At 35.9% G+C, this 144179-nt stretch overlaps 1 pseudogene across 1 annotated transcript; it reads right to left on the bottom strand.

Moving 5' to 3' along the window:
* Window positions 1-50416: 50416 nt before the first annotated feature.
* LOC149070422 (glycogen phosphorylase, muscle form pseudogene) lies at window positions 50417-142231 on the bottom strand (annotated as a pseudogene). Its single transcript, XR_016195042.1, has 2 exons — window positions 142151-142231; window positions 50417-53134 (listed from the first exon to the last, which is right to left on the bottom strand). The product of XR_016195042.1 is annotated as a glycogen phosphorylase, muscle form pseudogene (transcript).
* Between the last annotated feature and the right edge of the window lie 1948 nt (window positions 142232-144179).

Raw genomic sequence — 144179 nt, 5'->3', positions numbered from 1 at the left:
TCAATGTTGATCTGCTTGCAAGTATGCGTTTTAAAGTGTGTTTTGCTACGTCTGCTCTTCGTATTACATAATTGCGTTGTTGCACAAATGTCAATCGTTTGTCAATTATTATTCCCAGGGATTTAGTACTTATAACAGGTTCAATGAATTTCCCCCCAACCACTATTCCGGCATCTGGGGGTAGATCTAGTTTTCCTGTGATCCACATAAATACTGTCTTGTCTGCGTTAAGTTTAACTCTGCTGTTTTCGCACCATGTTTCGACTTGATCAATTAATTCTTGTAAATTACTTAATGCCTTCTGTGGTTTTCTATCTGTACAAATTATCATTGAATCGTCTGCGTACAGCGCAGTAATACCCTTAATTGCCACTGGAAAATCATTCATGTGATAATTGTGGAGGCAAGGTCCTATAACACTGCCTTGCACTATAGATGATCTAATTCGTCTAGTTGTAGATATTGTGTCATTGATTTTTACATAAAAAGTTCTTGCTGCAAGATAATGACGTACAATTTTAATTATGCTAAAGGGTAGGGCCATTCTAATCATTTTATAGAGCAACCCCTCATGCCACACTTTGTCAAATGACTTACTTAAATCCAACAGTGCAACTGCAGCTGTATCATGATAAATTCTAGCTTCTTGGAGTGTTTCTATAACTCTTAATAATTGTGTGGTTGTAGAATGACCGTCTCTAAATCCATGTTGTTCGGCCCAATTGTTGGATGAGACTTTTCGTAAGTGTTGATACGTGTTACCACAACTCTCTCGAATAACTTTCCAAAATTACTAAGCAATGAGATGGGTCTCCAATTGCTTGGAAAGTGCAAATCTTGGCCAGCTTTTGGTATAATTTTAACAATTGCTGTTTTCCAGTTAGATGGGAAATATTTGAGCTCCAGCAATCTATTAAAAATTTTGACAATATATTCTAAAATATTATTGGGCAAATTCTTCAGTGCCATATTTGAAATTAGGTCATGCCCAGATGCTTTCCGAATTTTCAAATGTTTTATTATTGTTTTTAATTCATTGATATCTGTTGGAGTGAGAGCTGTTTGTGTTTCAGGTGGAGGATTATCAAAATATTCATTAATAGTTCTAAGCACTCTCTCGACCTGAACATTTGAAGTATTAGTGTTTGGTGAGAATTGCAGTTCAAAGGTATCTGCAAATACTTCTACCTTATCTTCATCTGTATATACCAGTCCATGCGGGCCATGTATAGATGTAAGTCTTTGGCTACGGGGTTTTTGTGCTCTATAAATTTTATAGAACGACCCATCCTCACAATTAGCATCTTCTAGGAACCTTAGAAATCGTTCACTTGTAAATTCCCTGATTTCTCGACGTGTATTGTTTCGTAATGTTGTATATCTGAGCCTATGTGTAGCATCTCTGGTTCTTTGCCACCTTCTTCTAGCTCTATTCTTTTCTCTTATCATTTCCCTCAGATATCTGGGGAGTGCTAATGGGTTGTTTTCGTTTGACCTTTCCCGAGTGGAATTATTAACAGTGTCCTGCAATTTTTGTGTTAATGAGTTTATTTCATTTTCTATATCTATGGTACACTCACTAGCATTATCTGGTGTTTCAATTCCTGTAAGCACTTGCCTATATAGTGGCCAGTTTGTAATTTTTTTGATTTTTTGTTGTATGGGAATTTCGAAATCAACATCAATAATTGTTGGAATGTGATCTGATGTAAGTGCAGATATTACCTCTACTGCTAAAGGAACATTGAGATTTTTGACCAGTGTAATATCTAGGACGTCTGGTGTTCGGTTGCTGTCATCCGGATAGTGTGTCGCAGCACTTGGCCCGTATGTAATAATATTTTTATTTCTGCAATACTGCTCTAATATACGTCCTGCTGCATTGTAATTATTTGAATTCCAAATTGGTGATTTAGAATTTAAATCACCGCTAAGAATTGTTGCATAATTGCAGTCAAATATATGATTTAACAGAGAGATATCAAATTGATTATTTGGTGGTTTGTATAAAACACAAATTCGGATTTTTCTAGTGCTAGTGAGGTGCAAATCCACTGCCAACGCTTCGCAATCTCGGGAATGTGGGAGGTCAACAATGTCATAATTTAAATGCCTTTTGATATATAAGGCTACTCCCCCTCCTCTTTCGTGCGTTCTATCTTTCCTTATACAATCATAATTTGCTATCTTAGCTGTATAACATGGTTTTAAAAATGTTTCGCAAATTAACATCAGATCAAAATCTTCATCTGCAACAATTTCTCTTAATTCTTGGAGATCCCGAATAATACCTCTGGCGTTCCACGCCATGATCTTGAGATATTTTATTTGTTGTGAACTATTATTGAACATTGGTGAAGTTTACCGATAATAGTTTCATAGATATTTCAGTAAAGCTATCAATAAATACTGAGTATTTTTCTTGATATGTCTTAGCTTGTAATATGTTATTAAAACATTTTCTCATTAGACCCATTAACTCCTGTAAGGGGAATGATATCTCATTATTACCGGTATTCACAATCTGGGACACCTCCCCATCTATCCTGTTGGGAGGGATCTTTGCGGTTACCTCATTATTTACACTTTCCCTACGTTCAACTGCAATAGTTGATGTGGGTATAATTTCTGGTACAGAGTATACATTATTGTTTGTTTCAGTCATGTTAACATCTTTTGATGTCATTGTGTTTTTGTTAGTTTCTATTTTGTTATTTTCCACCTCTTCGTGGACATTTGCAACTTTTGCATATGTCTTATGCCTTCTTGTAGGTCTATTATTTACTTCTGTTGGTTTTTGCTGTTGAGGTAATTCCTCAGCTTCAATGTCTATTTTCTCAATTTCATCCTCACTTGAACTTGTGACGGAAAAAAGCCTGGGCTTTGGTGGTCTAAGTTTTTGTGACCCAGTAACTGCTTTAGGACCAGATTTTTTAAGGTTCCCCGGGTACCTTTTACATCCTCGGAAACTCGCCGGATGATTTAAGGAACAGTTTATACACACTGGTAAGTCCTTACCCTTTACCTTATCACACTGTGATGTGTGATGTTTTTCTGGACATTTGACACAGCGGGCTTCGTTAATACAATTTCGGTTGAGATAAATGCCGAAGTAGGACTTTATATAAGGAGCATCATTGAACTGGAACTATTGCTGCCACCTATGGAATAAAATATACAACTATCGTGATTGGAATTGATGATTGTTTTCTGATTAATGTACCGTGTATAAAATTTAATGTAGTATGATATTTATAAATACTTTATAAGCAATAATATGGGTTAAATTATCAAGTCTGCTTTAACAGTTGCTATTTGTGTAAAGTAAATGAAACTGGGATCAGAATAAAATACATATTGTTACTCATTGTTATTAAAGATACGCATGACAGACACGCCGACATGCGTTCTCTTCCTGGGACCACATCCAGAATTTCTTAAGTTCTGAAAAATAACTCCAACTTCACCAAGACACCAGTGACCTCAAAATCTACAACCATTGTAGAACTGACTTTCTCACGACGAGATTCAAGCCAGAACACATCTTTTCTCCACCGACCTGTTTTGAGCAAATTCATCGAGGCAAAAAAGACAGCGGTCACAGCAACACCCGCCTCACAGCATACGGGCAGCCCCTCGAACAGAGCTCCGTCACCAGAGGAGAGCAACTCACCGGCCAGACCGAAAAACTTATCGCATACCTCAAAGAAAGCAGTAGAAGACCTTTACTCGATCGTCTCACTCATGGCTGAAGATAATATCAACGACGGTATCTTAGAGACTTTGCAATCCATGCTGAAAAGATCCGAGAAAGAAAGATGGACTCTGAGCGAAATGGACTTTGAACATCAGCAAGCCAAGGCCTAAGAGATAGAATTCTACTATAAAACTCTTATCTCTTCTCATTTCCTCTACTATCCACTATCCAAAAATTCTCAAAAAATCTTCTCCAAAAAAATTCTTATAACTTCAAAAAAAAAAATCGTTTACTTTATTTTAACTAACATTTTTCTTATTTTACTAACACATTTCCCTACTATCTAGGAACTTTGCTTTCGGGTTTTTTTTCACTTCAGATCCTAGGTTGCAGAGGTAACTAGCAAATCCCAGGACTCCCCGATTTTGGACCAATCACAGTGGCCCAGTCTCTCCGGCTTTCTTCTCACAGCAAAATCTCTTCACTAAAATTACTAACCGGTTGGGGTTGTTACGGCATTTCTCCTCTCTCCCGCGAAATTAAAATTTTAATTTCGTGATGACTTCAATTATTCAAAATCTTTGTCGCATTGAACAACGATACATTTTCTTAACGTACGGAATTTACCTGCAAAAATGTGTTAAAACTCGAAGTGGATTTTCCCAACTTATGTCGGCCCGTGAGGTTATCTCCTCACGGTTTTTCATTAGCCTGCCAGGCTTTTTGTAAGCCGTTGAAATTGCCCTGAGGGCAGGACTCCCTCAATTCCTTGCATTCCGCATTGTTATTCATAGTCGCTCGAAAGGACCTGTCTGTGTGTAGTCGTATTTCCTGCTCGTGTGCCAGTATCATCGTTGTGCGGAAAAGAAATGATCGGGCTCAGAATTGGCTATTTCTATGCCAAAATAAGAAGAAACGAAATAGGATGTTGTGTGGAAATGTGACAAACTTGCTAGGTAGTCTGAACGACGTTTATGGCAACCCGTACTGGCTTTGCCCATAACCTTTTAGGGTTATTGCTACCGATTGAAACTATTACGTATCATTATTAAGGTTTTGCCCTCAGCATTTTAAAATTCAAATCAGAAATGATACCCCCGTTCGATTACAATGGTAAGATAATTATATGTTCGTTATTTTATTAACGTTGGTATACCTTACACAAACAACAACTGCTAAAATTTTGAAACAAACTTGACAATTCAACTAATACATATTATATTGCTTATAAATTATTTATTAATATCATTTGTATTTGCTTTTTCTATGCGGCACATTACTCGGAAACCTATCACTAATTTCAATAGAGCAACCACAACAGTTGTATTTTTTTATTTGATAGGTGACAGCAGTGATTCTAGTTCAATAATGTTTCTTACGCGTAATATAATATTGTACTGTATAGTTACTTTCAATATTTTCTAGAAGATACATTTTGACTGAAATTTTTTGTTATTTTTAACCGTTTATTGGTTACGGACAAAAATAATTCAGAAAGACATTCTTTCAAAGTGAAAGAAGTTTGCAAAAAATGGACGTTTAGAGTCTAGGAATGTTTCCGTATACAGAGATTTTTGTTCTGTGCAGAAAATTAATTCCCGACATTGTATAAGGTAGCATGTTATTTTGTCATTACGCACAGATATCGAAATCAGAGAAAGAACAAGTCTGTGCTTGTACATTTGTGTGCAGGATATCGAAAATAATACTTCACATACAGAACACAATTGAAGACTGAAATATAGAGAGATGGGGGGGGGGGGGGGCTTAAGAAATAAAAGAATGCATAGTTTTATAAGGAAAACCCATAATCTGACTGTTAGCTCCTACTTTGCTGGTTCACAATGAAACTGTTTCAATAACCTGCTTATCAAATCTGCTTTCGAAACAGAAAAACTTACTTTCCCAGATAACCAGCAGACAAAAAGCTGGACCTGTCCAAGATAAGAATCCACAGTCCAATGTCCAAAATAGAGAGGTGTCGAAAGTATAAAGTATTATGTATGTTGAAATGTCCTCTCTACTTTTTGATACAAGATTTCTCGAAGTGCTGGTTATATTTTGAAGATCGTGATTACGGGAGTGGAAATTCATCGCTTCCTCCACGAGGAATCTTGTATCACGTACATGTTTTGACATAGGATCATGGCCGGTTCCATTTGAAACTGTTTAATATATAGGTTTATTAATACAGGGTGGACAAAAAGTCCGTAGAAACTTTAAAAATGAAAAAAAAACCGGAAAAATAACCGAAATAAAAAACGGTTCGCAGGGTTAGCATTGCTAGGTCACGCGCATTTTTTTTAATACAGGAAAAAAAAATCAAAACAGCCGATAGGTGGCGCTGACGTACACAAGTCAAAGAAAAGATACGCAAATAATGAACAGAATGTCCCCAAATCGTTTATTGCAGCAACATGTGCTTCACGTAACCACCAACATCGCAGGGGATTACGCATTGCAGGCGAGTCACAATTTCAGCAACGACAGAGTGCAGCAGGTCCACATACACGGATTACAACGGTTAAGTGGTTGTGGATTAGGAGCGCAAGTTCTCATTACCGTCTCAATTCTAGCGCCGCCTATTGTCTGTTTTCGAGTTGTTTCTTTTCCTGTCTTGAAAAAATTCCCGTGACCTAGCGATGCTAACCATGCAAACCGTTTTCTATTTCGGTTATTTTTCCCGTTTTTATTCATTTTTAAAGTTTATACGGACTTTTTACCCACCCTGTATAGTAAACAGTTAACTGTTTAATATATAGGTGCCAAACATATAGAGATGCCAAAATTGATTGTGTTCCTAAAAAGTAAGCTCCTCCTCTTAAAGTGGGCGTCACCAATCTTTGTCAGAGCTGGAGATATTGATTTATGCGTTTAAGTGGTTCTTTTATACGAGAAAATATCTACCAAGCTAATCTTGGGAGCCGCAGATGAACAATGAGCCGTGGGTGACAAAAGTTTGAGAACTACTTTGTTATACTTTAATAATATTTGTCTTGTGTTAGCCCCGTTTCACTCGGAATACATTCTTGGGCTGTGTGAGAGCTGAATCATTTTTCAAACTTCCAGGCCACATCTGAGCTGAATTACTTCTTCTTCTGAAGATGATAGTTACTAAACATTTCGCGCAGATGATTTCCTTTTTTAAAGTGCTTATATATTTTAAATTCAAGCTTCCTATAATGTTCCAAACATTAGTAGATTGATAGATATTACCGCACAATATCCATCTAGGAATCCTTCTCGCTCATCCACAGCTGCCAGTTCTACATGAACCGTCCTGATTCGGTAATGAAAAAGGATCCATTTAATGAATATTTCCCCCTGCAGTTATGAAAGCCTTTGTAACTTTAATTGCACCAACCTTGTACGTTAATGATAGTTTAAGTACGAATCGCATGATTTTCCGCTTCGTTACAACACGCATCTTTTCTCGTCCGTCCATACGCAAACCATAGCATACGATACATATATTCGCAGTTGATCACGAGAGAGAGTGAACCTCGAAATATTAATGCATGTCTCAACATGAATAATTCATCGACATGCGCTGGAGATAGGCCATGTGTGTGCACAGTTAAGAGCTGGGGCGAAAAACGCATTCCGTTTACTATTAACATACATTATTTAATTGAAATAAATCACACTGTTAGGAAGTATTTTGACCGGCACCCGAGAGTTTGTTTTACTGTATAAGGGGAGATTCTTATCTCGGAATTTCATTTACAACTTTATTACAACCGTTCGCACACATGCACATTACGTACGCATGTTGATGAATAACACTTTACATGATCCAGTCACGATAAATAGCGATCAGTTCATGTGCCTTGTGTGAGAATTCCAAAGTGATAGTTCATGAATTATTTACTTATTTATTCGCGTGCATTGGAGGCTGTTCTCATTTGCATAACGCTAATGATGGGAGAGTGATGGTAGGAGGAGGGAGATGAGATGGTTGAGGAAACATAATGTTGTGTTGCTCATCGTTGATCGCTCCTTGGATGCACGAGAAAACAATAGAAAATGAGTGATTTCTCTCCCGGAAAATTCCCTTAATTAACCTTCCACACGATTCTTTTTATGTTTCCATAAAATAAATTTTATTAAAAAAATATTCTTTAAATTTCTATAAAAATTATCATCCCTCGCCGCTCCCCTTCCCGCTGAATTATTTATCCTTCTTTATTCGGGTGAAAAATCAATTTATTAATAAATATATTAATAGATATGGATCTTTATCCTTTTTGAAACATTTTTTTTTCCTGCCCTCTGTTGTTTAGATTATACATTAGCGTGATCTTGAGTCGAAAAAATATCATTAGTTGCTATTTTATTGGGGTTTTTCTTTAGTTTTTCCTCATGATTAAGTGAATGTTGGTAGTAGTTGCTAATGGATAAAACTTGAAATATTCATTATGAAATTTACGGTAGGAATTAAAATAGTAATTTTAATTTGAAGCAAAAGCTGTGCTGATCAAATGTGAATAGAATTATTAAATTGTTTTTTGGAGTACAATATGGATTCCTCCACCTTCCATGCGGTACTCGTACCCTCGGGTCGGGACGTCTCCGTCGGGTTATTTGGTGGTACGTAGAAAACAATTAGCAATGTTGGAAAATACTTATTCTGGCGCAGCCGCAATATAAAAAAAAGGGCTAGGAAAGCTTCATATGCATTTCGAAAAGTAGCATGTATGCGGCGTATTTCTAGGAGGTACGTAAGCATATAACACTTACAAATATTTCAACGATTCACGCGCGTCTAGAGACAAGAAAGATTCGTACGAAAGCAAGACCCTCACGCATTTCTACTTAAGGAGTATGCAAGGCAAAATTTCTACGTATACTTGAAGAGTATATACGGAATCTATCACATAGGTCAAATTTTAAAAGGTGGTATAATACTCCTAAACAAGAATTTTTGGTCATAGAATGTGTGGTCGAATTGCAATAGCAAAGGAACCAGAGGTGTTTTTAGATAGTGCACAACAATACGTCATACTGAAAGAAAATATATTTTCCCGACGTATTTGCTACGAAATGAGCTATCAATCATTTGGGATTGCAGGGGGTTGCAAGGTAATACGCTTCTTCAATGGTGAAACCTGGGTGACACAAAATCTAACACAAGTCACTGTACCACACGTCACAACAAGGATCCAGAGGGGGGCGGTGGGAGTGCATCCCCCCCCCCCCAAGATCTGAAGATATGGGGAAAGAAAAAAAATCTGTGTCCCGTATTTTACAGAGCAATCAACCTAACCTGTACAATAAATCACCATTTCTCTGGATCCGCGACTTCCTTGTCGTTTTTTGGCGCAGCATAACCTTGATGGTCCATGCACGAATTAAAAACCAAACTTTGGTTTGAAAAAAAATTCGGTTTTTATTGGTGCATATGCATTTTCTCTCGGATCGGATTTGATTGGATTTTCATTCGTTGTGGAGGACCATCAAGTTTATACAGCGCCAAACAGTGACAAGTGGTATAACGTTTTCTGATAAGTTTTGCGTTACCCAGGGTGTATTATGGGCAGACCTACTACAACCGGAGGCCCACTAGCGTGAGAACTTCTTTTGTTGCTCCTGGAGGATACCCGCTGTTGCCTGGCGCTTGGTGGCCCATCAGCGTGAGAATTTCTATATCTTTCTGTGCGATACCCGCTGGTGCCTGGCACTAGGTAGCCCACCAGCGTGAGAATTTCTATATCCTTCTAGAGGAAACCCGCTGGTGCCTGGCGCTAGGAAGGCCCACCAGCGTGAGAATTTCTATATTTTTCTTGAGGATACCCGCTGGTGCCTGGCACTAGGAGGCCCACCAGCGTGAGAATTTCTTTGGCTCTCAAGGAATACCCGCTGGTGCCTGGCGCTAAGGCCCACCAGCGTGAGAATTAAAGCTTTCCAAATTCTCTGTTGTACATTTTTGATTTTGAATATTTGCCATGCTACTGTTAAGAATGTTCCACCGAGGACTGTTGTCGCGAGACATTGATCTAAAGCATGGATAAGTTAATATATATATATGTATTTTTTTTGGATATGGGGATCGGGTTGCGCTATGGCGGCCGCAGCGTTGTCGGTGCGAGAGGCGGGAGCGTTGTGGGAGATTGGGAGGGACGTCTGGCTCTCGGAAAGGCTGTGATGTTGAGGCTCATTTTTCCGCTATAGCTCACCCAATTGGATAAAGGGCAGAAAATCACTTCATTGTGGTAGGCCTGAGCTATAGTCGGTTTCAGATAAAGATAAAGACCTACTACAACCGCCTGCTTCCTCGAGTGGTTGTTGGCAGCACAAATCACGGCAAATGTGTCAGAAAATATGATTTGGTGAAATGCTGTTGTGACTCCCTAAAAACACGCTCTACCGTTGTTTACTATTGCGATTCTACTACACATTCTACGACAGAAATACTCGGTTAGTTCTTACATTGCCTCAGAGCAGCCCTTAGGGGTGTGTGACAGTTGCAGCCACAAAACGCCCGAGTGGCGTGTTGGTAAGATGCTCGTCTAACACCGTAAAGGTTACTGTCAGGTCTCAGGTTCAAACCCGAGGGAGGATATAGGAAATATATTTTCCCTAACGAGCTTGAGGCAACCACCGATAGACAGCGCCTTCATTCCCAACCCATCTCATAAATGGCAGTAAATTGCAATATAGCGACATGGCCAGAGTTGGCGAAGTAGGTGCGATTAGTCATTTTTAGAATTCTGAATTTTCATCAATTTCTGGGATTATTTCTTTCATTCATTCTGAATTTTCATTAATTCCTAAGTTTTTTTTTGCATTTAATATACTAAATTTTCATGATTCTATAATTTTCTAAATGTTCGATTTCCCTTTCTCACAGAATATGTAAAATTCGGGGTTACGGGGCCCCGCTATTAATTTCGCACGGGGCACCGCATTTAGTAAGGGCTGGGCCCCGTATTACCTCTTTAAGTTTATCCCACGAAATTTATAATCACTTTGTATACTGCAATTTAGTGATCAATCGAATTTTCACGCATTTTACCGATCTTTGGATTCATAAAGGCTGATGTAGAGCACGTATAACTTTAAAGGTAATCACTCTTCTCTGACACCAAAAGTAAAAATAAAGAAATTCCCCCCATACGACAATACCATCGGAAAGTTTTGCACCAAAAATGGTGTCATCGACCCTAAATATCTATCGAAAAGAAATGGATGTTTCAAACTTCATCTACAATCTGACGTCTGTTACGTGCTCAAGTCTATTTTCAGAACATTAGCAAACGTCAGTATATGTGTGTGTGTGTGCTCTTTTTATTCCGTCGAGATGGAAGGTTGGAGTTTGTATGTAGCACAATATCCATCGGATACAAATTCCAGACCACTCGAGAGGCATTTCTGAAGAGACGAAAAGTGGCTCTCGCCTCTTACTCGGATTTCCCCTCTTTATATTCCTGTTCTTTTTACTCGCTTTTGTGATCCCATCAGGAGCTTCTTTATAACCTGCGGCAATCACTTGTGCAGTTACGCCATATTCCCCCGGGCCATCGAGATCAGGACGATGGAGAGGAGAGATACCCGAGAAACTGCATGTATAAGGTAGAGGATGTGTGCGGATATACACGTCAGCGGAGATCCATGGCCCTCGTGATCGCATTCTCTATCTCTGTCTCTGATGGTAGTCAGCAGTCGACATCACATGAGAAGTGCCTGCACAGAAAGGGACTAAAAGAAAAAAAAAGGAGCTAATAACGGATAGGATTGATGAAGGAGATGAACGTTAAAGAGTCCTTCCTCCGAGAGATATAAGAAGTACGTTTTTTTTGTACCATCTTTTGCAATGCTGATGACGACCATTTCTGTGTAATTCGAGTCGTTTTCTCTCAGACAATGTTACGAATGTCTTGGAAAACAAAATGTAGTTTTAACCCTTTGAGCGGTTTTTAAAATTTCCCTGATTCTCCATTACAGTATAAATGCCACAGTGGAAATCACTAAACTGTCCGCAAAATGCCGCCCTTTTTCTGAAGAGGAATATTTACATTTTTGAAATTGTGTAGCTGTTGCTTTTCCCCAACACAGAGAATAATAATAAAACAAGGAAGAGAAATACTCTACTATTATTTTTTTTTTTGCTGTTATTTATACAATACGCACATTCCTATACTATCCAAGAGAAAAAAAAAATCTCTCTCTCCTTCTGTTCTCAAACTTTAAGGGAACTTAAAGGGACTTGACTTTTGACTTGAAGAACTCTATATCAAGAGTAAAAAGAGAAAATGAGAAGCTTGGACTCTTATCTAAGAAAAACAACAACAAAGATCATGACTACAGAAGACATTCGCAGTTTTCAACTGGATACCGAAAGTTTTGAGATTGTGGATTGATTTGATTTCCTAGGATCAAGATTTGTAAAAGAAGGAACATGCTCAGAACAATTGAAAAGACGATTAGTTCTGAGCAAAACAGCCATAAGGAAGCTTGATATACTAATGAAAGACAATCAATGAAAACAAAAATTAGGATTACGAATGCGTTTGTTTTTCCTGTCTTAATGTATGGATGTGAGAGCTGAACACTACGGAAAGCAGATAGAAAAATAATTGATTCCTTTGAAGTTTGGGGCTAGAGAAGGATGCCCCAAATTCCATGGACAGCTGAAAAGACAAATAAATCGGTAATCGAAGAAGTCAAAGCTGAATATTCTCTAAGGCTCACTGAAAAAAGATGATAATACTTGAAGGAATGAAAGGCAAATCGAGCACCAGATTGACAGAGAATGTTTACCATGAGTCTGGCGCCTTAGACCGCCTTGACATGACATAGAAAGAGGAGGTGTTACAAAGCACCGGAATGAAGCTAGCCCAACTGAGTTATGCTGTGAATCACAGACCAGCTTGGAGAGAGAACCATGATCTATAGAGCCACCAGAGAGGAGTGGACGTCGACCCGATGGTTTCTAACAACAACAATAACATTAACATGGTGAAACACTATCTCCTAATTGAAATGTCATTAAAAATAGTACTATTCAACCTTTAATTTATGTAAACTTTACACATGTTCTGATTGTATGTGCTATCCTATGCAGGTAAAAAAAAATTACATGTCTTATCCACTTAATTTTTTTGTAAATTTTCAAAAAAATGTATTAGAAACATCTTGTGTGCATGATAAAGTAGCATGGTTTACGAAAAATTCACCTCTAGGAAAATTCATCGCCGGAAAATTCACCGACAACAGTTCGATGCGAGTCAGTTAGTGAGGGAGTGAGCGATTGAGTTACTGAGTCAGTGAGCGAGTGAGTGATGGAGTGAGTGAGTGACCAAGCTACTGAATCCATGAGTGAGCTACTGAGTGAGTGACCAAGCTACTGAATCCATGAGGGAGCTACTGAGTGAGTGACCAAGCTACTGAATCCAAGCTACTGAGTGGATGAGTGATCTAGTGAGTGAGTGAATGACCCAGTGAGTAAGTGACCTAGCGAGTGATCCTGAAGGTATGGCGGAAAGTTTTAATAATGACTTTATTAGAAAAAATTTAGGTGATACGGAAGACATTACAAATTGCTGTTGCACAATACAAGAGAGTATATTCAATAATTTCATTAACTTTGTGTTTTACTCAGAAACTTGTAATGAAACGTAAAAAGGAATAAAATAAAAGAAGTAAAAGATAATAAAGTAATTGGATACGCGATAAAAATTAAACCCCTAAAATGCTTAAAATCATCTGCTGTTATCACTTTGATATTATAAAAACATTGTTGACCATCAGTAACCAATGGATTATGTTTTTATAGCCCCGTTCACACGTACAAGATTAGGGGTCGCTTTGGTGGTAATTACCGGCATGACAACTTTTTTCCCCTCGTAGGGAAGAAAAAGGTGGGAGAGAAGCTCATTAAAAAAAGCCCATCTTTCTTGGGGTGGATTGGAGTTCGACACCGACCTTCTCTCCCATAATCCTTTGCGCCGCGAAAACTGCTATAAGCTCCTTCGTCAACCATCTTGACTCAATCACTTCCGTTCAACCTACGTAACCAGTGACGACTTCCGGAAAGAAGAGAGGGATTACTGGCATAAACTTAACGTCATGTGAACGGTTTGTAGCGAAAATCTCCGTTACCGGGAACTTCCCGGGATGTTTTATTGTACATGTGAACGGGGCTTATGATGAACTAGCTGTTACCCGCGACTTCACTGGTGTGGATTCTGCAAGGTCAAATTTACTCAGCGATGATTCCCTCCATACCACTTCAACACCTCATGATCCCCATGGGTGATAAACTTTCCCATTGGGGGGTCCATACTGAATATTTATGCATTTTCCTCAATTTACTACATAGAAGATAAATGAAAATGATTTTAAAAAGGAAAATTCACCGATTGGAGAGAATTCATCGCTAAGAAAATTCGCCAACTAATTCACCGACATTAGTTCCACATGAGCGAGTGAGTGAGTGAATGAATGATGGAAACCCGGCCTGTCACTAGAGCTAGCTGGCTCTCATTCACTTACTAGGTAGCTCATTCTAGCACTCAATCAGTAGGTCATTCACTTGCTCTTCAGGTCAATCAAAATGTCGCGCAGTATGTCACTCGATCTCTCTTTCAGTAGGCTGTCCATTCACACACACACACACACACACACACACACACACACACACACACACACACACAGAAAAACAATTTTATATATATTCTATTATGATACACGAGAAGAAAGAGCTACTGCCACCTACCAAGTAAAAACAAAGCTACCTCTCATGGAATAATAATTCTGGAATTAAAATTAGTTGTTCGTTCGAAATCGCCGAGCAGCATATAATAAACAACCATATATTTTGACCATAACTTTTTACCGGTTGATAATTTTATAGTAAAATTTTTAATATTAAAATTTTTTGTTTTTGCTTCATGTTCACATTAAATTGCTCCCATGTAGTAAAGGCTCACTTGTTACGACCGACGTCGGGCAAATTATTCTGCTGCCAGCTATCAAATATGAAAAAACCGATTTCGTAAAGTTTTCTAATGCAATATTGACTGTTGGTATTACACCGGTGCGCAGCATGAAAATGAAAAAATATGACTACAATACCAATTTATTTTAAATTTCTTACTAAAGTAAAATGCGTCATAATCGGTAACCGGTATTATATTATAATGTCCGCTGCAATTTTTGACAATTTTTTTTTTTGGTGTGTACTTCCGAAAGAAATTTTCGCCTAATGTTTTAATAATTTCCCTGATTTTGGGTGAAACTCTGGTAAAGAGAAGATTGAGTATACAACGATAAAATTACCAAATTTCTTGAGGTTGAACTATGCGTTTTCAACATAATAATAAAAAAAATATAGTAATAGAATTTAAAAATAATGTATGAAAGGAGTATATGAAATATTCAGAATATATATCTCTTGTTATCTCCATTCTTCAAGGATGAGAAGTTTCATCATCGCATATTATTTTGTTCACCATACAAATGCTTTCCATTAATACCCTCATGCAAATAATGGACTATAAATAATGATAATAAAAAATAAATATGAATGTGTGTGCGCTCAATTTCAATTCATGTAATACTAATGAAAAAAATTAAACAGAATCGCCTGGGATAGAGTTTTTTTAGTTTAAAATTTCCAAACCGGACATTTAAAATCTATAGCATTCATGCTCATGACCCGCTGGCGAATTGTGATCCACGGATAAGGCTGATGTGGCCCGCGACCTCAAAACTAATTTTGTAGAAAATGAACTGAAAACGAACATTTACAGGAGACTTCAGTGACACAGTCCCCGATCAATGAAGGTAACCCATGACATATTTAGGGATCGCTTGAGTGACCCTCGACATAATTCCACAGCAATTCAGTGTCGTAATTCCATATCAATTCAGTGATTCGTGGTACATTCCTAGGTCACTTGAGTGACCTGCGCCACAGTTTCAGCACATTTAAAGATCACTTAAATGACCCTCAACAGGTTTCTATACCAACGAAGTCGTCCGCGACACGTCTTTATACCAATGAAGTGGCCCGCCCACACTCTCCTAAGGGTCGAGCATCCTTGAATCATCTCTATTGTTTCTCCGACAACTTTTATATTGCAAGTCTGTGGTGGTTAGTTATCGAAGAAACATAGAAAGAACATCTCTAAAGTATTTCTTACTTAAACGGAAGGAAACATACATATAATGTCGAAGAGCAATTCATTAATTAGACAAGCTTTGTGCAGTTAATCGTTGCAATTAGAGCAATGAATCCCGAACAATTTTGCCTTTAAAAGCCTCACTTATCATTTTCCAAGCTCGTGGTAGACTCGACGCCCCTATAATTTTCGCTCGGGAAGGTCGAAAAAAAGACACACTAATAGTATTATTATTTATATATTACTTCATGGTTATATGTTGAAACTCTGAAATGTTTCTCTTGAATGAAGCAAAAACCACACAGAGCTCTCATTGTTATGCGCCACTGACCAACACCGAGCAAAAACACGTCACCCCTCCCTAGGATTAATGAACTTATGTTAATGTCACTTCTTACGTCATCGTTAAAAAATAAAATAAAAATAAAAAAGATGCAAAAATGATTTTCAGTTAAATGATTCGTTGGGAAAATACTGCAACGCCCTTTCCGGGTTCTACACTCGTACTGTATGAGTATATTTATAAATGCATGATAAGCAGGTACCAGTCACATGGTAAACATATCGATCGGAATCTAGAAATCCTTAATGGAATCCTTAATGGAAGAGGAAATTTACGAAGTTCTAATCATAATATACAATTTCTTCTTAATTTTTTTAAGGCGACTGATTACGTTCAAGCCAAAAAGTTTTCTGAAAATTTTCGGAGATGATTTTTTATAAATTTATTTCAAAGAATGTGTTACACAAAATCCAAAACTGTTTTATTATTATACATGCGATAAGTAAAAATAAAGTTATGTCGAATTTAAAATTATCTGGAAAACAATGGTTTTTCAAAGGCAATAAACAATTTTCAAGCGCTTTCAAACTAAATTTCTTAAAACTATTCAAGATAATTTCATAAAATTTTTCAACAACGTTCCAAGTAGCATTAGGTGTGCAATAAACTCGGATCTCGGCTATATGTACAGAATTTGATACGTTATAGTTATTTGAATAAAAAGATTGCATTTCTTTTTTTTGTCAAGATTCACGTATTGTTTCACGAAACTTGCCATATCTCGGAGAATATTTTGTGCACCTGAAAACCATCTAGTTCATTGCACAGATAAGAGTCATAGCAACATGCAGTACTAGAACTATTCGGATATATATGCTGTAGTTATCAGTGTACAGTGTATGGCGTAAGTTCTGAAAATATGCTGATTTAATTGAGAAAAATATATATTTTAAAAGGTTATGAAAGTATTTTAGAAATTGCACTGGATTTTCTAATTTTATGCAGTATTACGATTCAAATGACACATTTTTTTGTCAAAAATAGACTGTTTAGAAAATGCCTCGAAAAAAAGTTAAAATTTTAACGAAAGTTATAAGTTTAAGGGTTTTAAAAGTTTAAAAGTCAAGAGATAAAAGTTTATCGTTCTAATTTAATTTAAAAGTTTGTATTCGGATGAAAGGTCATCACGTGATCAGTGTTTTTTACTTCCATAATTCTCAGTTCCCCCTACCATAAAAATAAGCATTTTTGGTAACACGGAGAAACAAACGTATATTCTGCTATGCGCGCTATGACTTTCACCGCAATCGGCGTAATTTAGATATTACATTTTATTATTTCGCACAACATTTTTTTTAAACATGATTGAACAAAAGTCGAAATAAAAGCAGTTGTTGTTAATATTATTATTTTTTAAGTAAAGCCATATAGACAGTGGCGTATTTATAGTGGGGGGGAAGGCTTAGCTGCGTAAAATAGCCCGTGGTGAAAAGTTCAGAGGAGCGGTGAATTTGAGGAATGAGTGTGTGTGTGACCAAAAGAGCGACCCAGAGAGTGACTTGGAGGCAGAGATGCATTTTCGAGGGGTGGAGGTAAGTGGAGCTATACTAATAGTCTAGGGCAGTGGTTCTCAACGTGTGCTCCGCGGAGCTCTATGGGTTCCTTGTGCGCCCTCCAGGGACTCCGCGGCCACTCGAGGAAAATGAAAAAAACAGTAAAATTAAAAATAAGTAATTATAAATATTTTTAAATAGTAAAAATAAATCAGTAACTTTGATGACAAATTAAAAAATTGGCCTACGGAGCTCCTCCATAGAATTCTTCTACTTAAAAGGGCTCCGCGAGTCAAAAAAAAGGTTGAGAACCGCTGGTCTAGGTTGCAGCCACCGGACAAATTCTGGTCGACTTATCATCTACCATTAATGCGCAGTGTGGCGTCAGTATTATCGCTACATGCTACATCCATTAAGGCGACTGGAATAGGAATATAGATATTTCCAGTGGTTATACAATACATCCAATAGTTGTCTGTCCCCTACGCCTTTTTGTTTTTGAACCATTAGACGTCACTTCGACGTCACATTGAACAGAAAATTAGTTTTTACACTCCCGATGAGCCCGCTAGGGATTTTTCAAGGCGTCTCAGCATATGTTGACGAGTTTGAGGAATGAGTGGTAAAGAAAATGAGCAGAAGGCGAGAAGAATGGCAAAATGTGAATAGTCCACGGTCGGTAAAACCATAAATCCGCTTCTGCTATAAACCAGACCAGTGATCTATCAAAAGATTGACCTGGGAAGTTTGCAAGCATGTGGATGGTCAAGAGACTAATAACGAGAGCAAAAGAACAGGTCAGGAAGTGACCTACAGACAGAGGCATATTTACAGGAACGGGAGTTAAGTGGACTATACTAGTCGCGCAGGACGGCAAATTTGAGGAATGAATGGTCAAAAAAAAATTCAGAATAGAATCGGAGAATGACGGCAACATTTGTGTAGCCCACAGTCGGCACAACCATAAAAATCTACCTCTGCATACATATATATATATATGACTTCTTTTATCTTTCAACCAACTGAATACCACAAGCATGAAATTCAAACAATAACTTCGGAAAACTATTTTTAATTGCTAGTAGAACATAAAAGGAATACTTCCTGAAATTGGGGTGAAGACTTTCTTCTCTGAAAAACAACAAAACTGCCGAGAGCATTCAAAACAATGGTGTGCTCTCCGATCAACAACAGGATTCATGATCGAGGAAACGACAGACATGGTATATTAAACGCAAAATCAATCATGAAAATGTTTTCTGGGCAAAAATAAAGCATTGCAAGAGAAAAGAGGGCTTTTGTTTTTTTGGTTCATTTTCCCCCCTTAATGTGTATAAGTGCTGAACACAAACACACGCATACAAACATTAATGTTGACCGGAGCCAAGGAAGTAATAATCACCGGACGCACATCATCATCATCCATGATGTTATTCTTTTGGTTCGGTAAGAACAATCCGATCCATCAAGGACATTACCAGAACCAACTTACTAATAGTACTCGTTCAATTCTCTCTAGATGGACAGGAAAAGAAAAAACCTAAGGCAGTATTAGACATACGTCAAGGGAGGGGGGGGGGAGAAAAGGGCATCTAATCCTATCACAGAAGCATTATGTACCTGCATGATTCCATTAGCGAATATTACCTGGTTTTGGGTGTTGGTATAGTAATATTGGCTAAGAGATATATGAGGCTCGATCATTTACAGGTCTCTTTTCGACTCCGTAGGGCAACGTAATCAGGCTTTTGTTTAATGAGAGTTGCATTTGATGGACGGGTTTTGTGTATACCTGGCAAGAAATAACACTTGCGTGGCAAATGTGTAGAATGCTTAGAATGAGAGAAAACACATTTTTCTATTAATGTTGACTTGGGACGTGCCTCATCTTATATAGATGATCAAATTGGTATAAAACTCCAATATACTCGAAAGTGTCCTTAGGCAGCATTCTAGCTGCTGCTGCTGTGGATTTTTGTTGGATTTGATTGCACAGTCGAATTCCGTTTCAACGAATACCATTATAGTGAAAATTTCGTTGTAGCGAACACTTTTCTAAACTCACAGATAAGTTTGCATAGGAACAATGGAATTCCTTTATAGCGAAATTTCATTATAACGAAGTGTTTCCTCCGCTCTCTTGGCGTTCGATGTAACAGGATTCGACTGTTCTTTCAATGTTCAAAATGTAACTATTAGCTAAAAAACTACTTGAAAACATGGTGACTAATAATTTAAGGGGGGCAATATAAGATTAATTTATAATGAATGAAGGATCTGGTTAGGAGAAAATGTTAGTATAAAGAACCCAAATATACATACTGTGTATTTAAATATGGGAATTAACAAAAAATTGATACCAAACGGAATAAAAATATGATAAGATAGAATAAATGAAAATATGAAGAGATAAAAAAAATGGAAATATGAAGAAATAAAGAAAATGAAAATATCTAAAAATGAAAGTATGAGAAGAAAAAAAGAAATGGAAATATATATGAAGATATAAAACGAATGAACGTAATGAAACGAAATATCAAAACATGATAAATGAAAGTATCAATAGAGGATCTGAAGTAGAAAACAGTTAACCTATTAAAAGGATACAAAAATAAAAACATTAAAGCTGGGAATCGATAAAGCTGGGGGAAATCAAAATTTTTTAATCGATTAATCAAAATTTTTAAATCGATTAATCTAAAATTTTTAATCGATTAATCGAGCGATTGACCAAACTTTAATCGATCATTTTTTACAACTATATGATATTAAATTGATGTTATAAAAATATATTTTATTCATTTCACATACCTATTCGCAAGATGTAAACAGATATAATTGAAATAGATTTAAAACTTAAAGCTGCCCGCTTGAATTACAAATACAACGTCACAACAGGCAAAATGCCCAACGAGGTGGCTGAAGCAATTCAATGTGCTGAGCGTATTTTGTCAAATCATGAAATTTCTTCACTTGGATCTTGATGTTTTTTTGTTTGTTTTTTTTAAACTATTTTTTAGGATAGTCACTGATTTCGAAACTACTTTCGATCGAACTGTCGCTAGTGCCAGTGCCATCTTAACGCATGAGACCCACCCAAGCGTGGCCCAGGGGCCTTATGACAATGAGATTTGGTGCAAATTTTCGAGATTAAGCACGTGAATTTGTAAGTAGACATTTATAGTCATATAGGGCCCACAGAAGGATATATTTGCCCGGGGACCCATGACGCTCCTAACACGGCCCTGACTGTTGTTTTTTCCCAGAAACTTCTTCCAAATAGTACTTGTGAGGAGAGGATACTTCACCAAGAATACGAAAAACTGCTATTCATAAGGGATACAATAAAGTTTGGTCTTGTGTTCTGAAATTCCCTAAAACTCAATTCGAAACTGTAATAAGCAGTTTTTCTTGAATCGAATTGTATTTACCATGCAGAAAAATTTGATAAATATATTGAGCCAAATGCTTTTAAATATGGTCCAATATGTTAAACATAGGTACATAATTTAAGACATCTTTGTTGATTTCATTGAAAAAGATCGAGTTAAATTACAAACTTTTAGCAAATTTCAATCGAGTTTTAATTGGATTAATCAAGTCGATTTACTCGGCCAAAATTTGTAACTGCGATTTACAATTGATCGATTAATCGACCCGATTAATCGATTAATCGTATCAGCCCTAAAAAACATTAAGATATCTTCTACCTTTTTTTAACGTGGTAAAAAACTTTCTGAAATATAAATATTATTGAAAATAATGTTTATATCTATTAAATATTTTATAAATTTTCAAATAAAACCACAATCGAAACATCTTGCGCGCATGATAAAATAGCATGATATAAATAAAATTAAATAAAAATTAATACAATATAAAGGAAAAACTATTCAATTCATTAAATGACGATGGATAATGCAGGAATAACTTGGAAGCCTCCTAGGCTATAATTAGGACTGTAAATATTATATATATATACGCTTATTCTGTACTAATGTGGCACCTATTTTAATTGCATTTATCTGTTTTGCACCTATTTATTCACTTTTTTCCGCATCTAATTATCGTATTAAATTAACACCTTGTACATATGGAAATTACTATAAGGCACATATATTGGAACTAAGAAGAAAAAGCCACCCGGACGAATGGCATTTAATTTGACGAGTGTATAAGTTAAAGCTTTGGATTATAACCCCCATTCTTTTATTCTGATTGAGTTCACTTTGACGCATGCAGTTACCACTTAGATAAATATGTGGGTTGGACCTCTCTCCATCCGGCAGTGACGTGTCATCGAAGAGTTGTGGTGGCATTTTCTTAGTGATTTATCTGCATTTAGGCTAAATTCTGTATAGCTATGACCGTGTCCTGGATTTGACTATGCTTTCTTTCCCACACAAAACACATACATGCACACACACTAATTATCTTAAAAAACTGACAGTCTATTTTTTTCCCCTTCTTCATAGGCCTTACTGTGCCCGTTCGTAACCCCACAATCAGCCAAGAGCTGGGCATGGGGGGTAACAATTTGATTCTGTTATGTTCATTAAATGACGAAAAAAAAGATTTGAAATTCATTAATAAATATTTGAGTTAGGATTTTGTTTAAATTTGTAAAATTTAAAATTTAGTTCTGATTAAATTTATAAAATCTCATTCGTTTTCCTCATTTTATAAACTGAACAGTCTTCTTTATTTTTAATCATTTTCTATTCAATTACATTCATTTCGTGCAATTTTATCATGCACGCAACATGCTTTGAGTGCATGTTATGAAAATTTGTAAGAAAAAAGTATTAGTCATTCGTAAAACTTTGTACTGACACATAGGATAGTAAACACAAGTATATCTGGTAATAATCTGAAACAAATAAATACATGATATTTCGAATAATATTCGTAGAGGATAGATAAAGATAAAAAGAGATTCAAAAATAACAGAAAACATTAAAAAGACACAAAAATGAAAACATTAAAATAGTATGAAAAGAGTACGTCTGGTATTTTCTCATATGGAAATCATACAAATATAAAACTTTCATATTCTCTTGTTAGGAATTTATATGTAATTAAAAAAAGAATATTTTTGGGAAAATATAATAGAAAAATAATCAAAAACAAAGCTTTCACATTTTTTGGGAATTACTTACAAAAACTTTTAGAAAATGCAATCAAAATTTTTCTAATTACAGGCAAACAATTGTGACTGTAGTAGAGAATTTCAGGAAATATAACCAAATATTTTATGAATTATTATTTATTCATCACAAATTGTTTTGGAAGGCTTTGCTAAGGCTCTCACTTTACCTGACAAAAAACAACAGGTAATTAAAAACGAAATGTGGAAAATAAAATCGCAGTGTAGCGCATTTTACACAATAAAAACGCAGGAATATTTCCGGAATTAAGACAAATATTTTGAGAATTAAAATTTAAACATTTCGAAAAATATATAGCAGAATAATTTCGTAATCATAATCGAAAGTTTCTGTGAATAATGTTATCAAAGTAGAGCTATAAAGAATGCCCATTTTAGAGGAAAAATCATCTGAGGGTTCCTGAACTAAGACTGCAATTTTACACTCGAAAAAAACAACCAACTGAAAGAAACGAAAGAGTCTGGGGGAAAAGATGATCTCCTAATAAAAAACTAAAATTTTCTGTAAATACAGTAAAACCAAGCGAAATTGAACGAAAAAAAAAACCGTTCGCAATTGGAAAAACGAAATAAAATCATACAAATATTGATAAAAGTTTCCATTTCTAAGAATTTCTCAACGAGGTAATTGAATAACCAATAGCTAATTGGAATAGCAAATAAATTTTCGAATAAATGTAATCGATTTTCGTCCTCGGTATAAGAATCGGGTTGGGAAAATTTCTGGATAAATTTAGAAGTTCCGTGGAAGTGGAATGAGCAGATCACCAATAAGCGCACCGAAGTGAAGTCACAGTGTGATGATGATGATGATGATGGAGGTGTGAGTGAGTGAGTGAATAAAGCAAAAATAGGGCCAACCATTTGCGGAGCCCGTGTTTCTTTAACACCCAGAGACCAGCTGCCTAAGTTGTTGCATTATTCATATTCGAACTAACCAAAGGCAATATCGCTTGCAAATAGATGACCGAAGAAATTGTTCTTATGGCTCTCTAAGAAGGATAAGAAACACACACAAGCGGCGATGGAACTTTCTCAGCACGTTTATCCAATTTCCAACAAATTTCCAATGCAATGCCTTAATAACAGCCTCTGATGATAAAGAGGAAAAAAAAATAGAAATTTTTTGTGGGAAAACGGCTCCTGAATTATTTTTTCTGTCTCATAAATTTTTCTTATGGACATTTAGGATCAGTTCTAGCTATGATTAGCTGTATTATAAGTATGTACATAGTAGCTTCTGTACACCATCGAATAAATTTCAGAACTTGCATTCATTTCTCAGAAGCACCGAAACACGAATTCGGGGACATATTTTTGAATTTGAGAACAGAAATTGATTTTCACGAAAATATTGGTTAGTTTCAGCTGCAGTCGGTCTGGATCTAAGTCATTGCTGTTCAAATGATAAATCTCATTCACATATACTGGGTGCAGAGGAAAGTCCGTTTATCCTAGAATAACTCGTGAACCATTGATCCTAGAAGGATACCTCCAAGTGGAAAAAGTATCAACACAACGTGTAGATATCAAATATTCCATTCGTACTGCAAAAAGGTTGTATAGTTATTAAAATAAAAAAATTAACTCTTTATTTGGGGCGGGGGGGGGGGGGGTGTCACCCTGTCCTGAATAATACTATTAGAGAGTTGTTGTTCTCTCCTGAGTCTAAAAAAAATTAAGATTCGCAGATATATTTGAATTCAGAAATCGGAGAAAAGTTGGGAAAGAGCAGCATATGAAGCGCGGACTGAGCTTGTCTGTTAGTTAATGCGGTTCTTCCCTTTATTTTCAGCGATTTTCGATTCGAATATCTCAGCGAATTTTGCACTTACAAAGATATAAAATTTTTTGCTGGGCTCAAAATAGACAGGGTAACAATTTTCGATTTGTATGTTTCATTGCAGCGTCTCATCAAATAAAAAGTCAATTCATTTCAATAACTGTACAACAACTTGCAATATAAATGACACATCTGAGGTCTACATGTTATTTAGATACTTTCGGCAATTGAAAGTATGTTTCTAGGACCAATAGTTCACGAGTTATTCCAGGATAAAAAGACACTTTCCTATGAAGAATGTATATTGTCTGTACGAAAAGTTCATCCGACATGATTTCTGGTGGTTTTATCGAGCGTGGATGGCAATAAATAACATGTAATCTTATCTAAGCCTCCCAGTATTTGCATACCGTTCGGGTTCTATGGTGAATTACTATCAAAGAGAGCGTGAAGGAGTGAGATCGCAGGAAAAAAATTTAAATCAATATTTTAATTCTTCTAATTCATTTGACAGCAATATTCAATAGAATTACTTTTCCTTCCAAATGAATTTTATAAAACTAAAAGTCAAACATTTTCGTAAGCGCTATTTCAAAAGAATTAAAAAAACAACGTGCAGCGTGAAATACGGGTCTGATGGTCACTCATTTTGATATGCTAGGATCACGGGCCAAAAGATAGATCCCCTTGCAGCAAGTTGTAAGAATGTAGGAGGGGAGAAAGCAGGGTGGTTGGTAACAAATGTAAGTAGGCTGACCATACCTCCTCAAGAAAAATAGAAGATATTAGGATTCCAAATACGGAAAAATAGGGGGCATTGCCAATTATCACCAAAAATAATGCCGAAAGGGGAAAAAGTTGCCAATTATTTCTAAAATCACTGAAAATTGCCAATGACAGATAGCTTCACGCAAAGGAGCCACCAAGTCTCAGAAAAGGAAATAAAAAAAAATGAATTATTTTTGGCTGATTTCTTCGAGATGAGAAAATATGCTTTTTCGACGATGACTCTGAATCACGTCTTTTGTTTTCGGACATTGGTCAGGTATCTCCGGACATTTCGCGTACTGGCTGGGCTGGTCAAAGTCCGAAATTCGGACATTTGCCAAGGCAATTTACAACAAAATTGGCCAATTTGCGATCGGACTGGCAACTTCACCGGCGAGTTTCCGGCTTTAGCAGAAACATATATATTATTACAAAAGTTATGTAAAATACTCATTATTTATCATTTATTATGTCATCTTTCACCTGTAAATAATCGGTGGCACATTTCTCTATAAATCTTGAAAAATTCATGACAAACTTGGTACGTTTGGCAACAGCTCCGATTCAGTGATTTTGTGTTGCCAACGGAAAAAAATGGAGATCGTGGGAATATGCCAGCAATTTCCAGAACCCTTCTTTTCCTGTATAAAGTGATACCACAACAAAAGAGATAAGTACATTTGTTGGACTTTCTCCTCAAGACGAGAACTTTCATTCGTAGATCTCGTTCCGTCAAAATCTCTGTAAATAGCTGTTCTGTCAATAAATCTGCGATGCCCTGCATATTGTTTCATCCGCTGCTCATTTCAAGGACTCGTGATGTCATGCATCGAGATATACAATGAAAGAAATCATCCGGAACAATATTTATTATCTCGATAAACATCACATTTAAAAAATATGAAATTTTTTGCAAATACCTTTTCACACACAGAGCGGGAACTACATTTCAATATTTGAAAGTTTTAGCACAAGGCGACTGTATAAAAAGTAAACTCCTTTATATTTTGTAATATATGCAAACCTTTAAACGAATTTTCAGATTTTAAGTAACTGCATGTCATTTGAAAACTTTTTGTAATTGAAAGTGTCTTTCTAAAGTCAACGGTTGCGGAGAAATCTGCCGTGCGAGCAATCTGGGACAGACCGGGCAATATTTTCACATGGATACTCCAGTAAATGCAACAACTTCACCCTACTTCTTAACAAAATTCATGCCTTCTCATTCTTACAATTCGTCTTTCGGAGACGACGCCAAAAAATTAATGGTAATGTGAGTTTTGGGAAGGAATGTCGAATAAGTGGTTCGCACAAAACTTTCCATTCCACGGAAATACCGGGGGAACTTTCTCGAAACAACTTCCGGGGGATCGAACTAGTTTCCGCAATGTTGACCAGTTTAAACTCGGTCTTTCTTCGGAAGTCACTCAATGGTGAGTGAGAGAGAGAAAGAGTTCTTCAACTCCGTTGTTCTCTCGTGACCATTTCCTCAGCTCCACCAGGGCTTTTGTCTAACATTCCGTCCCCATTATCAGAAGCAATTATTCACTGTCGTCGTCGTACCAACAACCGACCCCCCCCCCCCTCAAACGTAGAACTTATATATCGTTCCGCTGCCTCATGCGCCAACTAATTAGTGCCCCGGCAATTAATTACTACGCCACTGATCCTTGACAGGTTTTGAAGCCGAAGTGTGAGGTGAGATCTGGACGCAACAAGAGACACTGGCGGTATTTTCCATTATGAAGTGCCATTATTTCATCATTTCCATTATGGCTCTCTCCCGCTCGCAAAACTCGTTTCACTATTGGAAAATATTTTTTAAAGCTTTGTCGTTTGAAGTATTTTTGTGCTGATATATATGGACGAAACTATCAAGCTTTTTTCATGTGACAGCTTGACGAAGTAGTTTATACAGATAAATTTTAATTTTGATCAGTTTCAATAAAATTTCGTTTTTTTTTAAAATTTTGATATTATAAAGCAAGAGAAATCATGTCTGATAAACTTTTCGTGAAGTCAATGCATAGTGTGCTCAGGAAAGTAACTTTATCTTGTAATAACTCGTAAAACGTCAATCGTAGAAGTACCGTTTAGAACTCTAATTGCAAAAAGTACCCAATTGAAATCCATCTTATATCCATTTTTTCATTTTGTTTCTTTCATCTATTTTTCACTTTCATTGTTTCATATAATTATTTCTTTTTCTTTCTTTTTCCTCAATTTTTGTCATTTTCCATAATATTTTAATTTTTTTCGTTTTATCTGTTTTTTCATTTTCCTTCTTTAAACCATTTTTTTTCGTTTTATCTGTTTTTTCATTTTCCTTCTTTAAACCATTTTTTTTCCTTTTCTTCCTCCTATTTTCTTTCTTCTATTTTTTTTCTTTATTTTTTATAATTTTTTCATTTTCTTTATTTTTTATATTTTTTTCATTTTCTTTATTATTTATATTTTTTTCATTTTCTTTATTTTGTTATAATTTTTTCATTTTCTGTAATTTTCTTTCCACTTTCATTCATTAATTGTAGACCTCAGATACATCATTCATATTGCAAGGGATTGTATAGTTATTAAAATAAAACAAACCAATTACAAAAATTTCGCTGTCTCACTTGAGGCCAAAAAAAAACAATTTTTCTTAAGTGAACCATTCCCTGAGACATTAGAATTCAAAAATCGCTAAAAATGAGTGAAAAACAAATAGATCAGATTGTCCGGTAGTTTATGATGTTCTTTGCTTCATTTTCAATGATTTTTTTCAATTCAAATATCTCAGCAAATACTGTAGTTAAAAAAACTTTTTTTTTGTTTGACTTAGAAGAGACAGTATATGTATCGTTCTGCTGCATTTTTAGCTAATTAGTGCACTGGCAATTAATACGCCACATAATATTTATTTTTATTTTTATAACATTAACTTTGTATCATAATGTTCTGAAGTACGAAAGCCTGGATAACCAAGCGGAGATCGAGATGTTGTTCGGAAAGACAATTCACATTCCTCTGTGGGGAATCGAACCACCAATCTCTCACTGTCCGGGCGAGTGTTCTAACCATTGATTAGAACCAATGGTGGAACAAATGGTTAGAACACTCACCCGGACCGTGAGAGATTGGTGGTTCGATTCCCCACAGAGGAATGTGAATTTTCTTTCCGAACAACATCTCGATCTCCGCTTGGTTATCCAGGCTTTCGTACTTCGTATGAAAAGTGGAGAGTGACATCGTTTCTCTCTATAATGTTCTGTTTTTTTTTCATTTCATTTATTTTTTTATTTCATTTTTTCACTTTCCCTTCCTCTCTTTTATCTTTTAATATTCTTTCTTCTATTCAATGTTAATTTTCTTTCTTACATTTTTTTTTCTCTTTTTTTTTCTTCAGTCTAATTTTTTTTCATTTCTTATTTATTTTTTCATTTTATTTTTTTTTCTAATTTTTTTTATTTTATTTTATCTATTTCAAATTTTTTCTTTTTATTTTTCAATTATTTTCATTATCTTTCTTTCATCGAATTTGTTCTCCAATTTCGTTCATTTATTCATTGTCTTTTTTCCTGGTTATTATCATTTCACTTTTTCCTTTTCCACATAATTTGTAATAATAATAAAGTATAATTCATTATACTTTATATTATTCATTCTACTTTTTTCGTAATCATCTTCTCGTTCTGTTTTTTTTTCTTCAAATTCTAACGTTTATCTGGTTTTTCATTATTTTATCAACAAATTTGTCATTACTCTGAATTTTTTATTTTGTATTTTAGTGAGATATTTCACACTTCCTTCTTGTATTGTTTTTAACTTTTGAGTGTTTCTATATCATTTTATTTTTCTATTTTTTAAAATTTTTTCTTTTATTTAAAATTTTCATATCTATTTATTAATTTTTTTATATTTATTTACTAAAATCTTTATAAATAATAATGATTCTCATAATTGTTTATTATATTCCTTATAATTATTCATTATATTTCTTATAATTAATAATTTTCCGTTCCTATAGCTATTTGTTTTTTTCTATTGTTGTAGATTCCGTTCTCTTCATCATTTAAATTCTTTTTAAAAAATTAGAATAAAAGTTTCGCTTATAGTTTTAATTTTTTGAATAATATTTTTTGTAATTTTCAAAATTTGTATAATTAATTTCTTCTTTTATTTTACATTTTCCCCCATGTCATATTCATTTTTCAATTCTAGTTATAGTTTTGCTTTATTTGTCCATTTCATTCATAATTTTTTCCTCTTCTTATCATGCATTAAATCATATATTATATTTTATGACTTAAATTTTTCTATATTCAAAATATGTACATTCCAATTTAATTGATGCAATTTCAGCTTTTCAAATAATTTTTCGTTTTTAATAATCTTTTAACATTTTTTTTTGTTTTATTTTTCTGATTCCACATTTAAAAAAAAACTGAATTATTTACAAAATTTTTCATTTAATTTCTTTTTCATTTCCAAATACAATTTTTCTTTTCTTTCAGTTTATATATTCTTTCCTTTTTTACTAATGACTGAAAATTATTTTACTGAAATTATTTTCATGCATGAATATTGTGAATATTTTAATATTAATTAAGATATTTCAATATATTATTTCATTACTATTTTCTACATTTTTATAAAACGTATTATTAAATTTTAATTTCTTGAATATAACAATTTCATTTATGATATTTTTGTTTTTTGTTACACGGTACTCAATTTCACGGATAAATATTTGTGGAATATATATATTTTGTGAAACAAGATACATCTCTTTAAAGCGATTTTCTTAAAGATATTTCACAATACTTAATCTTATATACTTGTCATACAGTTTTTATTTATATAGTTGTATTTTTTCAGCGCATAATATAGCCATATATTTTGATCAGGTTCATAGTACAGTAGAACCTCTCCATAACGGACACCCATGGGGACCAAAAATTTTTTCGCTAACGTGGAGTGTCCGCTATACAATGGATACTCGTTTATACTACTTTGACATTTATACAACGTCTGGCTTCGGTTGCAATTGGTTCCTATGCATTTTAATATGAAAATATATATGTGTTACACTGTAAAAGTGATACTCCGGTGGTTACGCATAATCACTAATCGTCTTGATAAAGAAAGTTTGATAAATTTTCACACATTTATTACTATTACTGGCAATTATGCATAATCCCCAAATAAAGTTGTAAAGTCTGATAAATATGGAAAAATGTATAACCTTCTTTAATCCGATTAATTAATTTTCCCCGTACATGATACGTGCGTTACACATATATTTTGTAATAAAAATTAAATTAAAATAAGTGTGAAGACGATAAACACATTCATAACATCATATCAGTCTTATAATGTTGACTTTCCTCACAGGTTGTCAACAAACAAAACCAACATTACCATCCGAATTTCTCATCCTGGACCATAATCATGCTCAGTTAATTAAGTAATTAATTAACGACTTATCATAATTACGAACACAAGCTTGGGATTAAACGTAATCTTAGTTAAATATGGTAAATTCTCAGTTTATGACCAAAAATTAATAAATTAGAGTTTGGAAAAAAGTTAAAGTTTGCCTAATTTTACTGACGGCTATTGGGAGTGTCAGCTAACGGGGATTGAAATGCATTAAAACCCTATTTTACGGGACCGGGGATTAGAAGAGTGTCCGTTAACGAGAGGTGTCTGTTTACGGCGAGTTCCCGTTAGAGGAAGTTTCAGTGTACAGAGTTGGCACAAATGCAAGACACGATTTCAAAAATTTATATTTTCAAAATTATTACACATAATATAATCTGTGAATCAAAAAAATAAAGAAAAATATCCAAAGCTTTTGTTTTCAACGTCGCTCAATAGATGGCAGTGCTATCGTTGAGCACAGTGTCTGAAATTAAGAGTTGTGACTAGGACAGAAAATGTTTTAGCGTATTAGAATATGAATATGTGTTTTTTTCTCCCCGCTACTTCTGTACAGTGTGCATTTAGAAATTTGTGACTGAAAATAACGAAAGAATGGCTCAGACAATTTCAGCGACCGCGTTCTGTGGAAGTGCTGCCATCTATTGAGGAGCGATGTTGGAAAAGACTAGATGTTTTTCTTTACTCTTATGTATCACAGGTTGTATTATGTGTAATAATTTTTTTTGAAAGTTATCTGGAACTGAGTTATGAATCACTTGAGTGCAATGCGGTCTTTAAGCATTGGCCGGGTATTCTCAAGTGCAGCAGAGGGGTCTCATGAAAATCTAATGGCGGTTGAAATTTTCGAGAGTAAGCGCGTAAATTTGCAGGTACGAAATTTTTAACCAGATAAGAGCCTCAGAAGAATCACTTTGCCCCGTGGTCTATGATGCTCTTGAGACGGTTTGAACGATCTGGATATGTGCGGAGGGCACTATAAGTAACCTAGGAGTGTGCCACGGGTACCTTGGGCGATATGGAACTGCACAACGGGCACCTAGGGCGATATGGAACTGCACCACGGGCACCTTAAGTGGTCAAAGATGTGCCGCGGGTCACTCAAGAGATCTTTAAACATTCCACTTGTCACTTGTGCGATATGCGAATGTGTTACTGGTCCTTTAAATCACGCATGCTCAACCCATGGGTCAAATGTGGCACAGTCATCTTATTTGGCCTGTGACCTCAAACTTAATTTTATGGAAATGAACTAAGCAGCACATAACCCGATTCTTCAAGTGACCCAGGGCACATTCCCCCACCGCTTATGAGTTGGCAGTGCATTTACATCAGCATCAATTAAGTGGTACGGGACAGTATTCTAGATATAAATTTATAGATACTTAATGACCCACGGCACAATTCCATATCAGTTGAGTGACCCGCGACATATTCACAGATCAATTGATTGACCTGAGGGCACTGTTCTAGATCACTTACGTGACGTGCGGTACACTTTGATGTCACTTAAGGGGCTTACGACTCTTTTCCCGACCACTTAAGTGACTCGCATCACATTTACAAATCATTTAAGTGACCCGCGGTGCATTTAAAAATCAATTGAGCAAACTGGGTCACTGTTCTAGATCACTTAAGTGAATCGCGGCGCATTTTTAGATGACGTAAATGATCCACGGCACATTGACAGATCACTGAAGCGACCTGTGCGATGTTTCATATCACTTATGTGGCCTGTGAAACGTTTTGAAAGCAATTAAGTAGCTCGCACTCTTCAAAAGTTTGAGAAATGAGCACTCATGCTTTAAATCAATGTTTTTCAAAGTGGGCAATATCGTCCCCCGGTGGGAGATGGAATGGGCCCAAGGGGCGTCAGAAGCTACGGGTATAACATAGGATCCTATTGGTTCGCTTGAATCGGGGACGATGAGAGAAAATAATTTCTGAAGAGGGGCGATGGAACACAAAGTTTGGGAAACTATGCTTTTAAATAATGTGGAACCATGGGAACTGCACCACAGTTCACTTAATTCAAGTTATAGAGAGAAATGTTCCAGAATAGCACCCAATTTTACGGGCAATATTCCCATACAAAACTGAAGGGAACCCTTGAAGGTGACATTCATCAAATACAAATACAACGCCACAACAGGCAAAATGCCCGAGGCGGCTGAGAAAAGATGCCCATAAGAAACATGGATGTCATATATTTCAAAAATACAGCAACTCAATTAAAAACACCATGACAAAAATTATAAACAATATATACACATGATAAAATATTATACAATGCCTATAAAGGATATTATGGTTGTCTTATATTGTAAGATAATATAACATAATATCCTTTGCTTCCATAATACATTTTGTTTTGCAACTGAGACAACCATATAAGACTTATATGGTTGTCCAAGTTGCAAAACAAAGTGAAAAAGAATATTCGAAGAGACAAAAAAAATAAAAAAAGTTCTCCACCTTTGTTTTCTTAATTTCTTAAACTTCTCACGTTTCTGCAAAACCATTAACCGATCCACAATTCCTTAGAGATTCTCAATGGTTCACAGTTGAACGAAAATAAAAAGCCCGGATGGTTGAGAAGACGTTGATGAGTGGATTCCGTGTGTGGAAAGAAAGCAACAAGCTTTTGCACAACACCTATAAAAACCCAAGTTCTCAACAAGAAAATAATAATACAAGACTTTATTTTCTTTCTTTCGTTATCAGAAATAGAGTGGTAAAAAGAAGTAACCCTTTCACGGGGCGATGCCTTGCTCAATTATGTCCGTTCTCTCACGGAATGTTGATCCGGATTCCAGAAGAAAACATGGAAAAGAAAGGCGCTGTGGTGTCTTGGTTTAGTTTTCTTTTAAATTTTAACTTGAGAATAACTAGGATGAGTTTTCAATTGAGGAACTGATTTAACATGAAGATACATAAATTTCGAAAATGCAGTAAATTATAACGACAATCCACAATTGCGGTGAAAACTGTTGTTATTACGGACTCCTCATAAGCAAATTTTCATGTTTTGCTCTGTCAGGGTATAAAATTGATGAACATTGCTATTTTTCTACATTAAAACGATTTTCAGATCGTTTTGATTTTAATTTTAACGAATGAGAGGAGCTCACGTGATGAAATTGAATTTTTGGTCTCACAGCAGTTAATTAAAAGGCTGCGCTCATAGTGAAGCAAACAGTTACGAGTTACAAGAATTGCGACTGGGAAGAAACAAATGCGTAGGGTGGAGGAAGAGGTGTCCGCATATCTCTCCCTCCAAGGGAGAGGATAGAGGAAAATGACCGGAGCAGTTCGGAAACATAAGGGTGTGATGGCGATGACTCCTCCACCTAAAAGGGAAAGAATAAAAATGGGAGAAGATGACCAATAAGCAGATATCGATAATCAGCAGACTGAAATTAAAATAAAATTTGTTCAACTCAAATCACGCATTTCGTTGAGTAGCCCCTTCCACTTCGTTTCTCGAGACGCACGCACTTAGATTGTTTTCATTGCTAGTCTCTGTTATGGCTTACATCCTGGAAGGGACAGACAGAGCGCGGGTCCTGTCTGGTCTGACACAGTCTCTATTAATCACTCCTGTACCTCTTGGTCGCCGCACAATATGCACGGATTAAGACATTTTTGCATATAATTTGGTATTATCCAAGCGATTTAGGTGACCACCTGCACAATGAAGAATCTCAATTAATGTATCGTCTCATCGTATTACAGGATGGTTATAAATAAACTGACACTGCTCAAACATATGTAGCGCCCATTTTAATGACACTTGGGATGCAGAATATGGCCCATGGGGGAAAGAAAGACACAAAAAACAAATAGTTGTATTTTTTACAACTAGGTGAAAAAGTACCGATTTTCTATCGCAGTTATCTTCGTCTCTCGGTTCAAATAACGTGTAGGCCTATATAGTACCAAGTTTCATGGAAACACGTCCATCACAACGTGAGTAATGCCAGTATAATAAAGCTGAGTAGGGTTCGATCTATATAGCGCTAGTTGCGTTGGACGTATTTCATTGAAACTTGGTATACACGTTATTTGGACTATGGGAAAAATATGACTGCGATAAAAAAAGCCACTTTTTCACCTAATGAACAAAAATTGAGCTATTTTCATAGAATCTTTCTTCCCCCCTCTGCCTGATGATCCATGTATCCTAATACCAAGTTTCATCAAAATACTTCCATCACAATGGGCGTTACATACGCCTATGTAGTGTCAGTTTATTCATAACGGTTTACGGAAAACTCACCGACACAATAATTCACCACCAACATTTCACCGGTATATACCTGTAAGAAAACTCACCATCAACATTTCACCGTTATGCAATTTACCTGTAGGAAAATTCACCGCTAAGAAAATACAGCGACCATCAATTCATCGACAACAATTCGACTCGAGTCAGTGAGCCAGTAAGTGAGCAAAAAATGACCGAGTGAATTAATCAGTAAATGATACAGTGGTTAGTGAGTAAGTGACAGAGTGAGTGACTTGGAGATAGAGTGAGTGGCCACCTAGTAAATGAGTGTCATGATGAGCAACCCAGATAGTAGAATATGGGATCTACTGATTGAGCGAGTGATCAAATGAGTGATTGAGTGACCTTGAGATCAAGTGAGTGACCGGCCTACTGAGAGAGTGATCGAGTGACATAGTGAGCGACATTGAGTGATTGGCCTATGAAGTAAGTGAGGGAAATGCTGAGCAAGTGAGTGACCTAGTGAGTGATTGACAGACGGAGCGGCGCCGTAAGTGAGTGATAGAATGAGTTACCTAGTGATTGACTGAGCGACCTTGGGAGTGAGTGAGCGAGGGCGAGCTAGCTCTAATGGCAGGCTGGTTTCATTCACTCTTTTGTTCACTTGTTGACATCGCGTGAGGAAGTGAACCATTTTAATGAACGATTTTTTTGACCGATTTATAACCCCCCACCCCGTATAATCGTCAGCATTTTCTCGCTAATCGGAAAGTTATTTTAGCAAGATTTTTTTCAGCCATTCGGAAATGACTTTGAACTGCAAGTTCTGGTCCCGTGGTCTCTTGGTCACGACAGAAGTCGAATAAAATCATAACTTAAAACCCATCTGTATAGTGGGGGAAGCATAAACTCACTTTTCTGTGTGTATTCCTTGTTCGAAATACCTGAGAATATTTTTTACGAAGAAGCATGTGCTATGATATGACATTTAGGGGAAAAACTATCATTTTTTGAGAATTCTCTGCGCTATAGCGAATGCTTCCAAACTTTTCTATTTTTTGTATCTTTAACATTAACTATTTGGCAATCACTTGCCAATCACCCGTTATAACGGACTTTTACTGCTTTATAGAATTTAGACACACATAGGCTGTACCAAATTCTTTGCACAACATATATCTCTGCAATCGTTGGCTTTGAAAACATACTTCCCACTGCAGAAAGTTTTCAAACGAAGTGTAGTTACTTGAAATCTCAAAATTTGTTTGAGGAGTCGTATATATACAAAAAACTAAATAGCTTTTTATACAGTCTCCGTGCGCGAAAACTTCTAATTATTTAAATGTAGATCACGACCTGGAAAGTCATTTTTTCGCAAAAAACTCCATATTTTTAAATGCAATATTTCTCATTACTCGAGATATTAGATTATAAAATCGATATGTTTTTGCAAACTTATCACTGCGTCAAGGAAACAGTTAGTTTCCGGATATTATGCTGAGGTGAGCTCGGAAAGAGAAGTCATCACGTCTCCGCCGGGACTCGAACCCAGGCCCTCCTGCATACCGGGCAAGCATGCTACCATCTACACCACTGGAGACACATGAATCTGCCTTCCTAATTTCACGCACTGTGTCGTCCCCACCACACCACACCCTCATTCATTGGCGATTAATGCTGAAAACTTCAAAGTCAAATATCTCCGCTAATATTACATTTAAAAACGCACAAAAAATTATTTTGTAAATTACTTTCCAGAGCCACGTTTACATTTCCCTAATAGAAGTTTTAGCTCACATGGTCTACATAAAAAGTAAATTTTTCTATTTTGTTTATGTATACGACGCCTTGGGAAATTTAAGACATTAACTGCCGTATTCACCAACACAGTTTCCACTACAATCGCAGGTTAAAGGATTAGCGATCGACACGGATTGGTTAAAATCCTCAATTTAACCTATTCGATTCGATCTTCAATCCTTTTCCCTGCAGTTTAAACAGTGTTGGTGAATACGGCCGTAAGAGAAACAGCTCGTCATTTGCGAGATTCTCGTGAAAAAATGTTGTTTCCAAAATCAACGGTTTCAAAGGTATCCACTGTGCAGTCTTGGTTGTTTCATATTAGACTCATGCTGCCATCTGCCTACCGTGCAAACACCTGAATTTTTATGTCATGCGAGTAACACGTTGAAGATCTGTCTGCTCTTTTTTTGACAGCATGTTTGACAACCGATAGGCTTCAAGATCAATAAATGGCGTGTAATTGTCGCAGATATTGAAATATACTCCATAAACCTTTTTTTTAGTGATGACATAAATAGTGCGCTTTAATTTTTTACCCATCTCTCGCAATTATCATAAATATCGATTAGTACAGAACACAAAGTAATTTGCTATACACTGTTACATGTAAATAATATCGACACAACACACATCAAAAGAGGTCTCTCCATTCAATTATTATTATTATTATCAGTATTTTAGTTGGACTGCGATTCGCATTTGCCATAATGGCATTCTGGAAAAACGTGTCATTGGGTTTGTTATGTATGAGATTGCGGATCAGATGAAAGAATAGATAGAGCGTTTCTCTCGCGGTACACACACAAAGACATTAAATAAAAATTCTTATATTTATGGCTCGGGTAGTCCGCTGATAGACAAAGATCAAGAGGAACAAAATAAATAAAACCGAATCGATAAACCGATAATTAGTTTCTATTGAAGTTGGGTTTGGGTTGTGTGCGTTCGAATGAGCTGGAAGTTTTCCGTGCGAATGGGGGGAATGTTAAAATGGAACAGACGTAATGATCTTGCCCCCCCCTCTCTCTCTGCCGCCTTACTAAGGATTATAAACACTGCTCGTTCTCTCAAATCTGTGTATGAGTCAACATATGACATCCATATTTTTATGGGCATCTTTTTATCAGCCACCTCGTTGGGCATTTTGCCTGTTGTGGCGTTGTATTTGTATTTGTATTTGTAAATTATATTGAATCAATAATACAGGGTGGGCCAAAAAGAAAGTAGAAAATTTAAAAATTCATAAAAACCGGAAAAATAACCTAAATAGAAAACGGTTTGCAGGGTTAGCCTATGGCCTAGAATGACCATAGGATTTTTTTTAAGACGAAAAAAAAAATAACTCATGAAACAGCCGATAGGTGTGCTGCCGTACACAAGTCGAAGAAAAGATACGCAAATAACGAACAGAATGCCTCCAAATCGTTCAGTACAGCAGTATATGTTCCACATGACCACCACCACCACCACCGGGGATAACCAGCATAACACATTGCAAGCGAGTCACAAATCCATCAACGGAAGAGTGCAGCAGGTCCACATACACGGATTACAACGGTGAACTGGTTGTGGATTAGGAGCGCAAGTTCTTATAACCGTCTCATATCGAATTGCATATTTCCACCGAAGTCGCTCGTACCAGCGTCATCTATCGGCTGTTTCTTAGTTATTTGTTTTCCTGTCTTAAAAAAAATCCCGTGACATAGCGATGCTAACCCTGCAAACGGTTTTTTATTTCGGGTATTTTTCCCGGTTTTTATTCATTTTTAAAGTTTCTACGGACTTTTTGTCCACCCTGTACTTCTTCATATACAAGGAAAGGGTCCCAAGGTGTCGTCCTCAAAAAAATATGTAAAACTTCTAGCGCAGTCATCTCATCCAGAAACACATAAAAATCAAAATATTGGTGGCAGAGTCGAGTTAATAAAGCCATAAAAATTTATAAAAATGACAACAGTTGGTTACTTATCGCCTTTCGAGCTTCTTGGTGAGATCTGTAAAAAAATTCTTTTCACAGCTCTGCTTTTTCCTCTATTTTTTACTCTTCTCCACTAGGGGCCGTACTACGAACCCCCCCCCCCCCCACCATGCTTATAAAAGGACACGCTTTTTTCGGGAATTTGAACATTGTTAGAATTAATAAATCAAAATACTTAAATAAATATTAAACATTTAAATTAAAATCTCACGTGATTTAAATACATCGACAAAAAATATGTGAGACCCTTTGCTTTTGTTTTTCTTGATATTTTTGTAGAATTTCAACATTTTGCGTACAATTCATGCTTGCCAAATAAGTGCATACACACACACAACATGTCTTTTCTGTCAGTAACAGTACGGACACCGGAAAAAGTTTTTTCGTATAATTTTTCAGGACCATTCAAAGAAAAAATTACGAACTTTAAGAGTTTAATCTCGAAAAATATCTAACTTTCTGTTTCCATTTTTGACCTTCAACCAAGTGTATAGTTACATTATTTGAAGCAATGAATAGCACATTTTGCACTTTAATTAATTAATTTGAACACGATGACGATGAAACCACCATCCGAATGTAGCTCGAGTATGGCAAATACACTAAAAGTGGTTTGGACGTTAGATTCTTGGCAATAAATAACCTCAATTCTTTCTTTCTCTAATGAGGTTTTCTGCAAACTAAATAAGGTTTCAGAGAGAAAAGTAGAAAAAAAGGAGCAAAATACGAGTTACAGTACTCAAAAAAGCCCTACTAGAATGTCTTCCAAGTAAAGAAAGGATGAGAAATGCAAATTTAAAGATGAGAAGATGTAGTAGATTATATTACTTATAGATGAGAAGATTTTGATAACATTACAAAGAAATTCGTGACAGTTAAATGTATGAAAATGGGTCAAAAATTCGTTATAGGCGTACTTTGCTGAAATCGGTGTTCGTTGCAAGCGATCAAAATAGCATAGATAAGCAAGGAAATTCACGAGAGGCGGAAAAACTTCGTTATAAATAAAAATTATTAGCGAGTCCAACTGTGCATTTGTTATAATTCTTGGAAAATAGAGCATAAATAACTTTTTATTAACCTCTTTTTCAAATGTTTGTTTGCGGTTTTAGTACATTGGGATAATTGTTTCGAAATTTTTTATTGATTATAAATATTCAAGAAATTTGGTTCTTATATTTTGTAATAAATATAGATTACTTTATAGAAATATCCACATATATTAGGCTTGAGAATTGATAGACATTTTTAGTCTTATGGACTTTTGTTTTTGTTGAATGCGATGGTTAAATATGGATGAAAGCATTGTTAAGGATTATACAGTAAACCTCTCTTTTGCGGACGTCGGTGGGGACAGAACAATTCGTCCATAAAAGAGGGGTGACTGTTAATCTGGGGTTTGAAATTCATACTTTTATTATACAAGGGGGTAATTATTATTTGGCCTCTGTGGAAGCAGGATACAAAACTTGAATATAAATTAGTATGCATGATCTTTTAAACAAAATTTATAGATCACGCAAGACAGCTCTCGGGGACCTCTCACGCATACACACAATTAGAGATACATTTAAAATTCTATATATTAAAGAGAAAAAATTTTTTGTTTGTGTTTATTATGCTTATTATTAAATTGTAGAACTACAATTCAACGATTGCAGCCGTCGTCGACTCGTTAAATTTTCGGACCAATCCGATTCGTTAACCAGAGAGCTGTTGGATTTCAGTGATGTATGCCACACTTGCAGATACCAATTTTTAAATATTGTATGTGCTAAAACAATAAATAGTGAATTGATTAGCGTGCAAATGAATTGAAGTGGAAAAAAAGTATAGTATAGTTTGTACACATTGGTTGTAACGGCATAAGAATATCGGCCCATGTAAATTGAAAAATTTATCGCTTTATATATACAGCATCTAATAGAGTATTTCAGACATGCGATCAGAAAGATATTTTTCTTAAATATTAATATTTTATGTTCGAAACCACATTCAATCAGTGATTTTTAAACTCCTTTTTCCTTAAGGGGTTTGGTGTACGATCTTGGCATCCACTGCTTTCTATGGGAAAAATCTCCTTCCTTTAAGGAACATTTAAAACTTTTCTGTTCACTTCAGGGACTCAATTTTTTTTCTCAAGTAATATGAATATTTTCATACAATTGAACACGAGATTTTAGGGTTTTAATCGTTGTTTATTTTTTTTATTGAATTTTAACTTCAACAACATGCAACTTTTCAAAAAATAACCAAAATATACCCATATTTTGTGCTATAATTTTTTTAAAAATAATTTTGATAAAAATTCCTCGTAGTAACTCATTAGAGTATGTAACACCATAGTGTTGAGAGAGACACAATGTTTCAAGAGATTTGAATGAGTGGTGTTCCAAAAAATGTTCCTTATCTAACAAAAAACTTAGTGTTGAGAAAAGAGCATTTTATAGTGGAAAGCATTAATACATACTATATAATGCCTGCCAGCAATTTATATTAAAATATTTTAAAAATATTTCTAGTGTAACTATAACAAAACAACAAAAACTTGAACATTGTTGGACTCAGAAATTTTCATAATATTGGGAAATTAAAAAGTTCGAAAATGTGATTTTTGGAAAATTTTCACGTGCACCAACGCCTTAAGGGATGCCAGGAACTCAAAAGATTCAAAAAGACTTTTTCAAAAATTAATTTAAAAAGTTCCACTTAATTGCAAATTTAATGCAAAATATTTCGTGTGTGATTCGATAAATTGTTTCTTTCAGAAATAAAACAAGAAAGAAATGAATGTTTGTGTTAAGGTATCGAAGAAGCATACTTTGAACCCGTTTTCCCCACATGGACATTTTGCTGCTTATCCGTAAGAAGAAAAGAAAACCACTACACCAAAAATGCTAAAAACTTTCAGAAATGTTTGCTTTACATGTTTTGGTAAATATTAATCTCTCAAATGTGGATATCTGAGCATTTGTTAAAATTTTGTGAATTTTGAAATTGAAGAAAAGAAAAAATTCAAAAATATCTGAGTTCAGAATTTTTTGTTAAAGGTATTTCCTATTGATTAATTACTAAATCGAAGGTTCATTCCACAAAAACATGTAGTTCATTCGCATTCTTACAAAATTTAAACGGTTGTTGGGTGCAGTAGTATTCTTGTAATCTTACGGATAAGCACCAAAATGTCGATCAGAGAAAAACGTATTCAAAGTGTGTTTTTCGGATACCTTTACACTATCTCAGACATCTATTCCCAATTTTATTTTGAAATAACCAATTGACCCAATTCATACGAAACATTTGGTTTGCAGTTGAGTGAAATAGTTTTCAACCCTTTCAGTACCACATTAAGCAACAATGAGATAATAATTATCATGAAAAGTAGGTCATTTCACTTATAATCAAGGTCCAGAAACAAAAAAAAGTATTTTTCTTCTGAATATTATTACAGAAACGAATTTATTCTACACACCGATTTAATTAACCTGGTACTTGTGAAATTTCCATACGCTTACAGTAAAAATAAAAAAAATTACCAATTCAAATACATTTAATAATACAGAAAAATAAATATTTGTTTATTTTACGACTGAGAAAGCCATAATTTGTTTGGGAACATTTTTAAAAAAGCAAAACATTTTCCTAAATTAGTGTTTTACTGCATTACAAAAAGGTACATCGCAGTAAACGCTTTTACAGGGACAGAAAATATCTAAATTTTATTAATCAACACATTTAAAAAAACATTCTAATAGTCCTACATTTTAGCTGTCATTTGGTAATCGTAAAATAGTTATATATACCCTTTATACGACAAAATAAGAACACCAAACAACGTATGCAAGGGGTGTTACGGGGGTTAAAAAGCTGTTGGTACTTTAAAGTACCGTCAGTATCGAAAGTGTCAAATTTATTTTTGTAAAATCGACTTTTTTTAAGCCCCAGAAGTGACGACTCTCAAATTAGTCATTCTGCCAATCCTTTTTCCTCGCTTGGTACAAATATGTATCACGAGCTTATGAATGCTTTCATCAATATTTAAACATTTGAATCCAAGTCTCTGGTGAGTTAAAGTTCACTTGAAATCATGAAAATTTTCGCGTAGATTACAATGTGCTCAAAGACACGAAAATGCATTTACAGCGTTCTCTCCAATGATAGTGATATTAAACATGAAGTATATCAAAAGTATGTTTGTATAAATTCGAACACTTACTTTGAATATATTAAATTTAAATTTTTATATTCAGATTCAGACAACTCCAAAACTGAATCATGTGACTCAGAAAATCTCGACATAACGAAACGCGAACTATCAAATTCAGTTTATGAATGATATCTCCCATCAAACTCATGCAAGAAACATTCACGTGGAATTTTCCGAACACGTATATTATATCGCGTATTTACGTGTGTGTTTAGTGTTTGCACACATTCATCTCGGATATTTATTCAATGCAAATAACATCCTCACACACACACACAACATTGAGATAGAAACCTTCTTCAAAAACAAACGCTGTTTGCATTATTGCCTTGAGTTAATATTCCAGATGAATGGGTCTCTTAGGCCCCCCCTGATAGAGAAATCTCAAGGCGGTATTCCACTTCTGATTTGCATAATCAAAACTCGAGAAATTCCTTAAGATATGAGAAAGAGGGGTATAGAAATATTTTTTCGCCCCTCCCCAAAATCTCCAGCCTGCTAAAACTATTTCATGGATATTGAATGAGATTTAGATGTCGAGGTGTGCGAATTCTTTCTCAAGAGTCACATAGATTGAAATCTATGGCGGCGAGATAAGGATGGAGAAGCGCGGGAATAACCGTAGATAATGCGCGAAAGCCAAAATAATTTCGTATTATTCCGGTGAATGCTGTCAAATATTGCGTGGAGGAGGGTGTTTCGGAATGCCTTATCCATTCTGGTAGGAAAGAGTACGTACCAATTTCTCCTTTAAATGTTGCCAGGGGCGATGAGTTTGTCAAGGGAGGATTCTCTCTCTCTCTCTCTCTCTCTGGAGGCTTTCCTATCACCCTCTATCTGTCTTCTCGTGTTATAGTCAAAAGCAACCAAAGCCACCGTAAATTACATTCCTCGTTGGCGTAAATGTGTCAGTGAAGTTAATGGGAGATAAAAAAAAAAAAAAAAAAATCCGACCCCACATCTCAATATATATATATATAATCTTATGGGAATGGAATTTTGTTTATTGCTCCTTTTCTATGGTCATACCACGCAATATACTGGGAATTGGAAATTTTCTGACCATTAGTGTGAGAATAAACAGATTCCGGAATACGATTCTATTCATTTAAATGAATTTGCGTGATTCTTAGAATTAATTTGTTGGAACATTGCTTATACAGAGAATGGACAAAATGATATGAACGGGCCCCCCCCCCCTTTTTACTTTGGGGCCGTTCAAGTATTACGTCAGCAAATTTTTTGCCATTTTTGACCCACTCCCCCCTTGTCAGCAAAATTTCGTCAGTACTGCCCCCCTCTCCTAAGCCATATACGCGGGAGGGGAGCCATAGGGGGCTCGTGTGCCACCCCCCCCCCAAGACGGAAAGAAAAATATTTTTTTAATATAAAAAACTTTTTTTTTTTAAAATTAAAATTTCGAAATAAAATACCTTTATATGTTGTTATAATCGATTTCTCAATTAATTTCCATCCTATGTGGACCCGCAGACCAAATGTGGCCCTGAAGGTTATCTGATGTGGCTTGACCCCCCTCAAACCCAATTTTGGAAGCGGCACATTTACAGATCGTTTGAATGACCCGTGAAACAATTCCGGAGCATTTAAGTGGCCCGTGGCACATTTTCAGATCACTGAAGTAGGGTCGTGCCACATTCAAAGATCACTTAAGTAGCCCACGACGCGGTTCCAGAACACTTAAAAGATGCGTGGTACATTTAGAGATCCCTTGAGTGACATGTGGCACAATTTTAGAGCACTTAAGCGGCCCCCCAGTGCGGTTCTGCATCACTCAAGTAATCCGCGGAACATTACCTTATTACTTAAGTGATCCGAGGCATAATTTCGGATTAATTGAATGATGCGTTTCACAGTTCCACAGCACTTGAGCCGCCTGGACACATTTCCAGAGCACTTAAGCGAGGCCCAGAAATATTTCCAGAGCACTTAAGCAGTCCGGACTCATTTCCCGAGCACTTGAAGGATCCGTGAAATATTTAGAGATCGCTGAAGTGGCTCTGTAAGGGATTTATCATTAGGGAAAATGTTAGTTCAGGTGCCCACAAACTAGCGAAAGATTTTTCTCGTTTTTGGCACACCCGTTAAGATGCCATTAAGATCATTTCATATTTTCATGAAAGGTGGTTGAGGACGTAAGGATCATCCAAACCCCCCCCCCTCTCCCCCTGTCATCAAAAGTCAGCAAATTGGAAACTCCCTCTCCCCCATCCATGCTGACGTAATACTGGAATGACACCTTTGAAGATGCAAAACGTTTGGGCCTATTTTTTGTAATTGGGGGGATACTTTATGTATGGTGTACCAGTGGGGGAAACTATAAGCTGGAGTGATGTTTGCCATTTCATACCGATTCATCTCAGTCAGCAGGATACAACCTTTTCAGTCCGCGGGCCAGCGTATGACCCGTTTTTCACGGGATATTGCCATAATTTTGGTCGCCCCACCTTTTTTTTTATAAAACGTCCCGTTTTTTTCTTATTTTCAACAAGGTTTAGGTAGTAGAATTTTTGAAATGAAAATAGCAAGATAATTTCCATGACTTATAAATAATATTATGATAATTCTGACTCTAATAATCATCATCAATTATTGTCGTCATCTCCCATATCTCCCAAACATGCACCTTTATTGGCGAATTGCATTTCAACTTGCAGTGCCCGCCATTTCCAGCGATTGGCAATTTTCCAGAAATGTCAGCGATAGTTCGCAACTTTACACTCGCCTTTGACAATTTTTTGGGCAGTAAATTGCATACTTATTTTGACAATATTTTGGCAATTTGCTAAACTTTTTCGATTGTAAATGGCAAGTTGCTTTTGACAGTTTTTTGCGGTTTTAACTGGCAAGGGGACACAGTGGTAGTCGGATGAAGTTGGTTTTCTATGGTTCCCAACTTCGAGGTGCAAATGCGAGGCGATCACCCCGTTAAAATGTCTCACCACTGAGAGCAATAGGCCTGCAAACGGTACGAATATTCAATCATTACACTTCCCTGCTGAAATACAGATGGCGGCACTGAAAAATCAGACACAACACAAGATACGCACTCGGATTACTAGGTACACGCATTTACACTTCCCGCACAACTCACTAGGTAGTAAATTGCCCATGTCGATAGACCTGAGTTGCGCTCGGTATGGAAAAAAAATCGGCAACTTTTTGGTGATATCCCGTAATTTTATGAAGGAAATATAGTCAACCTAGATGTTGTATATTGTCACTTTTCTACCGGAATAACTTTTGTGGGCAGGATGAAACCACACCTGGTGAGCCGCATTTGGCCCGCGGGCCAGAGATTGTGCATCCCTGATCCTAATGGATCATCTCGCACGATATCCCTTTATCGACCCCCAGTAACTTGAGCCAAAATTTCTTTCATATAAGAATAATCTAATATCATTTCTATTAGCGGGTTTCATATCATTCTCATCCGCGGGTCGTGAATTCTAACACAATTGACACCCTTAAAAGGAAGTGCAATCAACACATTGGAAGAAACAATGCATACTTAGACCATTCATCTTTTTAAGGGCTGTGCATTACATATCATTAACTGCTGTATTTGGTAGAGCAGTTCGAGTATTACATAGATTATTAGTGTTTTTTTCGTGACATAAAAACCTCTTTTTGTATTTTAGTTATATTCCACGTCCATATTTTTTATAGGGGATTTTTTTCCGCCACCTAGTTTTGCTTTACGCCCGTTATGGCCTTTGTATTTGAATCAAAAATTCAGGGTTCGTCGTCTTAATTTTAACTTTTTCCTTCATAATAATGCTTCTCATTAATCAAGACCGAATTCCGGAAGTATTTTAATAACAATCTTGTCTTAAATATCGTCTTGGAAACTATCATGTACCACTTCCATATAAAAACGAATAAGAAACCTCTCTTGTAGGTCATGACACGCGATGTCTTCTTATTTCTTTCGAAATGTCTTCGACTAAGCTCTTCTTCTTCTTGGTTTTCCCAATAGAATATACTATGTTACATTTCTTGGAATTCCTCTCTGTCTCGGTATAAGCTGTGGGGATCAAAGGAGAGATTTTTCATTTAAAAACGGACAGGGGAAACCGAAACTGACACTTGGGAGGAAAAGAAAACAAAATAAGAAGTACGAAACAAGAACAGTTTTTAGCAAAACAACACTATTACACACATACACGAGGAATGTAACCACCGGAAATATATCTCCATTTGACATTACCTCATCTCTTCGCCGTCATATTTCTTGCCGCAGGCACCCAGCTGTCAAAACATCTGACCGAAATTTCTGTTTCGAAAAATAGTAAAAATAATAAAAGAAAATTTGAAGGAAAAAAAGAGAGTTATATGTTGCGAAATATCTTGTTTTGCAAGTAGTTGCTGAGCATTTACTCTGGGCTTAAAGATAATTGAAGGTCGTGTAACAACTATTGCTGCTGAACATTAATTTCTGTATCTTATTCATTTTTATTACCCCTTAACTGGCGTTGTGAAAATTCTGTTCGCATTTGGCGTCAGTTTTGACCCCAGCAAGTATTAATGCATTTTAAAAATCAACCAGAAGAGTCTTTATAAAAGCAATGGGTTTTTTTACGTGACTTCACTCATCTGTCAATTAATTCACTAAATATTTTTTTTTTCAAATTTCTGTAATTATTTTCCCAAAAATTTTCTTTTATTAGGGCACACATTTGAAAAAACATGAAGGGATACATGACTTTTTGATTTTTTTTTTTTTTTAATTATGAATTAAATATTTGCAACGCAATTTTCATCATTAGAAAACGAACAGATACGATTGAAATATACTCAGAAAGTAAAGTTTACAAGTTAAAATAATGTTTACTATATTTTCACAAGCACCAAAATTTCGGAAACACAGTACTTGTACACACACAAACAACACCGTGATCACATAGATCTTACGTACAATTCACTAACAACACTATCCTCATGCTCACCTCGGATATCCGCTGTTTCACGATTAATTTGGAACCGTTATCGAGAAAACTGGCGCTCTTCCGAGACGGCATTTCAATCTCAACACTACTGCCGTCAGACAAAAAAATGGCTTACGTAAATAGCGAGGTGGAGTCATTTTGAGACCCCACGCAAACTTTGACGAATGAAATAACGTTAATAAAAAACAGAACAAATCATAAATTTGTCAGGAACGTATGAAGAACCTGCTTCAAAAGTACTGATAACAGGATGCACCCTATGCATTTCTTTCTCAAGGAAGTGGCATGTTGAGTAATACCCGGGTGTAAAAATGACCCTACTACGCCAGTTGAGGGTTAAGAAGAAAACGTCATAAATGTACGTGCTCAAAATGGATGTGCTCAAAATAAAAAGAAACTGCCGGCACATTTCTTGTCATTTTCTACACACGAGAGTTAATTAGACCGGGACCTAAAGTTTATTGCCGATTCCGCACGGCAGCCTTTTTTATATTCACCGAGAGGTAGGTGCATTAACCCCCCGACGGGGAACTTGATGCGGTAGCAATCTTTTTCTGCGGTCATGTCGCCGTACCTATTGAACCCCTGTGTCAGGAAAGTTTCTGATAAGGACGAACCGGGTATCGAACTCGCGCGACACCTCTCAACATCCTTTGGTACCTTAGGTGAGTATCTTATCGACCTGGGAGCGGTAGCCCCCTTCGGCATTTCATAGAGCACGGGTCTTCAACACAATGCCGGGGGCCACATTTGGCCCTCGGAGATTCTTTTCGTGGACCACCGATCATTTTTCAGAGAGAAGGTGAAAATATTGAGAACTATTAATTTTTAGAATGAAGGAAAGAAATAATTTCGGAATGAAGGAAAGAAATAATTTCGGAATGAAGGAAAGAAATAATTTCGGAATGAAGGAAAGAAATAATTTCGGAATTAAGGAAAGAAATAATTCTAGAATAAATGGAATAATCGGATAAATTTATCAAAATTTGTAATGAACGAAAGAAATAATTGCAGAATTGATCAAAATTCATAATTACTAAAACAAATGATTCCAGAAACATATTTTGGGTATTTGAAACAAATAATTTGAAAAATTAGTGAAAAAAACTTGAAACTCGTAATTTCTGACAGAAATTATTTCACAATCAATAAAATAATGATTGCATAATTATTGAAAGAAATTATTTCAAGATGTATCGACAAAGACAATAATTTCACTATAACCGGAATAAATAATTACAGAATCATTCGAAATAATTTCGGAATTAATTAATTTTATCAGTAATTAATCAAAACATTTCAGAATAAGTGTTAAAAATACCGTCAGAAATAATTGGAATTTATAATTAATAAAAGAAATAATTTTAGAATGAGCCTTCAAATAAGTTACCAAGTCTTCAACTGATTTTTTTCCCCTGTTTAATTCGGACCCCTGCTTAAGATGTCACTAAATCGTAGGTGTGACGTGGCCCGCGGGCTTTGTGGGAATTTTCAATTGGGCTTGCCATGTCCGGAAAGTTGAAGACCCCCTGTCATAGAGAAATGCGAAGTTTACTCTGAAAGTGTTTAGCCCCAATTCTTCCCATCAGTGGGGCCGTATGACACCTTGAGGCAGTGCGAAATTCTAATCAAGGGGTGTATTCTGCACAGCCTGCGAGTCAAATGGTGCCACACTAATATGTTTCATCCGGCCTCCGATCAGTGCCATCTTAACGCATGGTCCCACCCGGGCACGGCCAAGGGGGCCTCATAAAAACGATATTTGGTTGAAATTTTCTAGAATTTACCTTTCAGGGCCTCAGAAAAATCACTTTGCAAGGATGCCAATGATGCGCTTAAGACGGCCCTGCCTCCGTTAGGTGTTCCGGTGGGAAAGTATCAGTAGTGTAAAGAGACTGACCATACTTCATAAAACTACGGGAAATCGGGATCAATACTGAGCATTGACAATTATCACCAAAATTATTGTCAAAGGGAATCTTTCTTTGTGTCCTTCTTAGCAGTCTATCACGGACTACTGTTCTCAACTTGATTTTCCACCCGTGGTCCCTTTGGGGTATCTCAGGACAACACAACCATATGGCCTCAGGTTGAGAAACACTGCTTTAACCTACACATTACTAACTTCTCTAGATATGCATCCATACTATATATTTTCGTTTGAAATTTATTGTACCTTTTAGGTATATATATTCCCGTTTTTTTTTCTCTACCCTTTACATTTCAAACATGAATTAGACGGTTATATTGATTTACGTCATGATGATACACAGTACAATGATAATAAAATAAGAATATATGTTAATTAAAATCTCGATTCTATGATTGCAATAGGACGATGGGTTAGAAAAGTAATTTTCTCTGAGACATCTTTGTTTTGCATGAAATTGCCATTTCATGTAAATACTCATTCAAAACATGTTTTTTTTTCCTTTATGTACACCTTTATTAACTATTTGATGCTTTATGAAGTTTGCATGTGGATATGACGGAAATCTCTCTTTTTCTCTGATCTATTCTGTAAATATTCATGTCTAAGATGAGTTCCCGAGAAATCGCATTGCCTGAATTAAATGTCACTGACTATGTGTAGTTTGGTTGCGTGACGGGCAGTTCTCCGTAGCATGGCTCGATATTCCAAATCTCTTTGGCGTACTCGGCTATGGTGCGATCTGTCGAGAATTTTCCAGAGCTCGCGATGTTCATGATCGCCATCTGGGTCCAACTCTGCTGGTCCTTGAACAAATCGCTGACCTCCACCTGCTTCTGGATGTAGGCCTCGTAGTCCGCGAAACAGAAGAAGCGGTCGTAGTTCAGCAGCATGTTGGTGACGTCTCGGAATTCGCCCGGGTTGTTTGGACTGAAGTAACCGCCCTGTATCTGATCGATGACCTCTTTCAGTTCAGGGATGCGGTTGTAATAGCTCCAGCCGTCGTAGCCGCTACGTTTCAGGTCCTCGACCTCGTCCACGTTCATGCCGAATATAAAGATGTTCTTCTCACCGACCTCCTCCATCATCTCGACGTTCGCTCCGTCCAGGGTCCCGATCGTAAGAGCGCCGTTCAGCATGAACTTCATGTTGCCAGTGCCGGAAGCCTCGGTTCCCGCAGTGGATATCTGCTCGCTCAAGTCAGCCGCGGGAATCACCTTCTCCGCGAGCGACACGCGGTAGTTCTCCAGGAATATCACTTTGAGGAGTCCACTGATGGACGTATCGTTATTGACTTGGTTGGCGATGGCGCATATCAGTTTGATGATCTGTTTCGCCATGTGGTAACCCGGTGCCGCCTTACCGCCGATCAGAATCGTGCGGGGTACGATGCTTTCTGTGTCGCCCCGCTTTATGCTGTTGTACAGGGTTATTATGTGGAGACAGTTCAGCAGCTGCCTCTTGTATTCGTGGATCCTCTTGACGTGGATGTCAAACATCGACTCGGGGTTGATCTCCACGTTGTAGTTTTTCTCCAAGTAAGCCGCCAGGTTCAGTTTGTTTTGGAGTTTGATCGCTTGAATACGTTGTATGAACTCTACGTTGTCGGCCAATACTTCTAGATTTCTTAATTCTCCCAGGTTTGTTACCCAATCCATGCCAAGGTATTCCGAAATCGCATCGGCGAGCCCAGGGTTGCACAGGAGTAACCAACGTCTCGGTGTGATGCCGTTCGTCTTATTCTGGAATTTCTCGGGACAGAATTCGTAGAAATCTTTGAAGAGGTCCTTCTTTATAATCTCCGAATGTATGGCGGCTACACCGTTGATCGCGTGAGAGCCCACGATAGCGAGATGAGCCATGTTTACCCTGCGCACGGGCCCTTCTTCAATCATGGACATCCTCGCCTGGCGTTCGAAGTCATCGGGAAACTTCGACAGAACATCTTGGAGGAAGCGATAGTTTATCTCGTAGATTATCTGCATGTGACGAGGGAGCAGTGATTCCAACATGCTTATCGGCCACCTCTCGAGGGCTTCGGGCAACACGGTGTGGTTCGTGTAGGCGCACGTGTTCACGGTGCATTTCCACGCTTTGTCCCAAGGCAGTCCTTCGATATCCATAAACACACGCATCATTTCGGGTATCGCGAGTGATGGGTGAGTGTCGTTGAGCTGGATGGCGACCTTATCCGCGAACTCGTCGAAATTCGTCCTAACTGGTACTTTGGTTCCGAAACGCGATGATTTGTACCGGCGAATGATGTCGTGAACCGTCGCGGCGACCATGAAATACTCCTGTTTCAACCGGAGTTCTTTACCTTCGAAGAAATTGTCGTTCGGATACAGAACTCGCGTGAGGTTCTCGGCCTTGTTTCGATCCAGAACAGCTTGGATGTAGTCCCCGAGATTGAAGCACTTGAGGTCGAAAGAGTGGGGGGACTTCGCGGAAAACAGCCTCAGGGTATTGACGACGTTGTTCTTGTACCCAGGGATGGGAATGTCGTGCGGTAACGCGAGAATCGTCTGCGTGTCGACCCATTCCATCGTGCCGTCTTCGCGGCTCTGCACTCTTCCGTAAAACTGCACCGGCAGGACATTTTCAGGTCGAGCCTTCTCCCATACGCAGCCGTGTCTCATCCAGTCCTCGGGCTCCTCGATCTGCTCTCCGTTCATGATCTTCTGCGCGAAGATTCCGTACTCGTAGAGAAGCCCGTAGCCATACGCCGCTATTCCCGACGTGGCCATCGAGTCCAACAAACAAGCCGCGAGACGGCCGAGCCCACCGTTCCCAAGACCAGCGTCGGGTTCTTCATCCTCCAAGGCCTCCATATTCAGGCCTATCTGATACATCGCGCACCTGCAGGAGTTCCTTATGTCGAGGTTGATCATCGTGTTCGTCAAGGTCCTACCCATGTAATACTCGAGGGACAGATAGTATACGCGCTTCGGGTCCGTCTCGTAGTAGTACTGCTGCGTGCGTAACCAGCGACCGATGAGCTGGTCCTTGACGGTGAACGCCAGGGCCCTGTAGTAGTCGGTGAGCGTGGCGACGTTGCGGTCCTTCGCGCAGGAGTAGTGCAGGTGGCGGTTGAAGAGGTGCTTCACTTCCGCGATGTCGTCCAATCCGGTCAAGACCCCGATACTGATCGCTCGTTGTCTCTCGCGTACAACGCTCGGACGAGCCAGGGACGAGGCAGATGTTTTTTTAGACGCCATGTTTCTCTCCGGATGCCGTCAGATCACAGCCGTGCTTTCTTTAGGTTACAATATTTCGTCGGTCAAGTGATGAGATTCGCTTTTTCTCTCTCTCGCCAATTTGGAATTTCGAAGCTTTTGAATCAAACCTATTTACTCTAACCCTCACTACGAAGAATGAATACTGCGCAAATTTTCGGCGCGAGAGGCCACGAGAAAAATAGAAATGCGTGGATTGTATTTCGGCTGTGTATTGACTTGTATAGAAACATTATTGATAAAATCAATTCTGTAGCGTTTCAGACCCTGGCTCCGCAAACGTGTGGGTGACTTTTTCTCGGTGTAGAAATATGTTTTCCTTTGGCCTCAGGGAGTTGGGCTCTGACTTAAAGGATATTGTAAGTTTTGAATTAGAAATATGGTAAATATGAACTTTGGGGGGCTTTTTCATCAGAGGGCAGCACTTAAAGTTAACTTTCAGGGATCTTTTAGGATGGCTTCGTGGGGAGGGGGAGCTGATTTACTACATAAAATTTAGCAATAATATTCTGGAAAAACATTTTGTATCTGAAGTTGAACATACCGTGGCCGGAAAGTAATTGAACGAAGTGAATTATTTCTTCCCACAAAAAGCAATGACAATTTGAAACAACGAAATTTGCATCGTATACTCGGTGTACCAAAAACAAGAAAAACCTTTCGCTAGTTTGGGGCACCTGAACTAACATTCTTAGTATTGATAAGTCCTCTATAGATCCAATTTAGGGAACTCCAAATCTGTCGCGGTTCCTTCAAGTGATCCGGAAATGAGTCTGGGCCGCTGAAGTGCTCTAGAAATGTGTCGCGGGTCACTCGAGTAATACGTAATTATGCCGCGGATCACTTAAGTAATCTGGGAACGGGCAGCGGGCAACTTGAGTGATGTAAAACTGCACTGGGGGGAGTGGAAGGGGGCGTTTAAGTGCTCTAAAACTGTGTCATATCTCAACAAAGAGATCTCTAAATGTGCCACGGACCACTAAGTGTTCTAGATCTGTGTCGCTGGCCACTTGAGTCATCTCTGAATGTGCGCTTAGTTCACTTTTTCAAAATAAGGTTTGAGATGTCGGGCCCACATCAGATAACTCTGAGGGCAACATTTGGTCCAAAGGCCACGGGTTTAGCAAATATGGTTTACAGGGTGGGTCGAAATGAATTTTTGAAAGAGAAATTTTGAGTTCTTAGCCTTCAAATAGCATTAAAATTAGCAAAAATTTATTCTAATAACATATAAAGGTATTTTATTCCGAAATTTTAATCTTTTTAAAATATCTTTTCCTAAAAAACATAAATTTTTGATAATCTGGGAAGAGTGGGGAGGCGAGCCGCCCTATGATCCCCGCTTACGTCTCTGATCCCAATATGCGTTAGCAGGTAGGAGAGGATCCAGAACTTCGGGGAGGAGGAAAGGAGCGTCAAAAATGGCTAAAAATTTTCTGACGTAATACGTGAACACCCCGAAGTACGAATTTGTATCAATGAAATACCGACAAAAACCTCTGATCCGCAAAGAGTTAAAATCGGTGCCGTTTCTGATACTACGAAGTTTGTCAAAAAATGTATATTTCAACATTTTATATAAATCTCGTAACGATATTTTTTTTCCTTCTAAAATTGCAAAATACCTCTTTTTTCACATGTCAAACTACCTTCTCTAATTACCAGGAAACTAATATCCTAGATTCTCCCAGAAAATACGTTTTTTATAATGACAATTTTTCTTCAAAGTATTCGTTATATTGCTGGGAAAAGTAGGCAGAAGCTCGTATGACGAGTCCGTAAAGTAAGAAACATGAAAAATATAAAAATTCGAGTCGTAAAAAATATGTTTATTGCGTCGGTTTGGAGATCAAATAACGTAGGGAAGAGAGACAGTAAATGCAAAATACTACCTCACTGGGGTTTTTTTCCCCCAACCTAATTATGTCATAATTACCTGAGACGGCCGTGATGGTGGGACCGTATTTCCTTACTCAGAGATTCGTTCTCGCATTCGTTTTCCTGGAAGTTAAGCTACTCGTAAAAATTGCCAGGAATCATAGAGAGAGAAAGAAATCAGTGTTAAGTTAAATTCATCGCGATTTTCTGCGTATAAATCGTGGGCCACATTCGGAACTGGAAACATCATGCTGTGGACCGCTCACGATAAGACATACGCGACCACAGACATGCTGAAAACCAACACAAAATCAATTTCTGTAATTGTTGAAAGACAGAAATAATTTCAAGAATGACTGAAATTAATAATTTTTATTAATTCATTTAAAGAAAGAGAAACAATTTCAAGCATGAGACAAACAAATAATTTCATTTTTTTTAAATAAGTACATAATTGTATGATTGAATAAATAAATAATAAGCGAATAAACAAACTTTAAAGATTAAAGATTGGTAGTTGTTTTATATGGATGTATTGTTGAATACACACATGAAGAGATATCGCTCAAACCAAACCTAAATAAACATCGTTACCGCGCGAATTATAGCGTCAAGTCGAGTGGTGATCGACAGTCACCTCTCGAGTGCAAAGGGTTAATAAATGTTATAGTTGTGTGTGTTTGTGTGAATTCTCCGCAAGTGTTTGCTTTTAATACGAATAAGGTTTAACAGCCGAAAAATGTTTTCGTCTCACGTAAGGGCTACGTGCGATATGTTTCTAAACATACATTATATATCCAACCCGTCTTAATGTTTGGACAAGAATATGAGAGATGCAGAGAAAAATGTAGTAAAAGTGGATGTAGGAAAAAGTAAAAGAAAACCCCTATTGGTCCTTTTAAAAATGACTGTCCGTGGTTAAGTTACACCTGGGTATATTTACTTTACCTTGAGCATACAAGAAAATAGAGCTATTGCCCTCATAAAAACAACAAAGATGGACCAAAGAAGACTTTGTTATTAGATGGAGTGCACTTTGAGGTACGGGATCAAATATTTCTGAGAGGATAGTCAAAACATTGAAGTTTCCGGGACCTGTTTTTACTTCACTTACCCATTCGATACTTAATGCAATGGAAAATATTATCTTATCTTTGATGTCCCATCGGGAAACAAATACGGGATGAAAAAGGGCATAAGCGGATGAATGTTCGACCAGAAGTAGACCATGGCGGGTTCCGCGGGTTCGGTGCTCGATATGTTTGTAAGATGCTTGCTTATCCCTTTATCCGTAGAGGAAACGAGTATTACACGTTAGGATAAATGTCATTAATTCGGTTATTATGCATAATATCCAAACATTTTGATAAGTTTGATAGTCTCCCCACTAAATATGTAACTTTTACCGATGATTATGCATAATACCCAATCGTCGCGTCATTGGTAAACATGGTAAATCTCACTATATGATATACTGTACATGATAATTCATGAATGTATTGTATAGTTATATCGGGGTACGATAGTAAAAATTGTTATCGTTATTTCGGGATCCGACTATATTCATCACCTATATATTAGACTGGTTTTTTTTTTTCATATTTATCAAATTCACCAGCTACACTAGGGTATTATGGTATTATGCATAATCACGCGTTAAATTTCAAGTATTTATCAAATTTGCCAACCGTACTGCAAGTATTGTTATTATTCATCGGTAATGGTGATATTTTTTTCAAGCTTACCGATCGGTAAATATGCATAGTAGCCGTAACCGGTTAATATGAATAATAACTAGTTTTTCTAACATTTACCGAAACATATACACTCTAATAAAATATCATAATGGGTGACAACAGTGTTATTTTCGACTTGACGTGAAAATTCAGCCGCTTCCCATTTTCACTCAAAAATATAGAAGGCAGCTGGCAGCACCAGTCGAACAAGAAACTCCTATAGTTTTCACAGCATGAATAGTTTAGGGGTCACACATGCACGAATAACACACACATTCCGACATATAGCTGAAGTTTCGTAGAGGAATGTGCAATAGGTACATCCCAGTGTCTGTGGAATCCTTGTGTCGCCCGTTCTCACACGCCATGTATCTTGCATGTCGCTGACCAAAAAGCCCGTTTCGCACCGATACGGGCACAATAGCTCAAAGATTTTTCAATCAATGCCGAACAGATCTGCTAAAATTTACACACCGGGTCCGGCATAAAATTTTGAAGAAAATTTTTGAATCAAAATTTTGAAATATTATCACTGCATTTTTATCTTGAAAAAATTGGGAGGAAAAAGAAATTGATTTATTTAATAATTTTTTTTTAAATCAAAATTTCGGAATAAATACGAAAATTCGAAGGGAATGTGATCGCTAATTAATATTCTGTACCTCAGAACCATACTCTCGTGTGTCCATTTTTGTCAGTTTTGAGAGATATTACTGTATTCTTTTAGTTCTCATTCTGTAGTTTAGAGTCATAGTATTAAGAATACATCAACGAATAAGACAAATACACGAAAATACAAAAATTCCTAATGCATTTAGACAAAAATGGGTGCCGTCTTCAGAGGAAAAATATTTAACCACTAGTCAAGTCACGCTGACCGAGTTTCCCACTTGGGTTGAATACCAAATTTCAACGCTCGGTTGCTCAGCGGAAGAAGTGCGTCTGTTCACTTCAAACGCCATGGTCAGCTTGCTGACCTCGACGTTTGAAGGTCAGCGTGACTAGTGGTTAAATATTTTTCCTGGAATTTTTGTATATTGTGTATTTGCCTTATTGGTTGGTGTCTTCGTAATATTATTGGGCAAAGTTGATCAACTCTTTAATAGTATTATATTTTAGCTAAATTGATTTGTAAATGTGTGACAATTATTTTAGCTAAAATGCAATGCTATGGCCCTGCCAGCCTGAAAGTCACCGGTTTTACCCCTTTTTCTTGTAGTATATCCAATGGCTATAGGTGAAATGACCTTCTTCAGTGATGCCACTAGCTTCGCGCAGAGGCCTTCTGCTATAAATGGTGTTGACCTAGGCCACATCCCCAAACGACGATATCGGCTGTTGCCCTTATTTGACAAGGGGTGAGACAGTGCGGTAACGACCGGTTCCTAAATTGAGCCATTATTCACTCAAGAGCTCCTCGTCCGCATACTCCTCAGCATATGAAAGAACCGGTTGTCTGATGTTCTTGAGGATCTTCGGGGACTTGTCGTGATAGTGGTTTGACTGTTTTGGACGATGGGTCTCTTCGTACCAGATTTGAATTTGTCTCAATAAATTTCGCCCAGTTTGTGATCCTCATCATTACAGTTTGCCTTTCTGGTATCTCTGCCTCCCCCAATATTTTAAATTGGTGGAGCATGTTGATGGTATGATGCAGCTTCAAGACGTTTGTTGTCGTAACGCAACTCGTTCCCGATTTCTCCGCATATACAGTCAAGACTTTTGAGGATGTTCAAGCGGTGGAGGTGCTCTGGAAAAGACCGTATTCTGTTAGGACGTCTCTTTTCCGGTTCAGGCTTTTTTGCCTTCGTCGTCTTAACCATGCGGTGAACTTCCCTATCTGACGATTCATCATCATCCCATTCATTTTTCCGTTCAAGAAAAAGATTTTCTCAGATGGCTGCCTTACTTGATGATTGCGGTAGGAGTATGGTTGTTTTCTTGTTCCCCGTTTTAGTTTCTTGTTTGACCAGCTTTTCATGTTGCTCCACTGGTCAGTGTATTTGTGGATTATTGAGGAGCGCTTTTTTCTTGTCTGTCTAGCCAGGTTGCTTGTTGACAAGCGGTTGCTTATTGCTTTAAGGCTGAACAAGCTGTCCGTCAAGATTTCAGAAGAGTTGTTATATCTCGTTGCATATCTAACGTTGCTTTATAAATTGCGAGCAACTCTTCCTGGAGCACTGAGTTACCTGGTTCTAGTTTTGTTACCCAGTTGTCTACGAAGATGATGCATTTTGTTTTCACAAAAGCTGCTGCTGTCTCATCCTTAGCTATTCCATTTGGTCACAACCCTGTAAGTGAAAAATTCCCTGCGACACCACAACCTAGCATTATCTCGTATAAAACGATGCCGGTGTCTCCTTGTCGAAGCAGTTGATTGACGATGCATTATTAACTCCTGGTCCATCCTATCTATCCCGTTGAAAATTTTAAACACTTCAATCACATCCCCCTCCCAACATCTGTGCTCTTCCAATGTAAACATTTTTCAAAAATCAAGTCTTTCTTCGTAGCTTACGTATTTGTATACACAGTATTTGTAATGTAATACAAAGTATTTGTATTTGTATTAAGCCCCGTGTACAATCAAGAGCACGCATGGCTTTTCTCTGCATGATCCTCTCGACCAAGTCAACGCCCTTCTGTATATAAGTACGGTCTCCAAACCTAACGGCAAACTCCAATCCAGGACGAACTAAGCCCCGGAAAAGTGGAAGGATCACTTTAGGAGAATGTGAAGAGACCTTTTTTGAGAATGAAACCGAGCATTCTATTCAATTTTTCGGCCACCGCTGAACAATGTTCAGGAAACCTAAGCCGCTCATGAATAAGAATACCCAGATCTGCGATCCTAGTTGCATCCGGAATAACAACACCATTCAACTGGTAAGTGAAACGTGGGTTGTACGACCGATCGTATATTTAAACTTGTTTACGCTTTATTTATGACAAAAGTATTTTCAGGTCACGGACCTGAATGATTTTCGAATCTGGAGAATCGCATGCTATCGATACGTGGAGATATTCGCCATCGAAGAACAAATTACATCCTGGAAGTAAGCCCGTTTTTACCACAATATGCCTCACGGATATTATCAAGAAGGAAAACAGAAATTAAGACTTTTTTTTCTCTCGTGACTCGATCCAAAAGAACATTTTGCTGGCTATACGACGATGTTTCTTCTGGAAACTTTTCCCCAGTAATTCTTTGAGGAGAACTTACTTCGCTAGCGATAGCTTTAGCATATCACCCTCCAGGCTTTCACTTTCGGGAGAATCTTTAACTATTTCTTTTCCCACGGAATATCCCTCACGGCAGCATATATTGCCTCTTCCTTTTTTTTTTTTCTACCCCGTGTTCTGAATATCTAGAACTCTCTGAGCACATTGTTTCTTATATCTCTCTGACTGTGGATGAGGAAAGAAAGAAAGAAGTGTATAAGAAAGAATGATGAACATTCCAGCGATGTTGTAATTTGCGGAAGAAACGTCCTTTACTGTCACTTATCTGTCGGAACTTGGTTTCTTCTTCGGGAAAAAGAAAGAAATCTCTCCTATCCTCAAGAATATAAAGAACATTCCTCATTTATCCTCACCTTTTTTTTGTTTATTATTATCATCGTTTCATCGTCACCTTCCAATGATCAGGTTACAATGTCTATTTATAAGGTGTGAGAGGAACAATATTTTTCTTGTCACAACGAGTAAAGAAGTCGCTGTATAAGTGGGCACTTGTGCACAATAAATACCCTATAAATTACAGAAACGTCTTTGGAATGTTTCAAAAAACAAATTATAAAATTTTTATTATGACAAAGAGGTGCATATATACAGAGGTATCCCATAAATTCGTAGATAGTTTATAAATTCATTGAAAAAATTGAAGGAATCGGCATGTTTTTGAACTCGCGGTGTGCGAAAAAGTTATTCTCACAAACAATTTTTTCTGGTACAGAAAAAGAATTGAATCAAGTTTTCATCGATAGAGAGTACTGCACGAAAGCAAATCACATAACTTCGGATTTGAGAGTTTTTTCAATCCCTTCTGTGTTCGAAACGTCCGTAAATCGTCGGCCGGAGCTTGACTCAGGTAAATAACTTCACCAATAGTTCAGCAATATCAACACCAAAATGAAAACCTTATGTCAGTTCCAGAAACCAGAAAATTCTGAAACGAGCTGTTAGTCGTACACCCTGCATTTTATATTTTATTTTATTATGCAGTGCTTTATTTATTTATGGTATTTTTATGGTACTTTCTCGTTGGTATTCTTCTTTCCGCCTATAATCTCCTGCACTAGCACATGAGCAAATGATCGTGATAGCTAATGGTTAGGCAACTTACACCGAATGCCTCTTGCACTTCATAGTCAAATGATTCGAACCGTCACTTTCACGAACACAGAAGCTCTTAATAACAGTTCAATTTGTCAGAAAAACTTTCCGTATATTGCTATTTTATCTCTCTCCTGTCATGAAAATAAACGAAATACGAATTCATAACTTATTTTTTTACCCTCAATTCACGCTTTGTCTTCGGAGAGACGTAGAAGCAGTATAAATATTTCAAAAATAAACTAAAACTCTTCAAACTCGCATCAAACCGTGGAAACAAAACTAAACGAAAAGAGAGGCCCTCGTATCATCTGGACTGTCCATAACACAGAGAAGAAATCTTGCCCTATATACAATATTTTCTTTTTCACGTCCATTTCTCCATTGCGTACGTACGTATGTACTGCGATCGTAAGCTCTTCGGACAAAATGGTCTAAAAAATGAAATGCCTATCATGAAATAGTCAAAGCGGAAGTTTTGAAGATGGTATTTTCTCCATTTTTTATTTATTCATTTCTTTCTTTTTTCCATCTCTTTCTACGTGTTCTGTAATAAAATTGGAGATAAAATATATTTCAATTTCTTTCTTTTTTTTTCTCTCTCTCTTCTTTCCCCTTTATAGGAAATAGCGAAAGGATTGAGATGAATAGCAAAATAAAATTCATTTCTTTCCGAAGATGAGTTTATACGAATCCCTAAAGTCCATTTCATTTCTTTTATGATGGAAATATACTTCTTCCGTCCACCCCCGCTATCTTTAAGAGATGATAGCCCTATACCGAAAGGAAGCCTTAAGGGGGGAGATAGAACTTGGAAAGATATATTATATGAATATATGTAATACGCAGTGTATCCAGGGAGTTTCATTACATGCTATATTTTTGCTAGAAAATTTCTAGATGCTATATTGGATGTTAATAGACGGTAAAAGTTTAATATGAATAAATGTGGATTCTCAGAATTGTGGTAGAGTATGGGTTGATATTAGGCATATGAAGGAGGGAATTTCGAGATTTCTCTAGCAACTTCCAGCAATGGTACGTTTTGGTTATCCAGTGATCACTCTTAAAAACCACGAAGTTCTCTGGTATTTCTGCAGGATATCACAATGTCTCTGTACGTAAGAGGCAGTTAAACTTATGTGAATAGTTGCAACGAGGAATTTCAGAAGTACTTTTCTAGGGACTGGATAATATGGACTCGAATAGGGGAATGACTCGCATTGCCACTGAAAGACGTATTTTAACTGAAACCATACTTGTGGAAGGTTTAATGATGACGTCACCTGGAGAAAAGAGTCTTAGTTATGTAAATTTTTGTACGTTTGGATTCCATGTATATTCCAAGTAAGGATGCAAGAAATGCATAAAATCTCACGGTGATCTATAGCCGAAGTACATGGTAAAGCTAACTTTAGAATTTTAATCTGTGGCTTTTCAAGTTCAAGCAGAGCACTTGCTCTATCAGTATCTGAACCTATTGATCTAAAGTTCAATTCTTTTACAACTCCCTTCTCTGAACTACTTTTAGCATAAACCAGCTCAGAGAAATTCGAATAGCAGAAAGTCGATTGAATATTATTGTCAGGAATATGAATTGTGAAGGAAGTCAAAAGCGTATATGAAATCATGCATGGACTCAAAGATTTTGTTGGTACTAGGGAGTAATTCAAACTATTAGGTCTCGTTACTTTCAACCAAAGATTTTCAAAATGTTTTCTGTCGTGCCTTTTCCAGGCATCAAGATTTTGCTGCAGCCTCGATCTTTACATGCGTTATTCAGAACAAAATCGGGTTAAAAGGAAGCCATATCGGGTTAAGAATATATATATGTGTGTGTGTTTATGTGTATTCTTTTACTCATCGAAACTATACGAGAAAAAAATAATAAAAATAATAATACCGAGGTAAAAGAAGAAAATAAACACTTTCACCACTTCACGTACAAGGTTTTAGCCAGTAATTTGGATTGTCTTTGTTTCACGAAATGACGCTAAATCTTGTAACCTTGTCCTAACCCTTTGTTTCCCAAACTTTTTGTTCCATCGCTCCCTTCATCAGAAGTGTTTTCCCTCTCATCAACCCCCCCCCCCCCCCCCAAACTCAAGTGATCCCATAGGATCCTATGTTAAAGCCGTAGCTTCTATCACCCCCTCCCCCAGTACCAGTCCATCGCCCACCGGGGGTGATATTGCTCACTTTGGGAAACACCGCCCTAATCTAATGGCACGTTAGTAAAAGAAAAAGAAGGGGGGGGGGAAGAAAAAATACATAAAAGTAAAAAGTATATTAGATAAGGTAGAGATAAAATTTTTTTAAATTCCTCTTTTCCCCACACGTGTTCCATATCTATCTAACATGCATGTTGTAGAAAGATACATCATAACGAAAGGAGGGAAAGAAAAATCAACTTCCGTGGATAATACGGTTACTACAATGCTCCACACATACTACATGAGATGGTGAAGAGAGAGGAAAGAAAACCGAGAACTTGTTTGAAGTTATTCCACTGATGTTTGGAAGCCCATGATCGTAAACGGGTTAAGTAAAACGATTTGCTTGCAGGGTCACCAATGTAGTGTCTGCATATGAGGAAAGGAAAGGAGGGAAAGCTATATAAAGCAGAATCCATGAAATTTAAAAATATGTATAAATATATCTGATCACATCAAAATAGGATAATTGTGATGTATAAAATTCTCTGATCCGGTTTGAACATTTGTTTCCAACTCAACCATTTTTTTTTTCTTTCTTTGGAGGTATTGGAAGAGGTCAGTCACAAAAATGGAATCTAGAAATTTCAAAGGACAAATAAGTATGTAAAATGAAATCCTTGTCGCATTTTAATGTCAACAATCCACATATTCAAATTTGAGAAAAACAAAATCCTTCATGTAGTCAATCAGCAGTGGTATATAATCCACTCGTGAAAATTCAATTAATCAGTAACGAAATCTTGATGAATGAGAATTGTTTGTTTTGGAAAAAAATTTCGATTTTTCTAAACATATCTATGTATTCAAATATTTATACGTGACGAATAAATACGTGCGATTAATCTTTATGTTAAAAAATATTTTTCACAAATTGAATTTTAGCATATTTATTTCTATTTCAAGTTTTTGGGGAAAAAATGCTGCGAATGATACGGGGATAAGTTGCAGCATTTGATAATTTTTGACCAATTTTGTCGCATCACGATCATTTTCTACACACGAGGGATAATTAGACTGCGACTTACAATTTATTGCTGATCCCGCTTTTTTTTATACTCAATGAGAGGTTGGTGAGCTAGCCTCTCGATGCGGACTCCCGGCGATAGTAACCCTTTTCTGTGATCATGTCACCGTTTCTGTTGTAGTGAAGTTTCGGTAACGTTTCTGAAAAGTACGAACCTGGTATCGAACTCGCGACACCTTTAAACATCATTTGGTACTTCCGGCGAGTATCTCATCGACACGGGCTACCGCGTCCAGTAGTACAATTCATACGAAAAAATTCGAATTTTGTTTTTTACGTATTATACACAGAAAAATGCATTAATCGTAATAATTTCGCTACAATAAAATTTTTGTTTTCGATATTCGAAGATGTATTACGGGAAAGAATAACGTAAAAATGGAAACGCAACTTCCAAACTGACCAAAAAATAGAACAAGATACGTAAAACGATATTATGTGGAATTCCCATCGAAAATTTTCGACACGTCTTACAATATCACCACAGACACGCATGGCACGACCCTATCCCGGCCCAACACTTCCGAGAACGTGTCGATCATTTCCTTCAGAGAAGAACTCAACCACTTTTCGAACGACATCACACAATGAAATGGCCAAAAAAAAAAAAGAAATAGAGGAACGATGAAAAATTGACGATCGCAGAATAAAATATAAGTGAGAAGGAAAAACTGAAGATGAAGGGTGAAAAGAGAGAGGAAAAAAAAAAACTTTTTTCCATTGTGACGTCAGACCTAACTTCAAACGTTTGGCCTGGAACCCCGGATGTGTCTTCTAACCCACCCTCCAACAAGTCGACTGATAAGGAAATAGAAGCACGTTTTCCGGTGGACTACGGAACAAAGACACGTCGATCTTTTTTCCGGGACGCGATCCCGGGCAAATAGATTCAGCCCTTGCCATTTTTCTTTTAAAACGGACATAAAGGAATAAGAAATAAAAATATAAGAAGAGAAGCAAAAACAAGCCACGCTATCTCGTCCTAAATGTGTCCGGGACAACGGGAAAAATATAAGGGGGGGGGGGAAACTAAAGTATAAAGGAAACAAAGTTTTGTTTGGTCAAGGAATAGATATTCTGGTAAATAAATAAATAAATAAGGGAAGAAAATAGAAAAAAAAGATTTTCAAGTTTGTTGAAGAGGGAAATTTTTTTTCTTTTTAAGCTGAATTGTGTGTTCGGTATTGGATGGTCAGTTTGAAAATTGGACAAAAAATATGATTGGCTCTGTATACTGTATATGTTATTCCGTATCGTTCAATGTTTTCATGAATTTTTCTATTTTATACAGGAAGAAAATTCCAATATATATATTCAGTGATTTTTTTTAACGTGTTTTTTTTCCAATTTTAATATAGATGTATAAAAAATTGTTTTTACAATTATTCGGGGAATAGTTGTGTTTTGGTATTAAGAAATTTTTTTCCGAAATATTCTTTGAATAATTATGCATTTTGAAACAAAAATATTTCTTCCCATCTTCAATTACACTATGCATTATTAATAAAGTGGTTTCAATTTCATACTTGGTATATTTTCGCTGACAACAATTCATCGGCAACATTTGCCACATTTTTATTTAATGGAATTCGAATGAAAACAACGTAAGTAAAAATTATCAGGGGATTTGTTGGTGAATTGTTTATTTGTGTTTTCAAAGAGTTTACCCGATGAGCTGTTGTCGGGGTGAGTTGTTCTTTTATTACCCGTTATATGAGTTATGTTTATCGATGTAATTCTGTACGACCGGTTACCTTGACGGGAAAAACGGGCGCCGGTCGATTTTACGTCGACGAATTTTTCATTGTCGGATTGGTTCGATGCACTACAATGACGGTGAAGGGGACGTGAAATGCTCACTTTATGCTTTTCTTTTCGATAATTTCCCACGGCGGTGAGTTGGGATTTACTAGATTTTCTTATCGGTTAGTTACAAGAAAGATGGAATGTGCGTCGATGAATTCTATGTCGACAAATTGTCCCTTTCAAAGGAATTACACTGATTGTGAATTTTCAGTGAGTTTTGCATTAGTTAATCTTATTTCGGTGAATTATCATGACAGTTAAATTTTCCGTTGGTTTTGCGTTTACGGGAGGTATGAGACGGTTGCGTGAATTACAAATCAAGACATAGATGCATTTTACCTTACACGAAAGGACGGTATTTATTTACAGGACGAGAAACGAACTGCGAGATAACTCGAATAACCACACGATGGCGCTTCGAGAGCGTACATCAATCATCGTGCCAATCACATGTGTATAAATATGGGCAACAAGTTAGAATTCAATATTTTGCAAAGACGAATAAAAATATGAATGTATACAATATAAACATATTTGAAAGGATGTGAAGAAATAAATGTTAATAAACATTTAAGAATGTGATAAGTAATATAAACACATAAGCAAAAATGTAAATACAATACAATACAATACAAATACAACGTCACAACAGGCAAATTGCCCAACGAGGTGGCTGACTTAAGAACATCATGGATCCCCGAGCTATTTTTTGGAGTCCCTACCTAGTACTGCTACACCACACATGCACCCCCCTCCCCACGGAACCCCCCCAACGAACCCCCAACGAATCGGTACATGCGGGAATGTGCGTGTACGTGTAGTGCAACCTGACGTAAAGTTTGTTTTCGGTGTAATGCTTGTTATGTGTAGTGCTGTCATCTGCCCCCAGTTTTTCTAACTATGAGTGAAGTGTTATGGTTGAATGATTTACCGTTGTAGGACTGTTGCTCTCTGTGGCGAGACTTTTTAACGGGGAGATCGGCTCGCATTTGCGCCTTGAAGTTGGGAACCACAGAAAACCAACTTCAGCCGACCACCACTGTGGGGTTCGAATCCGGATCCTCGCATCACGAGTCCGGCACTATAACCACTCGACCACCATAGCGGCCCACTCAACCACCACAGCGGCCCACTCGACCACCACAGCGGCCATGATACAAGAACGTAAATGGGTGTAAAAACAAATGCAATCAAAAATAAGAAACAAATCGTTCTAGAAAATGAACTCTTCCTCCATAATGAGTTGTTACTGTTTTTTCTGTGGTTGACTCTGGAGACTTCTTTAAAACCAATGTAATTTGGTAGTTCGGTGACTGCAGGTGGTTCTCTGTCGTCCATTGTGAAAGCAGTCAATAGAGACTGAGGTGGATTTGCCGTTTACTTTGATCATAAAAACTTTGTCTGTTCTTTGTATTACAGGATAAAAGTGGAGGGCACATTTAATGGAGGTCGATCTTTGTCTAAGCGTGAGAACAAGAGATGTTGTTCCTTCATAATTTTCCTCCGCTTTTTCAATTCAAATCTCAGGAGAAGCGTATAAAAATTTAGATCCTTTATTTTGTGACACGCTGTATTTTCACTCCCAAAACTGGTTTCGGTTAATTTTTGAAGGCCTTTTGAGCATTTTTTGAATCCGAACTATACCTCTACGACGGGCGATTGATGAAATAAAGGGGAGCGGTAGCTGAGGTCGATAAGATACTCGCCGAAAGTACCAAAGGATGTTTATAGGTGTCGCGAGTTCGATACCCGGCTCGTCCTTGTCAGAAAACTTTCCTGACACTGGGGTTCAACAGAAATGGCGAAATGACTGCGGAAAAAATTGCTACCGCTGGGAGCCCCCATCGAGGGGTTAGCGCACCAACCTCTCGATGAGTATAAAAACAACCCTGAAGTTCGGAATCGGCAATAAATTGTAGGTCCCAGTCTAATTATCTGTCGTGTGCAGAAAATGACCGTGGTGCGACAAAAATGATCAAATGATGAGATAAAGGCCGTATAAGCACTTACATGACACCCTGTATAACAATTGAAATTTAATAAAAAAAATTAATTCGAAATTTATTCATGAAATATAATTTCTTAAATATTTTTATTTTCACATATTTTTATTTTTAAAAATTAATTTGATATTTTCGAAATCCTTAAATTTCCGCTAAAAAAACTTCATTTTTTTTTTGTATTTCTTTTCTCTTGAAATTGTTTTGATTTTTTCCCTCATAATTTTACAGAATATTCCGAAGAGAAGAGAAATTATAATTGATAATAATAGAATTGAGTATGTGTAAATAAAATACATAATTTTCTTCATGCAATTTATGCCTTTCATACTTTTTCCGTTCATAATACTGTACAAACTCCAAAAAACAAAGAGAAATAATATACTGTAAGTAGTTTAGTTTCATCTATATACCGTGAAAGTCTATTATTGAAATATTAATAAATATTGGAGTGTATTCTTCACATGCATTATTTATGAAACATCACAAAAATAATATCGTTTATTTCCTATTTTTATATTGTATTCGTAAGAACCCGTACGCGGGTGAAATGTCAGGAATTCTTTATCAAAAACATCGAGGATGATGAAGTATCTTTTCGGGATTCAATGCTAAATATTTTCGCCCCTCGAGGAGGATTCTTCGCAGTAAGGATTGATTTCTTATTCATGAATTCATTATCAAAGGCATTTAAGTTTAAAAAAAAAATCATAACTATTTCCGAGATGGATATTGGTTGGAAATATTACACACGAGAAGAGGTTTGTACTAATTCGTTTTTCGTGCTTGAATGTGATATGATAAATAATACATAGCATTGGAATTTAAGCTTTGTGGTTTCTAAGGCTTAAAATTAAGATAATTTTATTGGGGATTATTATTCTGTATTTTGAAAAACATTTTATAATACTCCTGAAGGGGTTTCATACCTTTTAACATGGTGAAAAACTATGCTATAATAGAAATATCATTTAAAATATTATTTAACCATAGATTTATTCCAAATATTTTACACATGTTCTCGATTGTATGTGCTATCCTATGCTGGTATAAAGTTTTACATATTTTAGATACTTAATGTTTTGTAAATTTTCAAAAAAAAAATGCATTAAAAACTGCTCGCGCGCATGATAAAATATCATGACATCAATGTGTGACTGAATAAAAAATGATTAGAAATAAAGGAAACCGTTAAATTCATGAAATGTGCGAAAGGTTGAGATTTAATTGACTCAATCTTATTTAAAATTAAATTCCAAAATTTTTAAAAATTAAAATTTGATTTTAAATAAGATTGAGTCAATGAAATCTCATGGTCTCAAGTCGTACTTGAGGAAACGTGATTCGAGAAAGCATTCCTACAGTTTGTGATGCGTTATTTCTTACATTAGGTTACTTGTGGAGCTTCTTCCGGAATTTACGTTCATGCAGCGCCCTCTATCGACAAAATATCGAATTTATTTTTTTCGGTACCGAGAAAATGAATGTCATCGCTACCGAAAAAAATACTCCTTCGTGAGAATAGCTTTTTCCCATACCCCATTGAAATATATCAATTACCTCAATTTTTTAAATTTTTAAACTGCAAATTTTTGGGACACCCCGTATACGTCAGTGCCGTTCCGTGGAGGTGTGTCTGGTGTTCATGTATATGTAAGTCGTGCCGTCTTAATGCATGGGTCCGGAGGCCTCAAGCGAAGAAGGGGAATCACAAAAATGAGATCTGGTTAAAATTTTCGAGAAGTTGTTTGGTAGGGCCTCAGAAAAATCAATTGGCCCGGGGGCCCATGAAACTCTTAAAACGGCCTGGCTGGGAAGAAAACGTTATAACACTTGTACAACATAACATCGCATAGCAACACGAGAGGCTCGTCAATCTTACCATGTCTAAAAGTGAGTTATGACAAGCCAATACACCAATTGCGAATACCGATGCCAATTCAGGCAGTTTTGTTTGGGAAAAGATGTAATTTTATTAATGTGAAATCCAACCACTCTAAATCTTGTTTACAGAAGAAAAAGAAATGCATGGGTCCCGCGGCGTAGCAGAAACATAAAGGAATGATGACATGCAGGTCTTCGAAAAACACGTGGCATCAAAACCCTGTTTTCTCTGGTCTTGCCACGTTCTTCCAATACCAGCTATGAGTAACGCCAACCCTGTGTTGTCCCATATGAGCTCCTACGACTTTGAACTCTCTTTCATGTTCAAGGAACCATTCAGAGGACGCGGCTTCCTCTCGCGGGGAACATAATCTTAATCGTACAAGCACTGAACGCCCCATCAGGAAACATCCATAAAACCGTGCTACTATCAACGTCCAATGTTCCACGCAGTTGCGACACTGGCTCATAAATATGACGGGTAATTACGTTGAAGGAGTGTAACAATGTGAATGGAGAATGAATAAATATTTGTATTTTGGGGAATTTTTGAGGATTTTTGAATTTTGAATAAATATTATATTTTGAGATTGAGATGTTGTTTAACTTCAGAAATAACATCGAACACAAATACGGAGAATGCTAACAATTTTAATTTATTAGATTAAACTCAACAAAAAACATTAGTGTAAACAGTTAAAAGTAAATAAACATAATTGCACAAAGTTAAAATCGACGAAAAGGAAACAATCAACATATGCTGTACATCAATCACTCCATGACGATACTATGTTTATACTCGTTGTGGGCGTGGCCACACAACACATGAACATTCGCGCGATTACAGTTAACACGCACAATTGCTAAGAACCAAAATATATGCAAAAACAGTCAATATTAGCGACCACCACAAATATTTTAGCATATACATCTGCTGATGCAGTCTAATCCCGTTATACCGAATTCCTAGAGATCGGAGAAATCACTTCGTTATAACGAAATTTGGTTATAAAGGAATTCCAAGTTTTTTGCATTGTTCCTATGTTAACTTATCTGGAGGACTAGAGAAGTGTTCTTTAATACGAGATTTTCGCTATAACGGTATTCGTTAAAACTGGATTCGACTGTGACATTAATTTCTTTCCAGCCTCGTATTCAAAAATGTTTTGTGGATTTTCATTGACATGAAAATGCTTTAAAAAGGTTCCAAACAAAGCCTGTAGCTACATCATGGTGAACATTTCAGATTTATTAACAGAATCGCAGCGCATATAGTGCTGGAATTAGAAAATATTTCATATACAGGGTGTCCTGTAAGTGATAATGCGGCTCATATCTCATCAACTAACTGTTGTAGAGGTATGATTCCAAGTTGAAAAATGATCAAAAATCGTTCAAAAATAACCTTGTATCAGTTTTGAGAGTGAAAATACAGTGTGTAATAAAATTTAAAAAAATCTAAATTTTTATACGGTCTCCCTGTCCCCTAACCTCCAATCAGAGAGTTATTGCCCTTTCTCTCCTGAGGTCAACAGAAAAAAAAAATCAATGTTTCCAAGCGCAATATTCGCTAAGATATTTGAATTCAAAATGGGAGAAAAGTTATGGAAGAACAACAAAAACTAACGGACAACATTCCTTTCCTTCATTTATGCTATCATTTAACCAACTTTGCTCCTATTTTTGAATCCGAATATCTCAGTGAATATTACACTTTAGAAACATGAAATTTTTTCAAGTTGGCATCAGAAGAGACAGGGCAACATCTTTCTAATTGGAAGTTACAAAAAACATTTAGATATTATATTTTGTGACACACTGTATTTTCGCCCTCAAAACTGGTGCAGGGTAGTATTTAAACGCCTTTTCAGCAGTTTTTAAACTAATGCAATGGATGGTTGATGAGATAAAAGCCGCATTATCACTTACAAGACACCCTGTATAACTTAAAAATGAAGTGCGATAGAGTAGAAATGAGTGTTGCAATGCTGTTGATTTTTTTCCAACTGGAATTGTGAGGTATCGACACAAAAATACGGAGATAACGCGTAGTACAGTCGAATCCCATTATAACGAACGCCAATAGACCGGTGGAATCACTTCGTTAAAACGAAATATCGTTATAAAGGAATTGTGCGTTTCCCAGCATTGTTCGTATGTAAACTTATTTGGAGGATTACAAAAGTGTTCGTTATATAAAACGAGATTTCCGCTATAACGGTATTCGTTAAAACGATACTCGACTGTACAATAATTTTCCGCGCATACGCAGCAGACGAAAATGCCACGACTTTAAGGAATAAATGCCATCGTATAGTTCACAGCGGCGTATATCCCATATGCGAAAATTTCATTAATCAATAACTGAAATCAAAAGGAGTGAAAAAGTTGTTTTCACGATTATTGCACTCCTCTATGTGTACACAATCTATAAATCTTTAAAAATTCCCTTTTTCAACAAAATAGTTTTTAAAATATTCATTTTCATTCCAACCACTCAGAAATTTAAAAAAACAAATAAATCTGCAAATAATACGCATCGACATCTAATAACCGACAACAACTCGGGTGTATCGCTACGCGATTTACTGACGAATAAGGGGGGGGGGGGCAGATAGATATCATTATCATCATCATCAACAGCCATTTTCAATCCACTGTTGGATGAAGGTCTCCTCTAAATTTTTCCATTTCGCTCTGTCTGATGCTTTAGCCATCCAGTTGACTCCTGACACTTTCCTTATCTCGTCACTCCATCTTGCGTGGAGACGCCTTCTCGGACGTTTAACACCACGGGGGTACCAATCGAGAATACTTGTGATCCATCTGTTGGCCTCCCTTCTTGCAATACGTCCAGCCCATTTCCATTTCAAACGTTTAATTCTGTCCATGATATCATATACCTTTGTGTGGTTCCTTATCCAAGTGATTCGTTTTCTGTCTCTCCTTATGATGCCTAGCATACATCTTTCCCTGCTCCTTTGTGTTGTCTGTAGCCTTTGTATTCTCTTGCTTGTGAGTGTCCAAGTTTCAGCTCCATAATTCAGTGCTGATAGCACACTCTGGTTAAAAACTTTTCTTTTCAGGCATAATGGCATGTAACTCTGCAGAATTACACAGTTTTTGCCAAAAGTACTCCGTCCACTCCTAATCGTTCTGTTTATTTCATTAATGATTCCGTTGTCCATGGTAATTTCTTGCCCTATGTATACATAGCTTTCTACTTCTTCTATCTCTGTGTTGTTGAGCAAGATTGTCCTCTTCAACGCAAACGGGTCGAGTATAACTTTAGTCTTTTGCAGATTCATTTTGAAGTCCACATGAATACTTGCTTTCGCCAGTTCTTGTACGGTTAGATAGATATGATCACCACTAAAAAATTCCGATGTGTTTTTAACGCAGAATCCGCTGTTCTGTGAAAGTGAAAATCATTTTTCTAGGAATAACAGTCGTGATTCTTATGGAAAAATCCGTCTCCTGAATTCAAATCTCCAATTTGTTTCTCAGTGTCAGGCATAGTTTTCAAGTTATATGCAGTGTTTCAGATTTTTGCATTTTCTTTTCCACGCTGTGTATCCACAGGATGCATAGCACGCACGCACGCACGCACGCACGCACGCACGCACGCACGCACACACACACACACACACACACACACACACACACACACACACACACACACACACACACACACACACACACACACACACACACACACAAACAAACAAACAAACAAACAGGGGGATATGACATTTTACTGGCGAAACGTTGATGCTAGAGTTATACTTCCAATTAGGAAAAGTTTTCAAATAACGTATGCACTCAGATATTTCATTCATGTTTCAAGGCGTTGTATCGTTGCTAAAATAAAAGATAATTTTTTATACACTCTCCGTGTGCACCAAAACCCAGTGAGAAAGTTGTTAAGTTGTTGTCCGGTTTTTCCGATGCCAACAAACAAATTCCATGTTTCTAAGTGCAATATTCACAACGATAGTTTTGAATTCGAAAAAGAAGGAAAGTTGGGGAAAAACAGCATTAAATTAGGGTAAAACGGTTTTTTCCAACTTTTATCCGTTTTTCAAATTGAATATTGTATTGAAAAACATTAAATTTTTTTTTGTTGGCATGAAGAGAGACAGGGCAACAACTACAACTTTCTAATTGTATTTTGGTGCACACGGGGACTGTATATAAAGAGTCAGTTTTTTATTTTAATAACTATACAATCCCTTGAAACATGAATGACGTATCTGAGTACTACATGTCATTGGGAAATCTTTTCTTATTGGAAGTATACTTCCAGCATCAACGGTTCGCCAGTAAAATGCCCTACCCCCTGTTTGCTATGCACCCTGTATATAGGCAAAATATGTAATAATCACTATTCTAGTCACTTTTAAAATTGTATCCGAACATTCCAAACAGAGTGAAACAAAAATTAAATACAAGCCTATGAATTACATCATACGTCTTATGAAAAAAACCTATTTACAGATAGAAACAATGGACAAATCCTTGTTTTCCCCTTAGAATTTCAAAGGCTTATTTTTGTCTCTTGTGATCACTTTTGCACTCTCGAGTAATTCCCTTCATACCGCTTTTCTATGGTGATTATGTCTTAATGAAACCTTTCGCCAAGTTCGTCGGAAACATTACAGAAAAATAATGTAGTTCTAAATATAAAACATGAACTATTAGGGACATGTTGCATCCTAAATCCCTGTACGCATTTATCAGCGGTTGAACCAATTCTTCATAGTTGTTAGCTCTTTCCTTTCGTAGGAAGTTTTGCATTACATTCTTGAAACATGCACATGCACTTTTCTCTTTTGGTAAAAGGCGTTTTTCAAAATCTTGTCTTTCTGAAAATCTCTAATGTGGGGATCCACAAAGAGACTTTCTCCTCTATTTTAGCAGCCAAAAGACAAGGAAACGTTTTTGAAAGGTACATAAACACCTTTTCGGATGACTTCATGACTTTAACATACTATATTATCAGAACTAACTTGATGAGCGGAGAGGACAGCAGGACATCATTAATGGATAATAATTTCTCATTGTGTGTATAATTTTTTCTCCCACTTTCCATTCACGTTGAGGGGGAAATCCTGTTTTTTATTCGACATGAACATTCACATACACAGCTCAATAAAACGAACAATGAAAGAATACAAAAGCAACGAAAAGAACATTGATGTGCCCCCAACGGACAACCAGGAGGTCAAAATCGTCAAATACTTGACATTGACATTCGCCACCGCCGCCGTTCGATAAATGAAGTGCGTATCATATTTGAGAAAGACATTACAGTCTCCTTATAGATATAATATTGGGGAAATATTTTCAATCTATATATATAAAATTGATTTTCTGTATGTCTGTGTGTGTTCCCCATACAAATCGACAATGTCAGATCGATCGTCGTTTCAGACGTGTACATGCCTTTACAATGGCTTGTGTGCCACATTTTCAATCCTCCCAGTAATGAGAGCTTTTTGAATAGACGTCAGAATCATCATCAGCATCAGTTTGATTGTCAGGCAAAGGATGATCTCCATAGTAATCACTGTTAAAATGGCCAATTTTACTGTAGAAATGCGGATATTTAGTGGGGTTTCCCGCCAGATCAAAAATTTTAAAAATTCTCGATTTTTGAAATATTGAGTTAGATTAGAGATTACGAAGCCCATAAAATTGAATATATTTGATATTAGCCGGACCTACTTTTGAGTTAGATATGCATGTAATAACATTGATTTCAACTTTTTATTTACATCTTCTCAAGCAAGAAAATCAATGTCTCCGTATTGTCTTTCAATATTCAACTGCATTAATCCATATAGTTTATGTTGTTTCAAAGTTACTTATAGGCCCATAAAGTACATCGATAAATTTCACAGCTTTAACTAAGCATTTTTGGAAGCAGAAATAGGCAGATGGATAACTTGAAGTTCAAGGGGGGGGGGGATCGAAGTACCTAGCTCCCCTTAAAATAAGACAAAAAATATTCATTTCTACGTTTCTTCAAATCTAGATTTGTTCATTTCATGAGTCACGCAGGGAGTCGTCATATTGGTTAACTTAGACACGATTTGTATGTCCCTCAATAAAACAGGGCGATATCACGTGATCCAAAAAGCCTCATTGAAGAAAACCCGGGTATTATAGCTAGTACTTTTATAAAAATGACTTTCAATTACTGTCGTGTCAATTAGATGCTTAATCAACATGATAAAATGCAATAGTTTTTAAATTTTTTGCAGTTATTCCATCGTATCCAGTTGCTTTGTATTGATTCAATTTGTTTATGGGAATTATGTAATGGGAATTTCTGTTGAGGCTATCCCACTCACGCACGAAACATCTACTATATTAGGTGTTGCCTAGTTGCATACCCGATATCATGAAAACTACTTTCAAACCACCGCATACTTTTCATTTCTGCTCATTATATTTCACAAGTTTGAACATATGTTTCAAAATATCGTATAACGATTCAGTTATATTCGCATAGGCAACTGGAACAGAAGGTATTACGTTCCCAATATGAAGAACTCCCTTAAGACTATATTTTGATACATCTATGAAAAGTCTCCATATTCCGGTGGCTCGAATTTGAATTTTAAAGCATTCATTAAGGGCCAAACAATATAGCAGAATGCCACCATGTTGCGATTTCCAAAATAAGGAAGAGCAATTCGTTCCCTGTGTCTACGTTCAGCAATTTCTATGTGTGGCTTCAATAGTATATATAATGTATGATAACTGTATATCAGTTAGGTTATACATACATGGTTGAAGAACTAAGAAACTGCCTGATAGTAAATATTTTATTTTCAGATTTGAATTTTCCACACCATAAACCTTTAGAAACATACATTTCTACATAAGAAAATTTTACCTTGTAGAAAAGCGTTATGCAGAGAAAAAAATCACCCGTTTAAATATTGGAAACGAATAGTCACAGATACTACCAATAACGGAGAGCTATTCTATCGTTTCTCACGGTAAAATTGAATTTAATCCATCTTGAATTACAGCGGATTTTCTTGGTTGCCGTATGCTACACAGCCAATCATTTTCAGCTAAAAATTCATTACAACATTACCTCTTATCATCTCGATTCAATTCCATTCAAATCAATATCGTCACTTACAAAACAAAACAAAAAACAAAAGAAAAAAAAACTACCTATATACAATTAAGAGAAGTCATTGATACCTTAATAAATTCCTTTTCACTGCCCAAAATCTTTGTTCTAACGTCCTCTCTCATTATTATCCAATTCCTTTTTTCCCCGCGTTTCTTTTACATAAATATTTCTGCAAGTCTTACAATTCCCTTTTGTCTCTTTCCTTGGAACAGGAACGCGATCTAAATCCGAAAAGAAAAGGAAAAAAAAAAACCAAAGAAAAATAAGAAAAATAAGCTCCAGATAACATGGTTGCGAAAGATAAAAGAGCGACGTAACACAGTTAATAAAGGAAAGATAACAGAAGCGCACTAACCTAAGATAGAGAGAGAAAATATTATAACAAAAGGGGGAAACTAAAGAATAATCGCCAAGAAAAGAGCGCTCTTTATTTTTACTCCAGCCATTTTTTTTGTTTCCATCCTTACCTCGAGCCACGAATAAGAATAGAAAGTAAAAATAAGACTGAAAAAAAATAAAACACTTTTTCCCCCCACTTCTCTTTAATATTTAATACCCCCTTTCAACGTTAAGAATAAGAAGAAATAGCAAAAAGGTAAGTGAAATTCTCTCTGAAGTATTTCAAAATTTTTTTCATTCTTCTAAAAGCTGACCGAAGTGGAAAGAGATATTCTGATGTGTCTGATAAATTTAGATTTTTCGCATAAAAATACGATTTTTTTTTTTTTTTGATACGATATGTTTTTGTTTTTTTATTCTAAGTATATTGTATTTCAAGTACTCTATAGAAAGGTTTCGATTCGGAATCAAATCACTTTGGAATATTTTATTTGGTTTCTCTTTTGTTTCTGTTTTAACAGAATTACATACATTTCAATTTCTTTTTTTTCAGTTTTTTTAGATTTTTCGAATATTAAAAAAAAAACAACACCGTATAATGTATTGTTTATTTTGTTTTTATTTAAATATTTATTAAATATTAATTATATCAGAGATAATTTTTTTTTTAATCTTCATGGATGGTAAATTTTTTTCTGTCAGCTTGAATGAATTGACAAGCACGTGGAAAATCTCTTGTCTCAGTTAAAACGTATGGGTTCTTAACCTTTTATGTTCCACGGACCTTCTGCACCAATAAGACGACGGCCAGGGACTCTTCCCCTCTTGCGAATAAGATGAAGGACACGGATCCCCTTTAAGGAAAAGTATCGTAAATAAAAACGTAGATGAATATCTTTTTTCTTTCTCTGTATCTCTGGAGTATTTCAATTTTTTTTTCCACCGATGACAATCTTTTCCATAGGTGCCAATTCCCAGACTTGAAAAATTTATGGCTTATGACGTGATGAAATATTTCGCACCGAACAAAACGTGCCATAAAAATAAAAGGGGAAACTGGGGATTTTTAGGATTGCATGGGGTGAGTAAATGACTAACTTTAGTATATTTTTCAGTCTCTACTTTTCTTTGTTTTTAAAAAAAATGTAGTTTTTTCCGAGATTTTCAATAATGCTTCCTTTAAATTACCATATTAAACGTTTTTTTTGTTCATTCTAGAGGTCATTTTACTCCATTCTGATATGCAGTAGCACTCCATTTCCCGCTATTGGCAATAGGTTTGGTGAGTCTGGCAATAATTGACAACTTTTCTTACTTTTGGCAATATATTTGGCAATCACTGACAACTTTTCTGACTTTTGGCACCGTATGGCACCGTGTTAATTGCATTTTTAATTGGGTTGCTGTTTTTTTTTTTTAATATATGACATCCATATTTTTATGGGCATCTTTTTATCAGCCACCTCGTTGGGCATTTTGCCTGTTGTGGCGTTGTATTTGTATTTGTATTCGGGGCAATTTCCACTTTCCCGTACTTGAAATCGTAATTTCAATATTTTTCCTCGCTAAAACATGGTCAGCCTAGGATTGCAAGGACTGTGTGTGTGAAAGCGGATTTTCTTTAAGATTGTTTCATTCAACTAAAGCACACTTTCAGAATTTTTAGGGATTCTTATATAAAGAGATGAAAAATCAGACAATCTGGTTTCCGACCGGAACATCATTCCTTCTATTTCACACGTGTTTTATTTTGGAGCTAATTGTTTTTAAGGAAATGACTTGACGTCCAGCAACCTAACTCATGTTTTCATGTGATGTTCAGAATATTGCGGAAAAAGTTTAGCTTAGAACCAATTACTAATCCTGATGTAACGAAGTGGTGTTGAAAGACCATTTTGACTGAAAAGAGTGGCACAGAAGAAGAAATTCTCGAAGGCAACGTCAAAGTCAGCGATGTTGTTTTTGTTAGCAGCCATGACATTAGGTCACAGTTTACAAGGTGACAGAGCAGCTGAGAAGAGCGGCGAAAGCAATTTGGATGAATAAAACATTAATTTTAAATAACGACATTTGAATGAAAAAAAAAAAACCATCGTTACTGTGTACTTCAATAATATCGCTGAAATCAACATTGGAGTAATTGTGTTACTTTTTCTGTACATTTGTTTTGGTTTTCTTTATATTACGTTGTATTTCGAAGTATTGTGCTGTGTTATTTTATGTGTATACTAAACGTACGATTTCAGAAAAAACCGTATCCAATCCAAATTTTTTATGGTTAAATTCACCAAATCACATAAGCAATGATTATTTTTGTTTCGAAAGTAAGATCATTGTTGTTAGGTGTAATAAATCACTAATAAGAAGTGTATCTAAATAGGGGGGAGAACAAATTCATAAATAATTATTTTTAATCAAAATTTCTGCATTTTGTATCTTTTTTCTTCAAGCTATCCGTGAAAAACATTTATAACGGTACTCTACGAACAATCAAAACGCCATTAATAATTCCAATTATCTCGAATGAGTAATTCTACCCGTGAATCTTTCAGACGTGCAAGTAGAAAATTCAGGAAATTAAAAAAAATGTATCGCTTGTATTATTATCTGACAAAAGTCTCAATTCACGGAAATATTGTATACTATTATGAGATATTTATTTCGCCCTCGCAAAATACGAATCCATTTCTCTTCGCCGAGAGACAAAACTGTCAAGGCTCTCGCAGAGCGACCAGAAAATGTTCGAAATCTCGAGAGACAGGACACAGCGGCAGAACTGACTTTGTATTTCCGGGCACGAAAACCATTCATTCCACATCAACAGTTTAATATGTTACGGAATAGGAGAACCGAAACAAAGTAAAAAACCGGGGATTCTGGAAGGATTTAAGAGAGAGGAACACAAAACTGTTATTTTCCATTAAAACTATTCTTGGGGATCGCAAATACATTCATGGTGTTGCGAATTGTGGTAAGAGTGGTGGAGAAGTGTTGTTCAAACGGTTGGTTAGTCACACAACACTGTGTGTGTTGTTCGCTTTTCCTGCCGGGCGAAATGCATTAAACATTCCCCGCAATGGTTATAACAGTATATATATGTATGCGGTGTGTACGCATAAATACGTATGTATGAATGTGTGTGTGTGCACGTCAAGCATTTTGCCGCTGATAGATAAAGACTGTTGGAATCGATAAACCAATAATTAGTTTCTATTGGATTGTGCCGGGGCCCCCAAAACGAATAACAACACTACCGCCGACCGCATTGGGAGGAATGTTATTCTAGAATAAGCGTAACGATTCTCAGTCTGTTTGTGTGGTGGAAGGATTCTCTAGTGAGAAATACCTCCTTCGCGTATAATCTTAAAAGAATGAATACTTTTGTGCAGTTTTCTTTTTCTTATTTTTATTAGGAAACAACTAACTTGGTGAGAGAAAATGATGAACAATCAACATATTACCACTAACCTAAATTACTTGAGGTGATTTTTCGAAGTTTTCTTGTTTCTCTGGGATTTTTCTCGTGATTTCGTTGCATTTATCTCGAAATTTTTTGACGTGAATGAATTCGAATTGAAATTCGTATTGACAGTTTTTGCGATGAGTTTTCCTTTTTTTTACTGTGTTTTTTTAATGCGTGTTGCTCAACGATGAGTTCGTGCCTGAAAGTATTCTCATCACCACATTTAGTTTTCTCAACCAGGATCAAAAAGAAAAAAAAGTCTACAAACTTAACAAGTTTCATATGAAATAGAGAAAGAAATTTAATTCAACAAAGAAAATTTTAATAAAATTGCTGACAACGTTGTTGTTGTCTTGTTCAACCGTGATATAGTTTTTAAATGAGGAAAAAATAATCGAACGCAACAATGAATCTAAAATAAAGCTAAGAATAAATAAAAATACCAAACTAACAATGAATTAGAAACAATCAAGAGCAATTATTAATAACAAAGTAATAAGTGAAATGAGCTAAAAATGCATAAAGAAAGAAAAACGAAGGTAACAATCAACTGCTAAATGAAACTAACATGTTTTCGGAAAACACTAAGGGATTTTGAATTCAAGTTTAGAATATATTTTTAATTAGAAAAATTTTGAATTTGAAACATAATTCTACTTGACGATAAGTTCAACTTATTCTAACTTAAAATTTTTTTAAACATGTTCCAACTCTCATCAACGGAAAAAAAAAAATTCAAATAGGCAACGCATCTTTAAACAGTCCATTAAAGCAGGTAATATGAAGGAAAAAAATTAACAATTGTCAGACAATATCAATTCAATAATGAATTTTCAATACCAATTCAACAATGAATTTTCAATACCAATTCAACAATGAATTTTCAATACCAATTCAACAATGAATTTCAATACCAATTCAACAATGAATTTCAATACCAATTCAACAATGAATTTCAATACCAATTCAACAATGAATTTCAATACCAATTCAACAATGAATTTCAATACCAATTCAACAATGAATTTACAATACCAATTCAACAATGAATTTACAATACCAATTCAACAAAAAATGTTTAGAAAGGAATGAATTTAAAAAATGAACTTTCGAAAAGGAATGAATTTAAAAAATGAACTGTCGAAAAGGAATGAATTTAAACAATAGATACAATGCAAAAGAAGCCTACTACAATGTTAGACAACAATATTTTGTCGTATTAAATTTTAGACCAAGTATTATTTTTTAGGAATGTATCTTTATTCAAAAATTTAATCGATTTTTCAAATTTTCCTTATTATAAACCGGACATTTTTAAATGCAATAGTGCATATATATTCTTTTCAAAGCTTAGACAGTTTAATGAAACTTCAGGAATATATAAAAATACAAAGGCGACAACGGACAAAATTTCCAATGAGTGGGCTGAAAAATGATGCCCATAAAAATATGGTTATCGAATATATATCTAAATTATATCAAAAATGCAGCAATCCAATAAGACCAACAAAAAAAACCAATAATTATGATCAAATATAAATACACCTACTGCTCATAAAAAATTATGGTTGTCTCATCTACGTATGGATAGTTTCTCGATTCATCTCAATATATTTGCCGTATATTTTTTTCACGTGTCAATCATCTTACCAATCTTCTTACTAATCGATACTGGTGTCCGCTTGCCGAAGCTCTATGACGATGTGTCAAATAACTCGTGGTCCATTTTATTTATCCCGTTGAAAATTTTAAACACTTAAATCGTAACCCCCATTCCGACATCTGCACTTTTTCGATGTAAACATTTTCAAAAAATCCAGTCTCTCTTCATAGCTTAGGACCTGTGTGCCATCAAGAGCACGCGCCCCTCTTCTCTGCCAAGCCAATGTCCCTCCGTAAGTATGGTCTTCAAAATCTGACTGCGTACTCCAATCCATGACCAAACAACCCCGGGAAAGTGGAAGGATCACTTTAGGAGAACGCGAAGGGGACCTTCATGAGAATGAAACCAAGCATTCTATTTTGATTTTTTGACCACCGCTGAACAATGTTAAGAAAACCTAAGCCGTTCGGCAATAAGAATACCCAGGTCTGTGGTCCTAGTTGCACCCGGAATATAATAGCACCATTCAACTCGTAAGTGAAACGCACGTTATTCGAACCAAAATGAGCGACCGTGCACTTGTCAACGCTAAAGGTCATGCTCCAATCGTTAGCCCATGCTGCAATCATACTCAAGTTTGTCTTGTGCCTCTACCTTTAGCTTTGATTCCCAACTATCCCTATAAGCTTCGTATGTTTGAATATTATTAACAACCTGAAGGTATTTGTTGCAAACATTTTATTTTCATGTTTAAAAAAAATAATCAACACGTGTATAAAAAAATCAGGTTTCAAAATTTATCGAATTTTAAATCAATATTTTTAATACAATTTCAATGTCGTTTAAAAAAAAACCATCATCATTATTTTCAACAAAAAATAATCTTGATTAATTTTCTCATTCGTCAAATAAAATATCCATTAAACTAAATAAGCACCTGCGTATTTTCGTAGCTAAGACTCTCACTATACGTAATCAACAAATACTATTTTTTTCGATTAGGATAGGAAAATTAATTTCTTAAATTACTAAATTTATAATATAATATTATATATTCATATTATAAGTTATTAATACATTATCAATACTAAAATATTATCCATGCATCAGAAGAAAACTCAATTTATATTTAAAAATATAATTTCTTCTTAAGAAATCGGTTAACTGCATCTTATTAATTTTGCTATTACCATTAATTTCTTGAAGTAGTACTTATTTTCACATAATGAGAAAATATGAATTTTTTTTTATGCGACGAGGAAAACATAATTATACTCAGTAAATATTCAAATGGAGGAATTTAAACAATAAACACCGAGCATCTAAAACGAACGTTACTGTTGCACTGGAGAAAAATTATGTTTCCAATATTAATTATCACTTTCGAAATAAAAGCATGAGAAAATATGTATGTGTGATAATCCTGAAGAATTAAACTCAGTATAATGAGAATTCATTCGAAAACGTAAAAATAAACAAACGTGTTTTCACATGATAAAATTTTCTAACACAAAAATACTTTTGTTTTGGTGAACATGTGCCTATCCGATACCGATAGGTGTGTACAAGCTCGGAAGCATACATAATATAAGACTACAGAGGTAAATAATACTGTGTATAAGAACCGAGATTTCTGGAAGTGTCTGGAGAAACTCAAAGGTAATAACAGCAATGAACTCCAAAAAAGTTTATAGATTTAGACAAAAATAAGTCATAACTTAAATTTCTGAAAATTTCTATTCATGAGAATGTGTGTTCTGTAGGTATATTTTCATACTTTTCCCGATGTTTGGTACCATTTATTTTCTTACACGTAAAAGCGATTAGGTTAGGAAAGTGCATTTTTCTTATGTCACTTAATTTCAAAATATTGTTCATTCATGAAGAAAACTTAATTTAGATTTCTGAACATAACTTTTTCTCAATAAATCAGGTAACTACACGGAGTATTAATTTTAATATCATCACTAATTTCTCGAAAAGTGCACATTGTCTTTTAATGAGAAAATTTGAAATATGTCATTATGAGGCTAGAAAGAGGTTTATAATCAGTAAATATTTGAATAAAATAATTTAAAAAAACTACATTGAAAATTTTTCCGAGTATCTCAAACGAATATCACTACCATAAAAAATTGTCTTTCAAATATTACTTTCTAAAGAAGAACATGCGAAAATATACGTTGCTATGTGTGCACATAATCCTGAAGAATTGAACTCACTATAATGAGAGTTCATTCGGAGAAAAAAATATATAAACATTTGCATGATAAAATTTCATATCACAAATACATGTTCGTTTTCATAAATATATACCTATCCGATATCGATAGTTTGGTACTAGCTCGGAGGCATGTGCATAATATAAGACGACACTCATAAACAATACTGTATATAAGAGTCGAGACTTCTATGAAGAGTCTGGAGAAACTCGAAGATGATAATAATAATAATAATAAGCTCCAGAAAGTTGCCAAATTTATACAAAAAGAAGTCAGAATTGGAATTTCCGAAGATTACTATCCATAAAAATATGGGTTTCGTAGCTGTCTTTGTATGAATGTTCCCGATTTTTTGAAATCATTCATTCTCTTCCACGTAAAAATAATCAGGGTAGAAAAAGGCGTTTCTAAAATTACTAAATTTTAAAATCTTATTCACTCATCAAGAAAAATTAATTCATATTTCAAAATATAATTTGTTCTTAAGAGATCAGGTAACCTACAGAGTATTAATTTTGCTATTACCGTTAATTTCTTGATAAGGTGCACATTTTCTAATCGTGAGAAAATATGAAATACTTATTATGCGGCGAGAAACAAATTTATATACTCAGTAAACATTTAAGCAAAATAATTTTTAAATTCCAACACGGAAATTTTTCTGAGTGTCTTAAACGACCATCGCTACTCTCCAGGAGAAAAATTGTTTGAAATATTACTTTGAAAAGAAGAGCGTACGGAAATATACGCTCTTATAAGTATTGAACTCACTATAATGAGAATTCACTCGGAAATAAAAAAGAAACGTGTTTTGGCATAATAAAATTTCATAACACAAAAATACTTTTGTTTTCGTAAATGTATACTTATTCGATATCGATGGGTGTGTAGTATCTCGAAAGTATGCGTAATGTAAGACTACATGTATAAATAATATTGTATATAAGAATCGAGACTTGTGTATGAGAAGAGTCTGAAGAAACTCAAAGATAATAATATTAAACTCCAGAAAGTTGTTAGATTTATAAACAAAAAGAAGTCCTGCCTCCGATTTCTGAAGATTTCTATTCATAAAAATTCGTGTTTTGTGAGCGTATTTGCATAATATTCCGGATTTTTGGAATCATTCATTCTCTTACAAGTAAAAACTCTCTCAAGAGAGTCTCCAATGTGGTAGAATATATTTGGAAGCGAATCAGTCATTCTTTTATCATTTATTCGTGAAGTTTTTCATGGAACCAATTATTTTTTGGTAGTATTCAATTCTGTTTTGAACTATTGGCATTGTTATAAAACTTGTTTAGATTTTTCTTCATATTTTCCACAGATCCATAATCTTGGGGGTGTTTTTAACTTTTTCGGTAAGAGCTTTTATTATGGCTCTGTGGCTTCAAGGAAGCCATTTTTGACGTTGATTGGTGACATCTATTAACCCTTTCACCGGCACGTTATAAGAATACTTGAGTGTTGCTGTCGTCGAGATAGGATGGAGACAAGTTTATAAGTGGTTATGTATGAGCATGATACTATGAAGCTGAAGTGGACAGAGTTTCATTTTGTTCCATTTTCACAGGTTCATTTTCATTTCTTTTCAGAAACATTTTCGCAGTTTCATTTTCATTCATTTGATTTTTTACTTCCATTCATTTTTTTCTCTTTTTTCTTTTTATTCATTTTCACTCTAATTCGTTTCAAGATTCATTTTTAATTTCATTCATTCTCAGTTTCATTCATTTTCAGTTTCATTCATTCTCAGTTTCATTCATTTTCAGTTTCATTCATTTTCAGTTTCATTTTTTTTAACGTGATTCTCACGTATTCCCAAGGGATCAGCATGATCCGTCCAGGAAATTTGTTAGTGTTAGTAAACATCCATGCCCGAACCGCAAAGGACAATGATGACAAGCAAAGGGACAGGCAATTTTTTTCGTGTGGCACATGCGTGCCATCACATTTTCTCACCTATAACTCCCCGGAAGCAAGTCTCGTAGCACATTGTCGCATCCAGATTTATGGAATTAAGGGCGTAAACTTTACTGGGAACCCTTTGAAAAAAATAATGTCTGCCAAAATAAGGTCATTGTTTTTGTTTTAAATAAACTAAAGGTCTCTCTCTGAAACCCAAAGAAAAAAAAAGTTTATAGGCATTTTTTTCAGTAAAGAAAACATTTATTTTTACTTTTTTTGCAACATTTTAATTTGCTGAAACATAACAAGAATAAAGAAGACTCAAAACTTGAAAATATAGCGCTCGTCTTAAAAAATTACACTATAAATATGACATTCATTTCTTCAAATCCCCTACAAACTTGTCACTGCCAATTGGTCGAAATATCTTGATTTTCATTATGATCTGACTCCTCGGATACCCAATTTCATCGATCGGGTCCGGCCATGAGTAAAATTTGCCGATTTTCTTAATGGCCCTTACACACGCTTCCCCAATATGATCAAAACTGTTGAACATCTGCTTGTTTTTTATAGCACGAAGAGCCTCTTCAAGTGTTTCATTTGAGTAATTGGTAATTGCGAGTAGGGTCGACCATCCAGCTTCCACACGTAATCGCGAACCATTGCTGGAACATCTAATGAAAAAAGGTCAAAAACGCTGAAACAACAGGTGGCACAAAATCGCCACCTGAATCCCCATCTCTTGGTTTATGCGTCATATTTCTGCCAAACTGCAGTATTTTTACAATTCAAATAGGTTTTTCTTTAATCGTAAGTAACTTCTACATAGAAACTTTAACTTACCTAGTTTCCACAAAACACACACTGCCTGCACCAAGAAACAGGTTTATACACGTTTTAAAAAAAAATTGTGTAAATCACAATATACTCTAAAACAGTGATTACCGACGTAGGCGTTAACGCCCTCTGGGGAGCGATGAACTGTTCCGGAGGGGGGGGGGGCAGAAGCTACTGAAGGATTCTATGGGTTAGACTGCGTTGGAAGCGATGGGAGAAAAAAATTTCTGAAGAAGGGGGCGATGGGACAAAAAAGGTTGGAAAACTATGGTCTAAGAGATTCTCCAGACAAACAGCTGACAGGAGATGATGCAATAAATGCTGTCGGTGAGTCACCTACAGCTCCTGAATCGGCATGAAAAATCTTGAAACCAATGGTTTATCCATACGCTCCCAGGAAGCGATTGCATCTAGAAATCCGTGAATAATCAAAACCGTGGCACAGAGAGTCACCCCAGTTTACGGTATTTTCCTGAAACTTTTACGTTCGATATATTTCAAATTTATTTTTTATTAATTTTCTTCCACGTTGGGATTAATTTCAATTGATTAACAAGAAAAAATAGAATAAATGTTGGTTCTCTGTTTTTTGGGGAAGAACCTTCGAAAATAATTCAACTTGAAGATATTGATTTAAAAATATTTAAAAGAATTATTAATAATATAATCTCAACGAAATTTAATAATATCATCAAAATATTTCGAAAAAATAATTATTTTTGCGAAATATTTTGATGATATTAAATTTTCGTAGCATAATCATATTTACCATATCATATTATAATGTCATATATTACGTAACTATTTCTAAACTAAAACTCGTATCCACTCGTATATTCGTCTCCCCAGTTAAAATAAAATAGCGCACAGTTTTCCAAACTTTTTATTCCATCGCCCCCTGCTTCAGAATTTTTTTTCTCTCATCGCCCCCAACTAATGCGAACCCTTAGGATCCTGTGTTATACTCGTAGCTTCTGTCGTCCCCCTTGGACCATTCTACCGCCCACCAGGGGGGCTATATCGCCCACTTTGGGAAACACTGCAATAGCATGTCGAACATATGCTTCAGAATTTTTTGTTTACCATTCGATTTTTAAGGAAAAGAATATTTCAATAACTTCCCAGAAAAAAATCATAAAAATTGATTCCCTCTTTTCTTTATGTATATAATGTAGGAAAAGAATTTGAAAAATATATGTTTTTCAACACGAAAAATGAAATACTATTCAGAATGTAAATAACAGTATTTCTATTCTTCTCGACTAAGAAACATTTTTCTATCGGAATACTGCTATGACATTTTTCGAATATCGAGACGGAATAATATTTTATGGATTACTAAACAGATGAAATGTTGTCAAACATAAAATATGCCCTTTCTGGAAGAATCCAGTTTTATATCATCATTTTTTTCTCTCTCTTTTCCTTAAAACGTGTCACTTTCGTCGCTTTCGAGAACAAAAAAATAAATTCAATCTGAATTTTATTCCGAATGGTCAACAAAGGTATTTGTCCGAGATTTTCTTACGGAGAATATATCGGAAATATTTTATAGAAAACACCTGGACGTTGTCTTCGAAGATTTACATGCTACAATGCTTGGCCAAAAATAAATTCACTATTTACAAAAGAGTTGTTGGACTGCCTTTATCATCAATTAAGCACACATATTTATTATGACATTAATTTTATCAGATAGTGCAAAATGTTAACTTATTTTTAATCAGATTTCTGGCGATATCTCTTAATGTATCCAGGAAGAGCCGGATGAATCCTTAGACTCATTTCTAATATATTTCATAGGCTCTTGAGTGAATATCGGTAAAACTTGGTTGGCGAAAATTCAAATGTCTGAATAATAAACCGTGATCAATGCAAAGAGATCAATGAAAACTTGAACTCGAAAAAAAAAAGTTTAATGTAAGTTAATAGTCATTCAGAGTAATGCTATGAAGATAGTCAGAGGATTCCCACAGAAGATAAAATTTCGGAGGGTAATAATTTTTTTTATCAATGACCTATGTAACACAAATATTGTATTGAGGTTAAATCATCGCATTTTCTGACGATATTATTATTCGTATTCGGAAGAAGATTATCTTACAATCGTAAACAATATAAATACCGATCTTACATCCGACATTTTACGAACAGTTCGTAATGGGCCCATTGCTTACGATCTCAAAATCAACGTTTCCAAAAGTAAAATATGCTACAACTTTTTGCTTGCAAAATATTCCACCTTATACTGCTTACGATATGGTTTTTCATAAACCAGTTTGTTCTTAGCTATGATTCATATAATTGTCTAGAGTAAATATTCTTTAGAATGCGGCATTTATATTGATTAAAATTTAAAATGACTCTCACTGTAATCATATAAAATCGAAGCTCCGTTTCATTTTATATGGATTCTGCAATCCGAAACTGTATGTGCACTAATATTTTCTATGAAATCATTCCCCTCATACTTACGTTATGGTCTAACACCCTGGAGGAAGTGATTATATAATCAATAATATTGCTCCCGCTATTTTTTTACTTATATTTATTATACGTTACTAAACAATTACATCCCTCCCCCCTCACTCTAATGCACTTGTTCCTTACCTAAATACCCTACCTTGAAGGCATTTGTACTTTTTCAGATCCATACACTTGTAATCAAGAAAACCTAATTCCCTTTTTCTCTAAACTCGTCACGAATACTTACACGCGATTTTATATATACTCGCTATCATTAATTCATAAATGTATTCTCAAAAACCACATCTCTGTTATTTCGTTCCTAAATTTCATAATGGTCTTTCAAATGATCCTATATAGTCAAACTTCTAAATTTTTGATTCTGAAGAAGAAAAAAAAAAAAAAAAAAAACACAATAAAAAAAATCTGCGTGAGAATCTCGCGTGTAGAAGTGAAACTTCTAGGATGGTACTGGTCGCAAGATGTCGCAGCGTGGGAACGCACACACACACACAACACTCCTTCCCATTCCACCCTAACCGAATTTTCTTTTTCAAACCCTGTGCATCGCCCATCCTACTATCTCTAAAGGGGACGTTCTACGATTCCAGCGGCATCACGAGGGGTAGGGAAAGGTAATTAACGGTCTTTGTCCGACGCAAACCGCAAAATGGTTCAGTTCAAGGGAAAGTAAAATTACGTCATTTTCGTTCCTCCGTCTACAAGTGTCTGCAAGTACAAAACGCAGCCAATTTCTAGGCTCTCAAAATTGGGCCCTTCCTAATAAAATCGCACCATTCCTAAAAAGTTTCAATTAAAAAAAAAACATTCAAACAACACATCTAGATTAAATTTTCAATATTGAATGTTCTTTTTGATTTCATCCTCAGAGATTCACAAACCCTCATTTGCTGTTGATTGTCTGTTTTGCCCCCTTGGTCGAATCGTTAGTTACATAATATACCCATGCTATCAACTTAAAATGATATCGCAACATCAATTTATTCTTGAGAAAGTTTCGCAAAGTTCAAAATATTCGTTGTCAAAATGGTGTTAGAGTATATTTCTTATTTTTATTTATTACATAAATGAAAACATATGATACACAAATATGCACACATATACACGCATATAACACAAACAAAAATTTTGTGACACAAGGGACTGTAAAGTTCTTGCAGCAGGCCTAAAGGAATTAGTTTATTGAATATTTTTCAGCAACAGCGCTAACAAGTTTCACTTTATTAGATATGTTTTACTCTATATTTTTGCTTATACATATACTTGAAGAAAACGTTTACTACTAAATTACTTATTGCAAAGCTTAATTGAACATATTATACATTTTAGTTCCCTTTCTTATTATTATTGTAGTCAGCGCAACATTGTTTTTTATCTGCTTACAATTCAATCATCAAAATGGTTTCGTAATCTATGCTTCTAACAAAGTACAAAATTATACGATTTCTGTTTTCATTATTACTAAGTTGATTTTCTCGGTGGAAAATGTTTAGTATATTACGAGCAATGTGTAGGAATAGTTCTTTTTCTATAATGTTTCATTAGGTTGTCGGACTTCTCGATTATAAAATGAAATTAAATATTTCCTCATTTACTTGCGAAAATTTGATAACTCTGTATAAAACATTTTTGTGTTCAGGAAAGCGTTTTTGATTGAATAAAAAATATTTCAATCAAATATTCAAATTTATAACATGAAACATTCGACCAATTAATCTTTATTCAAGAAAAATTATTAAATTATACGCGCGTAACTTTCCCTCTTATTGATATCCTGTAAAATTTTCTCAATCGCGATCCAAGCATAAAAACCATGAAAACATACCCATTTCTACTTTCGAATGGCTAAAAATGTTCGCCGAAACTCCCTCACTGCAGAAACCTAAATGGCCAAGCCGGTTCCTTCAATAAGGCTCCAAAAAAAAAAGTATGTACGCACTAAAAATCACCGGGTACCTTGAATTTCCAGTCCTTCACCATTGACTGAGTTTAGAATAATTCTCTGATCATTTATTTGCAAGAGCGGAGGTATGGAGAGAAGTTGTATATATTGCTTTTGGTTAGCTCGAAATAAAACACAGGGTAAGGCAGAAAAGAAAAAAAAAAAAATCTCCATGAATAATGCAAGAATCTTGAGGCAGCTGGTCTAACAGTGTTAAGGAAAACACGGGTAAGGGATATAGGGATATTTGGCCTATTTGCGCTGCTCTCGCTCGTTCTCTCTCTCCTGTGCACATACCACCACGCTAATACTACTATAACATTCCCAGCGTCTCCCCGAAAAAAGTTCTTATTTCAACTAGTCCACTTTCTTTTTCGGTGCTTATTGCCCGAGGAAAACTCATTCCCAAGTTCTAAATTTATCTGGAATTTCTGCTCCTTTTCAAACGTGTGGCGGGTGTACAAGGTAAAGAAATACAAAAAAAAAGTAGAGGAGAGAGAGAGAAATATTCTCGAGAACCATTTCCTCTTCCTCGGAATCGATTCTAGTTGTTCCAGAATTTATTTACTATTCCAATTATTTATTGATTATTCGATTACTTTTCGAGAGGCAGCAGGAGAAATAAGGAAGAGGGAAGAAAAGGGGAAAAAAATGGCTTTTCTTTTTCTTCTTGGTAATGCTGGCAATGGTAACCAGAGCAATAGACGGTCCTGTAAGTGTTCGAACTATTGGAGTGAGAAATGGAAATGATTTCTCAAGTGCTGTGGAGCAGTCTTTTATTCCGCTCGTGGATTGGATTCAGGGAATAATGCGAGAATATCTCCTTCTCTTCTATCCTTTTTTTCTTCAGGTTCGTATAATTGTGGGTGAGAACCCATGAGATGGTTGAAACATCGTTTCTCTAGAGCGTCTTTTCTCAAGCAGTGATCCGCGGACTGGAGGTGGTCTCTGGTGATGGTACATGTGGTCCGCAAACAAACTTGATAATTTTAATTGATATTTAAGTAATATCCTTATATGAGTTCGAATTAAAATCAAGCTTTCCTACTAAGTGGGAACCCCTATTTCGTGGATTTAAGTTCGGGGAATTACGATCCTAAACGACGATGGCATTGCTGATTGCAACTATAAAATGGAATTTACGACAAATTTGTTTATTATTGCTAAAATCGATGAAGGAGGAGGGAAACAAAGACGCTTACAATTGTTTGCACTGCCACCAGATGGCGACTTATCCAAGGCAGATGCCACTCTCCTCTATTCATTGACAGGACGTGGGTTCGATTCCGTTCGATCTCTATTTTCTTAATTCATATTCACATCAGCCAGCTGTTGTAAACCTTCGTACAACATCTCATATCTTCGAAGACCATTATAGTTTAGTTTGACTGTATAGGGATTCAAATGTTCGCTGATGTAATTATGTCTTCAGTATCTGCAACAAAAATTTCTAACTACCTTTTTAATCATCATAAATTTGAAAGGTTTTAATGAAATAACCTGAATTCTAAATTTTAGATTCACTTTTATTTTAAATCTGTGAAAAAACAACATTTTCTGAATGTGAAGGAAAAACTTCTAAGAGGGATGTCCTGTAAGTGCTGGTGCGGCCATTATTTCATCAACCGTCCGGTTGTTAAGTTTAAATTTAAAAAAATGCTCAAAATGCGTTTAAAAATTACCAGCTTTTAGAGTAATTATAGAGTCTGTAAATTGAAAAAAAATTAAATTTCATACGATCTTTGTCCTCAAACTTCCAATAAGAACATTGTTGCTCTGTCTCTGCTGGGCCCCAAAAAATCCAAGTTTCCAAGTGCAATAATCGCGGAGATATTCGCATTCGAAAATCTGAGAAATGTTGGGAAAGGTCGGCATAAATGAGAGGAATGTCGTCCGTTAGTTTTTACTGTTCTTTTCAATTCAAATATCTTAGAGAATATTACACTTGACATGGAATTTTTTCTGTTGGCCCCCAGGAGAACTTTGCAATAGAAGTTAGAGGATAAGGGGACGTATAAAAATTTAAATTTTTTATTTTATGATACACTGTATTTTCACTCTCAAAACTGTCGAAGGGTAATTTTCGGACGCCTTTTCAGCAATTTTTAAATTGAAACTTTACCTTTACGACGGATGGTTGATGAGATAAAGAACACAGTAGCACTTGCAGGACACCCTGTGTATGAGAAATCTATCCGTTCGTATCGCTGGTTTTTGGGATGTATAAACGTGAAACTCAATGTTTTATCGCAACGATGTATCTTCTTTACCATAAAAGAGCAATAGAACTTTGGCGTTTAATCTTCTCTCGATACCACCTCGAGCATTATTGTGACTGGTTTAGGTGCCTCCTGAGGATGAGAGTATTGTATCAATAAAAAAAAGACAAAATAGACATCCATCAAATCGAACATTTCTCGACCAAAACATTGATTACGAAAACGCCAATGATAGAAAGCTGTTTACTCAGCACTAGATTACACCTCTCATCCTCTAGGCAATATCCACTAATGGAATAATGCAAGTACATAATGCATTGTGATAGGATTAGATGTCTTCCCACCCTTTTGCCTTCGGGGCAATCCCTTATACATATTACCTCCACGTCACTGCCCATTGCCCATCAGATATCCGCCAACCTCCTCCACCACTGTCTGCCTATATCTCTGTCTCTCGACCAGTCAACGTTCATCTTCGAACTGCGCAAAGGCTCTGGTAATGCAAACGTCAAACCAGATTGCTATGTCATGGAATAATATAGTCGTTTCTATCAATTATTTTTAGGCCTATCCAATAAACTGATTTACTGAAAATCCACCACCAACAGTTCGCCGCCAGAAAATTCATCGACAAGCAATTGACCGCAACAGTTCGTCACCAGTGAGTGAGTGACCAAGTCATTGGGCAAGTGAATGATGTGTGAGGGATGTGAGTGTGACCGTATGAGTGACTGAGTGAAGGTATGAGTTACTCGCTATTGATCGACTCATTCACTTGCTCAGTCACTAACTCCTTCACTTACACACTTACTCATTCACTAAAGCCTCATTTACCAACTCACTCACTCACGCACCTGCTCATTCAATTGCTTATTCATCCACTCACTTGCTCATTCACTAACTCACTCATTTGCTCACCTGCTTACTCACTAACTCACTGACTAACGAGCAATTAATCATTGATAATATAATAATATTTGCTTACTCTTACTCACTCACTCACCTGCTCATCCACTCACTCTATACTTCACTTTGTCGATGAATTGCTTGTCAGTGAATTTTTCTAGCGGTGAATTGCATGACGGTGAATTTTCCTAGCGGTGAATTTTCCCAGTGGTGAATTTTCCCAGTGGTGAATTGTGTGGCAGTGAAGTATTGTCGGGGAATTTTCTGATGGTACACTGGTGAATTTTCCGAAGGTGAACTGTTTCCGGTAAATTTTTCGGTGAACAATTTGGGTGACAGCGAATTTTTTCTGCGTTTAACTGCTGTCAGTAAATTTTCCAGCGATGGATTGTGTGACAGTGAACTTCCCTAGTGATGTTCCGGTGATGAACTGCTGTCTATGCAGTTGTGGTGGTGGTGAAATGTTGTCGGTGAATTGTGCGTCGGTGAGCTTTTTTCGGTGAATTGTGTGGTGATGAGCTTTTTTTTGGTGATGAATTGGTGACAGTGAAATCTTCCCAGAGTCGAGTTGTGTGAAGTTGAACTGCTGTCGGTGAATTTTTAAGTAGTGAAGCACACGCACTAAATCACACACAATCATAAATATAATAATTTTTCTATCACCTACAGTACACAACCGTCGACTAATCAGCGAATATTCTTCCATGAAATAATTTTTTAACAATCTAGAAAACGGACTATACAAAGGGTAAATTCATAAATTTATACATAAACTGTGCACGCATTTACGTAAATCTTCCCCCGGGGCAGCGAAAATGCTAATAAAAGCGGCGAGTTTTCTCCATATTAGTCGGGACTATATTGAAGAACACGCTTCATTATTTTTCGCGTGTGTTTTTCTTCCACAAAATATATCACGTGTATTTATACGTTCTTTTATTCCCTTCTATGTATTGCTCGTTTATTTTCGTTGTGCGTATTTGTATTTCTTGGCGAATCGATGAAGCGAATACCCCGAAGAGCTTCCAAGTTTCCGTAACTTGATTCTACTCATGAAGCCGAGAGAGAAATGAAAGACAATGCCGAGAAATAACTCGCGAGTTAAGCTATTGATGTACGCATGTGTGGTGTGTTTCGACGGCAATAACCTGGCCAAACAATAAGAAAGACTGCTATAATTATAAAAGAAGTCTTCTCCGCCACCCCATTATTAGGAGCCTAAGGGCAGACGCTGTTAATAGATATAATAATGAAAACATATGAGAGATGTTCCCTCCGTATCCCAATTCATCTGGTGATGTTTGTTTTAGATAGCAGTCATGGAATATTATACTTGATTCTTTGTAACATCGCCGTCTTAAATGCACTTGTACGGTAAGTTGAAATACGTCTTGAAGAGAGAAATATACCAATTACAGTAAAACCTCTCTTTTTTTCCGGACCAGTGAGACAAAATTCGTCCGTAAAGAGGGGTGACCGTTAATCAGGGGGTATGAAATGCATACTTTTATTATACAAAAGGAAATGATCTTTTATCCGTGAAAGTGGGGTAACCGCATCTGAGGGGTGTTCGTTTAGAGGGGTTTTACTAAATATATTCACGTTTCAGATTTAGATTTCTTATCTAGTCTAAAATTTATGGTTGATTTTTGTGGCAACTACGAAGTTGCCTGGCATTTTTTTTGGTCACATGCATCCTCCTAACCAGAACATGGCCCGCAGCTCTGTTTCAACGAAGAAATATAAGCAGGTGGTCAAAGGCCTGTGGACCATGCTGGAAAAATGACCGCATACCTGAAAAAGCCGACCCACATGCCTAACAAAGGAATATAAAATTGAAATTTTTTTTGTTTTTGCATTTTTTTCATCAATGATGATGATGATGCAAATTTTCCTACACACATGCGTGAAATTTCACAGGAATGTTTTCTTTGGAGTTCATGATACCAAATGTGTAAAACAGCAAATTACAATATGCAAATACACATACATATAATACATACACTATGCAGGGCCGTCTATGCATGGGCCCCCGGGCCAAGTGATTTTTCTGAGGTCCTTCTAGGAAAATTCTTAGAAATCTCAACCAGATTTCATTTTTGTGAGGCCCCTTTTCTCTTGAGGCCCCCGGGCCGTGCCCGGGAGGGCCCATGCCTGAAGACGGTACTGACACTATGTAGCCCCAAGGGACTATGATGTCCTTCCAGCAGGCCTATATGATTTTTATTACATGATTTTCTCCATTTGATTTTTTAATTTGTGTTTAATTAGCCAGTGATTTATTTTTGTTAGGTCCTTCTCTGTTCTTTTAACCAATCTGTTTCCGTATCCTCAACATATAAAACTGTGTCATCTGCAAAAGATATAATGCTACCATTTAGATTTAGTTTACTCAGTTCATTTATGTAAATTAAAAATAGTATCGGCCCTAAGACCGACCCCTGTGGGACGCCTTTTTTACTTCTTGAAAATTGCTAATTTTTTTCTCTATTATGACAGCTTGATGTCTAGTGTAGTAGTATGATTTAAACCATTCTAAGATATTTCCTCTTATACTGGCTGAATATAATTTCTCTGTTAAAATGTTTAGGTTCACATAATCAAATGCTCGTTTTAGGTCCAAAAAAAAATTATCGAATATTTATTTTTATTTATTCCATTGTTTTTCAAGCCTGTTAATTTTAGAATTGCCATTTCTGTATTTTTGTTTTTTTGGAATCCATATTGATTGGCTGGAAAGAATTTTTGATGATTCAGGAAATTGAGCAGTTGGTATTTCATACACTTTTCTGAAATTTTTGAAAAAATCGAGAGAATTGAGATAGGTCTATAGTTGTTCGTATCATTGGAATCTCCAGTTTTAAATATAGAATGTACGAGGGAATTTTTTAGTTGAGAATCAAATACTCCATTTGTTATTGAGGAATCCACTAAATCCTTTAATACCTCTATATGGTAGTGAGAGATAATTTTCATCATTTTAGGTGTAATTCGATCGTAGCCACTTGCTTTATTTTCTTTAATTTCTGCCACAATTTGTCTCAGTATATAACTTTCAGTTTCGAGTTAGAACATGGAATTTATTCATGTGTTCATGCCTTCTTGTTCTATAAAAATGCAATTATCTGCGTTTTCCTCATCATCATTTATATTTCTTGTGATAAATTCTTGATTAAATTTATTTGCAAGTTCTGTTGGATTCTCAAAATTTGGTAATATATTTCTTTTCAAATCATTATTTAATACATTTCTTCTAATAAATTGCCATTGCAATCGTTTATTCTTTTCACAAGCGTTGAAGTTCCTCTGGAAGTATTCTTGTTTAACATTTTTTATATAAATTTTCAAATTTTTATTATAACTTTTGTACTCGTTCTCATATATGGTTACGTGTGGATTTTTTTAATGTTTTTTATATAGCTTTTCCTTCAGGTTTATTCTGTCAAGTATTTCCTTAGTTATTCATTGTTTTTTATTTTTCTTAGGGTAATTTTTGAAGTTTTAGTCCAGAGATTAGTATATTTAATGTCTTATTATATCCAAGAGATGTCTGTATTTATTTTGTACTGAATCATTTTCTCGTATGCAATTGAAATTTATTTTTGATATGAATTGTTCAAACCTTATATAATCTATTTTCGTTATTTCATCATTTTCATCGTTCAAATTCTCTGCAAGGAAGGTTATACTTCGTAATATTGGGTAGTGGTCAGTGATATTAGTGTTAAATACTGCGAAGTTTTTTGAAGTATTCCCTCTTGTTCTATAAAAGACGTGATCTATGCATGTGTGACTTCCTTTGTTTCTCGTGTTATTTTTTTTCTGTAGTGGTTCGAATCCATTTATGGCCATTATGTCTAAATATTGTGATGTTCCATTAGTTTTACTATATAGATCAATGCTGATGTCGCCAACAATTAATATGTTGCTTTTCAATTTTTTCATATTGATTTCTAATTCTTCATTAAATTGTGTAATTGTGTATGCATGTGAACGGTACAAGAGCAAAATATTAACATCATATTCTGTGAGGTGTATAAACAAATCTTCGTTTATTAGAAAAATCAAAAGATTGTTAAAGTTCGTTCTAAGGCTTTGTATGTTGATTATTAAAAATGTAAGTGTTCTATTTCGTATGTTATGACACATTATCACCTTTCTCACTTCTTGAATTTCCTCCAGAGACCGTTGATCCTCTATCATATCTGTTTCGTCAGTTTCTTCAAATTCCATTGTTATTTGAGATTGGGTTCAGTCTCTGTAGTTGATCTTCTGCTTATATTCTTAGTGTTTTAGATATCTCGTCTCTACGGAGGAAAATCTTTCCATCTTTTGCCCAAGCGAATTTATAACCAAGTCTGTTTTTGGCTTGCCTTGCTTCGTAGAACAGTTTCTTATTTTCTGGTGTGAGGTGTTCATTGGTGGTGTATTTTTGAAACATATGACAACCATATTTTTATGGGCATCTTTTTATCAGCCACCTCGTTGGGCATTTTGCCTGTTGTGGAGTTGTATTTGTATTTGTATTTGTCATCCAGAAAATCTGGATTTATTTTGTCAGCTGTTAGACTATCTTGTCGCTTGGCTTTTTCCATCCAGAGATTCCTTGACCTTTCATTATGAACCTAACAATGATTGGCTTCGGCTTACTAGTGTTTCTCGAAGGCACTCTGTGGGCTTTTTCTATCTCTGTTGTTTCTTGTACAGTCAAACCTCGTTAGTCCGTCACCCGGTTAACACGTCACTCCGCTTACCGGGTCACTTTATGGAACTCCCAATTGGAATTGGCACAGCTATGGCTTACTCCGCTTAACGAGTCACTCCGCTTACTAAGTCATATTTTTGCGCTCCCAAGAGTGACTCATTAACGAGGTTTAACTGCATTCCCAGGATTGTTTTCATTCTGTTCATTATTTCATTTATATTTTCTTGCTTTGTTTCTGGGATTCCATTTATCTCTACATTATTTCTCCTACTTCTTGTTTCCATATCATTCATTCTTTGTCTCAAATCGTTTACTTCCATTCTCAACTTTTCATTTTCTATTTTTGTTTTTTAAACATCAGAATTAATCTGTTCCACTGTTCTTTGAATATTTTCAATTTTTTTCCCACAACCTCAATTGATTTTGATTGGAATTCTATTGCTTTCACGACCTCCTGGACCTCTTTGGTAAGTTGATCTTGTTTTTGAGTGATTTTATTTACTGCTAGATCCATGGTTTTTCGCATTTGATATTTAAATGCCTCGAGCATTTTTTGCATTTTTTCCAATGGTTCATTCATATCCTCTTCATTTCCAGAAGCCCAACATGCCTGTTTCTTGCCTGTTTCATCTCTAGTAACACTTTTCGGCTCATTTTTACAGTCTTTCCACCTATATTCCTCCTTTTTTTTTCTTTGTCATCTTCCTAAAGCTAGATTCTGTCGTTCCAACACACTTCGAATGAAAAACCTTCCACACTGCACACAACAGAAAAACTCACTCTTGCTATATACGGGATCCTTGCAGGTTTTACATTCATCCATATTTATTTGTAGCTCGTTGCAATTTCAGTGTAAAAATGTTTTCCGAGACACTTTTAGATTTGATCTTTTAGTACCTATTTTGTATCACAGATGGCAGCTCTATCATCACCCTTTTCTTTCATCACTTTTTCGTCAATATCTTTAAATTAACTTTTTTTAAATTTTACTTCAATCTAATGTGCTTAATTTAACATTTTGAACTCATACTAACATTGTTTTATCAATATCTCTCACCTCTGTATTCAGTACTTCCAAATTTGACGATATTTAATGTTTATTTGCGGAGCTTGTTGCAGACGCGTGTTTATAAACATTACGGCGTGTTGCCACCGTGTTGATCTATTTTCACGGTCCTAATATTTGACAGCCCGATACGATCACGGACTATCAACAGGGCTCAAATAGAGTCGCATACTGCAAATGTGCTGTTCTGGAAAACTGCAAACTTAATTTCCAGCGAAATAGTATATCCTAATTATACTCATGGAAGAAGAGCAAAGACTTCTTACTTTGCATAAAAACGTAAAAATTATGTATTATATATATATATATATAATATTATACACAGTATATACCTATTATACACAGTATATACCTATTATACACAGTATATGGAGTGTCCGCAAGGGATTAAAATATATTGCATAAAATATTTATGTCACATAAACACATTGAAAAAAATATACAAAAATGTCACATTATTACAATGATTCTAATACAAATGTGAATACAAACGCAAAGGCCACAAAAGGCAAAGTGTCCAGCGAAATGGCTGAAGAAAGATACCCAATAGAAAAATATGGATGTCAAATATGACCAAAATGCAGAAATCCAATATAAAAAAAATATCATGAAAGGAAAAAAAATCGCAAATAATTAGGCCTACTTAATTTTTTTCTGTATTTTGACAAAAGCATTTTTTTTAAAATTTCTATATTCACTGTAACCTATTTGATATCACCATTTTCTAAACACCATTTTCTAAATAAATTCAATAATGGTCAATAGAACGTTTCCTCTCACTAGACCGTCTTTTCATAAACCCAATCTGCGTTTCAGAAAAAACATGTCGATACATCGTTGGCTGTAAATCTTGATTTCTGTCGAATCACACGACCTGCTTCGCATTCATTTCTAAGATTCTAGCGTGTGAAATTACAACTAAAATCAATAATTTCTACTTTCAATATCTCGACAAATTTTTAGGGGTTGGAAGTTGTTTAAGATGAGATGAATGTGTTGCGATACAATAGAGAGAACCGAAAATTCAAATTATTGAACTTTCTTATTAGAGTTTTCTTAAGACTTGATATAAAAATTATAATCTTTCCATTTTCCCAATCATTATTTTACCGCAGTGAAACTATCACAGCTGAATTAAGTTTTGTTTCACTGATAGCTCACAACCCCGAAGCGATGCAAAGAAACTTCTTGAAAAAGACAGTCAGAATGTAATGAACGTCAACAAACATAATGATCTTCTTCCCCTCCTACTAAAATTTCGAATGCTTTTGTCAAATAAAACTAAAATCTTTGCATTTATTTTAAGATTCTAGCGTGTGAAATAATCACTAAAATCAATAATTTCCACTTTCGGTATCTCGACAAATTTTAAATCAAAGTTGGACTTGATATTTTGTGAAATGAGGTAAATTTATTTCGACATACCATACAGAGAAGTGCAAGTTTAATTATTCAATTTTTTTTGTAGGGGAAGTAATGATGATTTTTGCATTTTATCAATTCATTCTACTTAGTGAAACTAAATTACTCTTAGGGTCTTTAATACTGGTTTTCATGCTTCAATTCAACTTGAAAAGCAACCGTAGAATAATTATTATTTTCATACACCGCCTGTGAAACACCTTTTAGAAATTATACCGTCACATGTTTTTATAAACATATGACGACAAAACCGTTCAAGCACCAAAAATGCTAAAACCGATTTACGGAAAATTCACCGACAACCATTTGCCATCATGCAAGTAACTGCAAGTAAAATTCACCGACGAATTATTCATCGATGGAAATTTCTGCTGAAAATACATCGACTAACAATTCACCGACGAGTAATTCACCATTCGAGTTAGAAAATATTTAGTACGCTAGTGATTGAGCACGTCTGTGAGCGAGTAAGTCAGTGAGCGATGATCGATAAGTCAATGAGTAACAGATTTGTTAATGAATGAGTGATACAGTGAGCGATAGCGAGCTAGGCAGCTAGCTGTAGTTAAAGGCTGGTTTCACTCGGTCACCGACTTGCTCATTCGTTAATCGCTCACTCACTCGCTCACATACCCACTCAGTTTGAATGAGCAAGTGAGAGAATCTATGAATTAACGAAACAATAAGCAATTGAGCAAATTAACAATTCAGTGACAGAAATTAAGTGATAAAAATTGTGAGCTGAGGAGTGAGCAAAGAATGGGTGGGTGACCAAGACACTGAGTGAGTGAGTGAATGAGCATGTGAACGTTCACTCACTGAGTAATTTGCTCACACTCTCACCCACTGACTCATTTGCTCACACGCTCACTCGCTGACTCATTTGCTCACTCTCTCGATCGCTGACTCATTTGCTGACACGCTCACCCACTGACTCATTTGTTCACGCCCTCACTCACTGAGTCATTTGCTCACATGCTCTCTCAATACCTCATTTGCTCACTGCTCACTCACTCATTCTTTCGCTCATCCACTCACTCATTTGCTTACTCACGTCGAACTGCTGTCGGTGGATTTCCCCAAGCCTCCTCCACTCAAGCAATCGCAATACATCAAAATATATTAAACCACCCATCAAAAAAAAATTGAAATAAATAAAACTACAGTACAATAAAGTCATGTCCGACAAAAACCCATTGATCACCGAAAAAAATTATTTCTCATCTCAAACATAAACTTTTACATCATCAATACGCATGCTTTCTTTCTTTACTACTACTACTATTATTATTATTATTATTCTTAATGGACTGTGAACCACATGATTAATAACATGTAAAAAATAAAAACAAGAAAAACGACATATTTTTACATAAAGGGGGGAAAAAAAGAAGCAAGAAATATTACAAAATAAAAAGCATTCTAATTAATTTTAAATTATGCCAGCAAGTGATGACAGGTTGAAAAGGAGAGATAAAAGTAATGAATGTCAACAGAGAGATAATGATCTCCTCTCGTAACAAACGCAAAAACGTTGTCGTAAGTTGAAACCAGGCGTAAAATTAAGAGCAAGAAACATACATCTTTTCCATATTTTGTTGTTTTTCTTGGGAAAAAAAAACAGAAAGTGGGGAACATCTAAAGGACATTAAGGCCGAATAAAAGGAAAATGATATAATACATAATACTCTTTTACACACATACGTATATATATCAAGTGGAATTCTTGAGATTAATGTACCATGGATAAAATTTTTTTTTTTTCTCCCTCAAGATTATGATTTCCGTTGATTTCTTGTTTCGAACGGAGAAAAACGTCTCTCGGATCCTTTTCACTAGAGTTAACCCGCCATTAGGAAGATTCCGTTGATATGTTCGCATGTATATCACGATGATTTCGCATTCCGAATTCTCAAACTAATGGAGCATGAATGTAGGTGGAAGCTGAATTTGAAATGAATTAAAGTATGGGAAAAAGAAGTATTTCTCTCCGACTTGAATGTATATGATATTACGATCCAGTCCATACTTATATTATCTCGTATATTCCAGAGTGTTTTTAATTTGAAAATATGTTTCCAAAAGGTTTGATTTATGGTTGGTTATATATGCGTGTTTATTCGGATTTTTTTCTCGGTTGGACTTATACATGTTGAGTTTATCGAATGGTTTTTTAAAGATACCATTTTTGATAGGAGAAGAGTAGTAGTTTCACTGTAGGTAGGAATCTGGTTGAAGTATGTATTGAGGTTTTTCTTGGAATTTCTGTCACGGTGAGCATTGGATCGGTGAAAAATGTTTTTTTTTTATCGTGGTTTTGGGTCCCGACAATAGTGACAGCAACGTCAAATGATGCTGATACCGTGTGTGCACAGTTGGAAATTTCTGTACTTAAACTTATAAAGTACAACGTTAGCGAATAATAAGTTCCCCCTACTTCAGAGACCTCGGGCGTGCGTCGTACTGTTCCAAATCAGATGAAATTTGTGTACCACAGATAATTCAAATGATGCACTTGTCACTTTAAAAAAAAAAAAAAAAATCCGAAAATTCGTCGATATGGGGCCCTGGAGCACACACATAATTTGCGCTTACACACAGTGCCGTCTTAACCCGGGCACGGCCCAGGGGGCCTCATTAAAATGAGAACCGGTTCAAATTTTCGAGAATTCTTCGAGTAGGGCCGCAGAAAAATCACTTGGTCCGGGGACCCATGATGCTCTTAAGACGGCCCTACATACACATACTATAAATTTACACAAAAATTACCACATTATAAATGTTTGTTAATATTTATTTTCATAGCACTAAAACTGCTAAATATCCCCTCCTTCTTTTTAAAATTATCTAATGACAAGCACACCATTTCAACTATTTGCAGTACAAATATTGTCTCAGATAATGTAAACAGTACATCGTATCTAGGAAGTGGGAAACTAATTTCTAGCTTACCCTGTGTATTGTCAATTGAAATGCTAACAATTTTATTTCATAATAGTTTATATTTTCCATTGGTATATTGCTCTTTCTTATCGAGAGCTTATCACGGTTGGACCAAAATGGTTAGTCTCTAAGAATATAGACGCGAGTTTCTATGACACTTTCACCCTAATACAGGGTGTAAAGTTATAACCTTATACAAATTTAATCTTTTCAACCGTGGCGGATAGAAACATACTTACAGCTATGCCAACACCATCTATAACAGAAAGTCGCCGTGCGAAGCTCGTGACGTCATTGAAGAAGTCCATTTCACGTATAATCATGTACTACAAAACATGTAAAGATATTGCATGCGTTGTTCTCATATATCCAATGGCTACAGGTGAAATGGACATCTTCAGTGACGTCATGAGCTTCACGCGGCGACTTTCTGTCGCTCGAGTTGTGCTCGAGTAGCTGATATGAAAATTGATGGAATTAAGAAGATCGTTTATATAAATCGAAAATAATAATAGCGAGAGAACCGAAACCTAGGGAGTGCCAGACTTGGACAAATGGGGGTTTCTGGCCCTTGAACGAGACAAACTGACTGCGATTGGTAAGCAAAGTTGGAAGGAGTATTGCCGATTGTAATTATTTTCGTCTCTTTTTATTTTTTGAATGCGAATAACGCAAATTATTATAAGCGTTATTTATAATTTGGAAAAAAAGAGGGATTTTGAAACCTATGCACACACACTTTTCTGGTTTAATTCATTTCAAAGAATCCACTACATCATCTTCCATCACTGATTGATTTCACAGACTCTCCAATCTCGGTATAAAACATGGTATGGAATCAATTACAATTTATCCTAATAAAACCAAGTTGCATATCAACATAATTATTCACCGGGGAAAGTTTTACATTTCCATTCAAACAGAATTTTACACTTCACTTTAAATTCTCCCTAAATTTTAGTTTAAAGGAAAGGAATTTTGTGCTCAACGAATATTCATGCACGGGTGTTAAAAATACTTTCATTTGTCTCGTGACAATGAGTAACGGATAACGATGGATGATTTTGAAACATTATCAAAATTCCTTTTTTTGGTTTAGGATAACTATTATTTATACAAAAATTGCCACGTTTTTTAAGACAAATAAATTCAACTGGTCGAATGGTCGACGCGTTTCGGCTCTTCAATGGAGAGCCGTCATCAGGACCTCGTGGTCAGAACTCACACGAATGAAGAGTGATGTTTACGTCTGGTCGTCCGAAGAGTTCGCCTTTGTACGCCGAAGAGTACGACCAGACGTAAACATCACTCTTCATTCGTGTGAGTTCTGACCACGAGGTCCTGATGACGGCTCTCCATTGAAGAGCCGAAACGCGTCGACCATTCGGCCAGTGTGATTTATTTGTCTTAAAAAACGTGGCAATTTTTGTATAAATTAAAACCAGGCAAAGTTACTCATTTTTTGTGATAATAACTATTATTAATAATAATTATTCATTTTGGATAAATTTTAATATTTTAGTGTGGGACAAAATACTCCAGTTTGAAAGAAATTGCGATTTTCACGACGCAAAATCATTTACTGATGAAATGATCAAAATAAAGTCCTTAATCGGATAAATGAATACCCCGCTTAAGTGAATAAATCCTCTGGTACCGGATTTCACTAAGGCATTCAACAAAATAAATCACCTGACACTACTTTACATACTCCGTTGTTTCAATGTTTCCGAGAACTCTATCAAGTGGTTCACCAGCTACTTAAATTTGAGAGCATCCCAAGTTGTATTTCATAACGCAATTTCAACGAAGTATGTCAGTGGATCAGGTGTTCCCCAGGGTTCGAATCTTGGACCATTTCTGTTCTTAATATTCGTGAATGACCTTCCTCGATGCTTCAGTGCATCAAAGTGTCTGATGTATGCTGATGACGTGAAAAGTTATCGCAAAGTTGGGAGTCTGGAAGATTGCATGGCTCTACAAAGAGACCTACAGTCTCTCCATGATTGGTGTGGGGACTAATTTCTTCCAGCTCAATGTTCGAAAATGCCACGTCATCAGCTATACAAGGAAATTGTCATCGACCGAATTAGACTAAACCATTGATGCTGTTTCGATCAGCCGTGTTTCCGTAATCAAAGACTTTGGTGTTTTCTTTGACTCCAAGCTTGCATTTACCGATCACATATATAATCTCACCAATAAATGCTTAAAACTGCTAGGATTTGTTGTGAGGAGCAGCAATAACTTCAAATCAATCGCAACAATCGCGACACTTTTCAGGACTTCTGTGCTCCCGAAACTAGAGTACTTCACTATTATATGGAGTCCTCACAACAATCTAGACTCACTGATTCTAGAAATAGTCCAGAACAGATTTTTACTTTACATGTTTTACAGGCAATTTCACGCCTACATCAATGACGTAAGTACAACTGAACTGCGACGTTTTTTCCATTTTCAATCATTGGACTGCCGAAGAAGAAGAAGTTACCTTCGCTTTTGTATAAAATTGTCAATAATGTAGTTGATGACTGCAACCTTCTTCAACTTGTTGATTTTTCTGTGCCAATAGGAAATAACTTTTCGCCTCCCTAAACCCCGAACAAATATTCTACGACGGTCCCCTATTTTTGAGATATGCAATATATATAATCAGTGGGATGTGAAATCCGATATGTTCAATTCCACTATAAGAGAATTTCTTAAAAGTTATGTGTGAGTATTGAATATTCATGTTATTATGCTTTTCCGTATGCATTTCTATTGTTCCACTCGTTTTTGTTTTTTTTGTAGTATGTTGTATTTGCGTTTTTGTATTTTTCTTCTCTTGTTCATCTCTGTAATTGGGCAATCCTTGCCTGTTAAGACGTGAATAAATAAATAAGTACCTAAATTTCTCCCATAAACACAATGTTAAAGTCCCCCCCTCTCTTATTATTATTTCAAAAAAATTTTTACCGCTTAATGGAATATTACGTTTCACTCATTCACTGTTAATACACATCAACCAACTACACTCATAATGTTTTTATTGAATGAAACGGAATTTGGAATCAATAGAAAAAATATGTTACTAACTTAAAATAAATACATTTGAGAGTAGGTACTGGCCTCCAAGTAGTCAAATTGTCTTCAATACGTGCATTTAATTATCGCATTTCTGTTCTCTGTTGACTCCAGAGAGGGCGCTAATAGAGGGTGCTAACTTTCATAATGAAAAATAAAAGTCTTTGGTATCGTGATCATTGTGATTAGATGTAAATTTTCATTTCTGATGTCTGATTTATTCGAGAAGCTTTACTAATATTGACCCTTCATCAGTTTTTAAATATACAAACTGTACTAATGTTATAAAATTGCAATCGAATTGTTCCCCGCATAATCGGATACCTCGCTTAACAGTGTGTACTGGAGTCGTTGATATCCGATTAAGCCGGGCCGACGGCTGTATATGTATAAATATATTATATTGACACTCACATCATATTCACAGAAATTAACAAATTTTCACGTTATATATGATGCCAGGTGGCTTCTTGGGATAGAACTCTATCTACTTAATTTTTTCAGTACCAGAATGCGAGCACTAGTTCACGCTTTCTGTCCGAAGATTTCGTTTGCCATTAGGCATAATATTTGAAACATACAGAGGCGCTAACTCATTTTTGAACAAGCGAAACCAACTGAAAACTCTTGCGCTCTTTAAATATATTTACCTCTCGCAAATCCTAAAAATTAATATTCGCTGTTAACTTGATTCTAAAACGTCTCAAGTTTGAAATAACAAAGTTTTTCTTACCTCGTTTACCATAATTTGCATAATGAAAAGCTTTGGTGCGAGGTTTTCTTTAGAAAGAAGAAAGTTTTCTCGTTTTATTAACCGTTATCTCCGAATGGCCAAAGAGATTCTTATTAATAGGAAATATTTGGTATAGATTTGAAACGTTATTCTATACTAAGGCATCGGAGGTTTCGTTACGAGCTTTATGAATACATTACATAATAGCTGCGAGAGATGAATAAACAAGATTCATTTCTTCGAAATACGAAGCAAATATTCTTGGAATGCCGTTTCAGAGACAATCTACTATGTTGCCATGGATGTGAGAAACACGGTGATTTTGTCCTAGGAATTTGTCGCATTTACTTAGTCTTTTCTAATGGATCATTACGAGGTAAAATATTAACACACACACAAATTGCACTCCTAGTTCGAATATTGGTAACGGTAAAGACGAGAAGAATTCAACTTTGAGCTAGAAGGGGGATAGTGAAAACATTTACAGTGCAATATCTACTTTTTTAAAACCAGAATATAAGCAAAAGTTCACTATTTCAGTTTGAAAATTCCGTTTGCCATTAGACGTAGCGATATCTAAAAACTGAAGAACCAACTGAGTTTTGAAGTAATGAAATCGAATTGAAAACTCACATTTTTCGACTATATTTTCCTCTCCAAAATCCTAAAAATTAATATTCGCTGTTTACTTAGTTCTAAAACGTCTGAAGTTTGAAACAATAAACTTTTTTTTCTCTTTTCGTTCACCATAATTTGCATAATTAAAAGCTTTAGTGCGAAATTTTCCCAGATGAAGGAAAATTTTCCCGTTTTATTAACCGTTATCCGAGTGGCAAAAGTGATTCTTATTAATATGAAATTTTTAGTATAGATTTGAAACGTTATTCTATCTTAACTAAGACGTCGTGAATTTCGGGATGAGCTTTATGAATACATACATGATCGAAGATAGATCTATGATAGGTAAATAAACACCATTCGTTTTCTTCGAAATACTAGGTAAAAATTCTTGGAATGCCGTTTCGTGGACAATCCACTATGTTGCCATGGACGTGAGAAACACACGGCGATTTTGTCGTAGGAATTTGTCGCATTTACTTAGTCTCTTCTAATGGATCATTACGAGGTAAAACCTTCATCTTAACACACACCCACACAAATTGCATTCCTGGTTCGAACATTGGTAAAGACGAGAAGAATTCGCCTCTGAGCTAAAAGGAGATAGCGAAAAAATTACAAGAAAAATTGTCTTTGTGTGTGTGTGTACAGTTTCAAGGGAGGAGAAAAATCCCCTTCTCTCGATAAATATCTCCATTAATCAAACATTCTAATAATAAATATGTAAATATATAAACTTTTTTCCTCTCCCGTTAAAAGTTTCCTACATTTTACTCCTTCAAGGCACATTTCTAATTATTATTAGTTTTGTTGCGTTCACGAAGCATTATAACGTGAAAGACACGATGTTTTTTTTTTTTTTGGTTCGAAGAGAGAGATTTTCATTAAGAATTGAAGTTTATTGTGTTACTCCTTTTCGTGGAGTTTGGTTATTTAATTAGAAGGATAATATTTACACAATAATGGAATTAAGATTTTCTCTTCCGTTTCATGCTCGTACCGCTATCACTTGAAGATCTTTCAACTATGATAGATATAAAAATGGATTTTCGTCGGATGATGAGGATTCTGTTATCACTTCGGTTTCTTTCTAGCGAAATAACGATAGATAGTGATCATAACAATAATTACTTTCATCAGTGCTGGATTTAAAATTTTCCGAGTCTGTTTTTGAAAACATATTGAGAAGAAAAAATTTTATATTGTGATGCTTTATGAATTAAATTAATATTAATTAATAACTATTATTTATATCAATATCTTCCAGGATCGCAATAGATAGGCCATTTACTATAGCGCACGGTTTACAAAATAAAGATGATTGTCACTTTCGATCAATTATCTCCAGAACGTCTGGACACATTTTCATTAAATTTGATATGTGCATAGGTTGATATAGCGGAAATGAAATAGGCATACAATAGTTGTTGAACACATGCATGATCGTGCGTCAAATTCATCAATGTCGGACGGTCTAATCTAGAACTTACAATATCGAACAAAAGAATTAGATAACATGAGGAATGAAGCCCTGTAACTGTAATACAGGTCGCACAACACGAATTTATACGGGAAAATAGGCTGTTTAAAGGGGCTGATAGACAGAGCATTCAACGCGTACGAAGAGGGAAAATGTAATAAAATGTCTTTAATGAAATGATATATAAGGCTTTCGTGGTCATTATGTGAAGTAAAATTCAAAGTTTTCGAGTTTTTTGGTCGACGGAACGGAAAGTTTTTGTCTTTCGACGTTTCGTTCGCACGAGTGGCGAACATTTTTAAGAAATAAAATGTTTCGTAACGACTGATTGAAATTCGACGTTATGTTGGAAAGCATCAAGCCTCTTGGCCTTCATTCTTCTCCAGCAATGAACGGCCCCGTGCAGGCTTTACTTAACGGCCGAGAACCTCGAACCTCATTGGTCAGCTGGGGTTGCATTTGGCAGGGATGGCCGCGGTATACCCCCCTTCATCTAGTGTCGTCACCTACAGGCAAGTTGGCGTTTGTGTCGGTTTTTTTAACAACACTTCCACTAATAAAGTTGGCGCCCTCTGTGGGTCCTGACCAAGATTTTCCCCATTGGTAGAGAAGTTGTTGCCCAAGAACTCTGGATAGTACGTGAATGGCAATCTCCCGTTTTAGAGAAGCAATCGATAGTAAAAAGCCCAAGAACTGCTTCAACACCTCGTGCAACACCTCGGTGTTATCAGCCACCTCGTTGGGCATTTTGCCTGTTGTGGCGTTGTATTTGTATTTGTATTTGTATAACAGAAAAAAGTTGGTCACGGGCCCAACTAATATGTCGTGGTCACGAGGCCGTGGTCGGGATCAAAGTAAACGCAACTTAAGCACACTCACGTCAAAAAAACAAACAAACCGTAACTCACTCAATCATTTGGCCACTCAATTGCTCACTCACCCATTTGGCCACTCAATTGCTCACTCACTCGGCCACTCTCGTGGTCATTAATCCATTCATTGGTTCACTCATGCGTTCATTCAATCTCTTACGCGATCATGTGATTACTCACTCAAATGGTCACTCACTCGATCATGCGATTACTCACTCAATTGGTCACTCACTTAACCATTCATACCCTTACTCGCTCACTCATCCGGATGCTCATTAGCTCATTATATTATTCGATTTCTCATTCAACAACAAATCCGGTCACACATGCATTCACTTGCTGCATCACTCGGCGGTCACTCATTCACTGGTGACGATGAATTTTGACGACCTGTGATCGATGAATTTTCCGAGTGGTGATTTTTCTGTCGGTGGATTTCGCTAGTGGTGAATTTTTCCTTCTGTGAATTCTATAGCTGTGAATTTTTGTATCGTTGAATTGCGTGACGGTGAAATGTTGCAGTGAATTTTCCTCTAGTGAAATTTGTTAGTGGTGGATTTTCCCGCGTTGAATATTATTTATGATGAATTTTCTGGAGGTAAATTGTTGTTGATGAATTTTTATTGGTGAGTGTTACGGCAATGAATTGTTGCTGTGTGTGATGAATTTTCTGGAGATTAACTGTCGGTGAACATTCAGGCAGTGAAATGTTGCCGGTGAATTTTCCGGTGATGCATTGTGTTATATGATTTCAGATTGACGATCGTCATTATAAATATTTTATTTTATTTATTTTTGTTGCCTTTTCGTCTGAGGTGATAATGTTTTGTTGTTTATAATAAAATTTCCCAGATACATCCATCATCTGGGAACGCTTCGATATCTCTATGAGATGGGAAGCGGAGTGTCCGGTTTTCAAAGGTCAAAGGTGGTGCAATGTTATCGGTGAATTTTCCAGTGGTGAGTTGTTGTCGGTAAATTTTCTGTCAGTAAATTGTTGGTGGTGAATTTTCTGTATGTGAATTGTTGGTGGTGAATTTTCTGTATGTGAATTGTTGGTGGTTCGTGTTGCGGAGGTGAATTGTCGGTGAATTTTCCAGCATTTGATTGTTGCCGGTGAATTTTCCATCAGTGAATTAATTGTTGGTGGTGAATTTTCCGTTGGTAAATCGTTGGTGGTGGGAGTTCCGGCGATGAATTGTTGCTTGTGACATTTCCGGTGCTGAATTGTTGCCTGTGATTTTTCCATCAGTGAATTGTTGGTGGTGAATTTTCTGTTGGTGGTTAGTGTTCCGGCGGTGAATTTTCGGTGAATTTCCTAGCAGTGAATTGCAGTCGATGAATTTCCTGATGTTGCAGTGTTGTCGGTGAATTTGCTGATGATGCATTGTTGTCGATGAATTTTCCCTCAGTCGACTGTCGGTGGTGAATTTTTCATAAATTGATTTCCAGGCGATAACAAAAATAAATTCCGATCGCTAATCATAAATCCATGTAATTCATACCAATTTCCAATATAAATCCGCAATGAAGAATATAAGAATTTTATTTCACGAGATCACATAAAGACACATTTAAAACAAAAACTAAAACAAAACGGGAGAATCTAAAAATTACCTCATCTACTAAAAACAAAAAAACTAAATTCATCGTAACAATTTCACGGAAACGACTTCTATTTTTCTCCGCTCTCTCTCTCTCTCCCTCTCTCTAGTAATTCATCTAAAAACATTCATTTTATATACATAAACATTTCTTTTCCTTTCTTTGTGAACTGACACTCTCCTTGGGATAGTCCCGAACCCATTTCCAAACAGAAGCAAAAAAAACAAAAAACCATCATCAGTAACTGGAGCAAACGAATCGCAGAGGCAAACACACACACACACACCACATTCATCTCCCAAGTTGTATCCCGAATACGAGATAGAATTTTGTTTCCTTTGTTTGTTTCTAAGACAGAAGAAAAAAAAAAAAAACAGATACAAAACCCAAAAAAAAAATATATCTAAACTGGTACCAAACAGCAATGGCGAATGATGAATTGCGTGCATCCAAACGTGGGAGTGGATTGGACCCCAAAAGATATACGTATAGGATTCTTCTCTTATTATTATATTTATATATATATTTTTGGCTATACCTCTTCCTACTATAAAAGCAATACTTAGGTCCCTTCCGAGTGATAAATGCAGTAACAAGAGAAGATAGTTTTTTTTTCTTGCTTCTTTTATCTTACTTCTTTTCCGACTGCCACTTGTGAAAACAATGCGTATTCGCGTATTTCATTTTTTCATTTTCCGCCATTTCGTTTTTTCTTTTTGCCTTCCAAAAAGAAAAAGAGGTTTATGTTTGTCTTCCAAAGAGTCTATTTATTTTCCGAGATCTCTGAAAGTGTAATTGAATGTTATACGAATCTAAGTTGAGGAATTTAAAACTTGATGTTGAGGGGGAAGAAGAGAAGAAAAAATACATACCAATTTATATATACTCTATTTTAGAAAGCCGCTAATAGAAGATTCCAGATTGTTTATCTGGCGTCCGTGAGATGTTGTTATTTTAGTTTTTAACCCTGTTTTTCCGTACAAATATTCCGGTCTTTGTTTTTAGAAGTGAAAAGGAGAATTTCAGGGCTTTAAGAGATTTTCCTTCGGGAGGTTAACGGGATCAATGAGAGGATTATAGAAATTTTTGACGTGGATATGATTTTTAAATCGCCCGACTGTACTGGGAGAATTTGCAAAATAGTTGCGTGACGAAATTTGTTCATATTTCAGGAGGTACCTAACGCGGGCCAAGGACAATGTGATGACAATCATTGCCAATCTAGACAATGCCCAAGTTCCAATTACAAAGTTGTAGCCCTGTGTCTTCTGACCGAGCCCAACAGAAGTATTTCACGTACGTTTCTAAGTGAAATATTCGCTGAGATATTTGAATTCATAAAAAGGGGAAAAAACTAGAAAATTATAGCTTAAACTAACGGGCAACGCTTCTTTACCTTATTTTTGCTGTTCTTTTCAATTTTGGAATTCAGATATTTCATTGGATATTGCATTATTAGAAACGTGATTTTTTTTATCTTCAAAAGATACTGGGTAACAATTTTGTAATTTTGAGCACAAGGTGTTCATATAAAATTTATTTTTCTTTTATTTTGTGACACACTGTACTTTCACTCTCAAAACTGGTACTCAGTGATTTTTGAACACATTTTGAGCATATTTTGAATTGGACCAACGAACGGTTGCCGAGATGGAGGCCGAATTATGACTTACAGGGCACCCAGTACATCAGCGATATTCAATATTTTTCGTTCGGTGGCTCCCTCGGGAAAACGCCTCGTCGTACACCCATTCGTCATTTCAGCATTTTTTTCTCACCATGGTCTTTTTCTGCATACAAAGCCCAATTCGACCGGTACCTACAATTTACTGCCGATTCCAAACTGCAGCGTTCGATATTTTTGCGTTTTTTATACTCACTGAAAGGTTGGTGTGCTAGCCATTCTGTGTTGGACTCCCTGTGGTAGCAATCTTTTTTTGTGGGCATGTTGTCCTCTCGTTTCTGTTGCACCACTGCGTCAGGAAAGTTTCTGACAAGGACTAATCAGGTATCGAACTCGCGACACCTCTAAACATAAAACTGTGGTACTTTAGGCGAATAGCTTATTGACCTTGGCTACCACGCCCGCATTTGCCATCTAAGAGTTGTACCCCGTCCCACCCCGGTTCTAAATGACTTGGTTCATTAAGATGTATAATAACTGACGAATCTATTTGAGCCAAATATCGGAACCCGGGTCGACCCCCACACAGGCAGGATTTACTCGCATGTTCTCCACATCCCGAGTGTGTTTTCATACAAACCGATCAAGGCATGCGTTTGAAATTCCATAAGAAAATAATGCCAATCACACCATTGATGCGATATAAACAGTTTAAGAGTTGTCCGAACAAACCCAGCTGATACCAGCAGAAATCAGAGTAGAACGTCAGCCCACGTGTTGTGCAGTACATCATTTGCTCATTGAATTCCGGCTTTTTACTCACTATCTTCACTATACTAACTGACATGGGAACCAGTGATCTGAAGATGGTAACGATCCCTGAAATGTCTGAGAAACAGCGAAGTGGTTATAAGCGTTATGGGCTTATAACGCTTATCCTTCGAGCGAGAATAGGATTGGTAAGCCGCCCTTCTGTATGAAATCGCAGATCACATTCCGTCTTCAGCTGATCGACCCTGTGTGTCCCCGGTAGAGAATCCGGAGTTGGTGCCCTGCTGTTTAACAAAATTCATCCGATTAATCACAGATGAAAAGCGTGTAGCGACCCTTTTTCAACTGTTTATTATCATTCTTTTTTATTATTATTATTATTTATGTCAGTGTGGTAACAGGTGTATTTTTATGCAGTCAAAGCCGACTATGTTGTTGTTTGTTTTGCATTCGGCTTCTCCGTACGTCTGCCACACGCTCCTGCCATTAAAGTTATAATGGTTGTATAAATTGTAAATAAAACATGTAAATAATTAACAATCGCTATATTCTAAATGTGAGCGAGCCTACTGAATGACGTCGCGCCCCCAACGCGTAACAAGCGTTTAGCGGAGGCGGAAGCTTGACATTGGGGCTATGAGCAAGAGTGGCGGGGATGGACAGCTGGTAACCGCTTGGAAATTATTATCTCAGCTGTGATCATGACCAGGTGACCACACTACCACAGTTGAACTATTTGCGGGTCCGGTCGATGTTCACGAAATTCCCCGGGATTCCCTTAAGTTGTACCTAAATGGCTTCCCTCAGCCTACGCAATTCGTCTGTGTGACCACAAATAAAAATTCCACACCTAACTATTCGGTGGCAAAAATAGTACAAAGTTGTCTACACTCTGTGACAATGGGCCAAGGTTGTGGACCGTTGGTAGAATAATATTATAGTAAATACTGAATCACACAATATAATCTCGCAATATATTTGAATGGAACTGAAATCGCATCGTTGAAAAATGTAATCATTGAATGTTTAATGGAAATGCTCTCAAGTTGGAATCAAAACGGACCGATGATTAAGTAGAAATATGAGGGCATCTCGCGATGAGAATTTCGCATTTATTTGGGTCTTATTCAGATTTGTAGCTGTAGAGATGGTCACGGTGAGAGAAACCGCTGCGGTGGAACTACAATGCATTTTGTCCAGAACCAAAAGCAAGGGAATTCATTCCTCTTAAATAATGAAATGTATGTATGTATATATATATATATGGCTGCTCTTTATTCTCGCGTATATGAAAAGGGGGCGGAGGGGTTGCTTCGAACACTGATTTATCGCTTTACAAGAAGGTCCGAGTAGTTTCCCACCACCGAGGACAAGCGGCTACCAAATTAATCACATCTATGAAGTGTTGGGAACATCGGCTCTTGCACGAGGTCAGTTTCCATCGCGCGCTTTCCTCTCTCTCTCTACAAAGCTGTCGAAAATCAGTTGTGTAGCAATTAATTGTAGAGTGCACTAATTAGTTGCCTCTAGCGGATAAGGGGAATGGGGCGAGGGGGGGGGGTTCCATGTTGCAGCATTATATAACAGAAATATGCATATACGTACTTGAGGGGAGTAGATGTAGTGAGTAATTACTTCTTATGGAATTTTACAGGGTGATGGAAAGGGCACAAGCTGAGAATTTTCTGGAAGAGTTAGGTGATCGCGATTGATCGTTAGTAAATTAAAACAAAGAGGTAGAGCGTGAGATTTCAAAGGGTCTACTTCAGGACCCAGTTATAATAATACCTCAAGTTTGTGAGGAATATACTACCATGTTCATAAGTTCCAACACTTATCTTGTTACGAAAGAGTGAAATCAGATAGAACCTGTTTATTTTTTTGACGTTTCCTTCGAGGTGACTACCATGTGCAATTAAGCACTTTTGCCATTGTTCATACAAAGATGTAAATACGGATTGCAAGCCTTCATTTGTCACATATTCCAGTGCCTTCGTCGCTGCACTTCTTTGGAAAATGAGAATCTTTGCTCCTTGCCCCTTAAGCAAATTCTTTATCCGAGGAAAAGGGAAAAAGTCATGTGGGGCAAGATCAGGGGAATTAGTTGGTTATGGAAGTATTGGAGTGTGAGGTTTTCGGCAAGAAATCTGACACGATGAGGAACCCGTGAGCCGACGTATTGTCGTGATGAAGTACCTACGACTTGTCCTTCCAAAGATCTGGTCACTTGTGTCTCACCGAATCATGCAGACGTTTAGGGAGGACCCGCATGTTCATCCCGATATCATCACATTCTTATATTTCCCCAATCATCTTATTCCACCCTGATCTTACTCTATGTGACTTTGTTCCTTTTTCCCCCATCAAAGAATTTGCTTTAGAGGTAGCGATTCTCAGGTTGCGAAAAAGTGCAGCGATGAAGGCACTGGAGCTGGAGGGTATGACTAAAAATAGTTTGTAATCCTCATTTATATCTTTGCATGAATAATGAAAAAAAATGCATAATTGCATAGGTTAGTTACTTCGAAGGAAACACAAAGGCCAAAACAGGAAAAATGCCCAAGGAGGTGGCTGAGAAAAAGATGCCCCTAATAAATATGGATATCATATTATATTTCAAAAATACAAACAACTCAATTAAAAATGCAATCAAAAAAACCAAAAAAACTATACATACTAAAAATAGGTTGTATCTATTTTCATTCTTCCGTAACAAAATAAGTCTCGAAAAATTTTGTACGTAGCAGTATAATTCAGATGTAATCATAACACGTGTTGCTGTGGAAAGAAAATCTAATTTGGAAACAACTCCGAGGCAACTGAAGAAGATCGTGAAGAATGTGATTGCAGGACTCCCCATGAAATTCTATCTCTACAGAAAGTTAGCTATTTGTGGACTTACAGTGATCTCGCACATATAAGTCAGTGACAGGGAACAAGAAAAAAAAAGACGCACATTTAGATAGGCGCTCACCAAAAGCGCGCGTGCACCTATTAAACATTAATAGGTGGGATACTAGAAATATATACAAATAGTGAAATAATTTCGTGAATATATAAGGGTAGATCAAATGAAAACGGAACATTTGTTATAATTTTGTTTATTCTTGTATCAGCATTGCGAAACTTTGTGTAGAGATAGAGCGGCAGAGGTAAGAAAGGCAACTGTTACTGCGGAATGAACTTAGTCTTGGTGGTCGCGCGAAATTAGGTGACATGTGCTGGCGGTTGGCCGACAGTATCGTTGAACTAGTATCCTTCTGTTTTTCCATCGGTGTCAGCGGAATATTTACGAGTAAAGAAGAGCGACGGGGTGTTATTCTTTTTTTAGGGGGCAGAAGTGCATCGGCGAACGAGGGCAGTGTATGATGAACATGCGCTTCATTGACTCGTGTGCAGGACTTGCACAAGCGTTTCCACTGTGCACGCAATTTCCTGCCGTGAAAATTCTCTGTAATGATGGCTCGAACGTAACCTAAACGCTTTTCCACCTTCTTGCTGAAGGTCCCTTATCGTGCGTCTATGTTTGGGTTGTTATCTGGTCGACTTCTTTCTCAAAAGTGTCCGTGATGACGAGGTGACTCTGACCAGGTCGAGTATCATCATTGACAGATTCCCGTCCCTAGTGGAAACGCTCATATCAGTCCTGCATAAGAGTCAATGACAGTTCAGTGCACGTTTGCCGTACACTGCCCTAGCCGATGCACTTCACAAATTTCTTCTGCCATTAAAAACGAATAGAGCCCCGTTGCTCTTCTCTTTACTCGCAAACATTCCTGCTCCTCATCATCAGAACATTTCCCGCCGCTCTGTCTCAACCACGATGCATAAGCATCGCAACCATTCCGCAAAAGCAGATGAAAAAAAAACAAAAACAGATTGTCTGTTGAACGATATTGTAGGCCGACCGCCAACACATATCATGCTATTCCGTATGCTCAGTATATTCCAGTCGATGATAATAACATGAGGAATGACTTACATATTCAATATTTGGAAGACATAAAACGCGCATGTATATTAATGTATATCTTTAGAGAAAGCTATGTAAGGGCATAATAATAATAATGGCGTATAAAAAATGACTTACGAGTCAAAGAACCCCAGGACCATCAAATTCTTGCTCGCGTCATGTTAATGATGCTGCCCGAGGTATGATATAAGCTGTAATCCCGTAGTTCCGTTATTTTAATTAACAATTAAATTATGTCAATTGTTATGTAACTTGTGATCCTCTTGTAACAATTGTTATGTAACTTGTGATCCTCTTGTAACAATTGTTATGTAACTTGTGATCCTCTTGTAACAACTGTAATGTAATGTAAATTGTTATGTAAGTTGTGATCCTCTTGTAACAATTGTAATGTAATGTAAATTGTTATGTAAGTTGTGATCCTTTTGTAACAATTGTAATGTAATGTAAATTGTTTACCTCGGGGCGGCCAGTTGTTAACCTCTGGGGTAGGATATAGTTTTTTTTTTCCATTTGAGAAAATAAATGCTCTCTAGAGGGAACCCCCGTATGGCGAATCACATTCGCCAGGTCGGGGTAAGTAACTCATATCATGCGATTCCACGCGAGTACGTAGGGCAAGTCCGTTCCCCAGTAGGGGAAAGCTCTGCCCCTGAACAAATTTTGTCACTCTTATATAAAAATTAAACTAAATTATAACAATTTTCCCGGTTTCATTTGATTAACCAATATGTAATGCATTGAATATGTATGTGACAACCACTTGGTATTCGACAAAACGACTCAGAATATTATAATTACCAATAAGTTGTTAATTTTCTACTAACTATGCGCTTAAGGGGTCTCCTACCTTTTAACACGATAAATACAATAGGTTTATTATGTAGAAATATTATATAAATAAAATTTTTCCTTGATTGATTTATTTCAAACTTTTACCACGTGCACTTGATTGTGCATGATATCCTATGCCAGTACAAAATGTTACGTATCAAATAATTAATCATTTACAAATTTTCAAAAAAACCGCATTGAAAACAGCTTGCGTGCATGACAAAATAAAATGACATCAATGAAAATGAATAAAAATTGATTCTCAATAATGGAAACTCTTCATTTCATAAGATAACGAAAAAGATTTGAGATCCATTCATAAAATGCAGTCAAACATCTCACTCTCGTCCCGACGATCCAGGTTCGGACCCCGTTGACAGCACAGCGGTGGTCAGCTGAAGTTGGTTTTCTGCGGTTTTCCAGCTTCAAGGCACGAATGTGTGAGCCGATATCCCATTTGGAAAAGTCTCTCCGCAAACAGCAGGCAGGCCTACAACACAATACTCACAAAACATGAAAATTCAAGCATTTCCATCCTTACTTCAGAAAATGGAAGTCAGATGGCAGCATGAACACGAAACAAGCGCAACTCGACAACATAAATACGTTAAGGCCAAGCATACACTCAGAACACACATTCCGGCTTGTGCCGATTCGTTAGAAATTCCGAAGAGGAATGTGTACGAGGTACATATTCGGTTAAGTAGTATTAGTAGTAGTCAAACCTCTCTGTCAGGAAATTGACGGGACCGAAAAAAATTTCGAGACAGAGAATTTTCGAAAAATTGAGTTATTTTTAAGTAAGCAAGGAAAAACAAAGTAAAAAATTGCGAAAAATTCTATTGATAAAAATTAAAATGGTGTAACGTAGTATATTTTAGTATATACCTAATGAAATTTTTGGTTAAATTGCGAAATGTCCAATCACACTATATGCAAATAAACTAAAACATGTTCGAATAATTATTATTTTGTTTAATTATATTTACATGCCTTATTTAAAATAATCCGTGAGGTTTTATAGATTGATACATATTTTTTGCTCTTTGAGGCTTCGCAATTCCATCTATACTAGCAAGAGCAGCCAATAATTTCGAGCCCTATCTTCTCAGTTTGCTCCAGTAAATGGCACACCGTTTCTACAGCATGTGTTTTCAGCATTTTTTGCACTCTGATATTCTTTTCTAATTCAGCTGGAGCATTTTGTGATATATTTTCGTCATCCGAATATTTCGGCCATGCATTCAACAATAATTTCGGTATCAGTCAAAATGCTGAAAGTTTGTAATGTCCATTGAATATATTAACTGCCCATTGAAAAACTGTCCATTGAATATATTAACTGCCCATTGAAAAACTGTCCATTGAATATATTAACTGCCCATTGAAAAACTGTCCATTGAATATATGAACTGCCCATTGAATATATGAACTGCCCATTGAATATATGAACTGCCCATTGAATATATGAACTGCCCATTGAATATATGAACTGCCCATTGAAAAACTGCCCATTGAATATATGAACTGACCATTGAATATATGAACTGACCATTGAATAAATGAACTGTCCATTGAATATATGAACTGACCATTGAATAAACTGTTCATTGAATATATGAACTGCCCATTAAATATATGAACGGTCCATATTGTCTGTGGGCTGACTTTTTTGTCAAGCTGAACAAACATTCCCACTTGACATTCAAACCGAATTGTCAATCATAGTATCCGCCTACGATTGACAAGATCTACATTTGGCTGTAATACGAATAATCCTTTCTTAGGAGGCATGTTTCTCCTCCGGACGAAAGACAGATTGGCGCGAAACATTTCTTTTTACAAATATTCGATTTGGGCTTAAAGATAGAATTTTTCGAAAATTACTTTCAGATAGAGGTGAAAATGCATTAATCTAGTACAGTAAATGCTTAGATTTTCTCGATACGAGGATTAGAGTCATCGAATATTTTGTGAAATAGGGTTTTTTCGAGAAAGAGAGCTTTGACTCTGTATTTCGGTTATAAAAGAGTTAAAATTCAATTTTCAATGAGATCGAATCGATAAAATCTCAATCTTTTCCATCATTTTATAAACTGAGCAGTTTGGATAATTTTTTTTTCATTCAATTACATTGATCTCATGCAATTTTATCATGCACGAAAGGTGTTTCTAATGCGTTTGTTTGAAAATTTGCAAAAATATTAAGTATATATTAAGTAAATATTCAGTAAAATTTTGCACTAGCGTAAGATAGACTACACACATACACACTCAAATATGTACGTGGTGAAAATATGAAATAAATCAATATATATATAAATTATATGTTTAATAATATTTCTAAATTATGTTTTTTTTACAATGTTAAAAGGTAGGAGATCCTCTAATGCAATGTATACTCAATGATCATCATTATATTCATGGTTTATCACCTCCAGCAAACGCCGATTCATACTGGAGACACGTATGTACATTGGCATGGTAATTGCGGCGCATATTCATGGATAAATCCCACGTAAATAGTCTTTCGCGAAATGAGAAGGATTTACCTTAATACTACTTTTCTGGTGGAGCAGCTTTTCTCGAAAAGACATCGGCAATTACAGCTAAAGCCCCCAACCCCCCCACTTTAAAAAAAAACAACAACAACAGCAGAAGGGCATTCAATAACGAATCACGTCTTGCGAGATGATTTGAAGCGTAATGTGGACTTGTTATCAGCAAATATTGATTATCAATAATTAAGGCTGCGTCACGCTCGAGCGTATTATCTTTGAACGCCGTGCGAAAAGAGCGTTGAATTCTTAATTCGCGTTGTTTTAGTGCTCGATTCATTCATTCATTCATAGATCCGGAGGAGGAGGAACATCATCCGTAACATCTTGCTCAAGTTATGAATTCAACTTTTCATCCTGGAGCGGAATAAATACATTAAACTGCTTTCGACTTTTGTTGTTCATTCGATTTCCCGCTTTGCTCATCCGGCCGGAATATTCTACATCAGTATTCATTATCAAGTTTTAGCTTGGGAGAAAAATCAATATTTGGATGGTCTTTAAAAATTGGGATAAATTTCCGCACAATTATTTTTTTTAAATTTGGTTCTCCAAAGTATTTGCTAGAGAAACGTATTACACGTGTCAGGGCTGGACTGAATGTATTGCCCGAGATGCCCGGGGCATGCAAAAACTTTGATCGGGATTGCGTTTTCTTTATCGGCTACATGCCGCACCCGGGCATGTAAGGATAACAAAAACTTTAAAAAAATTTAACTTCTTGCGATTCATGGTCCGCATCAGGAAACATCGGTACTTTATTGTTACAACAGTTCCATATGATGATAGGAAGAATTCTGTGAATTCGGCTCCTTAGCAGAACTCGTAAGCTACACAAACACCGCAAAGGGACAAACATCCAGAGGCATCAATCATTTTGCAGGAGGAGCTATAAAGTAATGTTCAGGATAATGTCTGTCAAACGGCCTTGAAATGAGTGAACGACGGAACAAAATGCGGGACGTCACAGATTCGTTTAGAACAGCTAATACAGTCGAATCCCGTTTTAACGAATGCCGTTACAGCGGAAATCTCGTTTTAACGAACCCTTTTCCAATCCCCCAGATAACCTTACATAGGGATAATGATAAAGCCTGGGAATCCTTAATGACGAAATTTCGTTATAATGAAGTGATTTCTCCGGTCTCTTGGAGTTCGTTATAACGGGATTCGACTGCAGTTGTATTCACAAGCAGAGATTTAACTATGCACGCTAAACAGAGAGTCCCTGAAAGATGGCTTCTCAAGCGTATGCAAGCGCTTGTTCCTCTCTCAACAACTACGCTTCACTTTGGCGGTCGCTAGAAGCAATGAAAAGTGGAGAAACTTCTCGTCCTTCTCGCGAGATCCCTCTTTTTCTACAAATTTTTCTTCGCGCCATGACGTCGGTAAATCATTGGTGCCATTGTATCGCCAAACACGCCAAGTTCACCGCAAACTTCCCGAGTTAAGCCTCAATTTACATTATTACAGAGTGGAAATGACATATTAAATGATAAATTACGACTATCACAAAAATGAGAAACTTTGCCTGGTTTTAATTTATACAAAAATTGCCACGTTTTCAAGACAAATGCAAATACAAAGGCGAACTCTTCGGACGACCAGACGCGTAAACATCACCCCTCCACGACTCATTCGTGTGAATTCTGACCACGAAGTCCTGATGACGGCTCTCCATTGAAGAGTCGTCTACCATTCGACCGATTGAATTTATTTGTCTTGAAAACGTGGCAATTTTTACGACTATTTACACTATTTTCTTAACAGTATCTACTGTGAGATATAGATGGCTTTTTTTCTCAGCCAGAGATATCAAGGAAACCGTTATTTTCCGGATATTATGCTGAGGTGAGCTCGGAAAGAAAAGTCATCACGTCTCCGCCGGGACTCGAACCCAGGCCCTCATGCATACCGATATGATATCTCTGGCTGAGAAAAAAGCCATCTATATCTCTCTAAACCGTCCCGCGCGGGGGCCATTTCCTGAAGTTAAGAGAGGCTACTACTGCCTCTACTTCAGCGCCTCACGACACAGTGCGTGAAATTAGGAAGGCAGATTCACGTGTCTCCAGTGGTGTAGATGGTAGCATGCTTGCCCGGTATGCAAGAGGGCCTGGGTTCGAGTCCCGGCGGAGACGCGGTGACTTTTTTTTCCGAGCTCACCTTAACATAATATCCGGAAAATAACGGTTTCCTTGAGTATCTACTGTACCAACGAAGTGCCGTAAATACCTCTGGACCGCAAAGGGTCAACGCTGTCATTTTTTTATTTTTACATCAGTAACGATTCAAGGGCTCCTACGAACATGATTGAAATTGCTCGGAATTTGTTAGGCAGTGATGATGAAGCCTTAATAATCCGTGTGTGGACATCCATTTTACAACCCTAATATTTTGAGAGCCATGGACTTCCAGAATTGGACACCTGCAATTGGCTGCATTGGCTGTGAGCTTTGGTGGGCCCCACGCTCCAGGATTTCCCCCAGGCTTTTCTGTGTATTAGGTAAACATATAAGTAAAAAATAATAATGATTATATATACAGGATTGTTTCAAAATTTTCTTTTTAAAACTTTTTCGTATGAAAAAGTTTGAAATTCTTTTGTTACGTATGGCACTTTTTAAATTCTATTCTTACCTACACAGTTATTCGAAATCCCATTGCTAGCAGAAAATTCCACAAAATTCCATTGTTACATACTGTATTTTTCCGAAACCCCGTTGTTATGTACAACAATGACATAACTAATTATATAATTATATACAATTTGTTTCTTAAATTTATTGTTTAATAAAGTAGGTACTGTTTAAAATTCCATTGTTACATAAAGTATTTGATATTCCATTGTTACATAAAGTATTTGAAATTTCATTGCTACATAGAGTATTGATTCAAAATTTCATTGTTTAATGAGATATTGTTTGAAATTCTATTGAGTAAAATATTGTTTAACCTCAGTGCCATGTGTGCATTGTTTTAAATTGCAATTGGCACACACATATTAAATATTGTTTAACTTCACTGCAGTGTGTCCCATTGATTAAAAACCCATTGTTACATTAATATTGGTGGACTGTCTTGTGCCATGTGTGGATTGTTTTGAATGCGTTGTTTCATCGCATGTTATTTGATTTCATTGCCATATGATGCATTGTTTTGAATTCCATTGTTTTTGAAAATTGAAATTTCTGGATGAAACTAAAACTGTTTCATAATACTACAGTGATACGTAAATTATTGTTCAAAATTTGTATTCATTGCCAAATAATGTATTGTTCGAAATGATATTTCTACATAAAATATTTCTTGAATTGCTATTTTTATATTAAGTATTTTTTCACATCATTGCAACGAGTTGAAGTTTTATTGTTACATTACTTATCGCGTTTAATTTCCTCGCCATGTGTGCATTGTTTTGAATTCAATTGTTGTAGAAACTATTGTTTGACACGTTTGTTGATGATATATTTTATAAATAAAATTTTTTTGCATTGCTTGGAAATTCATTGTTAAGTTCAGCGTTGTAAACAATTTTAATGTGTGTATCATTGTTGAAATTTCCATTTATTTTTTTATTTTATTTTCATTTTCAGAAGTATATTGTTAAAAATAGATATTTTATAAAAAAAATTGCTTTTTATAATTTTATATCTCACACATCATTCATTGTCGTCTCAAATCACCCATTGTTGAAAACTTCTTTGTTGCTATGGTTGTTTTTTTCATTCTCATATTTCTAAAAAGAGTGTCGTTGTGTCTCAATATAGTATTGTACAGTACAGTCATTGTCGTCTCAAATCACCTACTGTTCAAAATACTTACATCGCAGAACATTTTCTATTGTTATAGCAAACTCTCTTTCTTACTCCAAAAATAAATAAATAAAATCAGATAAACATGAAATATCGACACAAAATAATCAAAAATTTTAAACATCACCGTACACTTTTATCTCTAACCTCATTATTTCCACTTTTATATTGAATTCAGCTTTGAAATATGTTTGCGGTATCAAATAAATATTTTTTATGGATAATGCCGAGATAAGTAATAATAATAGAAATAAATATTAAATAAAATTTCAGGAGAAACTAGAAAAATTAAAAAAAAAAAGAGTAAATACTTTAATCGGTGTCTTGAAATGCGAGCATTCGAAAATCAGGCATTTTATCATAAAAAACGAGTTCTAAATTCTTTCAAATTCAACGTAATCTTAAGAATTTTAAAAAAGGGATTTCTAGAGATAGTAAGTTTTATGGAAGATTCATTGTTATTACTATTTCGGAGCGATTAAATCGAGTGAAAAGGACTTTTAGCAATAAAACGAGCTAATTCTTCTTATTTTCCATCTTAATATGGTGAATCTTCTGAAACAATGGCGATTAATTCCGGCAAAGAGCAAATACTTCTGTAATTTATGGACACGAAATAATTTTCCGTTTTGAGGAGACATTTTAGTATCTTAACACGTTTTTCTTATTATTTTAGTGCTGTTTTAAATTATTAGAGATTTTATTTATCATCATTTTGCAGGAAAAATAGTGTGTTTAGATATATACTTACTTTACAGTCTACAAGGAAAAACTATCATTCACTTAAAGTGTTTTTCTGGAAAAAATTCTGATTTTTTTCAATAATTTTTTTCAATTATCTTCACCATTAATTTCTTATTTATATACAGTTATTTGAAAAATCTTGAGGCATTTTTATTGAAAAACTCAAATTAAAGTTTCTGATTAAGAAGGAATGGAAAATAATTTAACTTATATAATTTTATCCCGTAAAACTTATTTATAATTCATTTCATGTATAATTCAGTTGCATTAAATTATAGAATAATTTAGTTCATTTTTAATTCAGCTACATGATTAAACGACGTATTTCATTTCCCTTTTTTTATATACCTCCATTATTTATAATTATTTCTGTATTATAGATTACCTATAAATTATTCAGTAATATAATATATAATATCCCTTATTGACCAATATTTTCATGGTTATATTACGTATTTTCAAGTTCAATCATTAAATAATTTATTATTTTTCTTTCATATCCGCATCGCCTATGTATAGTTATTTGCATATATTACCGATCATTTATAACTTATCTAATTACTTATTTAATAACATTTTTCACAATTATATTTTATAGTTATTCGCTCTCTTTGCTACTTATTCCCATTTCACAAGCTTTTATTCAATATTACTAGTTATTCAGTTACAAAATCATGCACATATATAGCAGCATACTTTATATATATCATCATATTATTTTAAATAATTTCATAATGAAAATGCGTTATACAATTTTGAAATAAAATAAAACTTATTAAACAATCCCACATATATTTCGATTAAATATTTCGATATCTTATTTAGCGCACTTATCCATAATTTTTGTATTAGATTAGCATAATTTTTAAATTCATTGAGAATCGTTTATATCTCTTAAACATTTTTAATTTTATTTATTTCGTAATAGCAATTTAATATACATAATTTTATTTATTTTTAATTATATTTAGTGAAATCTGATTACATATATATAATTATATTGGAAAAAATTCATTTATAATTTGATTAATTTCATAATTTTTCGTTTTTATAAGGAAATTTTCTTTAATATATCATAGAATTCTAAATTTAATTATTCTAAAATCAGTAATACCATTTGTTTTTTTTTTCTATAAAGGGAGAGAATCATATTATTATCGAACTATTAGGAAACAAGGGCTTCAATATATATGTTTGGTAATTAATAACAATACTTGTATTTAATATCAGTATTAATTTCAGATTTAATTTAATTTTTAAGAAATCAAACGAAACGCACCAGGTTTTGCAATCATCCATAACCAGCTGGATTACATCACTATTTTTATTATGATTTAGTAACATGATCATGTACGTGTAAAGTAATATGGATTAATATTAAAAAATAAAAACATAATATTATCGCAAATTTAATATAACAAGGCATTTTAATAGTGTAAAACAAAATAATTCTTATAAAATACTTTTTAATTAATATATACAGTCGACGCTCGTTATTACGACCCCCATTGATCCGTCGAAAACGGACGTTATATCGAGTAGAAAATAGGGCAGTTGAAAAATTAAAAATAAAAATTGCGACTTAAAAAAACGTACCGGTCATTACAGGGAAAGGTTGCAATATTGCATGGGGGCTTTTCTACGAGCATTGACCGTTATTTCCTAGTTTTCATAATTTCTTTTGCATTATCTAACAGAAATTTGAAGTTTAGCTTGTGCCGTTCTTTCATGACTGTTCTGTTTTTGAATTTAAATATCTTAGCGAAAATATTGGACTTACATACATAAGTTTTTTTTTTTTCTGTTAGTCTCAGGAGAGATGTGGCAACAAATTTCTGATTGGAAGTTAGAGCACATAGGGACCGTATAAAATTTAGCTTTCCTTTATTTTGTTACACACTGTATTTCAACTCTCAAAACTGGTGCAGGGTAATTTTTGAACGCCTTTTGAGCATCTTTTAAGCAAAAATCATACTCCTACGACGGATGGTTGATTAGATAAAGGTCGCATTATCACTTACACGACACCCTGTACATTCTGAAAGAAAATAAATCGCATAAAATAATCTCATAAAACAATATACGGTCAACAATTTTTATAATGACCCCCCCCCCCCATAATTCCATCACATACGGATGTTACGTAGGACGCTCGTTATATCGAGAAGAAAACACATATTAAAGTTAGAAAATTGAAACATTTAGGGACTTATCGTACAGTCGGTGTAAGCACTGTTATCGGAAAGAAATTTGAAGAGTAATTGAAGACGTGGGCGCAAGAACTAGGTGCAGCTCCAGTTTTCCAAATTTTTCAGGACGAAGGGGGAAAAAAAACTTTAAAAAATACTTAACTTTTTTCGAAACTTATCAGTTTCGGGTAGAACATTAATAATACTTTCCTCTATCACAGACCGGTTTTACTTTTCACCCTTTTGCCTGGTTTTTTTTATTTATCGAGAAAGAAAGAATGGAACGGTCTGGTTTTTTCCACCCAACACTGGAATTGTGTGGCCAGGCTTTACAATAAATAAAATCTTACTTAGATATCCACCCAAAAAATATTAGACAACACATTGAAACTACGTGGTTACAAAAAGCAAAAATAAGTTTGCGGATAAAAGAATCTAAGGAAAGATTTCGAAATAATCATGAAGTTTTGTCCATTTTTTGAAAAGTACTTTAGGAAAATCACTTAAAAACAAGTTATTATTACACCGTTCATTGAATCAAAAGAATTCGCTAAAAAAATCATCATCATTAACAGCACCATCACTAACTAACTAATTAACCGTGTGATGGCTCGGTCCACATCCTACGGGACGTCTAACCAAAAAAGTCATCACGGGAAACATATTTTCAATATGTTTAAAATGCAAAATGAAATAATATAGGGTAAAATAAAATAGTACACATATGTGCATCCCATTCACATTCTACAATTTCCGAACATTTCAGAGACGGAAATACAAACAGAAATGTGCACATCAGATAACCCAATCACATATAGCTAGTCGTCAGAGATGCAATACGCTACCAGAGGGTATACTATAATACAGAGATTATTGAATTCTGAACATCACCATCACTGAATGACAATGACTGGCTGATGCAACTTGAAAAGTACTACCCGTAGACTATAGATATGCATTAGATTAGATATACGGAGTGATTCAAATTCAACGTATAAATTTTTATAGCAGGTAGATAACACAAAAAAAAGCAGAATCGCATAGGAATGTATGACCGGAAACCCCAACCTGATCAGCTGGAGGATAAAAAAAGATGCAGAAATGACAAGTCAATAATGAATGGAAAAACACTTTATTTATTTCTAATTAGATTTAGTTTAATATTTTTCATTCTTATAAGAAACTTTTCTCTCTAATGCACCATTACTCGCGTGCAATTATAAATACAATAATTGTACTACAATTTGAAATTAATTACTATCGTGACGTTTTTGTAGGATCATATTTTTTTTCAAATTTCAAATTTATTTATTTGTTTCCAAATAAATAACATTAAATAACATTTTTACAAATTTAATATTATTATAAATATTAAATTTATAATATAAGTTAAATATTAAACTATTATAACAAATTTAAATAACATTTATTTTCAAAATATCTCTAATAATTGAGGAGCTTATTTTAATAAAAGGGACCATTTCCGCTTTTTTTTCCGAAATGCACTTTTTAACGGTTTATGAATGTCTGGGGTAAGCTCTGTCAGATTATTCGAACGGGAATATTTTCGGTAGGAATTTCAATTGTAAAGTTAATCGTTTCCTATCAAAAGGGAGCATATCCACATTTTCAAACACTTCGGTATTTTTCACCTCTCGATAACGGACTCGATTCATAGGACAAAAAATATTGCCCACTAACGAGTTGTGTTAATTAATAGATAGTAAGATACATTTAGTCCAGCCGATGTAATTCAAAATTGTGTTCATTGGAGGTGTCAGCTAAAGGGAGTGTTCGTTATGGAACGTTCCAGTGTAGAATGAACATATTTCTTAATGTGAATGACGAGCGGGCAGTGAGGGTATATCTTCTTGATCTAGTTAAAACCTTCTGGAATCAACAAGAGACGAAGAAATTCCCAATCTTTCAGCCTTGACCACCTCACATTTTTTATCAAAAGTTAACACATTTCCACAAATTTTCCTTCCAAACGGAACATTTCCAAAATTCAAATGTAAATAACTCCCTTGAATATTGACTAAGAAATATAGTATTTAGATATTCTTCTGTCATTCTTCTATATCCTACCTGTTGGGGTATTTTATACTTTTGTAAAGCAAACTTAACTGTAAATTCAGCAAAAGTTGGAAATGTTCCCTTTTAAAAATAAGTTTCTCTCTCAATTCATGTATTCATTATCACTATTCCTTTTTTAATATAATTTATGCTATTAAGAAATTAAACCGAAACTTCAGTTTTTGCACTTATCCATAACCATCAATGGATTACAGCACTCCTTTTTCCCCATCACGAGCAGTTTAAGCTTTGCAATTCGTCATGTAGCTCAAACTTCCATGGATATAGGAACATTAGAACTGTTATATATAGAATTTAACGCATTCGACGGGATTGAGAGAAAATATATATTTATTTATACGGAAATGTGGATCGTCACTGAATTTCAAATTCCTCGCTGAGCTGAAAATTCCTTCTAAATCATCTTCCGAACTAGTAATTCCTTCATCCTGATTCCGATTAAAAAGTTTTCTCCTGGAAAAATGTATTTATAAGGTTAAGGTCGGTTTCTCTGATCAGGGGAAAAAGGAGGAGGAGAAAAATCCAGGGAAAATCTTTTCTTTATCTTTTAAAAAACTTGGAACAATATTTTTCGATTGCCTTTCGCTAATTAAAGTTACAGAAGTTCTTGAACGTGATGAAAAGTTGAGATGAGTTTGTTCTGAACTTCATCTCTTCGGGATGATGAAAACTACGAGTCTGTGTGCGTGTGAGTGTTTGCAGTGGCGTTTTGCCCAGAAAATGAATGGAATTGCGATATTCGAGTTTGGCATTTTCGAGGAGTTTTCCTCGTTGAATAAAATTATTGAGTGAAATATTTCGTTTTAATTCTATGCATTGCTTCTGTGTCTTTCAAAAGCACTAAATACATTTCACTCTTATCATTCGGAATATTTGTTTCGTTCACCATAGATTTTCATTTCATATTTTGACATCTCATAACCGGTTTCACAGAATTTGATTCCGGTTCTCTTATTAGGCGATCAGTGTTGATAAATTCAAACTCTCCTTTTGAGAAAACTTTATTTCGTTCAGGAATCATAATAATCTGCTCTTGTTTGTTTATTAATTCAGACAGGTGGGGGATAGTCATAAAAAGTTTCATTTATGTGATACATTCATACTGTGATTAGGAAATTTTTGAATGAATAGGATGCACATTTTTCTGGATTTTGGGCCGAGGTGAACTCGGAAAGAAAAATCATCTGGTCTCCATCCGAACTCGAACCCAGGCACCTCATTCAAACCGGTACAACGTTGGACATGCGACCGTGCTCTCCTTATTTCACGCACTGTGGCGTGAGGCGCTACAGGCTGGGTCGTGTCCCCAGAAGTGCAGATGGTAGCATGCTTGTCCAGTTAGTTTGCAAGACAGCTTGAGTTCGAGTCCTCGGCAGAAACTACGAGATGACTATTCCTTCATAGTTCACCACGGCATAAAATACGAAAAAAATATACCTGTTTCCTTGATATAATGGACTGAGAAAAAGCCGTCTATCTCTATTTTTTAAATGAATAGATCGAATTTTGACAGCTCGTTGGAATGAAATCCTATGATTCTTAATAGGTTTGAATTATTTTTTTCAGGCATTTATTGGCTAGAAACATTTTATTTATTACTAATAATTGGTCATTATACTCTCAGTTTCACATCAACATACGATGTATTAATCTGCTTATTACGACGATGAAAACGCAACGAATTCGAATATACAACGAATTTCATTTTTTGTCGCTTTCGCATTAATTTTCATGTCGTTTTTACGGGAAAATCTCGTGACATGAAAATTGAAGTGAAACCGACAAAAAATGTGTCGTTATAGTTCCAGCTCGTCACATTGAGACAATGTTTCTCTATTGTTCTATTGATACACAAGAAAACATTACATGTTTAACGTTTCTGACTTGATCACTGACATAGCCGCCATATACGGTACAGACACACATCCCTGTATTCTCACTATTTCTTTCCTTCCCGACGTCTTATTCAAAAAGAAAAGTCTGCTTCCAAATCATGTTCCAACTGCTGCTTGAAAAAGCATGTTCCAACGATAAAGTTTCGAAAATGAAGTTAATTCCCAGTGTTTAAAATGAGCCTGAATATAAAATGTTCATCTGGAATATTTATATATAATTCTTTTTTCCGTGAAACACATTTTAAATCGTTGCAAAACAGTATTTCTCGCGAAGGGTTATTTGTAAGCAATATTCAGCAATTTCACCGATGGTTGGCATCATTTTTCGACAATGTCCAGTATTTTTATCGATCAAATGTGATCACCCTAATCATTATGAAAGGTCAAATTCATGCACAGAATTTTATTTCATTTGATTATATTTTATGTTAAAAAAGTTCTCGGAGTCATCATCCATGTTTTTAACATACCGCTTGGTTATAACGACAACATTTTGCGGAATCTTCGATGCCGTAAAAACCGAGTTTGGCTGTGAGGAAACTTGATAAACCAAAAAATTGCGGTAACATGAATTGGGGTTTGTGGTGATATCAAGCTGTCGGGAATTTCAATTGTTCAAATGTTGGTAGTGTTGGGATTATGTCATGTAGAAGCCCCTTGTTGTTAGGGGTATTGGGAATTATGCTTGTTGGGGTTGGCACGTAGAAATTTTGGTTGTGTTGAGATTTCGGGCGGTAGGGATTTTGATTGGCGGAATCCTGACACGTACCCAACAATTACAGTTACATGATTTCATAACGGGCTTGAACATCCACGAAAAAATATATTAAATATTTTCGTAAATATCAAAAACACATATGGCCCAGAGGCGTACGCAAAGAGAATAAAGAGCTCCCCCGAAAAAAAACGATAAAATTTTAAAAATATTTTCGCAAAAAAATTAAAAAATTCGAAAGCATTTACTTTAATATGCATAACACCAATTTTTGATAATTTAAAATTTTTTGAAAGTTGGTGAAAGAAAGTTTCTCTGGAAGAAATTGCTTCTACGCCCTTATTAAAAGCCTCCTGTTCCCCTTCGAAAGGTAGTCCCTGCTTTCGTTCACTGATATATGACCCTGTATTTCATTTAATGGGTATGAATAAATCCCGAAGTTTTGCAATAACACTACTGCAAAAAAAAAAAGAATTTCCATTGACATCAGTATCGGTGTCTCTCACCTAATTCTGGAAAAGAGAGATAGCATGTTTCTTACTTCTGAGAGAGAGAGAGAGAAAAAGAGTTCCCATATGGGAGTAAGTAATGATAGAAACAAAATGACAAAACAAATACCTGATGTGTCACATCAGGAAGAGACCAAAAAAAAAATAGGGATAGAAACTTCTCTCATGAAAACATAGAATAACTCGGCAGATAACAGCCTGGGAATGTGTCTTCTTTGGTCAATAAGAGCATCTCCGAAACATTGCGACTCGCCATTCTTTTGGTGTACTCTTTATAAGAGAGAGCGAGATATCTCTCTCTCTCTCTCTATACATATAAGTAGGAAGGTGAAGAGGGTTTTCACGGAAGCAAACATCCCACAGAAAACTCTTCAAGAAAGAAGAAGCCGCTCTTCACACATTGAACAAGAACTAAAAAGAAAATGCTACTGGATGGGCGAGGATTTAACCTCAGGAAAAATATCATGTGCTGATGTTTGGTGGGAGAAGATGGTGCTAACGCCGAAAACTTTTTCCTCTCAACGAAAAAAGGAGTTGCTCAGTATCATGGAGAATCCTCTCAAATGAATCCCAGAAACCCTTTCATAGAAATCCCATCCACACACTTTTTTCACACACACACATCCCTTCCATTCTAACTTTTTCTTCTATATCCAAAGAAAACTCTTGCAATTCCGAAGTTTTTGTACATAGATGGAGTAGAAACTCGAATGTGTGTTGTATATTCTGAGTTGTAAGAACTTTTTTCTGTGACGTGGTTTGAAATAAAGAGATGTTCGCGTCAGAGTATATTGATATCAGGTATGTAGTAACATCATACAGTCAAACTCGGTTATGACGATCCTGTGGCTATAACGTCAATAATTGGTTTTTCGGGCCGATTCCCCATAGAGAATTGTGTTCGTTATAAACTTGCTTATAACGTCTATGAAAACGATAATTTTTTTATCCTTTTCATGATATCCTATTGAGAAATTCCTGGAATTAGAACTCATCACATTGGCACAATGTGGTTTGACACTGTGGTTTTATTCATGCCTGATGGTGAAAATTGTTTTTATTATAAGTTTGAAACTCCTATTTGCTCCTCATTGATGTGACCCACATCCGGGACATCACCGTATTTTCTCGTAATTTTGTTCTTCCCTATTTTTTGCTTGATAAAAATGTCCCGTTTTCCATCCGTGTTTTCGACGAAACTTACTTGAATTCTTAATCTTTGCAAGAATCGCGGATGAAGTTAATTTTTATCATTCATAAATTGTTTTATAATGATAATATGAGTGTTAATATTCATCTCACTTATTTGCATGTCTTTTTTTCTCTCCCGTGAAACACATTTTGAACCACTGCAGATTTTAGAATACCGCATTTGTTGTCAGACGTTAATATTGAGCAATATTTGGCGAATTCTGCAAAAATTAATGATATTTTAGCGAGAATTGGCGATATCTTGTATTTATACAATATCTTGTATTTGTACTTATAATAACATAAGTTCTGAAGAAAGTGTAATTCAATAAACTTGCTGGCATATTTAAAAGAAGTCTTGTTGACTTTTTCAACGTAGATGCTACGTTGAATTTGCACTAATGAAATTAGCGATTTCACATACTTCGGTGTACCTTACATCTTTCCACAAGAAAGAAAGAGGTATTTGCGTACATCATACAGTCAAACTCAGTTATAACGACACCTCGAATATGAAGTCAATAATTGTGGTCCAAACTAATTCTCATTGAGAATAATGTAAACGAAAGTTGCTCCTACGACCTCAGATATAACGACACAATATTCGTCGCTCTTAAAGTCTGTTTTTGTCGGATTTTCTGCAAGAAATTCCAGGAAATAAGGTGTGTCCCAAAATGATAAAATGATATAACAATAATAATTGCATTTATTATGACAGAAAAGGACATCAAGTAGTGGAATCAAAACCTGTTCCAAAATGATAAAGCCAATCAGAAAAAAAAAATTCATGTGAAATTAAATTTTCAACGTCCAATAAATTCTCGATTGTTCGTTGTAATGCCAAACACTCGTCTAGACAGTTTCAAGTCATATTCAACAAGTTTTTGAAAGGAAAACTCTCGATACAGAAGAGAGACACACAATACCGAAGTTTTCGTACATAGATGTGGAGAAGAAACTAGAATGTTGTATATGTTGCTGCCAAAACCCACAGTGCGGGCAATTCACGAAGTGGCGTCGCGTATTAGCCAAGAGTTTTGGCCAAAGTTCAAATTACAGAAGTGATTCGTACTTTGGCTGGCCATTTCGTGACGTGGTCAGAGATCCCTGTCCAAAGCAAGGCCATCATTTCAACTTTTTCCGGGAGGAGGGGCAATGAACATGTACTCAATGTATGTATATATACCATTTTTAGTGCATTTTCAAAAGCCAGGGGGGCGCCGCCCCTCAAATCACAGGCTTGGTCCAAAGCTTGATCCGTGACACGAGAGTTAAAAAAAGTGAAATTTGAGAGAAAAACTATAAAAATTGGAAGTTAAAAAATTATTATTGGGAAAAAATTATTACCACATCGTGACCGTGGTTTGATGGGTTGCCATAACTAACGTGTAAATAATTATCACGAAATAATACGCCAAGTTGACGATTATCCCGAATCATGCCTTTTGTTATCGGACTTTGGCCAGGGATCACCGGCTGCTTCGCGTACTGTCCGGTCAATGTTTGAAACTCGGGTATTCACTTCACAGGATCAATATTTAACGAAATTGGCCAATTCGCGAAGTGACCAACCCCGTCGCGAATTTCACAATTTCGGATTTGTCAGTAACATATATACACTGTATGCTGAGTTGTAAGTATTTGTATTTGATTTTTTTGCTACGTTAGAAGAAATAAATAGATATTCGCGTCAGCATATTGATATCAGTTATGCTATTAATATCATATTATATGTATATATTGCGAGATATCAATGAGTGTGTAGCAATAGCTTGGGAGAATCGCTGTAAGAACTCTTTATCAATAAACTGTCGATTAGATGTGAGTGATGAACTCGGTAATGAAGAGCTCCAGCTTTTCCGTATGTTCTTTCGAAGGTCTGACAGATATTGACTGATTACTAATGTTTTACATCAGTAGTTGCGTTGTGCGATCACTTCATTGATCGGCTTGCTTTATTTTACGTAAAAAAAAACCCCTGTGAATAACAGTAGATGCCGCTTTTCAGAGTCACGGATAATGTTGTTATCTGAGTATTGTTATCAGTTCACAAGGTACGGAGCAGATCAATACCATTGGTCAAATATTCGTTTATAGTTACCAGACCTTCGGTTTATGTTATCTTTTGTCGAAAGTTTTTCTTCTTCTTGCATATTTTGAAGCTAAGGTTACGCCAGACTCATTTTCTCCCTATAAGTTATCGTTATCAACCTGCAAGACTATGTAAGAGGTCAGAAGGCTTCTTTGTTGACAAAAATTTCCGTACTCTGTTCACAATAATCGGGTAATAATAGCCGCTATGGTCCATGTACGTGTAGAACTTCTTTTGTAATTTCTCTCCAAAAAGTGAGGGCATGTGTGATGTGAAAATTCCATTTCTTCATCTCATGATCAGTTTCTTTCAACTGACCACATTCACAGTTCCTCGGCCAGAAGTCGTCCACAAGGAAATTTATAAAACGTACCGTGAATGGATGCAAAGTATGGTAATTTGTGATACACATTAGACAGGTCCATTATAACTTTTCACAGTTTGTGAATGAATAAAAGAGGATTTTAGCTTAGCGGTTTTTTTAAATTTTCAGGACGTGACAAGAGCAGACAGCCTGTTTTGCGTGAGACTGTGCGAGCGCTAATTTAAAACGTGCTCAATATGTGTTGTCAATCTTACTAATCTTGAATAATATAATGGTTTTCAGCAGACGCGTCGGAAGTGTTTCAGACCTGTGGCCTTTATATAGGAGATTTTAATTTCTTAGTCAATTTTCGGGTACTCAGACCGGTGCTACAGAATGCCAGCGCCCGTAAATTATAAGTTCGGGCCTCCCATATATACAACGTTCTTTAAGGTTATGTTGTCACAGTTATGAATGTCCACAGGCGCTGCCATCATTCTCTCCTATTTTGAAGTGAAAATGGCATGACATCATACAACAATTACGTGCAATTACTTTAAAAACGAATTCTTATATACACTGCAGCATTAGCGTACTTTGCTCTTTTATCAAGGTATTCAATTTTGTGTTTAAAAATTCAAGAAGATGAGGAAATTAAATATGCAGAACACACTCATAATATTTTGGACTTTGAAAACAAGCTTAATGGGAACATAAACAAAAGACACATAAAGATACAGTGAAGATCTATTTTGTTCCAACTAGCGTATTTATTTAATAACATGGAGCATATCAAATATGTGTATGTGTAACAAAACTGTCAATCAAATTGGCTTTCTTTCTTGCCTTCAGTGCTGAAAAGTCTCTAACGAGACCGTCATATTGTGACTTCGAAGTAATGTTACGACATAAGTTTGTCTTGACCCAGTACGGTTCTTCGGGGAGACTTCATTTTTTCAAAAGGGAAAACCTTGCTCACTTGTACAATTTATTATGTGGGATCAGTCCCATTTTTTTCCGATTGCGAGCTGATAAATGCATTCACACTCTTCCCCCTTCCTAACAAGAAAGAAACCAAGAAAACTGACTTCACTCTCATCGCTTTTATTTCCCTCTTTATGATACAAAGTCACCTGCCATAGGAAGTGTGTGTCTTTCTAAAAGGAGAAATATTTTTTTTGGTAAAAAATATTTGTGTTTTTTTTATACTGATTACTGTGCTGAAAGAAAGGGGCAGAAAAAAACCCACAGCCTTTCTCTTTTTCTCTCTCCTTCTGTTATCTAACTTTGAACAAAAAACTGCCTACTGGCAGTTAATCGATTGGAGGTGGATGAAGGAAACATGTTTGACTGAAAAAATAACTTCAACGCTTATTTGGGCTCGTAGATGTCGAAATAAAAGCGTTTTAAGAATCCGAGATGGTTTCGGGGGTGACTGAAATAAAGCAGATCAAGTTTGAAGAGATAGCTCGGGATTGCCGCTGTAAGGGATAAAGGGAGGAAAGATTCTGTTTTTTAGAACATTTGGAAAAAAGGTATGATTCAACATATTGAAACTTGCTATGTGGGAAAGAGAAAAAAACGGAGTTCCCATACTTCCTATTCGATTGAATGGGAAATAGGTCATTGATCAAATCAAAAATCGGGATTTTCTCCAAATATAGTTATCAATTGGTTATTGCTATCAGAAACCCGGAGTCCCAATGTGATCACATTAAGCGTTGTAAAATGCTCCGGTATTTTATACTGAAGGCTATTTACGGATCCGTTATAAGTCACGTTATGCCCATTTTTGCTGTGATTTAGTAAGTTTAGTGTTTCCTAATGGACTGCTCATCTGCAAAATTAACGTACACACATAAACCGTTCACCATCCCAAGCAAAACAAATAGGATCGCAGTGGAAATTTAATGAGAATGAGCCTCTTTTCGATCAACGTCTATTAACAAATAAGACTTCCTCCATCGTAAGTTTCAAGAGGAACAAAGTTCACGAAACAATTAGGCATAACTTAATGTGTTTCTCATTCATCCACTCGCTCAACCTGTTAATTGTCGGAACACGGCTTCGCAGTTGATAAAATGCTCTTAAGAAGTTGTTGAGAGAAAGAATTTCTGTGTGTGTTTTGTGATCAAGAAAACGAATCACGGAATGTGAATACATACATCGCGCTTCCCTGTAATATCGCGTTCATTAGCCCCTTCGTGGTCTTTTGCATGCATCCATTCGCGTGATCTGTTCGAGTCTTCCGTTTTCCTGGAATTTCGTTCCGGAATTTCCAGAAATAAAATATTTATCTTGATGTTAAGTTTTATTGTTGATACCATCATTGCTCTCTGAAGTTTCAGGTCCGCGTGAATACAAAGCGTTGTTATACTCTCGTCGTTGAATTCAAACATCGTAATATTTTTCCTACACGGTTTTCGTGAATACGTTGATATATTTTCGATGTATTATGAAATTATGCATTACCTGAATATTAACGCTGATGCCACAGTTTCAAGACTAAACTAGAGAAACTCTGAGTATCAGGGATTATATATATGCATAAAACAGAACTTGTAATTTTAAAGCCCCGATTTCGCCTAATGTGCAGTAAGGCGAATTAATTATACGGATACATGCCAGCAGCAGGCAAATTGCTCAACGACAAGTCTGAACATACAGGGTGTTCCAGAAAAAAACTATCTAACTTTTAAGGGGTCTCACTGCTCTTTCGACTTGAAAAAGTCGATGTTTCAAAAATTACTTCAAAAAATATTTCATTCGATTGCAAATAAAATACTAAAAATTTCGTGTCAATCGGTTAGTTCGTTCTTTTATGATTAAAGAAACAAATACTGAAATATAGTGTAAATGTATTCTAGAAAAAACACTTTGAACGCGATTTTCTCAGATTGCAGTTTTCATCCGTAAGATTTAGAGAAAACTACTGCCCCGAAATTCTGAATTTTTGCAGAAAATCGTGGAACAGGGTAATTTTTGAACGCCTATGAACATTTTTTGAATTGGAATCATACTTCTACGACGAACGATTGATAAGATAAAGTCCGCATTAGTTGATGAGATAAAGCATTATATACTATACAGGACATCCTGTACAGCATGTGCTGTGACAGGTTTATCTAAGTCATGAGTGTCTAAGCCAATGCGTGTTGTTCGACCAATTTGTGGCCAAATGGATTGGAAGATCGGGAAGGAAGTCTTTACACTTACAGGTGTGGGGCTGGAGGGTCCTGGTCGACCTTTTCGTCCAGCCTTCCGACGTCTTCCAGCCTTCAACATTTTACGTATCATTGCCTATATTGGGAATGGCTACAAAACTGGCTCATGACCAACCTTGGAACGTATTGGCCCAGGCCGGACGTGATTGTGGCCCTGAATTCGATCTATGAATGGAGAATTTAATTTCCAATATTAAATAAATAATGCAATTCATCACGTGCGAGTAATGATGATGGTAACCGGAGATTTTACGCAGCGACAATGATTTGAGTCTTGATAATAGTATTTACAAATATATTTTTTTTTCAGTATTCAAATATGACTATTGAGAAATCATGTAATTTAAAATTTCTTTTTAAGTTTCTTTTTTGAAACGGGACTCGCAATAGATTTGTCTGGAATCTTCCCAAACAACATTTTCTCTTGTTGCTACTGAAAAAGGGGAAAAAAAACATTTTCCTGCTCATTATTATGAATGACTTTCAAGGGAAAACTCATTATTTAAAACGATACAAAAAAAGAGTTTTATTTTCATTTTCCCTAGGAAGATACATGGTGTTGAACTCATTTTGAATATTTACGACTATCGTATCCTATGTGAGAAAGATCATCCCATCTGCATATACATATATTTATTATGACGTTGAACCCCATAGTAAAGCCACCATTTATACCCAAAGAAATAACAATTCTAATCAGATATTCTGAGTAAAATTCTGGGTTTAATGTTATGAGCTTTTGAAAGGTTTTTATGATAAAAAGTACGTGCATTATTTATATTTTCTTGTAGCAAAAATGTTTTCAACTTTCATTTCTGAAATTGTTTTGAAGGATAGCGGCTTTCGCGAAATGCAATTCTTACGAGGCTCACGGTAGTAAATTGTCTCTACGGAAGCGATACACGAACTTTTCAGTCTGCGGGACAGATATGCGATATTTCTGCCGCTCACGGGCCAGAAAGAAACTTCAAAAACAATGCCCATATGTGACCCGTATCTTACGGGATATTCCCGTGGCCCTCGTCCCAACTTATTTATAAAAAAAATGTCCAGCTTTTTTTCTCCTATTTTTAACAAAGCATAGTTGAGTTTTTGAAATCAGCTATTACGATTATTTCTCAGGACTTATAAATCATATTATCATCGTTATGACTCTCTAAAGTTATTATAATAAACACATTCGTCTCACGTATTTTTTCAAGCATACGTTCTGGCGAACTATATTTTCACTTGCAGTATCCCCATAATTTTTTACAAATTGTAATTTTTCGCCAGTTTTAGGGATACCTGGCAGCTTTACTCGCCTCTCTTTGGCAATTTTTCCAGCTGTAATTAAAAATTTTTAATCCTTAAAAAAAGGATTTAATATACAGTGAAACCTCGTTACAATGATACTATATACAGTCGACGCTCCATATAACGACCCCCTCCGTGTTCTAGGCGTTCTACCTTGTTATAATGGAGTGGTCGCTATAACGCAGATTCATTATGACGATCGTCGACTGTATATAACGATAAATCACTCTATATAAATATTTTTTTAAGTCTTGTTTGGAAATGTCTATAATCTAATGTTAAAGTCCTGCTTCTTGATATAACGGTAATCCCTTTACAACGTTAATATTTCTTGGTCCGCAGAGCATCGTAATAGGTATTGAGCTTTCACTGTTTTGAACAGTTTTGAACACGGTTTGCGAAAAAGTTAGTCTCACACGGGGGATTTTTTCCCCCCGATACAGAAAAAAGTAGTTCGAATTTTTGTCGATAGAGGGCCTGGCACAAAAGCGAATCGCAAATTGGCTTAAAGATTTGCCCTCAGTATTTTTGTAATTTAAATTACGATTAGAGTTTGTGCCTATCTCTTAGTGCCGCAATTAGCCATCCCTGTGTCCTATGCAAGAATTCGCATTTAGGCACATTCTGGGCCCTTTTCCAAGTGGGCCCTGTGTGGGTGCACCTGCCCAGTTACGGCACTGCTACTTCTGACAATGTTTTTTAATGGAAATTAGCGATAACCCGTA

The sequence above is a fragment of the Pholcus phalangioides genome, unplaced genomic scaffold (genome assembly GCF_987345545.1).
Source record: "Pholcus phalangioides strain wild (caught in Gottingen) unplaced genomic scaffold, Ppha-v1.0 ptg000022l_1, whole genome shotgun sequence".
Lineage (NCBI taxonomy): Eukaryota > Metazoa > Arthropoda > Arachnida > Araneae > Pholcidae > Pholcus > Pholcus phalangioides.
The sequence above is the reverse complement of the archived record's forward strand: the minus strand, read 5'-3'. Positions and strand labels throughout refer to the sequence as shown.